Raw genomic sequence first — 144,179 nt, 5'->3', positions numbered from 1 at the left:
TGTGATGTGGAAAGGATTGGATCTTTTCTGAGATCCAGGGTCTTTTCTGAGACTGACACTCAACCAAGGACCATCTATGGATATAACCTAGAACCTCTGCTCAGATGTAGCCTGTGGTAGCTCAGTGACCAATTCGTTTCCCATAGTGAGGGGAACAAGGACTATTTCTAACAGGAACTCAATGGCTGGCTCTTTGACCTCCCCATCCCTCAAGGGAGGAGCAGTCCTGTTAGGCCACAGAGGAGGACTTTGCAGCCAGTCCTGAAGATACCTAATAAAACAGGGTCAGATGAATGGGGAGGAGGTCCCCCCCCCCATCAGTGGACTTGGAAAGGGGCAGGATGGGGATGAGGGAGGGAGGGTGGGATTGGGAGGGAATGAGGGAGTGGGATACAGCTGGGATACAGAGTTAATAAAATGTAACTAAGAAGAAAAAAATAAAATTGTAATAGCCAGAAGCTGGAAACAACCCAGATGCCCCTCAACTGAAGAATGGATGCAGAAATTCTGGTACATCTATACAATGGAGTATTACTCAGCAATGAAAAATAAGGAAATCATGAAATTTGCAGGTATAGGTGGGATCTGGAAAGGATCATCCTGAGTGAGTTGTTCCAGAAGCAAAAAGACACACACACACGGTATATACTCACTCATATAGACATACAACATAGGACAAACCCACTAAAATCTGTGTATCTAAAGAAACTAAGCAAGTGAGAGGACCCTAACTAACACGCTCAGTCCCCATCCTGAAAGGCAAAGAGGATGGACATCAGAAGAAGAAGAAAACCGGAAACAACCTAGGAATCTGCTACAGAGGGCCACTGAAAGCCAGAAGAAGAAAACAGGAAACAAACTAGGAACCTGCCAGAGAGGGCCTCTGAAAGCCTCTGCCCTGCAGACTATCAAAAGCAGATGCTGAGTCTGATGGCCAACTGTTGGGCAGAGTGAATGGAATTTTATGTAAGAAATGGGAAATAGCAAGAGCTGGAGAGGACAGGAACTCCACAAGGAGAGCAACAGAACAAGAAAATTTGAACACAGGGAACTTCCCAGAGACCCATACTCCAACCAAGGACTATTCATGGAGATAACCCAAAACCCCTGCACAGATGTAGCCCATGGCAGTTCAGTGTCCAAGTGGGTTACCTAGTAATGGGAAGAGGGACTGCCTCTGACATAATCTGATTGGCCCGCTCTTTGATCATCTCCCCCTGAGGGGGGAGCAGCCTTACCAGGCCACAGAAGAGGACAATGCAGCCACTTTTGATGAGAACTGATAGACTAAGATCAGAATGAAGGAGAGGAGAACCTGTCCTATCAGTGGGCTTGGGGAGTGGCATGCATGCAGAAAGGGGAGGGAGGGTGGGATCGGAAGGGGAGGAGGGAGGGGCTTATGGGGGGATACAAAATGAATAAAGTGTATTTAATTAAAAAAAGAAATTTAAGAAGAATAGGAATAGATGAAAAAGAAGATTCCTGGCTCCAAGGTCCAGAAAATATTTCAAGAAAGTCATAGAAGAAATTTTTTCTAACTTAAAGAAAGAGATGTCCATAAACATTAAAGAGGCCTGCAAAACACCAAATAGACTAGACCAGAAAAGAAACTCTTCATGTCACATCATAGTCAAAACACTAAATCTACAGAACAAAGAAAAATATTAAAAGCAACAAGGGGAAAAGGCCAAGTAAAACATAAAGGCAGACCTATCAGAATCACAGCAGACTTCTCAACAGAGACTATGAAAGCCAGAAGGGCCTGGACAGATATCATGCAGAAGCTTAGAGATTACAGATGCCAAGCCAGACTACTATATCCAGCAAAATTTTCAGTGAACATAGATGGAGAAAACAAAATATTCCATGACAAAAGTAAAGTTTAACAATATCCACACAGCAACACAGCCCTATAGAAGATACTAGAAGAAAACTCCAATCTAACGAAATCAACTACAGCCAAGAAAACACAGGACATAGATAACCTCACAACAAAAATTCAAAATAAAATAAGCACACAAAGACACTATCACCACCAACTCCACAATAAAAGAAACTAACATTCATTGGTCACTATTACCTATCAACATCAATGAACTCAACTATCCAAAAAAAAAAAAAAAAACACAGACTAACAGAATTGTGTTGGAAACAAGATCCAACATTCTGGTGCATCCAAGAAACACCTCTGCAACAAAGACAGACACTACATCAAGGTAAAGGGCTGGAAAAAGTTTTTTCAAGCAAACGGCACAGAAAACAAGCTGAAGTAGCTATCTTAATATCTGACAAAATGGACTCTCAACCAAAATTAATCAAAAAAGATGAGGAGGGACACTTCATTCTCATCAAAAGAAAAACCCATCAGTAGGACATCACAAGCCTGCACATGTATGCTCCAAATACAAGAGTACCTGCATTCATAATGGAAACATTATTACAGCTCAAATCACACATCCATTCCAACACCTCAATAATGGGAGACTTCAACACTGCACTTTCACCAAGGGACAGATCATCAAGACAGAATCTAAATATGGAAATAATGACACTTACAGAGGTCCTAAATTAAGTGGACCTAAGAAATGTCTTCAGAACCTTTCACCCAAACTCAAATGAGTATAACTTTTTCTCAGCACCCCATGGATGCTTCTCCAAAATTGACCGTATAGTTGATCACAAAGCAAGCATCAACAGATACAAGAAGATTGAAATAATTGCAAATCAAAACAACCCTGATATTTCACCTTACACTCATCAGAATGGCTAAGATCAAAAACTCAATAACAACACATGCTGGAGAGGATGTAGAGATAGGAGAGCCTTCCTCCATTGCTGGTGGGGATGTAAACTTGTACAACCACTTTGGAAATCAATCTGGTGCTTTCTCAGACAATTACAAATAGTGCTACCTCAGTATCCAGGTATACCACTCCTAGGAATATAACCAAAATATGCTCAAATATACTGCAAAGACAATATCTCGAACATTTTCATAGCAGTTCTATTTCTAATAGGCAGAAGCTAGAAACAACCTAGTTGTCCCTCAGTGGAGGAATGAATATAGAAACTGTAGCACATTTACACAATGGAATACTGTTCAGCTATTAAAAAACAAAGAAATCATGCAATTTGCAGGCAAATGGTGGGAACCAGAAAAGATCATCTTAAGTGAGGTAACCCAGAAGCAGAAAGACACACATGGTATATATTCACTCATAAGTGGATATTAGCCATATAATATAGGATAAACATACTAAAATCTATACTCCTAAAGAACCAAAGCAACAAGGAATACCATAGGGAAGTTGCAAAATCCTCATTCAGAAGGACAAATGCGATAGACACTGGAAGCAGTAGAAGAAAGGGGACAGTACAGGACCCTACCACAGAATGCCTCTGAAAGACTCTACTGATCGAGGTACCGAAGCAGAGGCTGAGACTCATAGCCAAACTTTGGGGAGAATGCAGGGAATATTATGAAAGAAGGGGGAGATAGAAAGACCTGGCAGGACAGGAGCTCCAAAAGGAGACTAACAGAGCCGAAAAACAAACAAACAAAACAGAACAAAAACCTGAGCCCTTGTGTCCTGCAGAGACTGATACCCTGACCAAGGACAACGGATTGAGAGGATGTAAAATCGCAGCTCAGAAGAAGCCCATAGACTCAGTCTCCAAATGGGTTGCCTAATAAGGGGGACAGGGGCTTTCTCTGTCATGAACTTAGTGACAGGCTCTCTGATCACCTCTCCCTGGTGGGTGCAGGCTTGCCAGGCCATAGTGGAAGACAATGCAACCAGTCTTGATGAGACCTGATAGGCTAGGGTCAAATAGAAGGGGAGGAGGAACCCCCCTATCAATGCACTAGGGGAGGGGTACAGGTGGAGAAAAGGGAGTGAGGGTGGGATTGGGAAGAGAAGAGAGAGGGGACCACAACCAGGATACAAATTGAATAAATTGTAATAAACGATAATAATTTTAAAAAGGAAAATGTCTTCAACTTTTTTTACTTTTTCATTTTCTCCTGTCTTCTTTATACCTGCATGAGGCTTCATTTTCTTCCTGGGACAAGAAGAAAACCCTTGCAAATATCCATCTCTCCTTAGTGTACACACAACCTAGCACCACTGTGCAATGTTTCTAAACACAAAATATATGTTGGAGCTTTTCAAGAACCTTTAACTATCTCCTTCTCTGGATCATCTTTTTAGATTTCTAGGTATTCTTTTAGTCTGTTGCTTGCCTTCCCAAAATCTAGGGCATGGGCTTCTGTGAGTTCTTCTCCAAGTCAAGTTAGTCCACTTTAACAGTATAGCTGCTGGTGTTTTTGGTTTGTCTACACTTATAGAAATACTGATAATAGAGCTAGAGTAGGAATAAGGAGTGTCTAAAACAGACCACGTGTTCCTACTTTTATTACTTAAAGTTCAGTATTTTTCTTTAATAAATGTTTCTTTTTAAAATATTTTTGTATATATTTAATGTATGTAATGTAATATTATGAGATGCATGTAGACAATAAAATGTTTGTTAAGAAAATTAACATTTCTCAAACAGTTCTTCCTGTTGTGTTCAAGCACAGCTATAATAATCTCATATTGAAAAAATCCAACTACAGTACACTATTATTAACTATACCCCTCATATTGTACAATAGATTTATAGTCTTGATCATCCTACTACTCTGCTGCTTTGTATCTTATGATCTATATTTTATACTTCCTCTCAGTTGTCTTTTTTCCCAGTAACTACTGCTTTATCCTCTATCTCTATAGTTGAATTTTTTAAAAAAAAATTTCCACATATATGTGAAATCATACCATATTTTTTGTTTTGTATTTGACTTACTTCATTAAGCATGATGTCCTGAAGAGACATCTATCTTGTGGCAAATGTCAGGGACTTGTGGTAAAACCAAACACTACTGTTCTACTGAAAGAATGTAGCAATAAAATGACTCCTAATGACATTCTGCTACACTTGTAGATCAGTGCCTTGTTCAGCCATCATCAGAAAAGCTTAGTCTTTCAGCAAATGAGAACAAATACAGAGACCCCCTGTCAGACATTATGCAGAGTGAGAAATCTTGGAATACTCAGCTTAAAATGAGATCTCTCCATCAAATGTCATGGTTCAAGGAGCCCTGTTGAAGAGAAAGCAGAAAGAATTTAAGAGCCAGAGGGGATGGAGGAAACCAAAAAGAAATAAGTTCCTCTAAATCAACATGATCAAAACACATATGAACTCAAAGAGACTGAAACAGCACAGATTGTGCATGGGTCTGCACCATGGCTTCCTTGTAGAAGAGGAGACAGAAATAGTGTAACATCCAGAGGAGATGAAGGACACCAAGGCAATAACACCTTCTAAATCAACAACACTGACACACAAATGAAGTCACAGGCTGCATGTATCTGCACTGGAAGAGGTCCAATGGCTGAAAGGAGAAGTGGACACATGTCCCCCATTCCCAACCTCAAAGCAGTTTCCAACTGATAACCACTTGCAACATTTTCTCCAAGGGAGTCTCACTGGGAAAACAAACTACGCAAGCATAGGCTACATGCCCAGCATTAGATGGCCAATAGAAAATGAGCTCAAAATCATGTCAAGGCATTTCCTTTTTTTTAAAAAAAAATCTTTTATTTGTATTTAATAAATATATATATTTTTTTCTTCTCTCTTTTTACCCTAAAGATCCTTTGAGTCTATATTATGGATTCCATTTTAGTGTTTTTATAGGATTTCTGAGTGTATAAACAAATGGGTCTCTTTGTCTATATCCATTTCTTGTGACTTTTCTTGGGCTCTTTTACTTGTTTGTTTTGTCTTACTCTGATGTGTTAGTCTTTGATTTATCATTTTATTTATTTTTATTATCCCTTAGAAGCTTGTCTTTTTATTAATGAGAGAAAGGGAAGGTAGATCTGGATGGGAGGGGTGGTGTGGAGAAACTGGGAGGTGTAGTTGGAAAGGTAATCATAATCAGGATAAATTATGTTTAAAAATATTTTTTGGGACTTTAGCTGTAGCTGGCGGGCACCTGTACGTGTACCAGAGTCTTCAGTGTCTGCTGCGGCCCTTGACTTCACATGGGTTCCCCTAAGCTCTTCTGAGCTGCTTGCTCTCCACACAAGCCACTGTTGTAACCGCCATCGTGGTGAAACTCGCAAAGGCTGGCAAATCCCATGGTGAGTCCAAGAAAATGGCTCCTCCCCCAAAGGAGGTAGAAGAAAATAGTGAAGATGAAGAAATGTGAGAAGATGAAGAAGATGACAGCAGTGAAGAAGAGATTGTCATCCCTCAGGAAAGAAAAAAGCAAGAAGGCCTCTGGAACTCCAGCAAAGAAGGTGGTCATTTCACAAACAAAAAATGTTGCAGTTCCAACACCAGTTAAGAAAGCAAATGTTACCCCAGGCAAAAAGGCAACAGGCACACCAGCTAAGAAGGCAGTTACATCAGCCAAAGTAGTTGCAACATTTGGTAAGAAGAGAGCCACACAAACAAAAGCATCAGTAGCAAAATCTGGTGAAAAGGGCTGTCACAGCAGCCAAGGGGGCTAAAAAATGGTAAGAATGCCAAAAAAAAAAAAAAATCCAGTGATGAGGATGAAGATGATTAGAAAGAGGATGAAGATGATGAGAAGGAGGAGGATGAATTTTGAGTCACCAGTCATAAAAGATGCAAAAACACCGAAAGCAGCAGCAGCTGCTGCCCCTGCATCAGAAGATGAAGACGAGGAAGATGATGATGCCGAAGAGGAGATGACTCAGAAGACGTTATGGAGATCACAACAGCCAACGGAAAGAAAGCTGCCAAAAAAAAAAAAGTTCCTGTGAAAGCCAAGAGTATGGCTGAGGAGGAGGAGGATGACAAAGAAGAGGATGAAGATGAGGATGATGATGAGGAGGAAGTAGAGGAGGAGGAGGAAGAAGAGAAAGAGGAAGAAAAAGAAGAATCTGTTAAAACAGCACCAGGAAACCGGAAGAAGCAATGACCAAATAGAAAAAAGCTTCTGAAGCCAGGACACAGAAAGTAGAAGGCTCAGAATCAACTACAATTTTCAATGTGTTCATTGGAAACCTTAATCCAAGCAAGTCTATTGCAGAATTAAAAATTTCAATCAGTGAACTTTTTGCTAAAAATGATCTTGCTGTTGTGGATGTCAGAACTGGTACAAATAGGAAATTTGGTTATGTGGACTTTGAGTCTGCTGAAGACCTATGAAAAGTCTTAGAGCGCACTGGTTTAAAAGTGTTCAGCAATTAAATTAAATTAGAAAAAACAAAAGGAAAAGATAGTAAGAAAGTTCGAGCTACAAGAATACTTTTAGCCAAAACACTCTCTTTCAACATTACTGAGGATGAATTAAAAGAAGTTTAATTTGAAGATGCCACAGAGATCAGATTGGTCAGCCAGGATGGGAAGAGTAAAGGGATTGCTTATATTGCATTTAAGTCTGAAGCTGATGCAGAGAAAATCCTTGAAGAAAAGCAGGGGGCAGAAATTGATGAGCGATCTGTTTCACTCTACTACACTGGAGAGAAAGGACAAAGACAAGAGAGAAGTGGAAAGAAAAAAGCACTTGGGGTGTTGCTGGTGAATCAAAAACTTTGGTTTTAAGTAATATTTCCTATAGTGCAACAGAAGAAACTCTTCAGGAAGTATTTGAGAAAGCAACTTTTATCAAAGTGCCTCAGAACTCAAATGACAAATGTAAAGGATATGCATATGTAGAATTTGCTTCATTTAAAGATGCTAAAGAAGTTTTAGATTCCTGTAATAAAATGGAAATTGAGGGCAGAACAATCGGGCTGGAGTCACAAGAACAGAGGGAATCACCTAATGCAAGTTAGCCATCCAAGTCTGTGTTAGTCAGAGGTCTGTCAGAGGATGCCACTGAAGAGACCTTGAAAGAATCATTTGAGGGCTGTCTTCATGCAAGAATAGTCATTGATAAGGAAACTGGTCCTTCTAAAGGGTTTGGTTTTGTAGACTTTAATAGTGAGGAAGATGCCAAAGCTGCCAAGGAGGCCATGGAAGATGGAGAAACTGATGAAAAAAGGTTACCTTCCACTGGGCTAAACCTAAGGATGAAGGTGGCTGCCATGGCCAAGGTGAAGACAGAAGAGGTTTCCAAGGAAAAGGTGGTGGGATAGATGGAATAGGCAGATTTGGCAGCAGAGGCCAATGAGGTTTTGAAGGCTGAAGAGGCTTCCAGGGGGCAGAGCAGGAGGAAGGAGAGACTTCAAGCCACAAGGAAAGAAAATGAATTTTTTTAAGATTTTAAAAATTCTTTATTAATTATACTTTATTCACTTTGCATCCCCCCCTGTAGTTCCCTCCCTCCTCCCATCCCAATCCTTTCCTTCCTCCACCCTCTGCATGCATGCCCCTCCCCAAGTCCACTGATAAGGAAGGTCTTCTTTTCCTTCTGATCTTCATCAATTAGGTCTCAACAGGAGTGGCTGCATTGTCTTCTTCTGTGGCCTGGTAATGCTGCTTCCCCCTCAAGGGAAGGTAATTAAAAAGCAGGCCAATCAGTTCATGTCAGAAACAGTCCCTGTTCCTATTACAATGGAACCCACTTGGATACTGAACTGCTATGGGCTACATCTGTTCAGGGGTCTTAGGTTATCTCCATGCATAGTCCTTGTTTGGAGTATCAGTGTCAGGAAAGACCCCTGTGCTCAGATTTTTTTGTTCTGTTGCTCTCCTTGTGGAGTTCCTGTCCTCTCCAGATCTTACTGTTTCTTACTTCTTTCCTAAGATTCCCTGCACTCTGCCCAAAGGTGCCCATAAGTCTCAGCATCTGCATTGATAGTCTGCAGGGCAGAATCTTTCAGAGGTCCTCTGTGTCAGGCTCCTGACTTGTTCCCTCTTTTCTTCTTCTGATGTCTATCCTCTTTGCTGTTCTAGATAGGAATTGAGCATTTTAGCAAGAGTCCTCCCTCTTGATTAGTAAGGAGACGAAATTTTAACAGTTCCCTCCATTCCATTCTTTCCCTCTTCATTTTAAAGAAAGGACTGTGGGGTTTTTACTCTGTTGCTGTTCATTGGCAGAGCCTCCTAAGGACATTACAGGATAGATTAAAGGCTTTTTGGTCTGCTTGGAATCTGGATAAAGATAATACTTCAAGTGGTGTGCTATTGAGTTATATGAACCCAATCAAAACAAATAGGTTATCTCTCTCTTGGGATATTGTTTTTGTATGGATTCTAAGTAGACCACCTTGGCTGTGTACTGTTCTGGGATGTGCTTGGGTGGCTCTGTCATTGAATAGGTAACTTTTTCAAGATGGGTAATAGAGCTAAACCCATCTGTATGATTGAATTTATATTGTTTTACCCTATGTACAAATTTTTTTTTCCTACAAAAATATATTTTCAATAAATTGGGGGGAGGGAGAAGGCTAGAAAACAGAAAGAATATTAAAAAGACATGACTCCTTCATGAAGCAGAGGCCCAGAGGAAGAGTCAGAAAGAAAACACGGAAGTATGCCATGCTCAGAGCCCAGCAGCTTTCCCCTACACTACTAGGAAAGATTGAGTTTTTGTGCTCTCGATCTCTCTTTTTACTTAGTTCTTATAACTTCAAGCTAATTGGAGTGGGCTTTTGTACTTCTTAACAAAAAGATTTATTGTTTTTCAAAGCTTTTTATAATTTACTTTTAATACAGTTTAATTAAAAGAGATTGAATCATTTTCCCACTCCTCTTTCCTCCCTCCAGGCACTCCAAGGTGTCCTTCCTCCAACTCCTGTCTTCTCTTCCATTCTCAAATTGATTGATTCTTCATTGATTATTACTATTGCATATATATCTGTTTGTGTATGTGTATGAATACATATATGAATATAACCCTGAAAAAAATTTCTCTGTTTAGATCAATGGCTCATTTTTTTTAATTTTATTTTTCTTTTTAGTTACATTTTGTTAACGCTGTGTCCCAGCTGTATCCTGCTCCCTCATTCCCTCCCCAGCCCCACACTCACTCACTCCCTGGTCTCTTCCCTGCCCCTTTCCACGTCCACTGATAGGGGAGGACCTCCTCCCCTTTCATTTGACCCTGTTTTATCAGGTATCTTCAGGGCTGGCTGCAAAGTCCTCCTCTGTGGCCTAACTGGACTGCTCCTCCCCTGGGGGGGGGTCAAAGAGCCTGCCCTTGAGATCCTGTTAGAAATACTTCTTGTTCCCCTTACTTTGGAAAACTACTTGGTTACTGAGTTACCACGGGCCACATCCGAGCAGAAGTTCTAGGTTATATCCATAGATGGTCCTTGGTTGAGTGTCAGTTTCAGAAAAGACCTTGTGCCCGGATATATTTGGTTTTTATAGAGCTCCTATCCTTTCCATATCATACTGACTCCCCTTCTTTCATATGATTCCGTGCACTCTGCCGAGGGTTTGAATATGAGTCTTAGTGTCTGCTTTGAAACACTGGTAGTTAGAGTCTTTCAGATGCCTTTTGCGGTAGACTCCTGTCATACGTTCAATATACATCCCATTTGTCTTTCTAAATGAGGATTGATCATCTTTGCCCTTGTCCACTTTCTTGATTAGCTTCTTTAGGTGTGTAGATTTCATTGTGATTATCATATCTTGTAGGTCTATATAAGCAAGTATATACCATGTTTGTCTTTCTCCTTCTGGGATACTTCACTCAGAATGATCTTTTCTAGATCCTACCATTTGCCTGCAAATTTCATGATTTCCTCCTTTTTGATTGCTGAGTAGTATTCCACTGTGTAAAAATACCACAATTTCTGTATCCATTCCTCCGTTGATGGACATCTGGGTTGCTTCCAAGTTCTGGCTATTACAAATAAAGCTGCTACAAACATCGTTGAACAAATGTCCTTGTTGTGTACTTGAGCAAATTTTGGGTATATACCTAGGGGTGGAATAGCTGGATCTTGAAGTAGCACTACTCCTAATTGTCTGAGAAAGCGCCAGATTGACTTCCAAAGTGGTTGTACCAGTTTACATTCCCACCAGCAGTGGAGGAGGGTTCCCCTTTCACCACAACCTCTCCAGCATGTGTTGTCACTTGAGTTTTTCATCTTGGCCATTCTGATGGGTGTAAGGTGAAATCTCAGGGTCGTTTTGACTTGCATTTCCCTAATGGCTAATGAGGTTGAGCATTTCTTTAAGTGCTTCTCTGCCATTCGATGTTCCTCTTTCGAGAATTCTCTGTTTAGCTCTGATCCCCATTTTTTAATTGGATTACTTGGTTTGTTGCTTTTCAGCTTCTTTAGTACTTTATATATACCGGATATTAGCCCTCTGTCAGATAAAGGGTTAGTGAAGATTCTTTCCCAATCTGTAGGCAGTCATTTTGTTTTGATGATGGTGTCTTTTGCTTTACAGAAGCTTTTCAGTTTCATGAGGTCCCATTTATTCATTGTTGCTCATAGAGCCTATGATGTTGGTGTTCTGTTCAGGAAGTTGTCTCCTGTGCCAATGAGTTCTAGGCTGTTCCCCACTTTCTTTTCCAACTGATTTAGAGTATCTGGTTTTATGTTGAGGTCCTTGATCCACTTCGACTTTAGTTTTGTGCAGGGTGATAAATATGGATCTATTTTCATTGTTCTGCATGTAGACATCCAGTTGGTCCAGCACCATTTGTTGAAGATGCTGTCTTTTTTCCATTGAATGGATTTGGCTTCTTTGTCAAATATCGAGTATTCATAGGTGTGAGGGTTTATTTCTGGGTCTTCTATGTGGTTCCATTGATCCTCCTTTCTGTTTCTATGCCAATACAATGCAGTTTTTATTACTGTTGCCCTGTAGTACAGCTTGAGACCGGGGATGGAGATACCTCCAGGTGATCTGTTGTTGTACAGGATCGTTTTGGAGATTCTGGGTTTTTTGTTTCTCCATATGAAGCTGGGAATCTTTTTTTCAAGGTCTGTAAAGAATTGAGTTGGTATTTTGATGGGAATTTCATTGAATCTGTAGTTTGCTTTTGGCAGGATGGATATTTTCACAATGTTAATCCTATCAATCCATGAGCACAGGAGATCTTTCCATCTTCTGAGATCTTCTTCAATTTCTTTCTTCAGAGACTTGAAGTTTTTCTCAAACAGGTCTTTCACTTGCTTGGTTACAGTCACACCAAGGTTCTTTATGTGATTAGTGGCTATTGTGAAGGGTGTTGTTTCCCTAATTTCTTTCTCAGCCTTTTTGTCTTTGGTATACAGGAGGGCTTCTGATTTTTATGAGTTGATTTTGTATCCTGCCACTTTGCTGAAGGTGTTTATCACCTGGAGGAGTTCTCTGGTTGAATTTTTGGGGTCGTTCATGTATACTATCATATCATCTGCAAATAGTGACACTTTGACCTCTTCCTTTCCGATTTGTATCCCCTTGATCTCCTTTAGTTGTCTTATTGCTCTGGCTAGGACTTCAAGTACTATTTTGAAGAGGTATGGAGAGAATGGGCAGCCTTGTCTTGTCCCTGATTTCAGTGGGATTGCTTTAAGTTTCTCTCCATTGAGTTTGATGTTGGCTATAGGCTTGCTGTATATTGCCTTTACTATGTTTAGGTATGTGACTTGTATCCCTGATCTCTCCAAGACTTTAAACATGAATGGGTGTTGGACTTTGTCAAATGCTTTTTCAGCATCTAAGCAGATGACCATGTGGTTTTTCTCCTTCAGTTTGTTTATGTGGTAGATTACATTGATGGATTTCCGTTTGTTGAACCACCCTTGCATGCCTAGGATGAATCCTACTTGGTCTTGGTGGATGATATCTTTGATGTGTTCTTGGATTCGGTTTGCAAGTATTTTATTGAGTATTTTTGTGTTAATGTTCATAAGAGAGATAGGTTTGAAGTTCACTTTTTTTTGTTGGATCTTTCTGTGGTTTAGGTATCAACGTGACTGTGGCTCCATAGAATGAGTTTGGTAGTGTTCCTTCTGTTTCTATTTTGTGGAATAGTTTGAGGAGAAATGGTGTTAACACTTCTTCGTAGGTCTTGTAGAATTCTGCGCTGAAGCCATCTGGCCCAGGGCTTTTTTTCGAGGGGAGACTGTTAGTGACTGCTTCAATTTCCTTGGGAGATATAGGGCTATTCAGTCTTTCTACCTGATCTTGACTTAATTTTGGTAGATGGAATCTTTCAAGAAAATAATCCATTTCATTTAGATTTTCAAATTTTGTGGCATATAGGCTTTTGTAGTATGACCTAATAATTGGTTGGATTTCCTCAGTGTCTGTAGTTATGTCCCCATTTTCATTTCTGATTTTTCTGATTTGGATAGTTTCTCTCTGCCTTTTAGTTAGTTTGGCTAAGGGTTTGTCTATCTTGTTGATTTTCTCAAAGAACCAGCTTTTTGTTTCATTGATTTTTTTTTGAATAGTTTTATTTGTTTCTAATTGATTGATTTCAGCCCTGAGTTTGATTATTTCCAGCTGTCTGCTCCTCTTGGGTGTATCTGCTCCTTTTTTTTTCTAGGTTTTTCAGTTAGGCCAGACAGTTGTTTGTATGTGATGTTACGAATTTCTTCTTGTAGGCACTTAGTGCTATAAATTTTCCTCTGAGCACTGCTTTCAATGTGTCTCATAAATTGGGGTATATTTTGCCTTCTTCATTTTCATTGAATTCTAGGAAGTCTGCAATTTCTTTCTTTCTTTCTTCCTTAACCCAGCTGTCATTGAGTAGTAAGTTGTTCAGTTTCCATGTGCGTGTCGGCTTTTTGTTGTTTCTGTTGTTGTTGATATCCAGCTTTAGTCCATGGTGGTCAGATCTGTAGATGTCTATTAGGCCCATTTGATTTAGGGATTCTATTTCCTAAATCAAGTGAGTGCTTTTATATCCCTATTTGGTGTCTGTCTAGTTGATCTGTCCCTTGATGAGAGTGGGGTGTTGAAGTATCCCACTATTAAGGGATTAGGATAAATGCATGTTTTAAGCTTTAATAATGTTTCATTTATGAATGTAGGTGCTCTTGTATTTGGGGCATAGATATTCAAGATTGTGATGTCCTCTTGGTGGATTTTTTTCTTTGATAAGAAAATAGTGGCCCTCCTTATCTTTTTTTATTAACTTTGTATGAAAGTCTATTTTATTAGATATTAGGATGGTTACTCCAGCTAGTTTTCTGGAAACATTTGCTTGAAAAACATTTTTCCAGCCTTTTACTCTGAGGTAGTGTTTATCTTTGTTGCATAGGTGTGTTTCTTCAATGCAACAGAATGTTGGATCTCATTTTCGCAACCATTCTGTTAGCTTGTGTCTTTTTATTGGTGAGTTGAGTCCATTGATATTGATAGATAATAGTGACTAATGCATATTAGTTCCTTTTGTAATGGAGTCGGTGATCTTACCCTGTTTCATTGCTTGTTTTCATTTAATTTTTGTTGGGATATTATCTGTATGCCCTGTTTTCTTGGGTGAAGTTGTTTTCGTTGGATTAGAGTTTTCCTTTTAGAATCTTCCTTAGGGTTGGTTTGCTGTGTAGATATTGCGTAAATTTAGTTTTCTCATGGAATATTTTGTTTTCTCCATATATGTTGATCAAAAGCTTTGCAGGGTGTAGAAGTCTGGGTTGACATTTGTGATCTCTTAGAGTCTCCATGATACTTGCCCAGTCCCTTCTGGCTTTCATAGTTTCTGATGAGAAGTCTGGTGTGATTCTGATAGGTCTACCTTCATATGTTACTTGGCCTTTTTTCCTTGCTGCTTTTAATATTTTTTCTTTGTTCTGTAGATTTAGTGTTTTGACTATGATGTGGCGTGATGTGTTTCTTTTCTGGTCTAGTCTTTTTGGTGTTTGTAGGCCTCTTGTATATTTATGGACATCTCTTTCTTTAAGTTGGGAAAATTTTCTTCTATGATTTTCTTGAAAATATTTTCTGGACTTTGGAGCCTGGAGTCTTCTTTTTCATCAATTCCTATTATTCTTAGATTTTGTCTTTTCATAGCATCCTTGATTTCTTGGATATTTTGTGATTAGAACTTTTCTGATTTTACTTTTTCTTTGAGAGAATTATCAATTTCTGCAAGTGTGTCTTCAGCTCCAGAGATTCTCTCTTCCATCTCTTGTATTCTGTTGGTGATGCTTACTTTTGTGGTTCCTTATCTTTTCTGCAAGTTCTCCAGCTCAAGGGTTTTCTCAGTTTGTGTTTTCTTTATTGATTCTAATTCTGTTTTCATGTCTTGTACCATTTCTTTCATGTGTTTGAGTTTGGATTCCTGTCTCTCTACGATGGTCTCTATTTCTTTGTTCATTTCCTTTTTATATGCCACTAATTTTATCTCTACTTGTGCCTCTATTTGTTTGGCTATGTTTGCCTGTGTTTCTTTAAGGATTTTTTGTCTATTTCTTCTTTCTTTACTGGCCAACTCTTTGAAAGATTTGTTCATTTCCTCCTTATGAGCCTGAAATAATTGGTTAAGCATGGCTTTAAAGTCATTTTCCTATGCTTCTGATGAATTGGAGTATCCATCAATTTTGGGGTTTGCTGGTGAAGTCATGATGTCCTGATTTATATTGGAAATGTTCTTTCGGTTACCCCTGGCCATTGGCTTATCTGAAGCCTTCCCTGTTTGTTTTTGGATTCTGCAGATCAGACTGTTACTGTCTCTCTCTGGCATCTGGAGAGTTCTTCAGGAAGCTGAGAGAGGTCCCTGTACCTGTGGGAGAAAAGTACGTAGGCGCGCATGCGTGTGTGTGTGTGTGTGTGTGTGTGTGTGTGTGTGTAAGTGTGCGTGGATGTGTGTCTTGAGGGACAGAGTGATGGCTAATATTGAACCCTGGAGTGTGTGGGAGGGGCTCTGCACTGTATATGTTGCAGGCGCTTGTGATGATCGCAGCACAATTTCTGGCATTAACTGCCTTAACTCCTCAATTAGACCCAAAGAGCAGGAACTTCAATGTCCCAAGTGCCCCTCTGTTTCCCAAAGTGGGTATATGGGTGGGAGGGGGTTAGATGCCTGGCTTCTGTTTTAGAAGGACCCAGGATCTGGGGATCTCCAGATTCTCAAGGGTGTACTCACTTACAGGTAGGTCACTTGACAGAGATTGGGGTATCCGTGTTCTCTGCTCTCTGGTTTGGTCCTGCTTCTTTGATATGCTCTGCCAGCCCCGTGCTGCTGTCACTGCCAGGTTATGAGGTCTTGTTGCAGCTGGAGATTTCAAGGTGGTCATGTCAGTAGGGATCGGGGTAAGCCGGCTCTCTGTTCTCTGGTTTGGCCCTGGTTAGTCTTAAACTGGAGGGCTGATGTGCCCCGCCAGCTCAGTGATACTCTGTTGCCAGGTTAGAAAGTCCCACTGAACCGGAGACTGGGTTGCTAGTCCAGATGCTTTCTGGGGAAGTCCTGGGGTCTCTTCACTGTGCTCTCCAAGCTTGGGAGGCCCAGCACCTGGTGTGCCTAGCTTGTATGGCGTTTCTGCCTAGTTTTGGTGAGTATATAGTGTATTCTCTGTCACTGTGGGATTGGGCGGGCCGTACAGTCAGTGATGGCAATCCTGCGGAGCTAGTACGGTGTCTAGCAGACTCGGGCCCTAGGAGGATGGTGCAGCCGCCATGCAAATCTAGGACTCCGAGACAGGTACTGCTGCAAGTAGCCGCTAAAAGGCTTGGAGCTCTGCCTCAGCGGCTACAGACCCCAGGCAATTAGGTCTGCGCTGAGAAAGATGAGTCCACTGTGCTGAGGTGGAGGGAGGTCTGGGGGAAGGAAGTGCTGGGAGATCAAAGGATCATTTCTCACCCTCCCCACACAAGTCCCCGGGTGACCCGAGACCAAAGTTTCACCTCCTGCAATGTTCCCTGTTGTTTAGAAAGCCTCACCGTTGTTTTCCTGGGTTAGAGGTCCTTCCACTCACCAACTCAGAAGTTTAGCTCTTCCGCAGCTCAGAAACTGTGTGTGCTAGTCGCCATCTTGGCTCTGCCCCCAAATCCCATTTTTTTTACTTGGGTTCTTTGTATTCTTGACTTATTCAGTTCTTTCCATATTCTGGATATTAATCCTCTGTCAGATGTATAGCTGGTAAAAATTCTCCCTCATTCTGTGGGATTCCCCTGTATTTGATTAATTATTTCCTTAGTTGTTCAGAATATTTTTAGTTTTATGAGGTACCACTTGTCAATTGTTGAGCAAACGGAGTCCTATCTAAAAATTCCTTTCCTACATTTTGTAGGGTACTATTTATGTTTTCTTCTAGCAGTTTCAGAGTTTCAGGTTTCATATTGAGGTCTTTGATCCACTTGGAGTTGGACTATGTGCAGAGTGATAGATATGTGTCTAATGTCATTATTCAACAATGGAAATCTAGTTTTCCCAGCACCATTTTGTTGAAGATGCTGTCTTTTCTGAAGAGTGTGATATTTGCCTTTTTGTCAAATATCAGATGGCTGTAGTTACATGGACTCATGTTGGAGTCTTCTTTTTTGTTTCATTGATCTATATGACTTGTGTGTGTGTTTGTGTGTGTGTGTGTGTGTGTATTATGTGTGGTGTGTGTGACAGAGAATGAGACAGAGAGAGATGAAAGAGAAAGAGAGAAAGAGAGATGTGGAATGGTAATCCCTCCAGTATTGTTCTTTTTGCTCAGGATTGTTTTGGTTATCTGGAATCTTTTATGATTCCATATTAATTTTAGGATTTTTTCCTGTTTACATAAAGAATGCTGTGGGATTCTGATTGGAATTTTATTGAATCTATAAATTGGTTTTGTTACAGTGGTCATTTTCAAACAATATTTAGTTAACCAATCTATGAACATGGCAGGGGGGGAATCCTTCCATTTTTTATGGTATCTTTTGCAATTTCTTTTTTCAGATATTTTAGTTTTCTTTGTATATGTTTTAGCCTATCAGAAATTGACTGCTTAAATAATATTAAGAATTTTCTGATATTTCTCAAGAGAGAAACATCAAATGGCAGAGAAACACTTGAAGAAATGTTCAACGTCCTTAGTCATCAGGGAACTGCAAATCAAAACCACCCTGAGATTTCACTTTACACCCATCAGAATGGCAAAAATCAAAAACTCAAGTGACAGAACATCCTGGAGAGGATGTGGAGAAAGGGGAACCCTACTCTATTGCTGATCGGAATGTAAACTTTTACAACCACTTTGGAGATCAAGCTGACACTTTCTCAGAAAATTAGGAATAGTGCTTAATCAAGATCCAGCTATACCATTCATATATATATATATATATATATATATGTCCAAATGATATATATATATATATACAAAAGATGCTCAAGTATACAACAAGGACATTTGCTCAACCATATTTGTAGCAGCTTTATTTATAATAGCCAGAACCTGGAAACAATCCAGATGCTCCTCAACTAAGGAATGGATACAGAAATTGTGGTACATTTACACAATGCGATACTACTCAGCAATTAAAAACAAGGAAATCATGAAATTTGAGGGCAAATGGTGAGATCTAGAAAAGATCATCCGAGTGAGGTATCCCAAAAGCAGAAAGACACACATGGTATATACTCACTTATAAGTGGATATTAGACATATAACATAGGATAAACATACTGAAATCTATACACTTAAAGAAGCTAAGCAAGAAGGAGGACCTTGAGTAAGATGATCAATCCTAACTCAGATAGGCAAATGGCATGGACACCGGAAGAGGGAGAAAACAGGGAACAGGACAAGTGCCTACCACAGAGGATCTCTTAAAGACTCTACCCCATAGGATATCAAAGCAGATACTGAGCCTCATAGCCAAACTTTGGGAAGAGTACAGGGAATCTTATGAAGGAAGGGGAAGACAGAAAGACCTGGAGGGAACAGGAGCTCCATAAGGAGAACAACAGGACCAAAAAACCTGGGCACAGGATTCTTTTGTGAGACTGATACTCCAAACAAGGACTAATCATGGAGATGACCTAGGACTCCTGCATGGAAGGAGAGGAGGACCTCCCCTAAAATTGGACTTGGGGAGGGGTATAAGAGAAGAAGAGGGAGTGAGGTTGGGATTGGGATGGGATGCGTGAGGGGGCTACTGCTAGGATACAAAGTGAATAAACTGTAATTAATAATAAAAAAATAGTTGCATGGCAATAGTGAGACAGCTCAGCAGGCACAGGTGCTTGCCAGCAAGCCCAATGGTTTAGGCTGGATTCCCATCCACCCTGACCCCACACTGTGGATAGAGACAAGTAACCTCTGTGAGTTGTCCTTTGACCCTCACATGTATATGCACATACACACACAAAAAAAAAGAAAAAAAATAAAAAGAACTTTTTGTTTCCACAAAGTTTTTCCAATGTCATTTATAGAGAAGTCAGTCTTTCTTGTGCTATTATATAATGACACCTTTTTCATGTACCGTATTTCCATGTATTTATGGGTCTTGTTGGGAATGTCAGTTTTTTCGTGATCTATTCTATAGTAATATATTTAAAACTAAATTTTTATAACGTACTTTCATAGCCGGTATTTCATACCATCTTTTTCAAAATTGTTACTTTATCATTTTTCAATATGAGTTTTAGAATTATCTTTTCTAATGTGTAAAAATATCTAAGGTATAGATTAGCATTACATGAAATTTTACATTAATTTCTAGAGGAATTTATGTCTTTCCGGTTTTGAGATTCTTTATCTGTTAACATGGTATTTCTACAGGTTGGTTATCTTTAGGTCTTCTAGAATAGTCTTACAAATTTCTTCATATAGCGTCTCTACATTTTATTTCTGGACATATTATAGTTTTGTTGCTTATGTAAATTTTACTTCATTTTTACTTTGTCTAAATAAGTAAAGTGTTGTGTAGGAAAGTCACCTCTGTTGATTCCAATTTTTATAACTTCAACATAACAAAAGGATTGCTAGAAGAGTTCAAAAACAGCTTATTTGCACCCTTTCCTACTTAGATATATAGCTGAACTTTTCATGTGTTCTATATGCAAAAAGCATATCATTTCTATCATAGAAATTATATATTATTTTAAACAATTGACAAGGGGCTGTCCTTTGTTACTCTTACTTGTTTGTCAATAAAAGTCTTTAGAAATAACATGTTTTTTACTTTTGTTGTTTAGTTTTCCTAAAAAAGTATTTGTTAAATCTGATCTCTTCTCTATAACTACAATATGCTAGCACTATAATGCTCCTTGATTATGTTTGGCTTCAAGACCACTGCCACTCAGCATCAAGCTATAAATCTAAGACTCACCAATGGAGCCTGCACACTGCCAATGCGGATTTATGTATCAAGCCACAGACCATTCGTCTGGATGAAACCACACTCTCTTTCACTTGTAAGTGTACAGGGGAGTTGGATATCCTTTTAAACAATAATACTTTTATTAAAAAATTAGTTTGGGCATTTTTTTCTGTTAGTTTCCCCCTTTCCTTTGGGAGCAGTTTCAATACTCTTTTAATTTTATTACAGTTAGCACCATACTTAATTTTGAGACAGGATAATCTCTAACCTAAAAACATTGCAAGAATGTCTGTTTTCACCACTCTTTGTTTTATGTTTTCTTTTTGAGACAAGGTCTTGTAACATATAAATATCTGTCCGTAAATTCACTATGTAGATCAGACTGGCCTCAAACTAGTGATTCTCCTGCCTCAGCCTGCTGAGTGCTTTGGTTTCAGGTATAAGAATTAACATTCTCAGCAGAAAGTAGGAGACCTTACTTCCCTTTCTTGGACCTAACCATACCTCCTTGGGAAGCCCCCATACCAGTAGACCAACCTGAATGGCTTCCTGAATACCACTACACCAGTTGAAGTCCTTCTATGCTTCCTGAGACTCATGTTATAGGTATCAGTCACTGCCTCCTGCACCAAAATTAGCTGTAGCTCTCAGGATTTTTGCTTCAAGATCCCAGGCTACATATCTCCTGTAGCAAGAAGGGTACCAGGCTTTCCCTGCTTAGGCTCACCCACATTGTCCAGGTATCTCTTACTCTAGGGAAGAAACCAAAGCCTTCCCTGCTTAGGTCTACCTAGACATCCAGGATCAACACTTCAGGCAAGGATCATGGGCTTCTGCACCAAGCCCGCCTACAGCTCCTAGGAATTTTGTTCCAGAACTATAACCAATGCAAGCCTCCTTCAGAAAGAAGAGGATCTAACTTAGCCTACTTGGACCTACCACTCCAAAACTTCTTTTGCAGGCCCCAGAGAGGAAAATTAGCATCTCCATCCTTCTTCTGAACATTATACATTTCCAAACTAAAGGAGAAAGAGAAGTTTAAAAAGAAAGGCATAAAGGAAGAAAAAAAAAACTCAAGAAATATTCAAGATATGCAAGTCTCAGAACAAGGGAAAAATAAACACACACGAAAAGACAAGACAGCATGTCTCCTCCACAAAATGACAATTACATAATAACAACACCTAAATGTAAGTGACCTGGAAAAACTTCCAGGCAGAGAACATAAAAGAATAGTTACAATTATGTTCAAACAACTCAAAGACGTGAATGAAATGTCTTTTTTAAAGGTCAACCCAATATCCAAAAACATAATTTAACAAAAAGAATTGTTGAACAAAAGCCATGTTAAAAATATGCTGGAAATAAAATATCAAAATGTCAAAAATCGCAGTGAAAATCCTCACCAACAGAATGGGTCGTGTAGAAAATAAAAGAATTAGGGATGGAAAAAAAAAGCAGAGAAATTAGATTACTCAGTAAAAGTCAATGAGAAGTTTTTAAAAGTGTATATTAACAGGTAAGAGCTTGAAGGACAGGGAGTTTTCCTGTAAGATTCTGTCTCCCAGTAATGTCAAAAACTACATCCCTAATGTCTCATCAACATGTTTGCCTAAACATGAGCTGAACAAGAACAGCAATAGACATGCTAATATGGATGAGGAAAAATCCCAGGAGGACTTAACCTGACACAAAGAATTACAGGTAACTAAGGAGTGGTGAAAGTGGGAGAAGTAGTCCTCACCACAGCGTACACCAACTGTTTATCCAATACCAAATGCTCAGCCCTGAAAACATACATGCAAGTAACATTATACAGACTAAATAAGCTATATTTAAGTATTTAAAGAAATATAGATATAAACAATTAATGAAAAAGAGATCTTAAATGTCTCTTTGTGTGTTTGTGAGTGGGGGGGTGTCATGTGTTGAAAGGTTTAGGTGAAGGAAAGGATGTAATTATATTATAATGAAAAATAAAATAAAATTTAAATATATATATGTATATATATATATATATATATGAATGTGGTCTGGAGATAGATCAGTATTAAGAGCGGTTGCTGATTTTGCAGAGGATGTATTTGGTTCTGAGCACCATATGCCAGCTTCCAACCATCTGTAACTCCAGTTCTGGAGTGTCCAGAGCCCTATTTTAGCCTCTGTGGGCACCAAGCACACACACACACACACAGAGAGAGAGAGAGAGAGAGAGAGAGAGAGAGAGAGAGAGAGAGAGAGAGAGAGAGAACACTTGCATTCATGTAGACAAAACACTTATACACATAATATATATATATATATATATATATATATATATATATATATATATATCAGAAACTGGGAAGGTTCTAGAATACCATTAGAAAACCCCTAAATTTTTAATTATGGGCACTGAAAAATACATAGTCAAAGCATAGAAAACAAAAGAAATAAAAGGCAGAAGTAAGAATATACAAATGCAACAGTGGGGACTTGACATCTTTGTACACAGTTATATTTGCTGGAGTGTCTTGGTGTCTTCACGAGTCTTGAAGTTATTGCTGACTATTGCTTTGATCCACCCTTATAGGCAACTTGCACATTTCTTCTGAGCAATTCCATTGCCTTGTATGTGATCAGTGTTATGTATATATATTAAATGCTTACACTTAATGCTAACCCATACTTATGAGTCCTTCTATAGAGAGACCACAGCCACCTCTACTCCATTCTCCACCTTAAAAAGTACTATTGGATTATTCTTTTGTTTTGTTTGTTTTATGATTGTTAAACTTTTTTAAAAATTTTTAATTAAATTTTTATTTTTATATATTAATTTCAGTTTATTCATTTTGTATCCCAGCTGTAGCTCCTTCCCTCATTCCCTCCCCATTCTACCCTCCCTTGTTCATCTCCTCCCATGCTCCTCTCCAGTCCACTGATAGAGGAGGTCCTCCTCCCCTTCCAACTGACCCTAGCTTAACAGGTCTCATCAGGACTGGCTGCATTGTCTTCCTCTGTAGCCTGGCAAGTTTGCTCCCCCATCAGGGGGAGGTGATTAAAGAGCCAGCCACTTATTTGATATCAGACACAACCAAGAAATCAAGGAAGCCATGAAAAGAAACAATCTGAAAATAATAGGAATAGATGAAAAAGAAGATTCTAGGCTCCAAGGTCCAGAAAATATTTTCAAGAAAATCATAGACAAAAATTTTTCCAACTTAAAGAAAGAGATGTCCATAAACATTCAAGAGGCCTACAGTCCACCAAATAGACTGACCAGGAAAGGAACTCCTCACGTCACATCATAGTCAAAACACTAAATCTACAGAACAAAGAAAAAATATTAAAATCAGCAAGGGAAAAAGGCTAATTAACATATAAATGTAGACCTATCAGAATCACACAGGACTTCTTGACTGAAACTATGAATACCAGAAGAGCCTGGAGAACCACAGATGCCAACCCAGACTGCTATACCTAGCAACGCGTTCAATCAATATAGATGGAGAAAACAAAATATTACATGACAAAACGAAACTTAAACAATTTCTACACAGCAACTCAGCCCAACAGAAGATTCTAGAAGGAAAACTCCTACACAACAACAACAAAAAAAAAACTATAACCAAGAAAACATAGGATATAGGTTATTAAACAACAAAAAAAAATTAAAAGAAAACAAGCAATGAAATACAATAACACCATCAACTCCACAATAAAATAAACTAACATTCATTGGTCACTATTATCTATCAACATCAATGGAATCAACTCTCCAGTAAAAAGACACAGACTAACAGAATGGTTGCAAAAACAGGATCCAACATTCTGCTGCATTCAAGAAACATACTTCTGCAACAAAGATAAACACTATCTCAGGAAGGTATAAGGCCTGGAAAAATGTTTTTCAAGCAAATGGACCCAGAAAACAAGCTGGAGTAGCTATCCTATTATCTAATAAAATAGGCTTTCAACCAGAATTAATCAAAAAAGATGAGGAGGGGCACATTATTCTCATCAAAGGAAAAATCCAACAGAAGGACATCACAATTCTGAATATCTATGCCCCAAATACAAGAGCACCTACACTTGTAAATGAAACATTATTAAAGCTGAAATCACACATCGATCCCAATACCTTAATAGTGGGAGAATTCTCCACTCTCACCAAGAAATCTAATAAGCAGAAGCTAAATAGGGAAATAATGGTACTTACAGTGGTCGTAAAACATATGGACCTGATAGATGTCTACAGAAATTTTCAGAAAAATGAAAAGGAGTGTATCTTCTTTTCAGCACCTCATGGAACCTTCTGCAAAATAGACCATATAGTTGGTCACAAAGCAAGCCTCAATATATATCCAGAATATATAAAGAACTTAATAAATTTAATAACAACAAATCAAGTAACCCAATTAAATAATGGGGTACAGACCTAAACAAAGAACTCACATTTGAGGAATAATGAGTTGCAGAAAAACACTTAAAGAAATTCTCAACATCATTAGTCATCAGGGAAATGCATATCAAAAGCACCCTGAGATTTCACTTTATACCTATCAGAATGGCCAAGATCCAAAACTCAAGTGACAATACATGCTAGAGGGGATGGGGAGAAAGGGGAACCTTACTCCATTGCTGATGGCAATGTAAACTTGTACAACCACTTTGAAAATCAATCTGACACTTTCTTAGAAAATTAGGAATAGTGCTTCCTCAAGTTCCAGCTATACCTCTCCTAGGCATATATCCAAAACATGTTTAAGTATACAACGACGACATTTACTCAACCATGTTTGTAGTGGCTTTATTCATAATAGAAACTGGAAACTAGAAACTGGAAGCTAGAAACTGGAAACAACCCAGATGCTCCTCATCTGAGAAATGGATACAGAAATTGTGGTACATTTACACAATGGAGTACTGCTCAGCAATTAAAAACAAGGAAGTCATGATATTTGCGGGCAAATGGTGGGATCTAGAAAAGATCATCCTGATTGAGGTATCCCAGAAGCAGAAAGACACACATGGTATACTCACTTATAAGTGGATATTAGACATAAAATATTGGATAAACTTACTAAAATCTGTACACCTAAAGAAGCTAAGCAAGAAGGAGGACCTGGGTGAGATGATCAAACCTCACCCAGAAAGACAAATGAGATGGACATTGGAAGAAGGAGAAAACAGATAACAGGACAGAAGCCTACAACAGAGAGCTTTTGAAAGACTCTACCTAGTGGTGTATTAAAGCAGATACTGAGACTTATAACCAAAGTTTGGGCAGAGTGCTGGGAATCTTATGAAAGAAGGGGAAAATTGTAACACCTGGAGGGGACAGGAGCTCAACAAGGAGAACAACAGAACCAAGAAATATGGGCACATGTGTCTTTTCTGAGACTGATACTCTAACCAAGGACCATTCATTGATATAACGTAGAACCCCTGCTCAGATGTAGCCCGTAGCAGTTCAGTATCCTCGTGGGTTCCCTTTGGGGAACAGGAACTGTCTCTGACATGAACTCAGTGGCTGACTCTTTGATCACCTCCCTCTGAGGGGGGAACAGCCTTACCAGGTCACAGAGAAACACAATTCAGCCAGTCCTGATGAGACCTGATAGGCTAGCGTCAGATGGAAATGCAGGAGGACCTCCTCTATCAGTGGACTTGGAGAGGGGCATGGGAGAAGATGAAGGAGTGCAGGTGGGATTGGGAAGGAATAAGGGAGGGAGTTACAGCTGGTATACAAAGTGAATGAACTGTAATCAATATAAAAGTAAAAATTTTAAACAAATAGAAAAAATCATGGATGAAATAGAAGCAGAAAAAATAGAATCAATGAAACAAAGAATTGTTTCTTTGAAAATATTAACATTTAACAAAGATTTAACTAATTTAAGTAAAAAAGAGAGGAAGCATAAAGTAATAGGAATAGGGATAATTAAAAAGGAGAGAATTCTTCAAAGAGTAGGAAAATTCAGAGATCTGTAGGATACATTTTAAAAACTTATATTCAGCTAGCTGCAGTGGTGCACACCTGTAATCCCAGCACCTGGGAAAGGAAAATCTCTGAGTTCAAGTTCAGCCTGGTCTACAAATGAAGTCCAGGTAAAGCCAAGGCTACACAGAATTTCTGTCTCAAAAACAAACAAGCAAACAAAAACTCCTTTATACCCCAGAAATGTAGAAAACCTAAGAGAAATTATGAATTTTTAAATGCATATAACTTCCAAACTTAAATTTACATATAGTAAATAATTAAAGAGATCTATAATAAGGAATTAAGTTGAGACAGTCATTAAAAATCCCCCAACTGTTAAAAAAAATATAATCCAGGAGCAGATGGACTCAGGACATAACTCTACCAGACCTTCAAAGAACACCAAAGAACACTTTAAAATAATCTCAGAAAATAGAATTGGAAGGAACTTTTCCAAATTGTTTATGAAACTACTAATAACTGAATACCAAAGCCAGATAAAGATCCAAAAATTATAGGCCAATCTCTGTGATGAACACAGACACAAATATTCTCAATAAAATACTTGTGAAATGAATTTAAAAGCATAAAAAAACATACCTCATGATCAAGTGAGGTTCATCTCAGAGATGCAGATATGATTCAACATATGTAGGTTAGTAAATGTAATCTGTCATAGGAATAGACTCAAGGACAGAAACCACATGATCATCTTATTAGATGCAGAAAAGGATTTTGATAAAAATACAGTATCTGTTCATGATAACGACCTACCCTATCATTGGACTGGGGGGGGCATAGAAAAAGAAGAGGGAGGAAGGGTGGGATTGGGAGGGGGTGGGGGAGGGGGCTACAGCTGGGATACAAAGTGAATAATCTGTAATTAATAAAAATAAAAAAGTCCTAGTGAGTGTCAGAATGCAAGAGATGTATCTCAAATTAATAAAGGCAATAAACAGGTAAAAGCCAACATTATACTGACCAGAAACTGAATAAATAAATAAATAAATAAATAAATACATAAGTAAATAAGCCTCCAAGTTTCTCCACTAATATCCTAAACAAGAAAAGGATGCTCACTCTTGACTCCTGTTCAATATAGAACTTGAAGTCTTTGCTAGAACAACAGAACAAGAAGAGATAAAATAGATATAAATAGAAAAAGAATTCAAACATTCTTAATTGCAGATCATATGATTCTATGCATAAAAGATCTTAAAGGCTCCAAAAGAAAACTCATACAGCTAATAAACACATTCAGCTAAGTTGCATAGTACAAAATTAACATAAAAATAGCCATCCTCTATAGCAACGGCAAAAACTGAGAAAGAAAATAGGGAAACAAACCTGTTCATAATAGCCTCAAAAATGAATTATCTTGAACTACATCTAACCAAGGAAGTGAAAGACTTGTATAATAAAAACATTAAGACACTTAAAAAAGGTAAAGAAACAGATGCTAGAAGATGGAAAGCTGTCTTGTGCTTATGGATTAATATTGTGAAATGGCCATCCTATCAAAAGCAATCTACATATTCCATACAACCCCATCAAAATTCCAATGAAAATTTTCACAGAACTTGAATGAAAAATGTTCACTATTCATATGGAAGCCCTAAGATAGCCAACATAATCCTGAAAAATGAAAACACTGCTAGATTTATCACTATCCCTGATTATCAAGTTATACTATAGAGGCACAGTATTAAAAACATATAATTAATGCATAAACAGACACATTGGCGCTAGAAGTGTACCCCAGACGTTAAGATCACATACTGCTCTTGCATAGGATGGAAGTTTGATTCCTAGCATTCATTTTAAGTTTTTTTTAAGTTTACAAGTAAATTTAGTTTAGGTAAATTTAAGTTTACAACAGCCTATAACTCAAGCTCTAAAAGATCCAATGCGTCTGGCTTCCAAGAGCAGCTGCACTCAACATGCACATACCCAGGATGTCAATATATCTAGGAGATGAAAAGAGCCTAGGTATCTATCAACTAATGTATTATAATAAAAATGTGGTACAAATATACAAAAGAATATTAAGTTGTAAAGAAAAGTAAAACATACAGGTAAATGGATGCATCTAGAAGTTTTCATTCTGAGTCAGGTAACTGAGACTCAGAAAGACAAACACTGCATTTTCTCATTTGTGTGGATGCTAGTTGTCTTTGAATGATTAGACAAGTGTTTAAATTGGAGTACCGCAGAAGTCCAAAAACTAGTAAAGGGACATGAGAGTGGAAAATTTCAAGGGGATGGTAATAAATGTAAGGTGGTATGAAGGGAGAAAGGCAAATAGAATAGGAAGGCTTAACTGGAATGGCGAATAGGAGAGCAGGGTAGAAGAAGAAATAATGACAGAGATAACTGACATTTGACAAAAGTCATATGGAAATTTCTTATTGTGGAAGCTTTCTAAACTATGTAGTAAGCAAACAAACAAACAACAACAACAAAAAAAGAGTTTAAATAGTGTTACTTTATAGCAGAGAGAACAATGTCTATCTCACCCAGTATCGGCTATCAAGTAAAAACTACATTGCCTACTGGTTAAACTATTTTATAGTGATTGTTTAATGGAAGAGAAGCAGTGGGCTAAAATATTGGCTCTTTTGATCAATCCTTTAATTATGTCAGCACATTAAAGGGCTTAGCTGAAACCCTACAGCTTTGTCTTGTAATCTTCTATGAAGAAAATTTGCAGTCTCCCATAGGACATCTCTGTCTTTCACTGTCTCTCTCTGTCTCTCTGTTACACACACAAACACACACACAACTGTGAATCCAAATGTATACTGGGTTTGACTATTCAGGGAACTCATTATGATAGGTGTGTGCTTCCAGAGTACTTGATATTACTAGGTAAACTTGTATTTTAGCATTTGGTAAGTGTTTATAAATATAAACTCTCTTCCTCCGTTTTTCAAATGTTATACCCATTAATTGTAAAAATTTGACAAACACAATTTAGTGCTTTGATTCTTTTATGCCTTCAGTATTGGGGGCATCGGCATATGATGATTGTTTAAAAATATTTTTTCTTTGATCATTTCATAATTGTATATAATGTATTTTGATTGTATTTACCTCCCACCCATTATCCTTGATTATCTCCCTCCCACTTCAGCCAAACACCTTGCCAACAAGTCCTTCTCCTACTCTCTTGTCTTCACTGTGACCAGCAGGTTAGAAGAGGGTGTATTAGTCAGAAAAAATAACACTAAAGACCATTGGAAAAGCTATGTGGAAACTTCCTACTGTAGAAGCTTCCTAAAACAAGTCGAACCCAGTAACCCTTTGGACTCTCACTGTGTGTGTGTGTGTGTGTGTGTGTGTGTGTGTGTGTGTGTGTGTTTAAACCTATAATAAGGGGGATAGCACCTCTACCAGGTCCCAGAGGCCATAAAAAGAAAATCTCAGTGTCAGGTATGGGTTAACACTTTTAAAATTGTTGGTCAGTGGATTCCCTTAGACACCCCTCCCAAACATCATATACTATTGCCAGTGCTTATGGTTACCCTCCAGGACTAGATTATAAGATCCTGTTGATGAAGATACCACATAGTCAAGTCATAGAACATAGAAAAACTAAGCTTTGTACTGACTGGGAAGCTTCAACCCTGCTCGCTAGCTTTCATACAGCTGGATGGCACTTTACAAACCACGAGGTGCAGGGGGAATTAATAAATAGTCTTACCCATCTGTTATCTCTACAAGCTACAACAGTGACTAATTGGGCAAGATGATCCCACTATTGTAATTGGTGTCAATGTTGTGGAAGTAACCAAACACTTTCTTCTTGGATTTAATGCCCACTCTACAAGATGGAGCTCATGCCTGGTATCATTAACTGGTCAAAAAACCTGTGGCTTGCTAGATAATTGTCCCTAGGTGAGAACCTAATACCATTATTCTACTAAATAGATATAGCGATAAACTGCCCCATAAGTTTTTGTCTTTATACCCATAGATTGGAGTAACTTTCAAGACTGCCCCATAAGTTTTTGTCCATATACCCATGGATCAACCCTCATCAGAGAAATTTCTTTTTGCAGTATATGGTAATTAATACACAGAGACCCACAAAGCAAAACTGAGTAGAATTCTTAGCTCCAAACAGGACATCTATAACACACACACACACACACACACACACCAAGGCTCAGGAACCATTTATGAAGGTGGGCAGAAAGATGGTAAGAGCCAGAGATAATAGATTGCAGCAAAACAGTAGTTGCTGGACACAACAAGGACATTGCACACAGAATTTACACTGGTTGTGACTGTTTGCACATGATTAAGACATCCAAAAGTCCTAGAATGAATGATGGAGGAACTCATGAAGTCCCATTCATACCTGAGAAACTATTAACAATTTTTAGCTGCTGGGGGGGGGAGAGACAGTTTTCTTCAGGAATAAGGTCCTTGAGAGGCTACCCATGCCCCAGTCGATGGTCCTATGCCCATACATGTACAGGTAATACTAAGTAGACTCAGGGGAAAGTGTGGAGCAAGAGGAAGTGGAAAAGAGGGAATGGGAGGTGGATTTGATAAAAATATATGCATCTATGAAAGTATCAAATAATTAAAATGTAAAACTAATGTTAAAAAAAGAATGAACATTTTTAAATAGTAAATAATTGGAAATATTTCTAAAGTTTATTTTACTGCCATTTTTTTCTCCTTAAAAGGGCCAGATGGTCATATGACTAAATATGATCTGGGTTGACTGGTAAAAAATAGCTGTGAAGGGCTATTTGGCTATTAGGTTGGAAACAAAATGTTATCCAACCTAGAATATTATGGAATGCTAAACTCTACCTGAAAGTCCAAGTTCCATCTGTTGATTTCCAGAGTTTCTTAGAAACGAATGAGGGACTGAAGAAGTGTCTGCAGAACTTTCTGCTGTATGGAATTGCATTTGTAGAAAATGTATCTCCCACTCAAGAGAATACAGAAAAGATGCCAGAAAGGATCAGCTTAATCGGGTAATTTACTAATTTTCTGAAATTCACAGTAACTAATTTCTAGAACATGAGCACCAATTAAAAGATGTAAAAAGAGCTAGCTTATGGAGCATTTGCCTCAAATGCATGAGGCCCAAGTTCAGTCTCCAGTACTGCCATGCCCCCAAAAATATTTTTTCTGTACCTCACTCACAATTTCCTCACCTAACTCTCCTCCTCTCCCTCTCCTCTCTGTCATTACTTCCTCCCTGTAGTGTGTTATGTTCAAATGGGGCCTTGATTTGTTTTCTGTATTTTTAAAAACTAGGTTGATGTCACTGGGAGGCCTGCTCTTTTCTGAGGGGAAGGATGTAGGGGGATGGATCTGGGGAAGTAGGGCAGTGTAGGGGCAGGAGGAGAGACTGGGGGAGGGGAGGTGTAGTGTCCCTCTAGTTGATGATCTTGAATAGTTTCTTAATAATTTTCTATTATATTTCAATGAAGGTTATACCTACTTACTGTGGACTTATATGCGTAAGTCTGTTTTTTTCCCCTGGAAACATAGTCATTTTGAAATATATTCTAGTTCAACCTTCATTAAACTTTTAGGAATAAAACTTGTGTTTAAAATATAACACTTGGCGGGGGGGGGGGGGGGGGAGCCAAGATGGCGGCGCCGGGTGAGCACCGCGACTGAGAAGCAGGGCAGCACTCTCCGTGCAGCTACCAGGAGACTGAACTCTGGGCCCTGAAACCACAGCGGTCATGTTTCCCAGGTGAGGGGAGGCTCCCACGGCGTGGGAATCGGTCGGGTCCACTCTCGGTTGCCCAGCCAGAACCGGGAAGAGATCCCGGGTGGCACGGGCTTTGGGTCTCCGGGCTGGTGCCTTAAGCCTGCGTGTCCCCATCACTTTCCCAGGCTGATCCGTGGGCACAAGGGTGCCTGAGACTGGGAGTCCCAGTCGCGGGGGTACCCCACGGGGAAGCAAGGTTGTGGGTCTGATCACGGTTCATCCAGTCTTTCCCCAGAAGGTCTCCGGGACGGCGGTTGCCTGCCGCCATTACAGCTGAGCTCCTGCCGTGCGTGGAGAGTTGCGCGCCCAGCTAAGCGGTACAAACAAGCTGCCTGCCCCAGTACAACAGGGACTGGGAACCCCTGTCCAGAGAGGACACCACAGGGAAGGAAGAAACCGTGCTGCTGGGGTCACCTAGGGAAAGTCTAGCAGCCTGCATATCGCAAAAAGGTGAGTACACCCAGCCATCACAGATCTGAGCCCAAACAGGAGCACAGAGTGATTGGAAACTCAGCTCCCGCAGACTAGCAGGTGGGCGCACTCTCCACCAGCCCAGAGGCCTGCTTGGAACCAACTACACCTTACAGGCAGAACTGTGTGCCCCAAGACACCAGAGCAGTAATCACCCGCCACAGATTACCTATTGGGTTCTGGAGCACAGAGCTCAAACCTCATACCTACAAAAGACAGGGAACCCTGAGATCAACCCCCAGATACTGCTCCAAGGGGCAACCAGTTATCCCTAACAAAACCTAACAAACCACGGGACACACAGGTTATAGCAGCTGATCACTAAATTTATAGCAAGAAACCCAAAAGGAGGGCAGCTGTCTCCAGGACTTCTCCCAGTGAGAGGAGAGCCCTCTTGACTAATCAGGACCACAGTTACTACCCAGGTCTGTATGCCTGAGGTGAACTGTAGCAACTCCTGAAAAATACCGGACATCCAGTGACTATACCCAAAAAGCTGGGAAGGCTTCCTTCAGGAAAAACCATCTTCCTGCCAAAGGGATTCTCTCTACTACAAGAGTCCAGGAACAACCAGAAACTAAATTCAAACGACTAAGATAGCCCAATGGGTAGAAGACAGCGTAAAAGTTCAACCAACAAAAGCCAGAGCAATATGGCATCTCCAGAACCCAGTTATCCATGGGCAAATAGCCCTAGACACCCCAGCATAAATGAAATTCAAGGAGATGACCTAACATCTATGCTCATGAAGAAGATAACAGAGGAAACAAATAAAAAAATACGAAAAGAATTAGGGGGATATAAAAACAAACAGATCATGGCTATCTGTAAAGAAATGGAGGAAATTAAAGACAAGGAGATTATGGCCATCCATGAAGAAATACGGGAAACTGCAGCCAAACAGTCTGTGGCCCTTAGAGAGGAAATGCTTAAATCACTGAATGAAATAAAAGAAACAGTGGATTGTTCAAACAAACAGCTGAAGGAATTGACAGAAAAACATGAAAATACAGTCAGACAGGGGAAGGAAACCAACAAAATAGCTAAAGACCTGAAGATAGAATTGAAAAAATTAAAAAAAAAAACATAAATGGAAGAAATTGTGGAGAGAAAGAACTTAGGGAAGAAAGCAGGAACTACAGAGGTTAGCACAACCAATAGGCTCCAAGAAATGGAAGAAAGAATCTCAGGGGTGGAAGATACAATGGAAGAAATAGATGTATCTGTCAAAGAAAATGTTAAATCTAAAAAATTCCTGACACAGACCGTCCAAGAAATTCAAGACAACATAAAAAGACAAAACCTAAGAATAATAGGAATAGAGGAAAACGAAGATTCCCTGCACCAAGGCCCAGAAAATATTTTCAACAAAATCATTGAAGAAAATTTCCCCAACTTAAAGGAGAGGCCAATAAGAATACAAGAGGCCTATAGAACACCCAATAAATTAGACCAGAAAAGAAAATCCTCCCGCCACATAATAATCAAAACCGTAAGTATGCAGAACAAAGAAAAAATACTAAAAGCTGCAAGAGAAAAAGGCCAAGTAACATATAATGGCAAACCCATTAGAATTACACTTGACTTTTCAACAGAGACTATGAAAGCCAGAAGGGCCTGGACGGATATCATGCAGACCCTAAGAGAACACAGATGTCAGCACAGGCTACTATACCCTGCAAAACTCTCAGTCCTCATAGACGGAGAAAACAAGATATTCAATGACAAAAACAAATTTCAACAATACCTACATACAAATCCAGCATTACAGAAGACACTGGAAGGGAAAATACAACCCAAGAAAACTAACTACATTCAAGAAAACACAGGAAATAAATAACCCCACTACAGTAAAACAAAAAGCAACCAAGCACACAACCATATGACCACAGCCAACATCAAATTCAAAGGATCTAACAGCCACTGGTCATTAATCTCTCTCAATATCAATGGACTTAACTCTCCAATAAAAAGAAACGGACTAACAGAATGGATGCGTAAACAAAACCCAGCAATCTGTTGTATACAAGAAACACACCTAAGTCACAAAGATAGACATTACCTGAGGGTAAAGGGATGGAAGACGGCTTTTCAAGCAAATGGACGCAAGAAGCAAGCAGGAGTAGCCATTCTAATATCTGATAAAATAAAATTTCAACCAAAATTAATCAAAAGAGATGGGGAAGGACACTTCATACTCATCAAGGGAAAATTCCACCAAGAAGACATCACAATCCTGAACATCTATGCCCCAAATACAAGGGCACCCACATTTGTGAAAGAAACATTGATAAAACTTAAACAACACATAGATCCCCACACACTAATAGTGGGAGACTTCAACACCCCACTCTCAACAAAGGACAGATCAACAAAACAGAAATTAAACAAAGAAACAATATCTCTAACAGAGGTCATGAATCAAATGGACCTAACAGACATTTACAGAACCTTACACCCAAACACAAAAGAATTTACCTTCTTCTCAGCACCTCATGGAACCTTCTCCAAAATAGACCACATAGTTGGTCACAAAGCAAACCTCAACAGATACAAGAAGATTGAAATAATCCCTTGTATCCTGTCTGATCACCATGGAATAAAGCTGGACCTCAGTAACAACAGAAATAGCAAAAAGCCTACACGCACATGGAAACTGAACAACTTGCTACTAAATGACAGCTGGGTCAGGGAAGAAATAAAGAAAGAAATTAAAATCTTCCTAGAACTCAATGAAAATGAAGACACAACATACCCAACCTTGTGGGACACAATGAAGGCAGTGCTAAGAGGAAAGTTCATAGCACTACGTGCCTTCAAGAAGAAATCTGAGACAGCACATTCAAGCAACTTAATGGCTCACTTAAAAACCCTAGAAAAAGAAGCAGACACACCAAGGAGGAGCAGACGGTTGGAAATAATCAAATTCAGGGCTGAAATCAATCAATTAGAAACAAATAAAACAATTCAAAGAATCAATGAAACCAAGAGCTGGTTCTTTGAGAAAATCAACAAGATAGACAAACCCTTAGCCAAGCTAACTAAAAGGCAGCGAGACACCATCCAAATCAACAAAATCAGAAAGGAAAAGGGGGACATAACTACAGACACTGAGGACATCTAAGCAATCATTAGGAATTACTTCAAAAGTCTATACGAAACAAAATTTGAAAATTTAAATGAAATGGACAATTTTCTTGATCGATTCCACTTACCAAAGCTAAATCAGGACCAGGTAAATCAATTAAATAGTCCTATATCCCTCAAGGAAATAGAAGCATTCATCGAAAGTCTCCCATCCAAAACTCCTCCCCTATCAGTGGACTTGGAAAGGGCAGGGAGGAGACCAGGGAGGGAGTGTGGGGTTGGGGAGGAAATGAGGGAGTGGGATACAGCTGGAACATAGAGGTAACAAAATGTAACTAATAAGAAAAATAAAATTAAAAAAATAAGAATAAATATCCTTTTGTAAAAAGAAAAAAAAGAAAAAAGAAAAAGAAAAAAAGAAAGTCTCCCATCCCAAAAAAGCCCAGGACCTGATGGTTTCAGCACAGAATTCTACCAGACATTCAAAGAAGAGCTAACACCAATTCTCTTCAAACTATTCCACAAAATAGAAACAGAAGGAACATTACCAAACTCATTCTATGAAGCCACAGTCACCTTGGTACCTAAACCTCACAAAGACCCAACAAAAAAAGAGAACTTCAGGCCAATCTCCCTTATGAACATTGATGCAAAAATACTCAACAAAATACTCGCAAACCGAATACAAGAACACATCAAAGATATCATCAGAACAGGCTGGGTAGCAGCAGCCCTTGTACAAGTACAACACCCCCCACCAACACTTGGTGCAAAAGTTGTGGCTGAAGCAGGTCTCACAGTGCTCCATCTTGCCTTTGATGCATTTGTTCATGTTGGGGTTTTGGGCATCAAAATATCCAGTAGGGCAGGATGTCAGGCAAACGACCATCTGGGGGATGTCATTCCTCTCCAGCAGAATGAACCACTTGGGCAAGCACTGAGGCAACCGTTGACTTCCCAACAGAGCTCACAGCCCTTGGCACAAGCTTGGCTCCCCTCAGCACTTATCTGCCCTTACCTCTTGCCATTGATCCCCTGGCTGACCATAGTGAGGTGTGTCTAGCTCAGAACTAGGGCCACCACACACACCCCACGCCACATAGTTACTGGCCAGCCCTGGGCACCTGGCAGGAGGGGTGGTCTCTTTCTAAGGAATCTGAGGCTGAGTCAGTGGCAGGAAGCCAGGCCTGGCTGCAGCCCAAATCCACCATAACCTCAGCTGGGATCTGAGGGGATATGAAGCTGGGTTCTTTATCTGCCCAGTTTATACACTACTCATTATACTTAAAAGGAGGAGCACCTTGCTATCTGTTGAATCCAATTTTTATGCCCACAGAGGCTTTGTAGCAGAATTAACCATTAGTTTTCTTACTGGAGAAACTGAGAACATGCTGGTACTCCTTTAAAAGCAGCCTGTGGAGGCAGCCTTGGGCAGGCAGCCAACTCAACCAAGGCAGGAGACTCCCTGCTCCAGGTGCAAGGCTTCAAGGACAGAGCCAGCTTATCTGTTTTGAGTTGTTTTTCTTTTGAAATAAGCTAAACCAAATTAAGGGGTAAGCAGACAACCAGCAGATGAAGTTTAGCCCAGGATTACTAACAATTAATCCAGAAAAATCCACAATAAGACAATGACAAGCATAACACAATTGGCAGACACAAGAAGACATTTAGACAGATAGACTCAAGAGACAAACAAAACATCAAACCTCCATCTCCTGACTTTGCTCTCAGTACAGGACAGACAAAGAGACCCAATGCCAGTTCAAAAACCAGAAGAGAGTCTTCCGACTCTCTGGGAATCTGGAGCATTATACACTTCCAGAACCTGCTGAGAGTCTAAGGACTCTCTCCACGAGAATGTCCCTTTGTTCAATAACAGGAAAAGCCTGAAATCCTAGAATATCCTCTCCCCTGGGCTGTTTCCTTAATTATTGATTATAATGGCAAGGTGGATGCTTTTATGGTAGACAAATGGTAAAATTTTCCTTGAGGTTTTTGCACCACTGAAGTTACTGGAAGTTTCTGTACTTTTGGAGGGGGGTAGCCACGCTATAATAGTGGGTACTGGACTGTTAGCCCTCAGGGTTTCCTCATCAGACAGCCTAAACTGTAACTTCTGCAACTGTGCAGAAAGAAAATCTACCGCACTAGTCAACTTTCCCATTTATTTCTCTCTCTCTCTCTCTCTCTCTCTCTCTCTCTCTCTCTTTTTTTTTTTTTTTTTTTTTTGTATTTATCTTTTTTGCCACACTGTGCCACACTTGGGGAGGAAAGGATTTGTTTGACTTATGTTTCATCATCACTATTTGTCATTGAAGGAAGTCAATATAGGAACTGAAATAGGGTAGGAATCTGGAGGGAGGAGCTGATGCAGAGGATACAGAGAGTGTTGCTTATTGGCTTTCTTCACTTAGCTTGCTCAGTCTGCTTTCTTATAGAACCAAGGACCAGCAGCCCAGAGGTGGACCCACCCACAATGAGCTGGGTTTCTCATGAATATTTAATTAAGAAAATGCATTACAGATTACATACAGCCTGATTTTATGGAGGCATTTTTCTCAATTGAGGCACACTGCTCTCTAATGTGTCTATCTAGGTTGTGTCAAGTTGACATAAAACTAGCCAGAACATTCTTCCAGAACAATAATATAAAAAACTTTGTTTTAAATTAATTTTTTTTCACTCTGACCTCAGTTTCCCCTCTGTCCCTCCACCTCCTGCCTCTTCCATCTCCCCACCACATCCATTCCTCAGTTTCCCTTCAGAAAAGGCAGTCCCCTCTGGAATATCAACCAAACATGGCATATCAAGTTGTAATAAGAGGCCATCCCTCATGTTGAGGCTGGATGAGGCAAAACCTAGTGGAAGGAAAGAGCACCCAAAACAAAAGCATCAGTAAAATCCCCCACATTGGCCTCAATTGCATCTTGGCCATAGCTAACCAATAGGCCAGAATGTAACTTCTCAGACATCTTGAACTGGGATCATGCTAATTTGTTTATATTGGAGCTGTACATAAACAGGCAAGTAGTACACTAATGAACTGGGAGTGGATACCATAGTGTCTGACACTAGATTAAGGTTTAACCACTGATAGCATGACAGAAATCTTTAGCTACAATTTCCACGCACACACACACACACACACAGACAGGCACCCTCGACCCCAGATATTTATTAAGGATTTATGGATATGGAATTTTATATTAAAGCCATTGCTTTTCATTTTTTTCTTTCCCTATTCTTCTCCCCAACCTCCAGTTGATACAGTTTATGAAAATGAAAAGAGATAAGTTAAAGGAAAGCTAGTCTCAGACTGATTTCTAGCTCTTTAAGCTATGTGCTTTTCTTTTAAGACACTTTGGATTTTTTTCATAGGAAATCATTTAATGATTTAAGAATATCAGCAGAGGGTCAGTGAGATGGCTCAGTATATAAAAGTGCTTGCCATAAAGGTGAATTCCTTTAATCCCAGTACTGGGGAGGCAGAGGCAGGCAGGTTCAAGGACAGCCTGGTCTACAAAGTGAGTCCAGTACAGCCAAGCCTAAACAGAGAAACATTGTCTTGAAAAAAGAAAGAAAGAAAGAAAGAAAGAAAGAAAGAAAGAAAGAAAGAAAGAAAGAGAAAACAAAAGAAAAATTACATTTTTAGTTGGAATCATTGCTTTATCAAACTCATCTTGGATTCTTGGATATCAGGCTTAAGCATGACCCTAAAATTTTCATCACTCTGTTCTCTAGACAGCAAACACATCAAAGTGTGTAGAATACAACTTAGTGTGTTAGTGGAAATTTCCTCAATACTCAAGCACCTTTCAGCTTCTGGGGGCCATTAGCATCTCTTGATTGCCCCTCCCCTTATCTTGTACTTCACCAGTGTCTTCATATATTCTCTTCCTCTCCATCATCTGCCCTTACTTTTTGTTTTGTTGTTATTGTTTTGAGAAATGCCTCACTACGCAGCCCTGGTTGGCCTGAAACTAGCTTTGTAGGCTAGTCTGGTCATTGTCTGGGCTTACTTTTGTTTTGAGACAGGCTCTTGAAAAGAAAATTTATAATTTGGGGGGCCTTTTCTAATCACCCGCTCTAGCTCACAAATAATGAGACAGAGACTTGTTCAATTTATTAAACAAGATTTAAGCCCTAGAACTGGACAGCTATTGATCTAGTCTAATCTTCCATGCTAGTCTCGTTATTTTCCAGCCACATATCCTTAATTACTTGCCACATTGGTCCTGCCTGGGCTGCTTCTGCATTATCAGGTCAGTCCTCATGGCCACATCCTTTGTCTACCTCCACTTCTTTCTTTTTTCTCCCTCGTGGTTCCTGCTTGAGACCACTTGACTGGAGACAGTAGTCTGGTCTGTTCTCTCTCACCCACGGATAGGTTTTCCAGTTTCTTTATCAACCAATTAGAGATAATTTGGGAACAATATTTACACAACATTGATCAATGATCATGACAATGCCCACTTCTGGACTGCAACCAGATTTGGGGGAACAAAAATAATCATCTGAAACTATAGTGCACAAAACCAACCCCCAACAGGTTTTTCTATGTAGCCCTGGCTGTCCTGAACTCTCTCTGTAGATCAGGCTAGCCTCGAACTCATAGATCCACCTACCTCTCCCTCCAGAGTGCTGGGATTAAAGTCATGTGCCACCATTGCCTGGGGCCTGGCCTTACTTTCTATTTATTTATTTTCTTGGGGTGGGGGATTGTTTTGTGTTTTTGAGACAGGGTTTCCCTATATTGCCTTGGCTGTCATGAACTTTCTTTGTAGTGCAGGCTGTCCTCAAACTCACAGAAATCTGCCTGCCTGCCTCTGCCTAACAGAGTGCTGAGATTACAGGTGTGTGTTACCTCTCCAGGCCTGGCCTTACTTTTAATGAATAAAATTGAATTATTGTATGTTGGTATGACACAAGATGAACAACTGTTTTTCAGAACTGGATGTTAACTATTTGTAAAAATTTAATTTGACTTGATTTTTATTGTATGTGTATAAATAATGCTCATTTAATAAAAATTATTTCATACCAATATGAAGACTATAGAAAAAAAAATTATTACTCAGACCAAATGCTAGAATCTTCAAGTAAGTTACTGGTCTTCTAGGTCAGAACATAACCAGTTTTTCCAGTAGTCTTTGTGTGTGTTTGTTTGTTTGTTTGTTTGTTTGTTTGTTTGAGACAAAGTTTCTCTATGTACCCCTGGCTGTCCTGGAAGTGAGCTATGTAGACCAGGCTGACATCAAACTCACAGAGATCTGCCTCCTGCGTTTCCAAGTAGTTTAAGAAACAGTATGTTTCTTGATATTTGGCCCATCATTTTTTAGGCAACTGTTGAAAATATTAATGAAATAAATGATACAAATAAGTAGAAATTTAGGTTAATCTTCAAATGTAACCTGTTAGATTGGCCTGTATTCAGGTTACTAGGATCTAAAATTAGACAAATTCTTATTCCTACAGGAATGCTTTCATTCGTCACTTTTATATTTTTGACTAATCTGCTTCATTTTAACGTAATTGTTGCATTTATGTTTTGTTTTTTAAATCTTTAAAAATCCATAATTTTAAGAAGTTTTTCAGAAGACCAATGAAAAACAAAACCACAAAGAGTCTGTGCAAGTCAAGTCAAGACAGCTTTATAAAATGTTAAGCAAAATCTTTGAAATTTGGGACTAGGGAGTTGCTCCATCATTATGGTGCACAAGTATGAGAACTTGAGTTCAGATACGCTTTTCTCACTTAAAAGTTGGGTAGTGTTGCACCTATAACCTCAGTGTGTGTGGTGGCAGTCATATTCTTGGAGCTCACTGGCCAGCTGCCCTAAACAATGAGTGAGTTCCAGGTTCAATGAGATACCCTGTCTCAAAAAAAAAAAAAAATTTGTGCACCCTCATTAGTCTCTGGTCTCCATATGCACAGCTACACATTCCTACACCTACAACCTACACATACACACACAAACACACAGAAATATAACAAGCATTCTTTAAGTACTCATTTCCTCTTACTTATGGTTCCAAGAAAAGTTATAGTTCATTTTTGTTTTAGGACAAAACTTTTTTATATCTTGGATGCTTGGGCAGTGAGATTGCTCATTGGATAAAAGCTCTTGTTCCCAAACAGGTCTACCTGAGTTTGATCTCTGTATCCCACATAGCGGGAGGAGAGAACGTACTCCTAATCCCTACCCCTTGCCAATAGATAGATAAATGTAATAAAATTGTACATGCAAATATTTTTAAAAGATGTATTTAATTATGTATACGAGTTTGCCTGCATGCCAGGAAAGGGTATCAGAGTTCATTATAGACGGTTGTGAGTCACTAAATGGTTGCTGGAAATTGAAAACTGGACCTCTGAAGGAAGCAGCTAGTTCTCTTATTGCTGAGATATCCCTCCAACCCATAAAAAATGTAAATATTGAATGCTCCTTGGACCCTGTTTTCAATTTCTTGAGTAGACTTGAACAAGATGATAGATTTGTGGTGGTTGGGGATGGGGGGAGTTCTGAGAATTGAATCCAGAGCTTTGGGAACTTAAATTTTATGAAAAGTTCTCATTCTGGCTAAGGGTCATGGGGAGGTAAGCTAACTGCAGATTTCCACCTCTCCCTCTACTCTTTCAAGTTCAACCCAGTCTTATCAATAGCTCTTTAGCAGAACATTTCATCAAGACTTCCCCAACCCCCATATCAGAAGATACTAAGCTGGCCATGCTCATAGATCAATAGGATTAATATAGTAAAAAATGGCTATCTTACCAAAGCAATCTAAAATTTTATACAATCTCCATCAAAATTGAAACACAATTCTTTAAAGATCTTGAAAGGACAACTTTCAGGTTTGTATGGAAACACAGAAAGCCCAGACAAGCTTGAATAATCCTGAATAATAAAATTGCTGGGGATATCACCACCACTTGTTTCAAGTCATACTACAAAACTATAGTAATGAAAACAAATTGTATTGGCACAAAACAGACATATTTATCAATGAAATTGAATTGAAAAAAAACCCAGCAATTAATCCATAACAGCTGTGGATACTTTCTGATATATATATATATATATATATATATATATATATATATATATATATGTAAAGAAACCAGAAATACACTGTTGGCACTGATTTTCTTTGTGTATATGTGTGTGTGTGTGTGTGTGTGTACATTTGTATTCTTTTTTTATTGTTTATTATTATTAGTTACATTTTATTAACTCCCTATCCCAGGTATATCCTGCTCCCTTATTCCCTCCCAATCCCACCCTCCCTCCCTCAGCTTCTCCCTGCCCCTTTCCAAGTCCACGGATTAGGGAGGACCTCCTCCCCTTTCCTCTGGCCCTGTTTTATCAGGTATCTTCAGAACTGGCTGCAAAGTCCTCCTCTGTGGCCTAGCAGGACTGCTTCTCCCTTGGGGGGTGGGGAGGTCAAAGAGCCTGCCATTGAGTTCCTGTCTGATGGGTGTAAGGTGAAATCTCAGGGTCGTTTTGATTTGCATTTCCCTAATGGCTAATGAGTTTGAGCATTTCTTTAAGTGTTTCTCTGCCAATCGATATTCCTCTATTGAGGATTCTCTGTTTAGCTCTGTTCCCCATTTTTTAATTGGATTACTTGGTTTGTTGCTTTTCAGCTTCTTTAGTTCTTTATATATACTGGATATTAGCCCTCTGTCAGATAAAGGATTGGTGAAGATTCTTTCCCAATCTGTGGGCATTCGTTTTGTTTTGATGACGGTGTCATTTGCTTTACAGAATATTTTCAGCTTCATGAGGTCCCATTTATTGATTGTTGCTCTTAGAGCCTATGATGTTGGTGTTTTGTTCAGGAAGTTGTCTCCTGTGCCAATGAATTCTAGGCTGTTCCCCACTTTTTTTTCTAACCGATTTAGAGTATCTGGTTTTATGTTGAAGTCTTTGATCCACTTGGACTTTAGATTTGTGCAGGGTGATAAATATGGATCTATTTGAAGTTTTCTGCATGTAGACATCCAGTTGGACCAGCACCATTTGTTGAAGATGCTGTCTTTTTTCCATTGAATGGTTTTGGCTGCTTTGTCAAAAATCAAGTATTCATAGGTGTGTGGGTTTATTTCTGGGTCTTGTAGTCGGTTCCATTGATCCTCCTTTCTGTTTCTGTGCCAATACCATGCAGTTTTGGTTTTTTTTTTTTTTTTTTTTTTTTGTTTTTGTTTTTTTGTTTTTTTGTGGTTTTTTTTGTTTTTTTGTTTTTTTACTATTGCTCTGAAGTACAGCTTGAGATCAGGGATGGAGATACCTCCAGATGATCAGTTGTTGTACAGGATCGTTTTGGAGATTCTAGGTTTTTTGTTTCTCCTTATGAAGCTGAGAATCATTTTTCAAGGTCTGTAAAGAATTGAGTTGGTATTTTGATGGGAATTGCATTGAATCTGTAGATTGCTTTTGGCAGGATGGATATTTTCACAATGTTATTCCTAACAATCCATGAGCATGGGAGATCTTTCCATCTTCTGAGATCTTCTTCAATTTCTTTCTTCAGAGACTTGAAGATTTTCTCAAACAGGTCTTTCACTTACTTGGTTCGTGTCACCCCAAGGTACTTTATGTTATTAGTGGCTATTGTGAAGAGTGTTGTTTCATTTATTTCATTCTCGGCCTTTTTGTCTTTGGTATACAGGAGGGCTTCTGATTTTTTTGAGTTGATTTTGTATCCTGCCTCTTTGCTGAAGGTGTTTATCACCTGGAGGAGTTCTGTGGTTGAATTTTTGGGGTCGTTCATGTATACTATCATATCATCTGCAAATAGTGACACTTTGATCTCTTCCTTCCTGATTTGTATCCCCTTGATCTCCTTTAGTTGTCTTATTGCTCTGGCTAGGACTTCAAGTACTATTTTGAAAAGGTATGGAGAGAGTGGGCAGCCTTGTTTTCTCCCTGATTTCAGTGGGATTGATTTACGTTTCTCTCCATTGAGTTTGATGTTGGCTATAGACTTGCTGTATATTGCCTTTACTATGTTTAGGTATGTGACTTGTATCCCTGATCTCTCCAATACTTTAAACATGAATGGATGTTGGACTTTGTCAAATGCTTTTTCAGCATCTATGGAGATGATCATGTGGTTTCTCTCCTTCAGTTTGTTTATGTGGTGGATTACATTAATGGATTTCCGTATTTTGAGCCACCCTTGTATGCCTGGGATGAAGCCTATTTGGTCATGGTGGGTGATATCTTTGATGTGTTCTTGGATTCGGTTTGCAAGTATTTTATTGAGTATTTTTGCATCAATGTTCATAAGAGAGATAGGTCTGAAGTTGTCTTTTTTTGTTGGATCTTTGTGTGGTTTAGGTATCAAGGTGACTGTGGCTTCATAGAATGAGTTTGGTAATGTTCCTTCTGTTTCTATTTTGTGGAATAGTTTGAAGAGAATTGGAGTTAGCACTTCTTTGAAAGTCTGGTAGAATTCTGCACTGAATCCATCTGGCTCAGGACTTTTTTTGGAAGGGAGACTGTTGATGACTGCTTCTATTCCCTTGGAGGAAATAGGACTATTCAATCTTTCTATCTGATGTTGACTTAATTTTGGTAAATCGAATCTATCAAGAAAATTGTACATTTCTTTTAGATTTTTCAAATTTTGTGGCATATAGGCTTTTGTAGTACGACCTAATGATTGTTTGGATTTCCTCAGTGTCTGTAATTATGTCCCCCTTTTCATTTCTGATTTTGCTGATTTGGTTAGTTTCCCTCTGCCTTTCAGTTAGTATGGCTAAAGGTTTGTCTATCTTGTTGGTTTTTTCAAAGAACCACATCTTGGTTTCGTTGATTCTTTGAATAGTTTTATTTGTTTCTAGTTGATTGATTTTTGCCCTGAGTTTGATTATTTCCAGCCATCTGCTTCTTTTGGGTGCATTTGCTTCTTTTTTCTCTAGGGCTTTCAGTTGGGCCATTAAGTTGCTTTTAGGAGATGTTGCAAATTTCTTCTTGAAGGCACTTTTAGTGCTATGAATTTTCCTCTGAGCACTGCTTTCATTGTGTTCCATAAATTAGGGTATGTTGTACCTTCATTTTCGTTGAATTCTAGGAAGTTTTTAATTTCTTTCTTTATTTCTTCCTTAACCCAGCTATCATTGAGCAGCAAGTTGTTCAGTTTCCATTTTTTGTAGGCTTTTTTCTAATTCCATTGTTGTTTATGTCCAGCTTTATTCCATGGTGGTCAGATAGAATACAGGGGATTATTTCCATCTTCTTGTAACTGTTGAGGCTTGCTTTGTGACCAACTATATGGTCTATTTTGGAGAAGGTTCCATGGGGTGATGAAAAGAAGGTATACTCTTTTGCGTTTGGGTGGAAAGTTTTGTAGAAATCTATTAGGTCCATTTGATTTAGGACCTTTGTAAGTGCTTTTATTTCCTTATTAGGTTTCTGTCTAGATGATCTGTCCCTTGGTGAAAGTGGGGTGTTGAAGTCTCCCACTATCAAGTTGTTTGGATAGATGTGTGATTTAAGTTTTAGTAATGTTTCATTTATGAATGTAGGTGCTCTTGTATTTGGGACATAGATGTTCAGAATTTTGATGTCCTCTTGGTGGATTTTTCCTTTGATGAGAATGTAGTGTCCCTCCTCATATTTTTTGATTAATTTTGGTTGGAAGTCTATTTTATTAGGTATTAGGATACCTACCCCAGCTTGTTTTCTGGGTACATTTGCTTGAAAGACATTTTTCTAGCCCTTTACTCTGAGGTAATGTTTATCTTTGTTGCAGAGGTGCGTTTCTTGGATGCAGCAGAATGTTGGATCATGTTTCCGCACTCATTCTGTTAATCCATGTGTTTTTATTGGCGAGTTGAGTCCATTGATATTGATAGATAATAGTGAGCAATAAATGTTAATTTCTTTTGTATTGGAGTCGGTGGAATTACTGTGTTTCATTGCTTGTTTTCATTTTTTTGGGATATTATCTGTATGCCATGTTTTCTTGGGTGAAATTGTTTTCATTGGATTGGAGTTTTCCTTCTAGTATCTTCTGTAGGGCTGGTTTGCTGTGTAGATATTGCATAAATTTAGTTTTTTCATGGATTATTTTGTTTTCTCCATCTATGTTGACTGAAATCTTTGCAGGGTGTAGAAGTCTGGGTTGACATTTGTGATCTCTTAGAGTCTCCATGATACTTGCCCAGGCCCTTCTGGCTTTCATAGTTTCTGATGAGAAGTCCGGTGTTATTCTGATAGGTCTACCTTCATATATTACTTGGCCTTTTTCCCTTGCTGCTTTTAATATCTTTTCTTTGTTCTGTAGATTTAGTGTTTTGACCAGGATGTAATGTGATGTGTGTCTTTTATGGTCTAGTCTATGAGGTGTTCTGTAGGCCTCTTGTACATTTATGGACATCTTTTTTTTTTTAAGTTCGGGAAAATTTTCTTCTATGATTTTCTTGAAAATATTTTCTGGACCTTGGAGCCTGGAGGCTTCTTTTTCATCAATCCCTATTATTCTTTGATTTCGTCTTTTCATGGCTTCCTTGATTTCTCAGATATTTTGTGTTTGGGACTTTTCTGATTTTACTTTTTCTTTGAGAGAAGTAGCAATTTCTGCAAGTGTATCTTCAGCGCCAGTGATTCTCTCTTCCATCTCTTGTATTCTGCTGGTGATGCTTACCTTTGTGGTTCCTGATCTTTTTTCCAAGTTCTCTAGCTCCATGGTTTTCTCAGTTTGTGTTTTCTTTATTGAATCTAATTCTGTTTTCATGCCTCGCACCATTTCCTTCATGTGTTTGAATGTGGATTCCTGTCTATGACGTTCTCTATTTCTTTGTTCATTTCCTTTTTATATGCCACTAATTTTATCTCTACTTGTGCCTCTATTTGTTTAGCTATTTTTGCCTGTGTTTCTTTAAGAATTTTGTCTATTTCTTCTTTCTTTACCTCCAGTTGACTGGCCACCTCTTTGAAAGGTTTGTTCATTTCCTCTTTAACACTGAATTTGCATGGTTATTGTTCTGAGAGAGTTGTTTGTTTTCTCTTTATGAGCCTCAACTAGTTGGGTAAGCATAGCTTTAAAGTCATTTTCCTGTGCTTCTGATGAATTGGAGTATCCATCAATTTGGGGGATTGTTGGTGAAGACATGATGTCCTAATTCATGTTGGAAGTGTTCTTTTGCCTACCTTTGGCCATTGGCTTATCTGAAACCTTCCCTGTTTGTTTCTGGGTTCTGCAGTTCAGACTGGTACTGTCTCTTTCTGGCTTCTGGAGAGTTTTTCAGAAAGCTGAAAGAGGTCCTGTGTCCTCAGCGTGTGCTTAGGACTAGTTTTACCTGTGGGAGAAATGTACGAAGGGCAAATGGGGCAAATGCAGGCATGTCTGTGTGTGTGTGTGTTTGTTTGTGTGTGTTTGTGTATGTTTGTGTGTATGTGTGGAATTGTGCGTGGAAATGTGTCTTGGGGGACAGAGTGATAGATAATGTTAAACCCTTGAGTGTGTGGGAGGGGCTCTGCACTGTATATGTAGCAGGTGCTAGTGGTGGTTGAGGCACAATTTCTGGCATTAACTGCCTTAACTCCTCAATTGGACCCACAGAGCATGGGCTTCAATGTCCCAAGTGACCCTCTGTTTCCCAAAGTGGGTATGTGGGTGGGAGGGGTTCGATGCCTGGCTTCTGTTTTAGAAGGACCCTGGATCTGGGTCTCTGCAGATTTTCAAGTGTGCACTCACTCTCAGGCATGTCACTTGGCAGGGATAGGGATATCCGGGTTCTCTGCTCTCAGGTTTGGCCCTGCTTGTTTGATGTGCTCCACCAGCTCAGTGCTGCTGCCACTGCCAAGTTAGGAGTCCCCGTTGCAGCTGGAGCATGGGATGCCAGTCGGGATGTTTTCTGGTAAGACCTACATTTGTATTCTTATCTACCACCCTTCTTTATCCCAATTTCTTTCAACACCCCAATAGCAAGTAGGAGAGACAGAAGGTTAGAGGAGAAAGGGGGCTGTAGGTCTCTTTAAGCTACTTCCTGCTGTTTAGGATCATTGGGTTCCTGGGGCAAGTCCAACATACATCGTCAGGATATCTCCAACTTCTCTTCAAACTACAGCAATAGCTACTAGGAGCAGCAGGAGGAATCAGCAGCTGCCTTTTTCTTCTTTGGAGCCCCCCAACCCTATCCCTCTCTGGGCTCTGGCAATTATGCCCTCTCAAGTTTTCCCAGAATTAAACTATCTGCAGCTGGCAAAAATCACATCCCTGCTAGTGCATGAGACAATCATAGTTAACAGCTGTGGACAAACTGAAGTAGTCCCTTATTCCACACCTGCGATTAAAACAAAAACATATTCACATAATATAACTGGGTTTTTAAAGAATCCAAAATTCTCACTGTAATACACACTGAAAAAAGGACAGCATCTTCAACAAATGGTTGTTGGTCAACTGGATGCCTGAATGTAGAAGAATCCAAATAGATCCATGCTTATCACTCTGCACAAAAGTCAAATCCAATTGGATCAAATACCTCAACATAAAACCAGACACACTGAACCTGATAGAAGAAAAAAATGGGGAATGTTCATGAACTCATTGTTCTCAAAGTCACTGGCACAAGAGACGACATTCTGAAGAGAACACCAATAGCACAGTTGCTAAGATAAAAAATTAATAAATGAGACCTCATGAAACTGAAAAGCTTCTGTAAGAAAAGGACACTCATTTAGAAAAAGTGGCAACCTACAGAATAGGAAAAGATTCTTACCAACTGCATACCTGATGGAGGGCTAACATCCAAATTACATAAAGATCTTAGAAATGTAGATATTAGAAAAACAAATAACCCAATTAAAAATGGGGGACAGTTTTAAAAAGAGGATTCTCAATAAAGGTAACTCAAAATGGCTGAGAAACGATTAAGGAAATGTTCAACATCTTTAGCCATCAAGGGAATGCAAGTCAAAACTATAGATTTCATCTCACATTTGTCCGAATGACTAAGAGCAATAAAACAAGTGACAGCTCATTCTAGCGAGGATGTGGAGTAAGTAATCCATTGTTGGAGGGCATAAAGATTTTATACAGCTACTATAGAAACCAATGTGGCAGTTCCTTAGGAAGATGGGAACTGATCCAGCTATGCCACTCTTAGGCATATAACCAAAGGATGCTTCATTCTACCTTAGAGACAGTTGCTTAAATATGTTCATTTAATTCATAATAGCCAGAAATTGTAAACAACCTGGATGCTCCTTAAAAGAAGAAAGGATATAGAAAAGGTGGTACATTTACATAATGGAATATTAGCATGCCATTAAAAAACTAAAATCATGAGAATCTCGGGTAAATGGATCAACTAGAAAAATAATTATTCTGGGTAATGTATTAAGGCTCAGAAAGATAAATATGGTATGTATTCACTTATGTAAAGATATAAGCTGTTAAGTTAATGATTAACCAAGCTATGGTCTGTAGAATCACAGAGATTAGTTATAGATTTAGATTAAGGAACTACAGGAAATGGAGAAATCTTCCTAGGCAAGGGAATAAAACTAATAGTCATGGAGGATGAATGGAGGGTTTGGAACAGGAGGATCAAGTTTTGAGAGGGGGAAATGAGAAAGAGATGAGGGAAGGAACATTGGAAGAGAGAGCTAAAATTAAAGGTCAATTGAGGGATAGTGTAGAAACCTAATGCAATAGAAACTCACTAAAATATATACATATATAAAGGCAATCTAAATGAAATTGCTAAATAATAGATGAGATGGGGACCCAACTAGACATCTATTGTCACCAAATGAAGCTTCAATTACCAGGATTGGGTTATATCTAATTGAGTTGTTGGCCAATCAGGTCTATGGGAATTCCCGAACAACCCAGGTTGTTGCCAAGACTACATGTTGTTCTCCAAAAACTGATTGCAATTCTCCATTGCTGTAAACAAAACTTACACACAGCTTACATAGAACCTTCACCTCTATGTGCACTTAGTGTTTTTGTTACAGGAAGGTATTCCACAAGCTCTTAAAAGAGAAACAAGAGTTGATCCAGCCACTAACCATTTATATACAGTGCTGTCCTGCTTCCAAGACATGTTAGGGCAATGGTGGCACAAACCTTGTGGGAGAAATATCTGATTTGACTTAAGGTCCATTCCATGAGATGGAACCCATACCTGCCACTGCTTGAAGCAAAGGTGAACAAATACAGACACTCACAGTCAGACATTATGTAGAGAGTAAGAGAGAACTTGGAACACTCAACACTAAATGAGATGTCTCCATCAAAACCCTCCCCTCAGGGCTCAGGAAACCCTATGGAAGAGGAGGCAGAAAGACTATAAGTGTTAGAGGAGATTGAGGACACCAAAAAAATCAAAGTCCTCTAAATCAATTGAGCAAAGCTCATATGAACTCACAGAGACTGAAGCTTCATGCACAGGGTCTGCACGGATATGCACCAGGTCCTCTGTTACATGTTATAGATTCCAGTTCACTTTTTAAATGGATTTCTGACTGTGCTAAAGCCTTGGCTAAAGCCTGAATATCAGAATTTATTATAATCTCCAAGTAATCCTGACAATGTCAGCTGGTTTCACATAAGTAGTAAAGAGTTAGATGCTTTTTGGGGGGCTTTTAGGAGAAGATATGCAATAATGCATCAAATGGAATAAGGAGTCAGATCTCTGTTGCCTTGCACAGTGGCCACCTACCTCATGTGATTAATGGGCACTTGACATTTGCCTAGCCTGAATCTGAAGTGTAATGCCGTATAAACTACACAGGGAGTTACCACAAAATAGACTAAATTGTCTCATTAAGCATATCTATTGACTGCAAGGTGAAATGAAAATGTTTTGAATATATTAGGTTTTGGTTGAGTAACTTGCATGCGTGAGGTCCTGGGTTTGATCCTCTAAGCATAGGAAACACTAAAAAAGATTGATTTAGGGGGCTGGAGAGATGGCTCAGTGGTTAAGAGCACTGTCTGCGGAGCTCCACAAGGAGAGCAACAGAACCAAAAAATATGGGCCCAGGGGTCTTTTCTGAGACTGATACTCCAACCAAGGACCATTCATTCAGATAACCTTGAACCCCTGCTCAGATGTACCCCATGGCATCTCAGTGTCCAAGTGGGTTCGCTAGTAATGGGAACAAGGACTGTCTCTGACATGAACTCAGTGGCCTGCTCTTTGATCACCTCCCCATGAGGGGGGAGCAGCCTTACCAGGTCACAGAAGATGACAATGCAGCCACTCCTGATGAGATCTGATAGGCTAGGGTCAGATGGAAGTAGAGGAGGACCTCCCCTATCAGTGTACTTGGAGAGGGGCATGGGAGGAGATTTGGGAGGGAGGGTGGGAATGGGAGGAAATGAAGGAGGGGTCTACAGCTGGAATTAAAATTGAATAAACTGTAATTAATATAAAATAAAATAAAATAAAATAAAAGAGGGAGAGAAAAAAAGAGCACTCTCTGCTCTTCCAGAGGTCCTAAGTTCAATTCCCAGCAGTCACATGGTGGCTCTCAAACATCTACAGTGGGATCTGATGTCCTCTTCTGGTGTGCTGGTGTACATGCAGATATAGCACTCATACATAAACTAAATTAATAAATCTTTAAAAAAAAGAAAAAGAAAACTGAACAGCTTATGGACTTTATCTGAGCAGGGTCTCAGGGTCTTCTCCATGCATGGTTCTTCTTTGGAGTATTGGTCTCTGCAGGGACCCCTGGACCCAGGGTTTTTGGCTCTGTTGGTCTCCTTGTGGAGCTCCTGTCTTTCTATCTCCCCCTTATTCCATAAGGTTCCATGCACTCTCTCCAAAGTTTGGCTATGAGTCTCAGCATCTGTTTCAATACACTGATCAGTAAAGTCTGTCAGAGGCCCTTTGTGGTAGGCACTTGTCCTGTTCCCTATCTTCTCCTGCTTTCAATGTCTACCACGTGTATACTTCTGAATGAGGACTGAACATCTTCCCTAGAGTCATCACTGTTGTTTAGCTTTTAGGACTATAGATTTTTGTATGTTTATCCTATGTTATGTGGCTAATATCCACTTATAAGTGAGTATATACCAAATATCTTTCTGCTTCTGGGTTACCTCCCTCAGGATGATCTTTTCTAGCTCCATCCATTTGCTTGCAAATTTCATAATTTCCTTGTTTTTAATTGCTGAATAGTATTCTATTGTGTAAATGTACCACAATTTCTGTAGTCATTCCTCCATTGGGGGACATCTAGGTTATTTCCAGATTCTGGCTGTTACGAATAAAGCTGCTTTGAACATGGCTGAGTAAATGTCCTTGTTGTATGGTTGAACATCTTTCCGATATATACCCATGAGTGGTGTAGCTGCACCTGGAGGTAAATGAAGCCCATAGGCTCCTCAGTTTCCAGGTGGGTATCCTAGTAAGGGGATCACAGGCTGTCTCTGACATGAACTCAGTGGCCGGTTATTTGATCACCTCTCCCTTGGGGGTGCAGCCTTGCCAAGCCAGATGATGCAGCCAGCCCTGATGAGTCCTGATAGGCTAGGGTCAGATAGCCTATCAGGAAGAGGTCAGACCTCTTCCTTCCCTATCAGTAGACTAGAGGACGGACATAGGGGGAGAAGAGGGAGGATGGGTGGGACTGGGAGGAGGGTAGGTGGGGGCTATAGCCAGATTACAAAATTAATAAAGTACAATAAATAATATTAATTAATTAATTAAAAGAAAAATATTTAGAAATACCCATGAATCTAAGGAGATTGGTCACAATTTTGAAGGTGACACAATCTTAAATAATTTCTTTTTTCCTTTGTGCTAGTTTGGAAAGAACTCAAAGCTGAAAGGAAGGATAAATAGATAGGGGAGAGACTGACTCTTAGAAGCAGCAAGAGATGTTTTGGCAGGGTCTAAACAAATGTCTACAAAGAATTTCCAATTTGTGTTAGGATTATATCCCATGATTATTTCCTCTTGAAAAGCTTATATTTTAAGTAGATAATAACTTAAAAAATAACTCAAAACAATGTGTATAGTCAAAAACTTGTCTTTATGGGAGAGACTAGATAATAGAAGGCAATTTATAAGGAAAACGCCCAACTTTGTTAAGGATTAGATTTTTGTGTATTGTAGCATTAAAGAATGCTAAAACTGAAAGTCTGCAACCAAAGTTCAAATATGTTAGTGTACTGTATGTTTCTAATGTTTCAACAATTGCTAGTTTTTACTCACATGTAGAATTTTTAAAATGAGTCATTTGCAAATAAAGGGCCGTTATTTTTTTTTTCCTAGTTGATAATTAGATTAAGCATTGGTAGTAATGGCTGAGTAGGAAAATACAGTCTTGTAGAAAAGCTAAGATAGGGATTTGTTCCAGGGACAGACCATAATTCTACAAGTTTTAGTGATTTGGATGTGAAACACAAAACCAGGCCACAGCTTCACATATTCATGTCACTAAAGAGAGTCCAAACCTTCCAAGTTATAAGGGCTCTCCACTATACTCTTCCAGCCCTCATTTGTCTAAAAGGGGATTGCTCTGTTGATGTCTAAGATGAAAGAGAATTAATATTTTTAAAATTAAACAAATATTTTACGAGTATGAGTGTTTTGTCTACATATATTTCTGTACACTATATCAGTGCCTGGTGTCAGTGGAGGTCATTGGCTCTTTTGAGACTGGATTTACAGATGTTTATTAAATCTTGGGGACTGAGGTTTTTTTGGAATTGAATCCCTATTATCTAGAAGAGCAGCTAGTGCTCTTAACTGCTGAGACATCTCTCCAGCCTTATAGAATTGACATTTTGGAATGAATGCAGGGGGGTTCTTATCTATGAAGTAATGAAGTTTCTGACATTAACAGACAGCTTGGACTCTCAAGTCAGTCTTGACTTGAAAGCTGAATTCTGCCAGTTATGACAGAACTCTGCATAACTTTTATGACCACACTTTTATTAGTTATTAGGAAGGGAAAATAAGTGATTCAAGCAGTTCCAACCAAAAAGCTCTTGGCATCACAGTTGGTAAATGGTTAAGTACTCCATAATGTCCTCTATTATTATCATGTGTGCTACCTGAAGAAAATTTTAAGTGGAAAAAAAAATAACCCCACAGATGTGAATGAGATGAGGAAGATTCTTTTGAAATAGATGAATTTAAAACATTCATTCATTCAATAGTCTCTTAGGACCATGTGCCTTGAAGTCACTGACTTAAACTTATGTAAACAATAAACTCTATGATTGTGGAAACCGTGATGCGTTAAAAAAAAAAAATAGGGGTAGCTCTTAATTTAGCTAATGGATTCACTGAGAAGTTTATGGCTTTCTTGTCCAGTGGCCCTGGGGACTGAGGTTCGAAGCTGGTGTTTAAGCTTTTCTGGATGATTGTGAGGTACAGATTAACTGGTATACTCTTCCATTATTTTCAGATTCCTTCGCTTTAACTTTTTATGGTTCCCTTTATGTTTCCAACTTGTTCCTAAATTTCTGTCTTTGGGCTTCAAATACAGGGCATGTGCATAATTTTCCACCAACTCCTGTCTGACAGTCAGCAGTTGAGGCTTATTTTCTTCCTTGTTTTCCTTTTGAGCCTATGTTCAGTCTCTAAATTCAACTCACCTCCTAGTCCTTATTTTTATCGTATATTTATTTCTTAAATTCTCCCACTTAAAAAAAAAAAAGATTATTCTTCTCTTATATATTAACATCCCAGGGCAGTTTTCCTCGCTCCTCTCCATTTAGCTCCTCTCCTTCCGCCGTCCCGTCCCCCCCCCCCCCCCCGCCATTCTCCCACAGATTCAACCAAACATGGAATACCAAGTTACAGTAAGACAAGACACAAACCCTCATATCAAGGCTGAACCAAGCAACGATGATAGGTGAAAAAGGACCCCAGAAGCAGTTAAAAGAAATCCTTCCAAGCCAGGCAAGGTAGTTCACGCCAGCAATCCCAGGACACAGGGAGGCAAAAGCAGGCAGATTCTGTGAGTTCGAGGACAGCATGGTCTACAAAGTGAGTCCAGGAGAGCTAAGGATACACAGAGAAACCCTCTCTCTTAAAAAAAAAAAAAAAAAAGGCAAAGCAAAACAAAAACAAAAACACCAAAAGAATCCTAATCACTTTTATCTTAAATCCTTTGCCCCACCTCCACCACGTCCACGTGGACGCTCCTCCCACCATCTCGCATTTTTAAGGCTAAAGGAAGCTTCTGCTGTCTCTGATAAGCTCCAGGTGGGTGGATGACAAGGCACCTCCTCTGCCGTTTCTGGTGAGGACATTAGCTGCAGAAATTTCCACCTTCTCACGTCTTAGCCCCCTCTCCCGAAGGCTCCAGAAAGGCAGGTGGCTGCCTCCCAACTTTTTGTACTGCCTTCTGGATGCCGGCATTTTGAACCTAATTGTTTCTTTCCATTCGCGCCTTCCTTTTCAGGTTAGAAGGGGGCGGAGTTAGGATGGCTACACCACTGTTGCCTAGGCAACACCTTGATTACTTCCGTTGGTCTCAATGCTTCCGGGGCGAGCCTCCGCTTCCAGGGCGTCTGATGCGCTTAAGCTGGTGAGGGAATCCTGGACTTCCATGTTGGGGAGAGGGGTTGCGCCTCCTCAGGCCGCACGGGGCCAGGCTGGCTTGGTTCCTGGCCTTGGAGATGCTTAACGGTTCTTGGTCTCTGAGTCCTTTTTTCCTGTCTTTCATTCTTCCTGCTTCAGCGGCTTTACTTTTTTGATTGAGCCCTGCTTCCTCCGTGCGCCTTAGAGGGCGCCGCACTTCTATGAACTCGCTCTGACAGCCAAGGAACTGCCAAGATCCTGCTATCCAGAGGGTGAATGGGTATCTTTCCCGGAATAATCCTAATCTTTCTAAAAGTGAAGTTTGCAACGGCGGCAGTCATTGTAAGTGGAGTAAGCAAATGCCTCCATTGCATCAGTGTGAGGGATGCTGTTGAAAGACTCCCCCCATCACTTTCTATCGCCCTGTAACTCTTGAAGTTAATCACTGAATGCATCTATTAAAATGCAGTTCAGTTACTTGATTGAGATCATAGCTATTATCAAACTGGATTTTGTTTCTCAGACATTTAGTTTCCTAGCAGTGTTTCCTTGCCCAAACCCTAGAGATGCTTAGACTAGACTTCAACTCTTTTCTGTTCTTCATTTATATCACGAAGCCTCTTTTGTCTCCATTTCAACAGTTTAACCTCATTTCCAAAGAGTGTCCTTTTTTGCCTACCTCACACCCTCCTAAGCTATTTCCCTACCTCTTCTGTTTGCAATCCATGGTGCTTGTAGTCCCTAGTAGCTAATTAAAATAAGCTATTACCTTAATTCACTTGTCTATTAATAGAACTAGTCTTCCTCTAACACCTTGTTTCAAGCCTTTCAGTATAACCTTCTCCTTTCCCTTGTTTCAGCCAACAAGTGTATTGCGTATTCCGTTTGTGTCCTTCGTTTCTCAGTACAAACCATACTGACAAACCGTTTGGAAACACGATTGTGCTTGCACCTTTGTCTTTATGAATCCTGTTCACTACTCCCAGATGTCTTCCTTCTCTGCTCCTAAGTCTGCTCTGTCAAAATAAGTTAGCTCACTTCCAATAGCTTTTACAAATTATTCACACACATGCTGGTTGTTTTCTTTTCCATGCTCCTCTTACTCTTAAAGATTGCTATACAGTTTAACAGTTAATTTTTCTCTAACAAAATATTTAATTTCATCTACCAGATGATTGTCGAGGAAAGATAGGTGGAATGGTGAATACTGTCTATGCTAGAATAAATTTCTGTGAAATTTTTTGCTTGTTTTTTTTTTGAGACAGAGTTTCACTATATAGATCAGCTGGCCTCAGACTCAGAGATGCACCCACTTTTGCCTCTCAGGGTGCTAGGTTTAAAGGCATGTGCCACCACACTCAGCTGTGATTTTTAGAAACATGACCGATTATCTTCATAGCATATTGCAGGTTTGAGTATTTAGTGTAAAAGGAACTTTTATTCTCCTGAGGTAATTGTTGGCTGTGAGGCTTACTGCCTCCATCTGCTAACGTAGGCCTAGTCCTTGAAGCTTCTAGCCTCCGTATAATTTAACCTAGGTCTAGAATGTTTTCAGCCTCTGAGATCCCCTACTTAACAAACTCACCCTTTCTTGTTCTTACTGAGCTCTCGGCTCACTGGTTTAACTTAGCTGTTCTGGCTCAGACTCCTCTCCCAGCTGACTTATTCAATCTGGCTTCTCTCTCGGCCCCAGAATTGCTCTGCTTGGCTTCAAACTATCTCCAGCGTTTTGGTCTAATCTTCAATCGTCTTCTCATTCTCTGGCTTGTTCCATCTTCAACCTCTGTCTGTAAAACTCTCCTGGTAAAACTGCGTCCGAATTCCACAAGCTGAACTGCCACGAACTCAACTGCAATGCACTGCCTCTCAACTCAGTGACTCAACCAAAGCTACCAGGTGAAGACAGAACAAGCCATAGAATGAGAAGGAGCCAGGAGATTAGAAAAGTTGCTTGAGTTAGTTTAAGGTCAAAAAAAGCAATTCAGAGGCTGAGAGAAAAGCCAGATTGAATAAGTCAGCTGGCAAATGGGTTTAAGCCAGAAAAGCTGAGTTGAACCAGCCAGTCAAGAGTTCAGAAAGAACGAGAAAGGGTGAGCTTATTAAGCAGTAAGTCTCAGAGGTGGAAAACATTCTGTACATTAGATTGCATGGAGGCTAGAAGCTACTCCTAACCTAGAGGCTTAGGTTAGAAGATGGAGGCAGTAAGCCTTCTAGACAACAACTAAAACAGGGGAATAAAAGTTCCTTTTACAATTTAATATGTCTTTAACACATAATTTTAGGTTCCCTATTGCTATCCTCTGAACATGAGAATCTCTAATACCTAGTCTTTCTTAGAAGAGAAACCAAGAAGGTCGGCCAGAATTTCCTGATCAGATTTTGAAGTAAGTGTGGGGGCTATTAGGATATTGTTATGCTATCAAGATTTCCATGATCAGAATCCATCTTATGAATAAAGGTGCAAATAATGAAGGCAGATTTCACTTGCTTCCTTATATAATAAAAACATTTAGAGTACTGTATTTATATTGCTAATTAGATATGACTTCTGTTCTTTCATCCAAAACTGAGGTTAGCCTCCACAAGTCAAAACAACTTTATGAGAAGTTTGTATGCTTTACAAAGCAATTCTCTGCAACAAAAACAAGAGGCGAGAGTTTATATGTAAAGAGTCTGGACATCGGGAGAGTATTGTATAAGGTACATAGTATTATCCAAGTTCAGCAAATGGCTTTTTTGGCTTCTTTTGTAATTACAGGTAATATACAGGTTGCATACATAAGGCAGCTATTTGATATGTTTGTAATTATTCTATACTAGCTGCTATGAGGTTATGAAAAGTCTTGTGGCTGGGTGTCATGACACATGCCTTTAATCCCAGCATTCAGGAAGGCAGACTCAGGCAGATCACTGTGAGTTGGAGGCCAGCCTGGTCCACAAAGTGAATCCAAGACTGCCAAGGCTACACAGAGAAAATCTGTCTCGAAGAAAAAGAAAGAAAAAAAAAAAAAAGGTTTGTGAAGTATGGTATTTTTTTTGGGGGGGGAATTTTAGCTATTTAAGAGGTGAAGAGGCAGGACAAGGACAACAAGAAAATAAACTCACCCTAGTCATTATTTTATGCCTGATTTTAAGATGTTGAAAAGTGATTTCTCAAAAAAAAAAAATGCAGGGGGTTATAACTTGGATACATAGATACAGCCTTATGTAAAAGCTGGTATTTGCTGGAATTTTAATGTTTCAGTTGGGTGATATGCCTCTCAAAAGAAACAGCAGTTTTCAGCTACAGTAACTGAATTAAAACATAGAATGAAGAAAATTATTGAGACTATTTAGCATGAGAAAGAGAAAATGTAGAGACATGAAAACTGACTAAACAGTTGAAGGGCTTCTTTGGGAGTGGGGGATACATTTGTTCAGTCTGCCTCCAAATTGTTCTAGTGTGAAGAAAGGCAGTATAAATTCTAATCAAAGGTGAAATACAGAATTTCTTTTATGACTTTCATTTCTAACATTGGAGTGAAAGATTTGACCATCTGATGTGACCAGGGAGGGTCATATAAGAGACAGTGTGGTCTTGGTCAGTCATCTTATAGGCTTGTACAATTTTATGGGTTAGTGAAATTTAAATGAAAGTATAGTGGAAAAATTAGAGATAAAGATCATCATGCTTATTTTACCAAATAAAGACACTAAATATTATCAAATAGCAACTACAGTTAATCATTTTATATAAGAAAGGTGATTTGTCAGTGCTCCAGAGATAATGACTTAATGGCTGTTTAAATGACATACTTTTAGCTGAAAAAAAAAAAAATAAAAGGTGGCCCTAGATTTTTTTTTCTATCAACTCTGAATTGTGAACATTTCATGGGGGAACCCCTGGACTACCTGACCTAAGATCCAATGGCTAATATTTCTGCTTCCTAGTGTGACTTTATCTCCAACTTTCAGTAAGTCATTATTGCTTCTGCACTCTAAACACATTTTCCTTATTACAAGATTGAGTAAGGGGCTAGAGAGACGGTCTGCTGTTAAGAGTATTAGCTGCAGCCGGTGAGGTGGAACATGCCTATCATCCCAGCACTCAGGGAGACAGAGGCAGGTGCATTTCTGAGTTTGGGGCTAGCCTGGTGCACAAAGCAAGTCCAGGACAGCGAAGGCTACACAGAGAAAACCCTGTCTTGGAACAAACAAACAAAAAGAGTATTAGCTGCTCTTATCCTGGTTCAAGTCCCAGTACCCACATAGCAGCTCACAATCTTCTGTAACCAGTTCCAGGGGATTAAACACACTCTTCTGGCTTCTGCGGTCACCAGGCATACATGTGGTGCAGAGACATACATGCCGACACTCATACACATGAAATAAAAATAATGACAAAATACTAAATGTTTTTAAAACATTGGGTACCAACTGAAGTTGGTAGAGGTTTGTTTTTGAGTTTTATTTTCTCTTCTGTACTGAGAAAGTATGCATGAAGTTGTAAAGGGAAAGTTTGAAGCAGAAGCACAGCAGACATCTGAAATATCACCTGAATCGTAATTTGACACCAGAGAGTAATTTTTTTTCCATTTTTTTCTTTTTGTGCATTCTTTTGGAGAACAGGATCTTATGTAGACCAGGCTGGTCTCAGATTTCCTATGTAGCAAAGGGTGACTTTGAATTACTGATTCTTGTTTGTTTCCCATGTGCTGTAATTACGGGCATGTGCCTTTATGTCTGGTTTAAAATTTATTTTTCTTATAAACTCGGGAGGTATGTCATAGTCCTATTTGTTCTATCAATTTCTACTTTGCTTTTTAGAGTTTTAATGAACTTACTTTCTATAGGGTTATCTCTCATGTATGCAATATGTACTGTATTTAGAAGGGAGTTTCCACAATTATTTTTGTAGTGTGTAACTAAGACATTTATCTGCATTCTTTCTAGCCTCTCTGGAAAATTGCTCTTTGCTTTGTTTCAGACAATTAGTTTTGTGAAAATAAATCAAAACCCTGTTTAAGAGCAGACTGGCTCCTAGGTACTAACCCAAACTGGCAAGGGGAACATGGACAGCAAATACTATCTACTAAGGTATAAAATCAGCCATGTAGTAATGATAATTAACTAACTTACTGAGCCATGTTTCCCAGATTTTGGTAGGTGTTAAATATGTATGATTTATATATAACACAACAATCCTATGACATGAATTTTTATTTTATCATTTTCAGAAAATGGAGGCAGAAAAGATTGAATAACTTTCCCAGAGCCACAACTAGTAAGTGCGAGTCAAGATCTGAATTGACTTTAGAGGATGTGATTTCAGAGTGTTCCTTTTTGACTCTAAACCCTTTTGAACTCGGGAAGTATACATACTCTGAATCCCTGAAAAAGAAATATTTCAAGAAAATATGAGAGTCTGTTAATAAAAAGTAGTATTTCAAAGTGGAACAGGATTTAGTAGGTGATGCCTGCAATACTAGTTTTTAAGGGGAGAGGCATCGGTATTCTTTGAGAATGTACAGATTCTCAGGTCAATCAGAAACTCTTGGAGAGGATCAGCCATCCATGTTTTTAATATACCATTTAGATGACTCTGGTACAAGTTACAGTTTGACAGATATATGCCTAGATGCTAGAGTTGTGAAAAAACAAATCCAAAAGTAAAGGAGAGGAAAGTAGCAGAAAAAGAATAAAACTGAAGTAACCCCTGGCCCTGAAACAGACATCTATGAACCAGGCTAACCTCAGACTAGGAGATCTGCCTTCTGATTGTTGGGATTAAAGGTATGCACCACCACTGCCCTGCAAAACTGAGGATATTTAAGATAACAGATCTAAGACAGATTTGATGGGGAAGAATTAAAAAGGGGGTAGGAGCAGAAATACATAATTAAAGAATTAGAACATAGAATAATAGTACTTGGCTATGTTTTTAAGGTTGAGGGGTAGGGAAGAAGAGATCACTGGATGGGTGATGTTTAATGTCAGAAGTGTGATATAGCCACATTGCTGTCATTTCTCCAGGAACAGACATAAGGTGAATTGCTGCTTAGCTTGCTCTGGGTCTCAGTGTAGCTGGTTTGGTATAGAGCCAGCTTATTTCCTAGAATTGATATGATAAATTCCAGTGGAGAGCTGAGAAGACTGAGGACATTAGGAGGTAATGTTGGGACCTTGTGCTTCCTGCCTGAATCAAGCTAACTGAATACCATGAACTGCTTCTATAAGATGCCTTGGCCTAGGTAACTTGAGTTACAGTTTCTTTGACACATGATTGTCTAGTTGAATGTCAAAGATGGGTATACTGGATGGGCTGAAGTGTCTTTGGGTGGGAAAGAGTGTAAAATTAGAATGAAGAGCATATGTTGATTTTTGGAGTGATTGTAGACCCACCCTCCAGAATGACATTAAAGAACAAACTCATGATCATCCAGCACATAGGACTGGCCATTTTTTCTCATTCCACTTAGTGGTTTCTATCCTCCCCCCCCCTTTTTTTTATTTACCAGTTTTGTTGATTGAAATCATATACTCAAGTGTTAATAAATGTTCTCTTCGTTCTTGTGACCTGTTCTGATTTGTATTTTTTTTTTTTTTTTAGCATCAGAAAATTTCTACTTAAAGCCGTGAGATGTCTGGAAAACTTTTGTGTATGGCAGCCTTGCCTCTATTGTTGCCAAGTAAGCATCAGAATAAAAAAGGACAAAACAAAGTTTTATGCCGCAAATGGTTATGTATGGTACCAGTTATTTCTGGAGAAAAGCAGAGGAAAAAAGTATTCTATTCTTTGTTTTAAAAATTATTGTTGCATAGATATTTCCTGAGAAGGTACTGGTAATGATATAGAGAGTGAGGCTAAAAAGTCATATTTAAACTTTTTCTCATAGCTTAGTGATTTGTTAATTTTATTCTTTATTAATTACATTTTATTCACTTTGTATCTCCACTGTGGTTCCCTCCCTCCTGTCCCAATCCCTCCCTTCCTCCACCCTCTGCATGAATGCCCCTCCCCAAGTCCACTGATGGGGGGGTCTTCTTTTACTTCCTTCTCATCCTAGTCAATTAGATCTCATCAGGAGTGGCTGCATTGCCTTCTTCTGTGGCCTGGTAATGCTGCTTCCCCCTCAGGGGAAGTAATTAAAGAGCAGGCCAATCAGTTCATGTCAGAGACAGTCCCTGTTCCTATTACAATGGAAACCACTTGGATACTGAACTGCCATGGGCTACATCTGTGCAGGGATCTTAGGTTATCTCCATGCTTATCCTTGGTTGGAGTATCAGTCTCAGGAAAGACCCCTGTGCTCAGTTTCTTTTTGTTTTTTGTTTTTTGTTTTGTTTGTTTGTTTTGTTTTGTTTTGTTTTTTTGTTCTGTTGCTCTCCTTGTGGAGTTCCTGTCCTCTCTAAATCTTACTGTTTCCCACTTCTTTCCTGAGATTCTCTGCACTCTGCCCAAAGGTTGCCCATAAGTCTCAGCATCTGCATTGATAGTCTTCAGGGCAGAAGCTTTCAGAGGTCCTCTGTGTCAGGCTCCTGACTTGTTACCTCTTTTCTCCTTCTTCTGATGTCCATCCTCTTTGCCTTTCTGGATAGGAATTGAGCATTTTAGCAAGAGTCCTCCCTCTTGATTAGTTTCTTTAGGTGTACAGATTTTAGTAGGTTTATCCTATATTATATGTCTATATGAGTGAGTATATACTGTGTGCATCTTTCTGCTTCTTAGATAGCTCACCCAGGATAATCTTTTCCAGATCCCATCATGTACCTGCAAATTTCATGATTTCCTTGTTTTTTATTGCTGAGTAATATTCCATTGTGTAGATATACCACAATTTGTGCGTCCATTCCTCCACTGAGGGGCATCAGGGCTGTTTCTAGCTTCTGGCTATTACAAATAAGACTGTTACAAACATGGTTGAGCAAATGTCCTTATGTGTACTTGAGACTCTTTAAGGTATATGCCTAGGAGTGGTATAGCTGGATCTTGAGGAAGCGCTCTTCCTAGTTGTCTGAGAAAGCACCAGATTGCTTTTCAGAGTGGTTGTACAAGTTTACATTCCCACCAGCAGTGGAGGAGGGTTCCCCTTTCTCCACAACCTTTCCAACATGTGTTGTCTCTTGAGTTTTTGATCTTAGCCATTCGGAAGGGTGTAAGATGAAATCTTAGGGTTGTTTTGATTTGTATTTCCCTGATGGCTAATGAGGTTGAGCAATTCTTTAAGTGTTTCTCTGCCATTCTATATTCCTCTGCAGAGAATTCTCTGTTTAGCTCCGTACCCCATTTTTTAATTGGATTACTTGATTTTTTGCTGTTTAATTCTTTACTTCTTTATATATACTGGATATTAGCCCTCTGTCAAATATAGGGTTGGTGAAGATCCTTTCCCAATCTGTAGGCTGTCTGTTTTGTTCTGAGGAAAGTGTCCTTTCCTTTACAGAAGCTTTTCAGTTTCATGAGGTCCCATTTATTGATTGTTGCTCTTAGAGCCTGTGATGTTGGTGTTCTGTTCAGGAAGTTGTCTCCGGTGCCAATGAGTTCAAGGCTCTTCCTCACTTTTTCTTTTACGTGGTTTAGTATGTCTGGTTTTATGTTGAGATCTTTGAACTACTTGGACTTTAATTTTGTGCAGGGTGGTAAGTATCTATTTGCATTTTTCTACATGTAGACATCCAGTTAGACCAGCACCATTTGTTGAAGATGCTGTCTTTTTTCCATTGAATGGATTTGGCATCTTTGTCAAAAATTTGTAGATTTATGTCAGGGTCTTCTATTCGATTCCATTGATCCACCAGTCTGTTTCTATGCCAGTACCATGTAGTTTTTAATATTGTTACTCTATAGTACAGCTTGAGATCAGGGATGGAGATACCTCCTGAAGATCTTTTACTGTAGAGAATTGTTTTAGCAATTCTGGGTTTCTTGTTGTTCCATATGAAGGTGAGAATTTTTCTTTCAAGGTCTGTAAAGAATTGTGTTGGTAATTTGATGGGAATTGCACTGAATCTGTAGATTGCTTTTGGTAAGATGGCCATTTTCACTATATTAATCCTGCCAAGCCATGAACGTGGGAGATCTTTCCATCTTCTGATATCTTCTTCTAATTCTTCAGAGACTGGAAATTTTTTTCATACAAGTCTTTGACTTGCTTGGTTAGGTTCATACCAAGGTACTTTATGTCCTTTGTGGGTATTATGAAGGGTGATGTTTTCCTAATTTCTTTCTCAGCCCTTTTGTCTTTTGTATACAGGAGGGCTACTGATTTTTTTTAGTTAATTTTGTATCCAGCCACTTTGCTGAAGGTGTTAATCAGCTGTAGAAGTTCCCTGGTAGAATTTTTGGGGTCACTCAAATATACTATCATATCATCTGCAAATAGTGATACTTTGATTTCTTCCTTTCTAATTTGTATCCCCTTGATCTCCTTCAGTTATCTTATTGCTCTAGGAAGGACTTCAAGAACAATGTTGGGACTGATTTAAGTTTCTCTCCATTGAGTTTGATATTGGTTATAGGCTTGCTGTATATTGCCTTTCCTATGTTCAGGTATGTGCCATGCATCCCTGATCTCTCCAAGACTTTAAACATGAATGGATGTTGGATTTTGTTGAATGCCTTTTCAGCATCTAAGGAGATGATTATGTGTTTTTTTCTCCTTTAGTTTGTTTATGTGGTGGATCACATTGATGGATTTCCATATATTGAACCACCCTGTATGCCTGGGATGAAGTCTACTTGGTTGTAGTGAATGATACCTTTGATGTGTTCTTGGATTCGGTTTGCAATTATTTTGTTGAGTATTTTTGCATCAATGATCATGAGGTCGATTGGCCTGAAATTCTCTTTCTTTGTTGGGTCTCTGTGAGGTTTAGGTACCAAGATGCCTGTGGCTTCATAGAATGAGTTTGGTAATGTTCCTTCTGTTTCCATTTTGTGGAATAGTTTGAAGAGTATTGGTGTTTGCTCTTCTTTGAAAGTCTGGTAGAACTCTGTGCTGAAACCATCTGGCCCTGGGCTTTTTTGGCATGGTAGACTTTTGATGACAGCTTCTATTTCCTTAGGGGATATAGGACTATTTAATTGGTTTACCTGCTCTTGATTTATCTTTGGCATGTAGAATCGGTCAAGAAAATTGTCCATTTCATTTAGATTTTCAAATTTTGTGGCATATAGACTTTGGAAGTAAGACCTTACTATTGTTTGGATTTCTTCAGTGTCTGTGGTTATGTCCCCCTTTTCGTTTCTGATTTTGTTGATTTGGATAGTTTCTATCTGCCTTTTAGTTAGTTTGGCTAAGGGTTTGCCTATCTTGTTGATTTTCTCAAAGAACCAGCTTTCTAGTTTCATTGATCCTTTGAATTATTTTATTTCTTTCTAATTTATTGATTTCAGGCCTGAGTTTCATTATTTCCAGCCATCTACTCCTCTTTGGTGTGTTTGCTTTCTTTTCTAGGGCTTTTAAGTGAGCCATTAAGTTGCTTGAATGAGATGTTTTGAATTTTCTTGAAGGTACTTAGTGTTATGAACTTTCCTCTTAGCACTGCTTTCATTGTTTTTTTTTTTCATTTTTTCATTGTTTTTCATTTGTTTTTTCATTGTTTGTTTTCAAGTTTGGGTATGTTGTGCCTTCATTTTCATTGAATTCTAGGAAGTATTTAATTTCTTTCTTTATCTCTCCTCTGACCCAGCTGTCATTTATTAACAAGTTCAGTTTCCATGTGTGTGTAGGCCTTTTGATATTTTTGTCATTGAGGTTCAGCTTTAGTCCATGGTGATCAGATAGGATACAAGGGATTATTTCAGTCTTCTTGTATCTGTTGAGTCTTGGTTTGGGACCAACTATATGGTCTATTTTGCAGAAGGTTCCATGAGGTTCTGAGAAGAAGGTAAATTCTTTTATGTTTGGGTGAAAGGTTCTGCAGATGTCCATTTGATTCATGACCTATATCAGAGTTATTTTTTCTTTGTTTAATTTCTGTGTTGTTGACCAGTCCATTGTTGAGAGTGGGGTGTTGAAGTCTCCCACTATTAATGTGTGGGGGTCTATGTGTGGTTTAAATTTTATTAAAGTTTCTTTTACAAATGTGGGTGCCCTTGCATTTGGGGCATAGATGTTCAGGATTGTGATATCTTCCTGGTGGATTTTTCCCTTGATGAGTATGAAGTGTCCTTCTCTATCTCTTTTGATTAATTTTGGTTGAAAATCTACTTTATTAGCTATTGGAATGGCTACTCCTGCTTGCTTCTTGGGTCCATTTGCTTGGAAAACCGTCTTCCAGCCCTTTACCCTCAGGTAATGTCTATTTTTGTGCCTTAGGTGTGTTTCTTGTATGCAACAGATTGCTGGGTCTTGTTTATGCATCCATTCTGTTAGTCTGTGTCTTTTTATTGGAGAATTGAGTCCATTGATGTTGAGAGAGATTAATGACCAGTGGCTGTTAGATCCTTTGATTTCAATGTTGGCTATGGTAGTGTGTTTGTGTGTTTGGCTACTTTTGGTTTTGCTGTAGTGAGGTTATTTATTTCCTGTGTTTTCTTGAAAGTAGTTAGTTTTCTTGGGTTGTATTTTTCCTTCTAGTATCTTCTGGATTTGTTTGTAGGTATTGTTGAAATTTGTTTTTGTCGTTGAATATCTTGTTTTCTCCGTCTATGAGGACTGAGAGTTTTGCTGTATACAGTAGCCTAGGCTGACATCTGTGTTCTCTTAGGGTCTGCATGATGTCCAGGCTCTTCTGGCTTTCATAGTTTCTGTTGCGAAGTCAGGTGTGATTCTGATGGGTTTGCCATTATATGTTACTTGGCCTTTTTCCCTTGCAGCTTTTAGTACTTTTTTTCTTTGTTCTCTGTACTTACTGTTATGATTATTATGTTACAGGAGGCTTTTCTTTTTCTGGTCTAATTTATTAGGTGTTTATTAGGTGTTCTGTAGGCCTCTTGTATTCTTATAGGCCTCCCCTTTAAGTTGGGGAAATTTTCTTCAATGATTTTGTTGAAAATATTTTCTGGGCCTTGGAGGAGGGAATCTTCTTTTTCCTCTATTCCTATTATTCTTAGGTTTTGTCTTTTTATGTTGTCTTGGATTTCTTGGATGGAATTTTTTAGATTTATTATTTTCTTAGACGGATACATCAATTTCCTCCACTGTATCTTCTACACCTGAGATTCTTTCTTCCATCTCTTGTAATCTGTTGGTTATGCTTACCTCTGTAGTTCCTGTTTTCTTTCCTAGGTTCTCCTTCTCCATGATTTCCTCCATTTGTGTTTTCTTTAATTCTTCCAATTCTATCTTCAGATCTTGAGCTGTTTTGTTGATTTCCTTCACCTGTCTGACTATTTTCCTGTTTTTCTTTCAATTCCTTCAGCTGTTTGAACATTCCTCTGTTTCTTTTATTTCCTTCAGTGATTTAATCATTTCCTCTCTGAACGCCACAAGCTGTTTCGCTGCATCTTCCTGTATTTCTTTATGGATGATCATAATTTGTTTGAGTTTATCTTCCTATAGGTCTTTATGCATTTTATTTGCTTCCTCCATTAACCTCTTCATAAGCATAGATGTAAGGTCATCTTCTTGAATTTCACTTATGTTAGGGTGTCCAGGGCTACTTGTCCCTGGATAGCTGGGTTCTGGGGATGCCATATTGCTTTGCCTTTTGTTGGTTGTGCCTTTTTGCTGGCCTCTACCCATCTCTCTGTCACAGGTGTTGTCTGTTAATTTCTGGTGACTGCTGGGTCCTGGGGTGGGGAAAATCCACTTGGTAGGATTCTGAATTTCTCCTCTGCTTTGTAGGTATGATCAACTGAATGGTGGTGCTTCTCAGGAATTGTCACAGTTCACTTCAGGTGTATGGAAATGTGTGGTAACTGTGGTTTTCAGGAAGGCTCTGCTCTCATCAGGAGAGGTCCTGGTGATGGCTACCCTGCTGCTGGGTTTTTTCTCTGCATTTAGTGAGCAGCAGCTGTTTGCTCTTAAGGTATAATTGTTGGGTGCAGCCCTCTTGAAGAACCAGGGATTCCCACAGTTTTGTCAGTTTAGCTAGGGATAAATGGTTGATCCTTGGAGCATTATCTGAGGGCTGCTGTAATGGCTCTCTGGCTTTTGTAGGTCTGAGGATACAGCTGTGTGCCCCAGTACCCTAGCGGTACTCAATAATGTCGGGTGAGCACAGAGCTCATGCCTGCAGTAAAAGGCTAGAGCCTAGAGTCTGCCTGAATCCAGAAAGTCTTTTGGAGCTGGGTATCCTGAGAGTTGGGCCTGATTAACCCAACACCCCCCACCACCACCCCACCCCCGCTGTATGGTTTCCTCCTGACCCAGTCTTTGCTTTCTGGACAGCCTTTCTGTCTGTGATTGTGAGTAGAACCCACAGGCACAGACTTACATGGCTCTGCCTTTCTGTGTTTCTGGGGATTGGGTGCCTGAGAGTCTGCTGAAACTGAGTAATTTTTTCCAAGACCTTTTCGGGGTGGTGGTATTGGCTGAGTGCTGAGATCAGACCAGCCATTCCCCTCCCTGTGGGTTTGCACCCGACAGAGAAACTCAGTCTCTAGTGCCCTGAGGCCCACAGTTCTATCTGGGGCAGAAAGTCAGGTGTAGGCAGGACTTTCTGCAGGCGCTTGGGTCCCTGGCTCTGGCTCCGGGCTGGCTCCTGGGTACCTGTAGAACCCCAAGTCTTTTCCAGGGGATGTCTGGGTGACCTAAGGTCGGTCCCAATCATTTCTTGCACCGTGGGGTTATCTCTCGACTGGAATTCACAGTCTCTGATGTTGTGGTGCGCACAGTTCAGTCTGGGACAGTGATCAGAGCACCCTGGGGTGTGGCTCTGGGCTAGTGATCAAGCACCTGGTGGAACCGGGATCTCTTCCACAGATTAGCTGGGTGAGTTAAAAGCTGATTGAATCCCCCACAGTGGGTTATCCTCTCACCTGGGAAACACAATCACTTGTGTTTTAACGCTGCAAGTTCTGACTGCTGGTCACTGTGCCAATCCTGCTGTGCTGCCGGTCAGAACTAGAGTGGTCCCTGCACTGCCATCTTGCCGAATCCAATTTGTTAATTTTTATGCATGATCACAAAGGACTTGTATATGATAGTGGTTTCTGTATATTCCTGTATTAATTGTCTTTAATTTATGCTAAGATTATAATTTTATTCATATACAAGCTTGTTTTATTTTTTCTTTTTGGTTTGAAAACCTGTCTTCCAGTTTAGAAGCAAACAAGATCAAACAAGAGTCATCTCTACTTTGATTTTAATTTTGAAATATTTTTAGATTGTGACTTTTCATTTTCCAGATTCTTTTTCTTAAATGATTTCTTGTTTTCTAGAATCCAGCAGTGTTCGGCATTTTTATTATATGCTTTGGTCCTACAATATCCAAGTCACAAAACTATATACGTAAAGAACTTATTAGTTTTAGATCTTTAAATCTTTTTTATAATCCATTCAGTTAATGCAGCAACCACTTTTATGTGCTCACATAGAAAAAGGAGTTTATTTTAGAATCCTCCTAAGGATGACAAGATGGCTGAACAGGTAAAGATGCATGCTGCCATGCTTGATAGATCTGAGTTTGATCCAGGGGACCCATGTGTTTGAAGGACAGAGCTGACTCCTGTAGGTTGTCCTCTGACCTCCACACATGAGCTGTGGCAAATGTGCCTATACACATACATGTACACAAATAAGTAAAGCAGTTTAAAAAAAGAAAGGTCCAAGTACTTTGCTGGTGTTAGTCCTGAACTATTCAAGGCACTGTGGTGACACACACAGACAGGCACACTCACACTCTCATACTGTTATAATGGCATATTAGATCATCTAAAGCAGCAATTCCACGTTTTCCTATGCTTGTGATAATATGGGGAGATTATACGAGAGAGACATAAAGAGACTTGAGGTGGAGAGGATGAGAGGAAAAGAGTAATGAATGCCATTAGCATTGGTATGTTAGAGACCAAGTGAAAGAAACATTTATATTCCTTTGCATTCCTAGCAGATTAGTGACTATCTTCAAGCATTTTCTATGTCACAGTGTCAGATATACTGTGGCAAGTTGTGCTTTTTAGAAAGGCTAGTGCATTTCACTTCACGTATATCCTTTGTCCTCTGGCAGTGATAGTGTAGTAGACATCCATTTGTTATGAAAATGCCTCTGCCTTATATTTCCAGTATTGTCATTGCCTTAAACTTAGCCAAAACATAACTGTGTTCTTTGCTAATACTTAGGAGTGTGTTCCTTCATGAGCACTTTCCCTGTGGCTCTTATGAAAACACAGCTGCAAGTCCAAGGCCAGAGTATGAATGTCCTAAAAATAAAATATAGAGGGATGTTTCATGCTTTGTTCTGAATCTATAAAGACGAAGAGGTCTTGGCTCTGTAGTCAGGATAAGACTGGCTTCTTTCTTTATATCATGAGAAGGATGCTTTTTTAAAGAGAGCACAGATTTCATCTGCAGGACAATTACACCATTCACATTTACCACTTCATCTTGTAATTCTGTATCCACGGGCTTTTGTATATTTCATGTGTTTGTAAACTTTGAGCTTTGGATTTTGTGTTCATCCAGCTGTATATAATAAATGCGAAAATGGAAGCTTTTTTTCCTCCTGCTTCCTGACACTAATTGATGGCTGGTGTAAAAGCAGCACCACCGATTAGCTTTGTACATTCTTGTGAGAATTTTCATTTGGCAAACACTACCTTTCTTTAAGATTTCCTTTGTGAAGGAAACATTATTCTGGCAGCTTAAATAGTAATGAAAAATAAGAGAAAGAGAGAGTCATCTTTTCTCATCACCTTTTGTTACCCATCCGTTCATGATATATTGGCCAGTTTGTAATTCACCTGCTTCTGATTTCATTCCCCATTTTAAGTCTAGGCTCCCAGCATTGCTGAGAGGATTCACATCAATTTTGCTGGTAACTGTTTGGGCTTATTTAAAATATAGTTTTCTTGGAGAAAAAAAAAAAAAAACACCAAAAACAAATCTTCATGCAGAAGTAAGTCATTCATGGACCATCCCTTTTACCTTGCTCTTTCTCTTTTATTAATATCAGATAACCTTAAGATTTGTTTTTCCCAATACCAGTAATAGAGTCAGAAATATGCATATTTAGTCATTTGATTTTTTTTCCTTCTGCAATCCTAACCATTTGAGCTGTTGCTTTATTTCTGTTTCTATCCCATAAAGTATACTTCTGCAATTTGGAGGAATCGCAAAGGAGGCATGAGTGAGAACATCTGCACTTTATGAACAGAATTTAAGTAGGTTGAGATCTTGGCAATATTGCTTCCTTTTTGATTGGGTTAAAGATGTATTTACAATTGTGAGGAAATAAAGGTTGATTTTTAAAAAATCTTATAAGGTGTCTAACTTTTTTATATTGTTACATTCAATTTTTTCACCTTTTCTAATGGATTTTTGCATCTAAATTCATGAGTGATATCGATCTGCATTTTTTTCTTTATTAATTACACTTTATTCACTCTGTATCCCTCCTGTGGTTCTCTCCCTCCTCCCGTCCCAATCCCTCCCTTCCTGCACCCTCTGCATGCATGCCCCTCCCCAAGTCCACTGATAGGGGAGGTCTTCTTTTCCTTCCTTCTGATCCTAGTCAATTAGTTCTCATCAGGAGTGGGTTCCTTGTCCTCTTCTGTGGCTTGGTAATGCTGCTTTCCCCTCAGGGGGAGGTAATTAAAGAGCAGGCCAATCAGTTCATGTCAGAGACAGTCCCTGTTCCTATTACAATGGAACCCACTTGGATACTGAACTGCCATGGGCTACATCTGTGCAGGGGTCTTAGTTTATCTCCATGCATAGTCCTTGGTTGGAGTATCAATCTCAGGAAAGACCATTGTGCTCAGATTTTTTTGTTCTGTTGCTCTCCTTGTAGAGTTCCTGTCCTCTCTAGATCTTACTGTTTCCCACTTCTTTCCTAAGATTCCCTGCACTCTGCCCAAAGGTTTCTCATAAGTTTGCATTTTTAATGTTTCTTTTTTAAAAATTATTTTTGTGTAATTTTTTTTTGAGACACAGGATTTCTCTGGTTAACCTTGGCTGTCCTGGACTCACTTTGTAGACCAGGCTGGCCTCAAACTCACAAAGTTCTGCCTTCTTCTGCCTCCCTGAATGTTGGGATTAAAGGTGTGTGTACTACCATGCCTGGCTTATTAGTGTATTTTTTAATGTATGAGTGGATGCTGAGATACATGCACACATGCATGCCAGAAGAGGGCATCAGATTCCATTATAGATACTTGTGAGCTATCATGTGTGTGCTGGGAATTGAACTCTGGACCTCTGGAAGAGTAGCCAGTTCTCTTAACCTCTGAGCCATCTATCCAGCTCCTGTCTATGATTTTTATTTGTACTGTTTTTGTCTGGGTTTTGCTGTCAAGATAATAACAGCCAAAATGATTTGGGAAACATTCCTTCTATTTTCTGGAGAGACTGTATAAGATTCATGTTAATTTTTCAGTGGTTTGTGGTGCTCTTCAGTAAACTTTTCTGGGCTGGGAATTACATATTTTGAACTTTAATAGAATGATGAATTCCATGAGGCTAGAGAGATGGCTCAGTAGGTAAGAGTTGTGGCTGCTTTTCCAGAGTGCCTGGATTCATTTCCCAGCACTCACATGTAAACTAACAGCTACCTGTAACTCTAGTTCCAGAATATCTTATGTCCTTCTCTAACCTCCACGGGCATTGCATGCCCTTAGTACACAGACATATTTGTAGGAAAAAATACTCATATGCATAAAATAAAAGTAAATAAAATTTGGAAAATTTAAAACCCATGAATTAAATTTTATTTTCTAAAGTTTTAGTACTGTGGTTTGGGTAGCTGTAACAAAGTACTATATTTGGTGGTTGATAAATAGCAAGAATTAAATTTTTACAGTTCAAGAGGTTGGACTTTGGGCAGTTTACTCTTCCGGTGTAAGCATTTTACTATAAATTATTCTCAGCTATGCTTTGGCTGCCTAGTTTTCCCTCTTCCCTCCCTCCCACTTCTGTTGTTTCCTAATATTGGTGATTGGACCCGGGGCCTAACACATGTAAGTAAGCTACCTAGTTTTTGTTTTGTTTTTGTTTTTTTTTTTTGACACAGGGTTTCTTTGTGTAGCCCTGGCTGACCTAGACTTACTTTGTAGACCAGACTGGCCTCAAGCTCACAGAGATCTGCCTGCCTCTGCCTCCCGAGTGCTGGGATTAAAAGTGTACACCACCACCACCTGGCCTATTTTTACCAGCTGCTCAGGCTGGCCTTTTACTCACCGTAATTCAAATAGGCCTGGAACTCTTCATTCTCTTATAGCCTGCAAGTAGAAGCTGAGATGACAGACCTGTACTGCTAAGCCTGGCATGTATTTTTTTTTAATTTTTTATAATATTTTAAAATTATAGCAAAATTACATAATTCCCTCCTTCCTTTTCTCCATCCCATGTATCTGTTTACTTGCACTCATTCATGGCATCTTTTTCTTTAATTTCTATTATCCCATATATTAAAGGATGTATTTGAAATTTTACTCAGGTCTATATGTTTTTTGTTTGTTTGTTTGTTTTTTGTAGTTTTCTCTAACCCATATGTTGTTTAGATGTATATTGTTTGATTTCCAAGAGTTTGAGCATCCTCATCAGTTTCTAGTTTGCTTCCACTGTTGTCAGAGAATATATTCTGCATGATTTCAGTTCTTTCAATTTTGTTGACATTTGTTTTATGATCTGGGATATGAGCTCTCTTTGTTAGTTTTTCATGGATGATTGAAAAAAATAAGCTTGTATTGCTTGGAAAGATATAGATAAAATAATTGTAAACTCTACAAATGTGTGCTAAATAAAATTAACTTTATTTTCTCTCTGGTGCGAGGGGGGGGGGACAGAATTTCCCCTGCTTTACTAAGCTAGGCATCGTGTGGCACCATCAAAACTGGTATTCATCAAACCTTGAAGCAATCATTTGTAGAACGTTTGGAAGATCAGTATGCTCAACTCTCTTTTGAGGCTATCCTCAAAGGGATTGTTGAAATCTTGTTTAATGTGAAATATTTATCTCATGATGCCAGAGAATGAAAGACAGTTTACTGTAGGCAGAAAACTGAGCTTGTATTGTCTTGGGCTAAATCCCTACAGAGGGGATATGTGGGTTAGAGTAACCTGCACTTCAAATGTGTCTCTTGCTATCACCTAAAAAACATGTAGGCTGGCAAGATGGCTCAATGGGTAAATTCCATGCAAGTGTGACTACCTGAATTTGATGCCTAGAACCTATGCAAAGGTGGAGAGAATGAACACATTCCCCAAAGCTGAATTATGACCTCCATTCATGTACAGTGATATGTATCCTTCCCCCCCAAATAATAATTCTTTTTTTTAATGTTTTTCAAGAAGGGTTTCTGTGTAGTCTTGGTTGTCCTGGAACTCTCTCTGTAGATCAGACTGGCCTCAAACTCAGACATCTACCAGCCTCTCCCTTCCAAATGCTGCAATGAAAGGTATGCACCATCACTGTCCGGCTTAAAGTAATTATTTAAAAAAAAAAAAAAAGGTTGTCATTCTTAAGCCTAGAACAGCCATAATCTCTGAACGTGAATGCTCTCTTTATCAATTAGAGGACTTGAAAGCATTTTCTAGACGCCAATTTTGATAAGCTTTCAGTAGGTGGCTGAATTTTTAGTCTGTTGCAGTCTGGATTCTGGTGTACCTATGCATATGTATCCACATGCAGAGTTATTATTTCTCCATTTAAGCCTGATCCTTGCATGATGTCTGTTTCATCATCATTTCAAAGTTGCTGGAGGTTTGAGAAAACTTGAGTGACTTTGTATCAGCGGTGTTTCTTGAAGCATTTTATTACTCTAAATCAGAAATTTCTGGAGCCTCTTCTTTGGGAATCCTGGAGGAGTCACTTTCATCTCCCCTGAAAATATTTTCTTTTCACAGATTATTCATGATGATTTACTAATTTTCTATTTATAGTCTCTTCATGAGGAGAAGGAATGGTGAAGATTAGATTTTTCTCTGTAGAACAATATGTTTTGTTGTTCCACTCTTCTTCTGTCTAGTTGAGGGAATTTAGTTCTAAGTCTGTTTTTGACCTGAGGGTGTAACTCAGTAACAGAGTGCTGGCCTAGCATGTGTAAGTCTCTCTGTTCATAATTTCACACCAGAAATTATGCTACAATTTCATATTTGACTCCAAAAGCTTTCTGTACATAATGGTGGCTAGGAGATTTATAAAGCTATTCAAAGTTATTATTTAGGTACATCAGATTATATTTTTTAACATCTGGTTATTATGTTTTTAAAGGTGATTATCCATAAAAAGACTTAAAAATTGAACAAGGATGTCACCAACTGATATGTCAAACTGGATAGAGAAAAGCCTCAACCCTACACAAAGAACTGTAGGCAACTACAGAAAGCTGGGAGCAGAGGAGGTGATATTCCCCAGGGAAGAACACACCAATTGGTTGTCTAATGCCAAGTGGTTAGCTCTAAAAACCTATATATGACAAACATTATGTGGACCAAAGAGGTTATATTTAGGGATATATGTATATATAAATACATATGTGCATGCAATAACAATTAGTGAAAAAAGAGGCCATGAATTTGAAGGAGAATAGGAAGGGATATTCAGGAGGGCTTAGAGGAAAGAAAGGGAAGGGAGAAATGTTGTAATTGAATTATAATATAAAAATATTAAAAGGCAGAAACAAGATGCATTATATGTTTGAAATTGTTTTAAAGGAAGTACCTCATCCTAATTTATGTCGTGTACTGACAATTATGTAGAAGAATATGATATATTTCACTATCTTCAAAATAATGTTTTTAAAGAAATAGTGGTTCATAGTTTATAATTTGTATGTATTTTGTACTGGTTTGGGATATTCTACAAATATTTGAGAGCCTTTACTTTTATAAACCTTGAAGTTCATTTTTAAGTTAGCTCTCCAGAAATAATTTCCTTCATACAGTATCTCAGTTACACTCAGAAACCAGTACTTAATAAAATGAACCTTCATTTATTTATTTATTTTACAGTTTTACAGATGAAACTCTCCTAATTAATATGATCTCTGGAGTAGTATCAGGAGTTCTTTCATCTTCTGTAGCCAATCCCACCAATGTCCTAAAGGTCAGAGATGTCTGCTATATTAGTTGAAAGACCGCAAGCTCAGATTCCAGTTCAGATTATTCATTATTATTATTATTATTATTATTATTATTATTATTCATTTTTTTGAGACAGGGTTCCTCTGTATAATTTTTGCTGTCCAGGAACTAGCTCTATAGACCTTGAATGCAGAGATCTGTCTCCTTTTGCCACCCAACTGCTGGGATTGAAGGCGTGTCACCACCATCTGGCTGAATTCAGATTCTTAAACTGTCTATTGTTTGTTCTAATTTGGGGAAATTTTTCTTTTTTTAATTAATCAGTTCTATTTACATCTTGGTCATAGGCCCCTCACTCTTCTCCTTCCAATTTTACTCTCTGTTTCGCATCCCTTCTCCCATTTTCTCAGAATAGGGGAGGCCCCTACTCAAGATGCCCAAGCTTATCTATTCACATGAAGACTGAGTTTGTTTTCCTCCCCAGTTAGGAGGAAGTGATCAAAAAGCAGGCAACATAGGCAATGTCAGAGATATTCCCTACTCCCCTAGCCAGTGGGCCAACATGAAGCCTAAGATGCTCATTGGACTTACCTTCTTGGGGTCTGGGCATTGTAGTATGGCTATCCTGTACTATATGACTAAATTCCGCTCATAAGTGAGTACATACCACGTATGTCTTTCTGGGTCTGGGTTACCTCACTGAGGATGATCTTTTCTAATTCCATCCATTTGCCTACAAATTTCATGATTTCCTTGTTTTTAAAAACTGAGTAGTATTCCATTGTGTAATCTACAGTTTCTTTATCCATTCTTTGGTTGAGGGACATCTAGGTTGTTTCTAGATTCTGGCTATTACAACTAAAGCTGCTATGTACATGGTTGAGTAAATGTCCTTGTTATATTGTGGATCAACTTTCAGATGTATTGAAAAAAATCTCCTAATTATGTGATGTCTCATTCATTTCTTTTTTTGAGATGAAGATAATGCAGTGCTTATAGCATCGAGTTGTTGAGAATTAGAGATAATATATGTAAGCTTGTCTAACATCATGCTTCATAGTAGATGTTCAAAAATAGTTTAATGTGATATGCATTAATTTGTTGGTTTTCAAGCTATGATTTGCAGTGTTCTGTGGGTTATTTTCAAGGCTGTCTTACAGTTTCCATTGCTGTGAAGAGACACCATAACCAAGGCAACTCTTATAAAGGAGAAAAAAATGCTTATTTGGGGCTGGCTTACAGTTCAGAAGTTTCATCCATTATCATCATGGCAGGAAGCACTGCAGTGTGCAGGCAGACATGGTGCTAGAGAAGAAGCTGAAAGTTCTACATCTAGATATGCAGTTAGCAGAAGGAGTCTATGTGTCACACTGGGCATAGTTTGAGCATGTATAAGCCCACCCCACAGTGACACACTTCCTCCAACAAGGCTATGCCTACTAATAGTGCTACTCCCTATGGGCCAAGCTTTCAAACATATGAGTCTATGGGGGTTATAGCTATCCTAATTAACTCAGAGCCTGTGCAGTTTTAGGGAATGGATTTCAAGATTTCTTACTCTTTTTATTCTTCCCTTCAAGTGGTGTGAGAATGAATATGTGTTTCTAATAGCCCTTTTCCCATTTTATAAAACGAAGACATATCCCTTATCTAGTCTATATCTTTAGATGGTGTGTTGATGTGTAGCGTAAACTGGGACATCAAATGGATAGATCACTGTAGAGTTTTTAAAGAAGTTTCTTTTCATAACTGCTTTAGCTTAAATTTATAATGTTTTTGTCTTTTCCCTTTTCTTGTCTACATTTCTATTATGGATGAGCTTTGGCTTTCAGTGTAATATATTTTGGTTTTTGCTAAACAAAATAATAGTATGTTGTATTCATTATGAAAGTTTCTAAACACTCCATGGTGTGTCTCATAAGAAGATGGAGAGATGGGTCAGCAGTAAAGAGCACAAACTACTTTTGCAGAGGATCAGGAATTTGGTTTGCACATAATGTAGGTAGCTCACTTATGTGCACATACTCTCTCATAGACATATACATAATTTAAAAAATAAAATTTAGAAAAAGAACAAGATTCTCTGTGATAACAATACTATTGTCAAGTGTAAGAAAGTTAATACCTAAGGGACTGTGCTATGCACACCTTTAATCTCAGCAGTTGGGAGGCAGGTGGATCTCTGTGAGTTTGAGGCCAGCCTCCTCTACACAGTGAGTTCCAGAACAGCAAGGGATACACAGAGAACCCCTGTGCTGAAAAAATAACTGGGGGAACAGTGTTTACACTACACTGAGATAGGAGATTCTCAGAATAAGGATTGCGACTGGATATATGGGGAATCCAGAAATCAGCATTTGAATTACACAATAACCTTGTGCGCACAACTTGCTGCTCTTGTAGAGGACAGAGTTACTAGCGCCCGCATGGTAGCTTAGAACCATCCATAACTCCAGTTCCAGGGGAATCAAGGTCTTCTTTTGACTTTTGCAGGCACCAGGCACACACGAGGTGCAAAGACATACGTGTAGGAAAAACTTGCATATACATAAAATAATTAACTCTGAAAAATGAACTTAATACTTAAAGCCTAGACTGTATTGAAAATTTACCTACTTATGAGATCAGGATAGTTTTCATATAGATCAACAATCAATAAATTGGACCTCATGAAACTGAAAAGTTTCTGTAAAGCAAAGGACACTGTTGTCAGAACAAAATGACTGCCTACAGATTGGGAAAGGATCTTCACCAACCCTATATCTGAGAGAGGCCTAATATCAGAATATAATAAGTTAAAGACTGGAAACCATGTAATCTAATTTAAAAAATGGGGTACAGAACTAAACAGAATTTTCAATAGAGTAATATCCAATGGTAGAGTAACACTTAAATGCTCAATGTCTTTAGTCATTAGGGAGATGCAAATCAAAACAACCCTGAGATTTCACCTTACACACATCAGAATGACTAAAATCAAATCCTCAAGTGACAGCACATGCTGGAGAGGATGTGGAGAAAGGGGAACCCTCCTCTGCTGCTGGTGGGAATGTAAACTTGTACAATCACTTTGGAAATCAATCTGGCGCTTTTTCAGAAAATTAGGAATAGTGCTACCTTAAAATCAATGTATGCCACTTCTAGGCATATATCCAAAATATGTTCAACTATACAACAAGGACATTTGCTCAGTCATGATCAAAGCAGCTCTATTCATAATAGACAGAATCTGTAAACAACTTAGATGTCCCTCAGTGGAGGAAAGGGTACACAAATTGAGTTATATTTCCAAAATGGAATACTATTCAGTTATTGAAAACAAGGAAATCATGGCATTTGCAGGCAAACGGTGGAAATTAGAAAAGATCATCTTGGGTGGGGTAACCCAGAAGCAGAAAGAGACACATATGGTATATACTCACTCATAAGTGGTTATTAGACATATAGTATAAACATAGAAAGATCTGTACTCCTAGAGAAGCTAAACAACAAGGAAGACCCTAAGGAATATGCTCAGTCATCATTCAGAAGGACAAATGCAGTAGACATTGGAAGCAGGAGAAGAGAAGGAACAGGACAGGAGCCTACCACAGAGGGCCTCTGAAAGACTACTGATTAAGGTATCATAGCAGAGGTTGAGACTCATAGCCAAACTTAGGGCAGAGTGCAGGGAATCTTTTGGAAGAAGGGGCAGATAGAAAGCCTTGGAGGGGACAGGAACTCCACAAGGAGATCAACAGAGCCAAAAACTGGGCCCTGAGGCCCCTGCAGAGACTGATACATCAATGAAGGAACATGCATGGAGAGGACCAAAAATCCCTGCTCAGATAGACTCAGTCTCCCAGTGGGTTCTCTAGTAAGGGGAGCAGGCTCTGTCTCTGGCCTGAACTCAATGGCAGGCTCTCTGATCACCTTCCCCCTGCTGAGTGCAGTCTTGCCAGGCCACAGAGGAAGACAGTGCAACCTATCCTCATGAGACCTGATAGGCTAGGGTGACATAGAAGTGGAGGAGAACCTTCTCTATCAATGGACAAGGAGAGGGTCATAGGAGGAGAAGATAGAGAAAGGGACAGATTTGGAGGAGATGAGGGACAGGGCCACAGCCAGGATAAAAAGTGAATTGTAATAAATTAATAAAAATTAAGGAAAATAATTCCATACCGTGCATTTTCTAAGCAATGCATCAGAATGATTTTTTTTTGTATATTCTTCAAGGATTCTTTCTCTGTCTCTGTTTCTATGTGTTTGTGTGTGTGTCTCCATTTGTATCTGACCACATGTGATCAGCTACACTTGTATGCAGATGTATGTGGAGGCCAGAGATAACTTCAAGTATCATCTACCTTCTTCAAGTATCATCTGCCTTTTTTTGTGTGACAGGATTTCTCATTGGCCTCAAACTCCCTAAGTATGCTAGAGTGGATATTCAGAAAGCACTGGTGATCTGTGTGTCTTTGCTCCCATCACTGGGATAACAAGTAAACTTTGACTTGTCACATTCTGCCAACTCTCTGTTCTGTAAGTTGTGATGGGAATGTTATGTCAGTTCACTGCTGTCTCACCTCAGGAGGGCCTAGAAGTACTGTTTTCTTTTTGCCCTTTTCCTAGTTTTTTATACCTCTTTTTTCACCTACTACTTTCACCTGTCATCCGTGCTTCTCACCCTTAAATTCTGGGAATCAAAGGAATATTTCCCTCTCCTCACTGACATTTTTGTCTTTTTTTTCTTCCTATTTTGGAGATAAAATCTTGTCATCTGGGTTGCCTGGAACTTTCTTTTCTTTTTCTTTCTTTCTTTCTTCCTTTCTTCCTTCCTTTCTTTCTTCTTTCTTTCTTTCTTTCTTTCTTTCTTTCTTTCTTTCTTTTTTCTTTCTTTTCTTTTCTTTCTTTTCTTTTCTTTTCTTTTTTTCTGAGATAGAGTCTCTGTAGTTCTGGCTGTCCTGAAACTAGCTCCATTGAGCCATTTCTTCAGCCCCTTAAGGCTTTTCAAAAATAGATTTTTTTCTTTGTTCAAGAATTTCTTCTTCCCTCTCCTCCTATTCTTTATTTTTTTAAGACAGGGTTTCTTAGTGTAGCCCTGGTTGTTCTGAACCATCTTTGTAGACCAGGCTGGCCTCAAACTCTGAGAACTACCTGCCTTTGCCTCCTGAATCCTGGGATTAAAGGCATGTGCCACCATAGCCTATCTATTCTTATTATTTTTAATTATGTTTATCTGCATGTGTTTTCCAGGAGCTCTTGGATCCAATGGTATTGGATGACCTGGAGCTAGTGTTATAGGCAGTTGTGACCTTCCTGACATGAATCTTGGAAATCAAGCTCAAGTCCTCTGCAAGAGCAGTACATGCTCTTAGCCACTGAGCTATTTCTCTAACCACCCCCCCCTATTTTTTTTTTAAATATTCTATATGTATGGATGTTTTGCCTGCATATATGACTATGTACCAGATGAATGCCTGGTACCTGCAGAGGCCAGACAAGATCATTGGATCCCTTAGGACTGGAGCTACAGATACTTATGAGTTGCCATGTAGGTGATGGGAACTGAACCTGGGTGAAAGTCAGTTCTTTATTTTTTTTTAAAGAAACCTGACAGGCTAGGGTCAGATGGAAAGGGAGGAGGACCTCCCCTGTCAGTGGACTTGGGGAGGGGCATGGGAGGAGATGAGAGAGGGAGGGTAGGATTGGGAGGGAATGAGGGAGAGGGCTACAGCTGGGATACAAAGTGGATAAACTGTAATTAATATAAAAAATAAAATTAAAAATTAAAAAAGATCTATCTATCTATCTATCATCTATATCTATCTGTCTAGCTATATATTATTTATTATATTGTGTTCTGCCTGCAGGCCAGAAGAGGGCACCAGATCACATTATAGACGGTCATGAGCTACCATATGGTTGCTGGGAACTGAATTCAGGACATCTGGAGGAGTAATCTGCACTCTTAACCATAGAGCTGTCTCTCCAGCCCACCAGAACTCTTTAACTGCTGAGCCTTTTCTTCAGCCCCATACGATTTTTTAAAAATTTAGATAGGGTTTAACTACATAGCCCTGGCTGGTGTGTAACTTGCCATGTAGAACAGATTGATCTCGAACTTAGAGCTCTGCCTGCCTCTGCTTTCCAAGTTCTATGATTTAAAGATGGTTTCACTATGCCTGGCCCCCTTAAAACTTTTTATATGGCATAAAATATGAGCTATTTTGTAGAAAGTTCCATGGGTTCCTGAGAAGAATTTGTATTAAACAGCTGTTGGGTAGCATCTTCTGTAGATTCTATTTTGTCATATTATCTGTATTGTGGTTTAACTGACTTTTTACTGTTTTTGCCTAGATGAGATTTGATGGTGGCAATGGGTTACTGATGTCTGTCACTGTGGTTGCATCTGTTCCTACTTGTCGCTATATGTTGGTTGTGTTTATTTTATGAAATTGTATGGACCAATATTTTGTGCATGTCTATCTACAGTTGTTATATTTTTGGTTGATTATTCTATTTATTAATGTGTGGTAACTATATTTTCTTTGCTGTGCTAGAGATTGAACTCTGGGCCTTGTGTATGCCAGAGAAGTAGTGTACTACTGAGCCATAACCTTGTCTAGGGACCTTCTTTAGCTTTTCTTTTTTAAAATTTAATTATTTTTATTTTTATTAATTACATTTTATTCACTTTGTATCCCTCCTGTACCTCCCTTCCTCCTCCCTTCCGAATCCCACCTTCCCTATTCCCCACCCGTGTCCCGTTCCCAGTCCACTGATAGAGGAGGTCCTCCTCCCCTTCCCTCTGACCCTAGTCTATCAGGTCTCATCAGGAGTGGCTGCATTGTCTTCTTCTGTAGCCTGGTAAGGCTGCTCCCCCCTCAGGGGGAGGTGATCAGAGAGCAGGCCAATCAGTGCCTGTTAGAGACAGTCCCTGTCCCCATTACTACGGAGGCCACGTGGATACTGAACTGCCATAAGCTACCTCTGTGCAGGGGTTCCAAGCCATCTCTATAGTGGCCTTTGGCTGGAGTATCAGTTTCAGAAAAGACCCCTGTGCCCAGACTTTTAAGATCTGCCGCTGTCCTTGTGGAGCTCCTGTCCTCTCAAGGTCTTACTCTCTCCCACTTCTTTAAGATTCCCTGTACTCTGCCCAAAGTTTGGCTATGAGTCTCAACATCTGCCTCAATACCCTTCAGGGTAGAGTCTTTCAGAGGCCCTCTGTGGTAGCATCCTGTCCAATTTCCTGTTTACTCCATCCTTTTATGTCCATCCTCTTTGCCTTTCTGAATAGGGATTGAGCATCTTAGCCAGAGTCCTCCTTCCTGATTAGCTTCCTTAGGTGTACAGATTTTAGTATGTTTATCCTATATTATATGTCAATATCCAGTTATGAGTGAGTATATACCCTGTATGTCTTTCTGTTTCTGGGATACCTCGCTCAGGATGATCTTTTCCAGTTTCCACCATTTACCTGCAAATTTTATGATTCCCTTGTTTTTTTTTTTTTTTTGTTTGTTTGTTTTGTTTTAATCACTGAGTACTATTCCATTGTATAGATGTACCTGTATCCATTCCTCAAATGAGGGGCATCTGGTGTGTTTTCAGCTCCTGGCTATTACAAATAAAGCTCCTACAAACATGGTTGAGAAGATGACCTTGTTGTATACTTGAGCGTCTTTTGGATATATGTCTAGCAGTTGTATAGCTGGATCTTGAGGAAGCACTATTCCTAATTGTCTGAGAAAGCTCCAGATTGTTTTCCAAAGTGGTTGCACAAGTTTACATTCCCACCAGCAGTGGAGGAGGGTTCCCCTTTTTCCACAACCTCTCCAACATGTGTTGTCATTTGAATTACTCATCTTAGCCATTCTGATGGGGGTAAGGTTAAATCTCAGGATCCTTTTGATTTACATTTCCCTGATGACTAAGGATGTTGAACATAACTAATAGAGTATATGAGATGGAAGAAAGAATCTCAGGTATCGAAGAAACAATGGAAGAGATTGATGTATCCATAAAAAAAAAAAATGTTAAATCTAAAAAATTCCTGAAACAGACCGTCCAAGAAATCCAAGACAACGTGAAACGATGAAACCTAAGAATAATAGGAATAGAGGGAAAAGGCCCAGAAAACATTTTCAACAAAATCATTGAAGAAAATTTCCCCAACTTAAAGGAGAGGCCTATAAGAATACAAGAGGCCTACAGAACACCCAACAAATTAGACCAGAAAAGAAAAGCCTTCTGCCACACAATAATCAAAACAGTAAGTATATAGAACAAAGAAAAATTCTTTAGCTTTTCTTAATAATTTTGTTTTGATGTCAGCATTGTTACCTATGGATGTAACTAATTTAGTTTGCTTTCAGATTCTCTTTGCTTTGAATATAATCTTTTGTTAACTATTCATTTTGTCTCAGTATGTCTTTGCTTGTGAGGGAAGTCATTAATAGATAACAAACACTTAGATATTGAGGGTTGTTCTTTTAATTCTATTTAGTCATTTTGTACAGTTTGTAGCTTTTTATTAGCAATGTAATACCATTTATGTTTAAGATTATGATTGAAAAAGTATATACTCTTCTGTTCCTTCCTTATTTCAGTAATTGACTCATTTAAAGACTGAATAATGGGGGCTGGGGAGATGGCTCAATGGTCAAGAACACTGGCTGCTATTACAGAGGACCGAGGTACAATTCCCAGCAACCACATGTTGGCTCATCACTTCCTATAACTCCAGATCCAGGAAATCTGACACCTTCACAAAGGCATACATACAAGCAAACTACCAATGCATATAAAATGCAAATAAATCATTAAAAAACGAATTCCTCCAAAAAAGAGTTAATACTTGATTCTTCCCTCCTAATTTTTTTGTTTGCTTTTTTGAGACAGAGTTATTCTGAGTAGCCTTGGCTTTTGGAACTCGCTCTGTAGACTAGGCTGGCCTCAGACTCACAAGAGATCTGCCTGCCTCTGCCTCCCAAGTGCTGGGTTTAAAGGCATGCACTACCACCACCTGACTCCCTCCTAATTCTTATATACCTGCTCTATCAAGATTTATTTGTTCCTGAGGTGTTGTGATTATGTATTTAAAAACATTTTTAATTCTACATACTTGTCTATGTTTATGTATGGGTATGTGTACGTGAGTGTAGATGCCTTTGGAACTTAAAGTAGAGAGGCAAAGGATCCCTCTTGAGTTGGAGTTACAGGAAGTTGTAATATACCCAATATGGGTGCTGGGACCTGAGCTCAGGTCCTATGCAAGAGCTTAGAGTTCTCAGCTTCCAATGTAATCCACAGGTGTCAGGACTTACTGCTCACTATGGATGATGTGAGCACTTTCTACCTAATCTTCTCTGTATGCCTCAAACTTCCTTCCATTTAAAATTCAGTAGGTTACTGTCTAACTTGCGTTCGCTATGTGACTTTTTCTGATGGCCATCTCCCTGTATCTTAGGTATATACCTGTCCCTAACTTTGTGGTTTCTTTTCTTATTTTCAGTTCTGTAGATTAGCTCAGTCAAGCAGTGACTCCCCTCTCAAGATAGTACCTGATTATTACACTCCGGCATGTGGGGATTGCTTCTCCAAAGTTAACCTTCCATGCAGGAACACTCAGTGTGACATCAAATCTCCATATTTGATTTAAGGCTTGCAGGAGTGCCACTTAGTTGCCACTCAGACTTCCTAGAATCTCCCACTTATGGGTGGTTGCTGGTAAGGGTTCCAATTCCCCACATCTTTAATAGCACTTTTTTATTTTAACAAAATGACTACAGTCCTAGTAGGTGTAAAATGGTATGTCATTGTGGTTTGTTTTTGTTGTTGTTGTTTGTTTGTTGTTTGTTTGTTTTGTAGCTTTGACTATCCTGGAACTTACAAGGCTGGCCTTGGACTCAGATCTGCCTGCCTCTGCTTCCTGAGTGCTGGGATAAAGGTGCTTGCCACCAAGTCTTGCTATAATTTAAATTTTTTAAGGTTTCCAAGTATTTATCCATTGTGTGGGTTATCTTCTCATTAATCTTATGCTATCTTTTAAATCACAAGTTTTTAATTATGGTCAAGTCCAATTTACATATTTTATCTAATTTTTGTGTCTTGTGCTTTAGGTATCATGAATGATTTTATTTGTAGTACAGCATTTGTGGATTGGGAATTATCAGCCTCCCAAGTGTTAGTCATTGATTTGAAAGAATGAACTATACATTTCAGAGTTTATCTTTCTGTTATTTTCCACCATTGACCAATTTTTGTTTACTTTAAGACATATGTCACTTGGTATTTCTAAGGTGTCTGATATCACTTTGGTTTTGTAGGGTGTGGTCCCAACTGCTCCACAAGTTGCTGTGGTTGTGGGAGTAGTGTTGCCCGTTTATGATATTACCAAGAAGTTCCTGACAGTCTCAGGAATGTTGGAAGACACAATTTTAACATACTTTGTGTAAATGAGCTATGTTTGATTCATTCTGTTTACCAGTTTGAACAAAAAAAGTTCTCTTTTATTGATATTATCAGATTTATAACTAATACACATGGCCTTAATACTTGTTTCCTGTGGCCAATACTTCAAGCCTTCTGAATATCTTATACTTTTTAACTTATTGCTATAAATTCGTTACATAAAATTTATTATGGCATGTCCTATTACCTTTCTCATTATTAGTTCATTTTTCATTATAGAAGATGTTGTTTCAGTATTACATTTTCTTCATTTGTATCATATATTATGCTCATATCCATAACATGCATATAAAGCACTCTGATTATATTTATTCCTGTCCATTACTTACACTTACCCTCAGATGCTGCGGACACCTGGCCATGTTTTTGGATATGCTTACGCAGCTTATGCTTTATTTACTTACTGACTTGAGAGGAAAAGTCCCATAGATCTCAGACTGGCCTCAGATTCACTGTGTAGTCACAGAGGACTTTGGATTTCTGGGCATCCTGTCTTTACTTCTAGATTCTGGGATTCTAGCTGTGCAGTGTGCACCACTGCAACATGTATTGTGGTGCTGGGGATAGAAGCCAGGGCTTCATGCTTAGTAGTCAAACACTGTGAACTGACCTATAATCTCAGCCCCGGCAACCTGTAATTTTTTTCTTTATCAGAAGGCAAATTTCCTTTTAGAGGGACCAAGAAAAAAAAAAAGGTAAAATGTTGTTGAATTTCTGAAGCTCAACAGTTTTGGGCTGAAGACTATTTCTGTTCTCATCTTGCATTTTCTTTGTCACGTAACTTCTGACATTTTGCTACTTAAATCAATTTGACATATGATGCTGTGATCTAAAAATTTTATGTAACTAATATGGTGTAGGGCACATCCTGGTATTTAGGTCTATGGACTATCTCCTTTAAAAAAGGGGGCCAGAGTTCCATAATGAAAATGAAAAGGACAAACTTTGAATGATGTTTCATTATAAAAGATTTTCTCCCTCTTGAGATTATAATGAAGGAATGTCAGATTTTGTCTGATGGATCTGAGTTATTATACCTTTTATGTTTGGTCTAAATTATTTTTAAGTGGAAAATGGTGGAAGTGAGGTAACTTATCTTCTTAAATTCGTTTTCACCTTTAGTTCCAGCTTTACCTGTGGTTTGGCTGGGGCTCTGGCATCTAACCCAATTCATATGGTGAGAACTCAAATAATGAATCAGAGGTCAATAGTGAGGGATGTGGACCACTACAAGGGTACTTTGGATAGTATTTTGAAGCGTGTACACTGAAGATTTGGGTTATAGTTTCTGTTTTCTTTGATGTTGAGATCCTTTTCAGTCCTTATTCTTCTTGCTACATATTCTGAACATCAAAAAACCATTATGTATATTTTTAGTAGCCTATGCGAATCATTCCAATGCAAATAACCTATCTTCTAGGAAATTTGCTAATTCATAGTGTTTCTTAATATTATCGCAATTTGAGTGCTTAAAATACAGGGTACATATATTAATAGAACTATTAGAATTAAAGATAATCAAGATTTAATGTATCCAAGGACATGGATGGAGAAGATGGAATGGGAGCAGGAAGGGTGGAAATGATGTGAGTACTTATGTACGAAATGCTAATTTTTAAAAAATAAGAGGCTGGAGAGCTAGCTCAGCAGTTAAGTTGTATAGGCCTTGTGTTCAATTCCCAGAACTCACATGGTAGTTATAACTCCAGGGGATCCAAGGCCCTCTTTTGGCCTTCATAGACACTGCATGTACATGATATGTGCTACACATGCAGGCAAAACACCTATACAGGAAATAAAAATATTTTAATAAGATTTATTATTGCCACTGTTTACCAACCTTAAGTAAGAGACTCTATAGCCTGGTGCTTAAGAAATTTTAATACACAGTGCTTGATTTAAGTTCCAAGTTGGTCACCTTTTTGCTTAGAATATTTCCATTTGGGTTGAATGTCAGAAAATGTGTATAGAGTATTGGTTATATTACTGCAATAAAAACAAATTTAAGAATAAAAGGTAAGGGGCTCAAAAGATGGCTCAGAGGTTAAGAACACTGGCTGCTCTTCCAAATAAAGGTCGTGAGTCAATTCCCAACAATCACATGGTGGTTCACAACCATATATAATGAGAATTGGTGCCCCCTTCTGATGTGCAGGCATACATGCAGACAGAACACTGTGTACATAAATAAATAAAAATCTTGTTTTAAAGGAAGGAATAAGTCCTCTCCATGCATTGTCCTTGCAGGACTCACAGGGCTATTTTGTTATTGTTGTTGTTGTTTGTTTCTTTGCTTTGTTTTATTTGTTATTGTTTTTTTTTTTTGACTCTGTTGGTCTCTTTTAGAGTTCCTGTCCTCTCCAGGTCTTTCTATCTCCTCTTTCTTTCATAAGATTCCCTGCACTCTGCCCAAACTTTGGCTATGAGTCTCAACCTCTGCTCCAATACCTTAATCAGTTGAGTCTTTCAGAGGCCCTCTGCGGTAAGCTCCCATCCTGCTCCCTGTCTTCTCCTGCTTGCAATGTCTTTTGCATTTGTCCTTCTGAATGAGGATTGAGCATCTTCCCTAGGGTCTTTCCTTGTTGTTGAGCTTCTCCAGCTCAGATGGAACCCATAGACTTAGCATCCAAATGTGGTCCCTAGTAAGGGGAGCATGGACTTTCTGTGGCATGAACTCAGTGACATGCTCTCTGCTCACCCCCCCACCCGCCCCTGAGAGGGGTGAAGCTTTGCCAGACCACAGAGGAAGACAATGCAACCAGTTCTGCTGAAACCTGATAGGATAGGGTCAAACAGAAGGAGAGGAGGACCTCTCCTATCAGTGGACTAGGGGAAAGGCATGGGGGAGAAGAGGGAGGGAGGGTGGAATTAAGAGGAGAGAAGAGAGGGGGCACAGTCAGGATACAAATTGAATAAACTGTAATAAATGATAATAAAAATTGACTAAAAGGAATAAAATGTGAAGGGGCCATATAATTTTTCTGCTGTTATCAGTTTCATTGAACAGCTATTTAAGGTGCACTATTTTAATAGCTACAGGGAAATTATCACTATTACTGAATTACTGGCAGTTACAGATAATCAATACAGCCTAATAAGTGATAAACTCAGAAATCTATAATAGGAAATTATATCCCCCTCTTAAAGTTTGAAATAAGCTCTCTGGAGATGTTAGTATATTGAATAGTAATAACTCATCTCTGTTGAATGCTTTATTGTATGACAAGAGCTGTTTTAATGAGATTTACATATATTCAGTCATTTAATTCTCCCCATTATCTCATGAGATAGATATTGAAGCAGTGAAGGATTACCTTCCCGAGAGTTTCACAGTTAGCAAGTAGAAGTGCTGCAATAAACAGACATTTTGGCTTAACGAAAGTTGTGTCATTCGTTCATTCATTTATTTTAGTTTTCCAGACAGTCATTTTTTTTTCTTTTTTCTTCTTTATTAATTACACTTTATTCACTTTGTATCCCCCCTGTGGTTCCCTCCCTCCTCCCATCCCAATCCCTCCCTTCCTCCACCCTCTGCATGCATGCCCCTCCCCAAGTCCACTGATAGGGGAGGACTTCTTTTCCTTCCTTCTGATCCTAGTCAATTAGGTCTCATCAGGAGTGGCTGCATTGTCTTCTTCTGTGGACTGGTAATACTGCTTCCCCCTCAAGGGGAGGTAATTAAAGAGCAGGCCAATCAGTTCATGTCAGAGACAGTCCCTGTTCTTATTACAGTGGAAACCACTTTGATACTGAACTGCCATGGGCTACATCTGTGCAGGGGTCTTAGGTTATTTTCATGCATAGTCCTTGGTTGGAATATCAGTCTCAGGAAAGACCACTGTGCTCAGATTTTTTGGTTCTGTTGCTCTCCTTGTGGAGTTCCTGTCCTCTCCAGATCTTACTGTTTCCCACTTCTTTCCTAAGATTCCCTGCACTCTGCCCAAAGCTTGCCCATAAGTCTCAGCATCTACATTGATAGTCTTCAGGGCAGAGCCTTTCAGAGGTCCTCTGAGTCAGGCTCCTGACATGTTCCCTCTTTAATCCTTCTTCTGATGTCCATCCTCTTTGCCTTTCTGGATAAGAATTGAGCATTTTAGTAAGAGTCCTCCCTCTTGATTAGTTTCTTTAGGTGTACAGATTTTAGTAGGTTTATCCTATATTATATGTCTATATGAGTGAGTATATAGCATGTGCATCTTTCTGCTCCTGGGATAGCTCACTCAGGATGATATTTTCCAGATCTCACCAAGTACCTGCAAATTTTATGATTTCCTTGTTTTTTATTGCTGAGTAATATTCCATTGTGTAGATATACCACAATTTGTCCATCCATTCCTCCACTGAGGGGCATCAGGGCTGTTTCCAGCTTCTGGCTATTACAAATAAGGCTGCTACAAACATGGTTGAGCAAATGTCCTTATTGTGTACTTGAGACTCTTTTGGGTATATACCTAGGAGTGGTATAACTGGATTTTGAGGAAGTGCTATTCCTAATTGTCTGAGAAAGCGCCAGATTGCTTTCCAGAGTGGTTGTACAAGTTTATATTCCCACCAGCAATGGAGGAGGGTTCCCCTTTCTCCACAACCTCTCCAGCATGTGTTGTCTCTTGAGTTTTTGATCTTAGCCATTTGGATGGGTGTAAGGTGAAATCTTAGGGTCGTTTTGATTTGCATTTCCCTGATGGCTAATGAGGTTGAGCATTTCTTTAAGTGTTTCTCTGCCATTCAATATTCCTCTGCGGAGAATTCTCTGTTTAGGTCTGTACCCCATTTTTTAATTGGATTACTTGATTTTTTGCTGTTTAACTTTTTTAGTTCTTTATATATACTGGAACTCATTCTTTAGATGAGGCTGGCCTTGGAATCACAGAGATCACCTACCTCTGCCTCACATCACAGGTATGTACTACCAAGCCCAGCTAAGGAAACATTATTAACTAATACATTTGATGTTTTCTTCATATTAGTTTTTGTAGGTTCTTTGGGGTTATGAATGGTATTGAATGCTATGCTGAGATACTTGGAGATATTTATAGCTTTAATCGGGTCCTGTTTGTACTTCAAGTAGTTCATTCTGTCTTTGTGGAAATAGGATTGAAGATGGTGGTCTTCCATCTTTGGTATACATTGGAATCATTAACTAATTTTATAGCTCCCGTGGTTGCTGTAGATCAGGCAACTCAGAACCTGGGTTATCAACATTTGTAGAATTTCACAAGTGGTAGTATGTTCATCTGAGGTTGAAGACCTTGAAACTAAAGGGATAAGGGTGGAACAGTAGATGAGTCTTCTAAGTTTAACTTGTATTAGTTACTGAATTAACTTTGCATGTCAGAAGTAGGACCTGAGAATTTGTATTTCCATCAAGTTCCCAGGAAGTACTGACTTAAAGAGCCATTGACCTGGAGATAAGGATGTTGATTAAAAGTCTTGTATAGTGAACTAAATGATGATGATGAAGGCCTTAGCCTCGATATGACTGGGAGTATAGAAAGATGTGACAGATTGAGAATAACTTAGTTAATAAAGTCAGTACAGCTTTGTTGAGATGATATAGATAAGTGAGGAGAAAGAAGTGTCAAAGATGACTTTCTGGATTTAGATTTGGTGGCCAGATGGTTGCATTTGATGATGGAGACATCATAAGAAGAACAGGGCTCAGCAGTTAAGAGCACTTGCAAAGGACCTGGGTTCACTTTCCAGCACCTACATACCAATTTATGAGTCTCTGTAACTGTAGTCCCAGGGGATCTAACACCATCTTCTGGCCTCTGTAAGTACCAGGAATGCATGTGGTACACAGACAAACATGCAGACAGAATACCCACACATATTAAAAGAACAGATTTTATAGGAGACATGGTTTTTGATGTTTAGTTTGATGTGTATGAAGAGCAACAGCCAGTGGTATTTGGAGATTTTAGGCCTAAGTTGGAGGAAGTTGGTGGTTATAGGTAAGCATCTATGGGCTCATTAACATATAAACAGGTATATAACCAAACAGAGAAGGTAGAGTAGTTCACAACCTTTTTATTTTGTGAGGATGCTACTGCACTATACAATTTTTTTTGCAGGAGAGACTTGTTCCAAACTGTGTCCTCTAGAGAATCACTGCCAGTCACTACTTCTGTAAATAAATGTGTAGTTCTTCTGTATTCTTTTCACTCTTATACTTATTATACTTATTATTATTTCTCCCTTTTGTTAACATTCCAAATGAACTGAAAATTGTCCAGACCTACATTTTTTATTCAAAGTATTCATCTGCAATACCTTAAATGTACCATTTGCTTTCTCCACTCCTTTTCACTGTCCAGATCTCATATCTTTTTTTTTTTCCACAAAGGAAAAAGATCACCGGACTGAGTTATAGATGAAGAGTTTCTTTTGGCTTCCTCCCTTACTTTCTTTTTATCTTTTAAAAAATTAAAAAATTAATTAATTAGTTAATTAATTGAAAAAGTTGCTTAGACTGGTCTGAAACTCACTGTTTGGCCCAGACTGGTGCCAAATATATGATGCTGCAGCCTCTTCTGAGTGTGCAAGAAGGGTTTTCTTATAGTTCCTGACATAACATTAAATCTCCTCCCACAAAAATACTCTCCCAAGATATATTTAAATCTTCTTTGAAGACAAATTCACATACTATTAAAATAATTAATTCAAAATGGTGTATAGTAGACAGTATTGTAGTATATAGCAATGAGATATGTATAACAATTACTTGGTCAATTTTAAAACATTTTCATGACCTAAAAATGACCACTATACCCTTTATATCACCTGCTTCTCACGTCCTTTCAGTCCTAAGTAAACACAAGCTTACTCCTGTTTCTATAAATATGTCTGTTCTAGATATTTCATAGAGATGGAATCATATTCTATGGCCTTTTTAATTGGTTTCTTTCAAGTAGAATGCTTTTGAGGTTCATCCATAGTAGCATGTATTAATGCTTTTTTGAATTTTATTTTTTATTATCATTTATTATAATTTATTAAATTTGTGTCCCGGCTATGCCCCATCCCTCATCTTCTCTCAGTCCTACCCTCCCTCCCTCTTCTCCCACTAAGCCTCTCCCCTAGTCCACTGATAAGGGAGGTCCTCCTTCACTTCTATTTGACGCTAGCTTATCATGTCTAATCAGGACTGGCTGCATCATCTTACTCTGTGGCCTGGTAAGGCTACACCCCCCTGGGGAAGGTGATCAGAGAGGCTGCCACTGAGTTCATGCCAGAGAAAGTCCCTGCCGCCCTTACTAAGGACCCTACTTGGAAACTGAGTGTATGTGCTACATCTGAGCTGAGATTATAGGTCCTCTCCATACATTTTCTTTGGTTGGGGTATTATTCTCTTCTGGACCCCCAGGGCTCAGTTTTTATAGCTTTGTTGGTCTCCTTTTGTAGCTCCTGTCCTTTCCAGGTATTTCTATCTCTCCCTTCTTTCATAAGATTCCCTGCACTCTGCCCAAACTTTGGCTATGAGTTTCTCAGCCTCTCCTTTCATACCTCAATCAGTACAGTCTTTCAGAGGCCCTCTGTGGTAGGCTCCTGTCCTGTTCCCTGTCTTCTCCTGCTTCTGATGTCTATTGTGTTTTTCCTTCTGAATGAGGATTGAGCATCTTCCGTAGGGTCTTCCTTGTTGTTTTGCTTCTTTGGGAGTATAGATTTTAGTATGTTTATCCTATATTATGTGACTAATATCCATTTATGGGTGAGTATATACCATGTGTGTCTTTTTGCTTCTGGGTTACCTCACTCAAGATAATCTTTTCTAGTTCCCACCATTTGCCTGCAAATTTCATGATTTCCTTGTTTTTGATACCTGAGTAGTATTCCATTGTGTAAATGTATCATAATTTCTGTATTCATTTCTTTGTTGAGGGGCATCTAGGTTGTTTCCAGCTTCTGGCTATTACGAATAGAGCTGCTACAAACATGGCTGAGCGAATGTCCTTGTTGTATAGTTGAGTATATTTTAGATATATGCCTAGGAAAGATCTCCCATGCCCATGGGTCGGTAGGATTAACATAGTGAAAATGGCAACCCTACCAAAAGCAATCTACAGAGTCCATGCAATTCCCATCAAAATTCCAATACAATTCTTTACAGAACTTGGAAGAACAATTCTCAATTTCATATGGAAAAAAAAAATCCAGAATTGCTAAAATAGTCCTGTCCAACAACAGATCTTGTGGAGGTATCTCCATCCCTAATCTCCAGCTGTACTATAGAGCAACAGTAATAAAAAGTGCCTGTTGCAGGCATAGAAACAGAATGGTGGATCAATGGAATCAAATAGAAGACCCGTCAATAAACCCACACACCTATGGATACTTGAATTATTGACAAAGAAGCCCAAATCATACAATGGAAAAAAGATAGCATCTTCAACAGGTGGCGCTGGTCCAACTGGATGTCTACATGTAGAAAACTGCAAATAGATCCATATTTATCACCCTGCACAAAACTAAAGTCAAGTGGATCAAAGACCTCAATATAAAACCAGACACACTAAGCCTGTTGGAAGAAAAAGTGGGGAAGAGCCTTGACCTCTCAGGAGACAACTTTCTTTGCTTCTTTTTTTTGCTGAATAAAATACTACATTGCTTGGCTGTATCATATTTTATTCATACTTAGTATTTTTTCTTAAACTTGCTTTTACTGTTTGTCTCACTAAAGCACATGAAAATAGAGATGCATACATTTTTGTTTATCACTTTTGCTGGGCAGGTTATATATTAAATCAATTTATTTATTACCCAGCAATAGATAACTTATATAGTCCATGACCCTAAAGAATGTATGTGCTAGTGAGGTTGACAAGCAAATACGCAAATTGTTATAGACAGTCATATTCATATATTGGTAGATATTAATATATTGATATGCATATTTTGAAATATTTAAATGCAGAGCTCTGTTGTCTGTGCTTACCTGCAGAAGTTCTTATGTGTTTACACACAATCTGCTTCTTCAAATGTCCTGGAGATTTATGTAATTTCATATAAGTCTTGGAAATGTTAGAGCATCATACTATTTTTTTGTGTGTGCACTTATATTCAACAAAACTTTAATGTTCCAAGAGCTATGACGTGATGGGTTATAAAAGTGAAATAAGCAAACATTATTCATTCCCTATTGGAAGTTCTATTGTAGTTGAGACAGACAAATAATTTTAGATAGAATTATAAATACTGTGAAGAAAATAACAGCATATTGAAATAGCAACTTAGTGGTCTGAATTCCTATAGTCAGGATGCTTAAGAAAAGCTTATGGATATTTTGGACGATGGGAAGGTGGTGGCCGTGTGAAAACTTTGAGAAAATAATTTCATGATGCAGATTATAAAGGGCCTGAGTTGAAATGAGTTTGACATACTCATATTTTATGGTTTAGTGTGGTAAATGAATGAGAAAGTAATAGGAAGTGAATCTGCAGAGAGGAACAGGGTTTAAGTGATGTAGGATTCTGTAGGTCATTGCAGAGAATTTACAATTAAAGTAAAAGCCACAGGAGAGCTTTGTTTTTTAAACTGAATAACTTTTAAGTAGAAATGTAACATGATGTAATTTGGTCTAATTTATTCTTTTTTGTTGTTGTTTGGTTGTTTGAGATAAGGTTTCTCTCTCTGACCTGGAACTAAATCTGTAGACCAGGCTGACTTTGAACTCATAGAGATCTTCCTGCCTCTGCCTCCCAAGTTCTGGGATTAAAGGTGTGTGCCCCTACCATCCAGCATGATTTATAATTCTTAAAGATTGATTTTAGTTTGTAGGTGAAGATTTTAGGCCAATTGGGAATTTATTGTGGTAATTAAGATAACGATAAGATTGGATTATCTCCAAGGCCTTTTGTGATTTAATTCTGTACTTTTAGGTTATCTGCGTCTCAGCTTTATTTTTGAGCAATTTTCAAAATTGAAACATGAATTTTGGCCTAAGTCCTTCAAAATTTCCTGGAGGTCCATTGGTAGAATCATATTATCAAAGGCTATCTATCACTAGTGGCATTGCTATGATATTATCTGTCCTACCCCCAACCAAGTAGTTAATAGTGACACTTATGTCTAAGATCTTAAATTGCAGGATGAGAAAAGAAGTATTTGTAAATCTGACATATCATATAATTATCATATTAAAATGTATTAAACAGTAGTAAAATTCATTTCACCAATGAAAAGGCAGAACAACATTTTTCAGTATCTGACAAAACACCCAACATATTGCCATTATGTAATTGTCTATTATATAAACACATATATATGTGTAGAACTTAGCATATGACATCAGCTTTTGTCCTTTGCTATATCATCGTCTAGTTCTTGAAACCATTTGGTGCATATAGAGAACCCTACTCTATAAATCAGGACACCAGAACACAAAGTAGTTCATGTTGTTCTTCACACGTAGTCCTCAAAGAATTCAATGAAATCTACCAAGTCTCTACCTAGCAGTGTATCAAAGCAGATACTGAGACTCATAACCAAACCTTCGTCAGAATACAAGGAATCATATGAACGAAGGGGGATTTAGGAAGACTTGCAGAGGACAGGAGCTCCACAAGGACCAAATATATCTGGGCATAAGGGTCTTTTCTGAGACTGTATCTCCAACCAAGGACCGTGTATGGATATAACCTAGAACCCCTGCTCTGAAGTAGGCCATGTTAGCTCAGTATCCAAGTGGGTACCCCAGTAAGAGGAACAGGGACTATTTCTGACATGAACTCAGTGGTTGGCTCTTTAAACCCCCCCTCAACCCGAGGGAGGAACAGCCCTGCTAAGCCACAGAGGAGGACTTTGCAACCAGACCTGAAGATACCTGATAAGCTGGGGTCATATGAAAGGGGAGGAGGTCCTCCCCTGTCAGTGGACTTGAAAAAGGGTAAGAAGAAGATGAGGGAGGGAGGGTGGGAATGAGAGAGTAGGATACAGCTGGGATACAAATTAATAAACTGTAACTAATATTAAAAAAATTAATTAAAAAAAAAGAAAAGAACTATACCATGGAGTCGCACTGATTTTAAAAGTCCCAATTTATTTCTAATATCAGAGATCAGACCTCTACTCTTGCCTGATGTGTCTAAAACAAAAAGGGGGAACTGTAGAGAGCTGCGTAATGCCGCGCCTTAAAGATGGAGCTGGTTTTCTCCTTCCACCTTCCCGATGGTGAGTGCTCTCTGTCACGAACAACTCCACATTTGGCTAAGGCCAAGGATCTGGCTTGCTTCCATGTATGTGGACCTATCTGCATTGCCCACATGGCACACTGGGGTTGGCTACCCAGAGGCTATTTAAGCTGTGGGCTGGCTTTCCCCAGGGTCAGATGATTGTTCAAGGTTCCTGAATAAACTGCATTGAAAAATTACTGTAAATTGAAAAAAATACTGTAAACCAAAAAAAAAAAAAAAAAGTAGAAAATGAGTGAGAGAAGGAAAGCAAGTTTTTCAAGTCCTTATTCACTTCCTTGGTTTTCTTCATTTCTTTTAAAATTTCTAGATATTGTGCATATTAATATATTAGTATCTACCAATATTTGTCTCTCTATAACAATGTGTATATTTGCTTGTCAACCACAGTAGAATATACATTCCATAGGGGCACAGACTGTATAAGCTATGTCTTACTGTGAAACAAATTTCCCTAAAATTCAGGGTCATAAAAGAACAGTTACTCTTTTCCAGATTTTGTGGATCAGGAATTGAGAAGCAGCTTCACTGAGTGACTCTAGATTAAGACCTACTAAGAGGTCTTATGTCAGCTTATCCACATGTCAACTTGGGCTTTAGTCATCATCAAGGCTTGACTGGAGCTAGCATATCTGCTTCATAGATGACTCAGATGGGTGTTAGTTAATTGTCTCAGCTCCCTATGACATAGCCCTCTTGTCAAGATATGACAGCTGATTTCCTTCAGAGTGAATAATTCAGTAAAGAAGGAGATAGGCACCTTATTGTATATCAAGTACTTTTTATAACCTATAGTGTTGATTTCCACTATGCAATGTTAGTGACACACAACAGTCCTGATATGCTATGGCTTGAAGACTACACAGGGTATGGATAACTGGGGATAGGGTACCTTAGATATGCCATCACTTTATGTAGCTTTCTCTATTACTGCAGGCATTCTTCCTTTGAATTATGATTATTATTTGCAATTCAGATATTCACAATTTCATTACACATATGTACATAATACACTTGGATCAAGTATCTTACATTATCTTCTCTTATTCCTGTTCACCCTCAAAACTTACATCCACTACCCAACACCTCCTATTTCTTGTCCTTTTTTTTTTTGTTAGTTTCTGACACAGAACATTTAACTAGGATTTTTTTTTTGAGACATGATATCATGTAGCCTAGGCTGTTCTTAAATTCATTGTATATCTAAGGATAGCCTTGAACTCCTGGTTTTACTTCCTATGCTTCCAGACTGTTAAGATTATAGGCATGCGCTGCCATGACCAGCCCTTATTTATATTAATTATAAATTATATCTCAGTTATATTTCCAGCATTAAAAAGTATGTGTTGTATATGGTGGGAGTACTTAGTAAATAATTGTTGAGTAATGGTTTGATGGATTTAGACTAAAAATTATTTAGACTACAAAGTATATCTTCAGAAAAGAGACCATTCATAATAGCTTTAGTTTCTGGGGTGGGCATGGAAAATGGTTGTCAAGTGTAAAAAAGAAAGGAAAATTCACGATTTTTGGTTATGTCTTTACTTCAAATGTCAAAACATGAGGGCTTTTTTGCACCCTATAAAGGATTTTAGCCAAACTGACTTCAACTTGGACCCTGGAATATCATCGTATCCTTTGCGAAATTGAGAATGAAAGCCAGTGTTTCAAACTCCCAGGTAATTCTAGGTCATAGGAAGATAAATCTGATTATCACATCCTTTATAGGCAAGTAAGAAACTCAAGCATCCCATTGGAGACCAAATAGAGAAACAACTTTCCCTTGGAGGCAAATACACATTTCTATCCCTTTAGGGATAGAAAACGTGTGCCAAATATTCCTATTTAGATTGGAATGTCTGATGAGATCCCCAGTGGGTAAGTGTCCTTGCCTCTGTACCTGAATACCTGAGTTTAATCTCTGGGACTAGTGGTAGGAGATAATTGACTTCTGTAAATTTTCCTCTGAACTCCACACACATGCTGAGCCAGGAGCATGCCCTTCCAGGCAAACCAACCAACCAATGAACAAACAAACAAATAAGTAAGCAAACAAATGTGATAAAACAAATCATGAAGTCTAAAAAGGGCTGTGACATTTTTAGCAGTAGCAGTGGGAGATGTTCACAGTGAAGTCCATGCTATTGTGGTCTAGATTTCTTATCCTATAACTAGGAGACCCAAATAGCTGTAAAAGACTAAGAGGATACAACACAGTCATAGAGTGACAGGACCCACAGCCAAGTAGGAATCTTTTGTCACGGGTGCATCACTCCATCAACTGCGCTTGAGCGTCTCCTATTAACAGCCATATACTCAATCCTATATGTGGTTGTGGTGCTATGTAGATAGTTGTGAACTTTGCAGGGCTGAAAAATAAGTCCCTTCTGGAATTTGTAGGCTGAACAGAGAGAATATCTCTTTCTTTCTTTGGACTTTCTCTAGCACTGTGTTTGTGTGTGTGTGTGTGTTGTCCTGTTTGTTTTTGAAACTGACTATATTATAATGTTTCCATTGCAAAGCACCATTGATCATAATGGGTACATAGTAGGCACTCAACACATTTTATCTCAAGAAGACTATTTTAAGCCAATTTCCTTTAGACTAAGTAAATTCATTTAAGAGAATGAAATGCACAATTTTCAAAATGGATTTAGCTTTCAGTATCAACCCAGAGATCTTCCATGACTCATTCTTTAGTTTTTTTTATTACATATGAGCAGCTTAAGAGGCTTCAAATCTGAGAACTGAAAATCTATCTGCATTGCCCTGCCACACTTTCTACTGTTTTTGTTTGTGATCCTAATGTATTTTGACAAAGATGTATATGTTTACAGAACCAGTCATCTCCCCAGAGTGCCCTGATTGAAGATTATAGGATGACTTAAGGTTGTTTATGCATTTGTGTTACCTCTTCCCTCAGAGGATGTGTCAACATTGAGAGTGTGACCTCGGATTGGTGTCTTCTGTGAAGATGGATACTGATGGGTGACATTCAAAAGGGCCTGCTTTCCAAATGTGGGTTAAATGTAGTTGGTCCAGACAGGCCATAGCAGAAGGTTACAAACATAGTTAATGCTATGTATGTTATGGACCTTGGTTCTCATTAAAGTATATTGGCTGAATCATTTTGATTTTGTCTTCATTTACTCTCTCCTTCCCTAAGTAAGTTGCATTCTCCAGAAAGTGATAAAGGGAAAGTAACTATGAAATGGAGACTTGACTCCTAAAGCACATTTATGAGAGTAGAATACATGCATTGTGTTTTTGAAAGGCTGTTTGTCAGCATAATGCCATTCACTTCTAAACCTAAGGCCAATGGTTCTTTCTAGAGTATGAAACAAACAAGTGGATCATTTGGAAGGTTCTACAGAAACAATGTGAACCAAGGTTTACAATTGGAGCACTGTGCTCAGAGTTAAGGTCTTCATAATTATCCGCTCATGTGTTTGTTCAGATGTTTATTGTGTGCCTATAATTTCCTGGATGCTGGGGATATGAAGAATGAGTCTGTCTCTATTTCTTAAGCTCATGTGATAGTAGAAACTGGTTTGAAAGTAAGTCATAATAGTAGCTTCTAAGTACTACAGGAGGTATGATCAAAATACTCAGGGTGATGGAGGAGAAAGAGCTTTATATAGAGGATTTGCCAAAGCTTCCTAGTGGAGTTGACATTTAAGCTGAGTGAAAGGAAGAGTCGGTGTTACCCTGTGAATAAAGCTGTGTACAGTTTGACAAGTGATTAACAACACATGTCTGCCGTTAGAGAATCATAAAGAACGGCTTTATTGCCCTAAAATTCCTCCTAGCTCTTGGCAACCATTTCCTTTCTGCATGTTAATGCTTTTTCCAGAATATATAATTGGAATCATACAGTAGTCTTTTCCCATGGGCTTCTTTCATTTAGTGATGTTCATTTAAGTGTCCTCTGTCTTTTAAAGATTTCTTTCTCTTTTATTTTGTGTGCATGGATGTTTTGCCTGCATTGAATGAGTATGTGCCACCTGTGTGCCTGGTGCTTCTGGAAGCCAAGACAGGGTGTTAGATCCTCTGAAACTGGAGTTACAGAAGATTGTGAACTGTCATGTGGGTGCTAGGAACTGACCATTCTCTGCAAGAGTAACAAATGCACTGGGCGGTGGTGGTGCACACCTTTATTCTCAGCACCCAGGAGGCAGAGGCAGGTGATCTCAGAGTTCAAGGCCAGCCTGATCTACAGAATGAGTTCCAGGACAGCCAAAGAAACCCTGTCTGGGGTTTCCAGAGAAACTGTGTCCTGAAAAACCGAAAAGAAAAAAAAAAGAGAGAGAGTAATAGATACTCTTAACCACCGAGCTATCTCTTTGTTCCTGTTCTGTGTCTTAATGGTTGTATATTTCATTTTGGTTTATTGCTATAATAGACAAGATTTTGCCAGTGTGACAGAATACCAGAGAAACTTAAAGGAGGAGATGTTTACTTTGGCTTATAGTTTGAAAAGTTTCAGTTCAATTAGGTGAAATGACCATTCTTTGGGAGCCTTGATGAGGCCTGTTGTGGCAGGAAACCATGGAAGAAGAAAGCTATATTACTTTGTAGCAGGCAGGAAACAAGGAGAAAAAGATGAAGGGAACTGTGTATCAATATAGCCTTCAAGGATGTACATTCAATGACCTATTTCCAGCCAGTAGACCCTACCTCATCATTTTCCACTATATCCTAGTAGTACTATCAGCCAAGAACCATTTCCTCAACACAGGAATCTTAAGAGGGCAACCCACAATCCAGTCCTTAATGGTGTAGAGTAATATTCCCATTTACCTACTAAAGGACATTTGCTTGCTTTCAAGTTTGGGCAATAATAAAGGAATGCTAAACATTTGTGTGTAGGATTTTGTATAGGTGTATTTTTTTTATTTGCTTCTGTAAATATCAAGGAGCAGAATTGCAAATGGTATTATAAGGATGTTTAATTGTGCAAAAAGTTGCCAGGTTGTCTTCTATGGTGGTGTACAGTTTTGTATTCCTGGTAGCAAAGAACAGTAAAAAACAGGACACTGTTGCTCTGTGCCCTTCCTGGACTTGTGGTTGTCATTTTTTGACACCTTCTGATAGGTGTGTAATAGTTTTTCCTTGTATGTGTTTATATTGTTTTAATAATTTGCGTTTATTTTTTGTTTTGTTTTGTTTTTTCAAGACAAGGTTACACTGTGTAGTCTTGGCTGTCCTGGGCTCACTTTGTAGATCAGGCTCGCCTCAAACTCACAGCCTCCTTCTTTGGCCTCTGCCTTCCTGAATGCTGGAATTAAAGGTATGTACGGCAGTGTCTGGTGTATTTGGTATTTTTTTAAGCTTGATTTTTGAGAACTTGGTACATGAGCACTGTCTATCACTCATACTTCCTTTCCCCTCCACTACGGCTCCTCCTGTGTCCCCCTTTGTAGTCTCTTTAATTATTACGTATATTCCTTAATTAAAATCTTTACATGAATTCCTACCTCCTAATAATGCCATTAGCATTCCTTGTTATAATTTCTTACACTGTATCACAGTTTATAACTCTGTATTTGTGTGACTATTCAACTAATATCCACATTTCTGTTCAGGCTGTAATCTCTGAAAAAAAATGAATTATATTGACTTTGTTCACTACTGGATTCTTAATGCCTAGCAAAGTTACACATGGTAAATATTCATTAAACGATGAAGTGAATTAATCTGTAGCCAAAAGATTAGGCAAAATACGTAAAAATATAGTGAAGGTTCAGAAGATACTATAGTATGTTAATTTAAAAATTGAATTACCAGATAGATGATTTATTGTAAGATTTACTTCATATTTAAGCCAATATTAGGAGCAGTACCGTCATGATTTTTAGTACTGTCTGTATACTGATGACTTCCAAATATATATCTCCAGCAGGTGGCTTTCCCCCAACTTGAGTCTTTTGTATGTGTGTGCCATTGCCTACTCCACATCTCTGATCAATTCTAATAGGCACTTCAGATTAGAGAGAGAACTGATATTTTAATGATTTATTATGTGCCAGATACTGTTGTAAGTATACTTTATTTATAAAACTAAATCCTTAAAACCACCCTGCAATGCACCTACTAGTCTCATTTTTCAGATTAGAAATTGATACATAGGAAAGTGAAGTACTTTGCCCATCTGAAGTAGCAGTGCCGGAATGTTAAGCAATATCCGGCTTGTGAGCCCATACTTAGTATCACTATGTGTGTGGTATCCTCACTTACCTTGTTAGGAGTCACTTAAAGTGTATAACAGACGAACACTAAAAATATTGATTCCATTAATTCCCTATCTTTGCAGCACCATGAGAATAGTGAGGTCAGTAATAGTTTTGTGGTTAATTACTCCTTGGCACTTAAATGTATACTAGATTTTGATTGATTTCTTGGAGACCTTAGAGACACATTATTTTCCTCTTTCTTCTACTTCCCTTTATTGGGCTCTCTTTTCCCTTAACCTTCCATACTCTCATTTCCATTACTCTGTCTCTTCTTCCTCTAGTCTAAGCCAGTAGAGTTCACAGCAGATAACACTACAGGGTTCAGAAAGATGTTTGGAATATAGAGTTGTTAGTAAAGATGAAAGTTTGAATATTTTAATTTGGACATGGGGGCTAGACTTCTAGCCCTCTCTTTCAATGTGTAGTTATGTTTTGTCATAAATAACTTTATAGGTCAAATGGTTAAGCTATTAAGTACCTGATTATCAATAATTCTCTGTTCACTCAGATTTGAATAACTTCAGTCTTCTCTAGTAGTGTATTACATATAAACTAGTGATAGACTAAGATCAGAAGGAAGGAGAGGAGGACCTCCCTTATCAGTGGACTTGGGAAGGGGCATGCATGAAGAAGAGGGAGGAGGGTGGGGCTGGGAGGGGAGGAGGGAGGGGCTTATGGGGGGATACAAAGTGAATAAAGTGTAATTAATAAAATAAAATAAAAATAAAAAAAAAGGTACATTCCTGCTGAGCATAGTGGCACATGCTTGTAATCCCAGCAATCTGGGAAGTAGAGGCAGGCAGTTTTCTCTGAGTTCGAGGCCAGCCTGGTCTACAAAGTGAGTTCCATGACAGCCAAGGCTACACAGAAAAACCCTGTCTTGAAAAGCCAAAAACCAAACCAAAAACAAAAAATGAGTTGCCTTCCTGGGGCTCAGAATTTAAGAGCATTTGCTACTGTTGGAGAGTATCCAGACTCAGATTTTAGTATGTACATGATAGCTCACAATTGTGTAACCCCAGCTCTGAAAGATTCAGCCCCCTCTTTTGGCTATTGCAGGTACCAGGCAAGCATGCAATGTATATATACATATATGCAAGCAAAATAGTCAAACACATGTAATTAAAATGAATCTTTTAAAAGGTTAACTTTCCCTTTAAAAAAAATGATGTATCTTTCATGTCTTTCCCATTAAAATTGGCTTTGATTATGCAATAATCATAATTTCTAAAGTTTTAGTCTACAGGATGCTTCTCTCTCTTTACTGTCTCAGCATCAGACTCCAGTTGTTTGAGCTGTGCCTTACTCATTCTAAACACTTTTGAATACATCTATGTCCCTATTATTTATTTAGTAAATAAGAAAAAGCCAGTTTACTGTCACCATGTCTAAGATTATGAGAGGATGTGGTGCTTGAAACTTTAAGATGTTAACAGTCTAAGAACCACTTATTCTGAATCAGTTTTTCATACTTGAAATCACCTCATAGACATCCAGCTGTAATTTATTGGTTTTTGCATCTCACCCTGTTCCAAACTAGTCCTGAGCTGATAAGACAGTCAATTGCTTTTCTGTGTTTTTTCACATCTGTTGACTGTTATCAATGAACAAATTTGTAAAAATGCACTTAACAGTTTTGTAAAGCAACACAGCCTTTTACAAGAGCTGAGATAGCACTGTCTCAGTGTATTTATCAGCTGTTGAGTGCCTTAATGTTAACAAAATTGAGACAGAACTGAGACTGATACACATTTATTATGGTGAGTGGGAAATGGGATTGAATGATGGGATCACCAGGCAGTATATATCAAAAAAGAATAAACATGCGGAGCTTTCCTCAGGTTTTCTTCCCTGTGTGATCTTACTTCCTCAGGCTCTCAGGAACAAATGAATTCTGCCTTCCCCACTGTAAAGGAGTGGAGTTTAAAGAAATGGGAATGCTTTGTGAAAACAGACCCTTGGACCCTTAGCAGCTGCATTGGTTGTTTCTATGCTTCCTCGGGAGAAGGCTGCTTGGGCCCAGTGACTGACTGTGATCCTATCAGCTTGTAAATCTAGGGAACATATGGCTGGGGAGCATGTTAAACTCCCGTTCACTTTACCCAGCTATTTCTGGCCCACCAGTCAGAGTACATCTTTCCCTTTCAGTAAGTCTTTCAGAGGACTACACTTTCTCATCTTCAACCGCAATCAAGAATTACCTTCTAGCCCTGTGTTTGGCTCTCATGCTTGCTTAGCAGTTTATGATACTATACAAAGATTACCTCAGAAAAATTTGAATGACAACACTGAAATTGATATCTGGATATCACACTGTGCTGTATTGATGGGGTTACACAGTGAAGGGCTTTCTTCACTTAAACTGCTGTGTTTTGTAGTCCAGCCTTCTGAGTTTCAGGAGGATTAACCATCTTGATAAGCAGGACATTCCCAAACATTTCCTTTTATTAAACCAAACCAGACCTAACATAAACCAGTTTTTCTTGGAATGTCTAATGCTTTCAGCAATGTGCGTGCTTTTATTTCTTTGAAATGGTCATATCAATGCTGTGTGTTCATTTGTGGTTCATTTATGACTTCCCTTAGGAGCTATCCCAGGGAAACTTAACATGCCAACGAATGCCAGCAAAACCTAAATAATCATTGTTGTTTTTGAGACAGGGTCACTTTTTACACTCCTAGTTGTCCTGGAAATCACAGAGATCTGTCTGACTCTGCCTCCCTAGTGCTGGGATTAAATTTTTGTGGCACCACATATGGCCTAAATAAATACTCTTATCAAGACTTAATACTTCTTGATTTAATAATGCTGCTCTGAAGACTGAAGTCTTAAGTAATTGAACAGAGGCACATCAGATTCATATATAGGTTATTTATACTGATATGGCAATAAGTACTAAATTTTAACAACAATTATAGGAAGTGACTAAAAATACTACAAATTCATTTGTTGAAAACACACAGTCATTATATTACGCTTTTGAAAAAGAACAGTGATATATGGGAATACACACAATATAATATAAAGTTGAAAACAAGTTGGAGAATAAAAGTGGTCATTTCTGAAGGGTGTAATTATAAGCACTTGAATCATTTTCTAAAATTTCTAAAACTAGTAAAATAATTTTAATATGAAGAAAGGGTTAAATATCTTTCATACATCAGTGCACACCAAAAAAGAAATCCCAGCAAAGATGCAGTTTTGTAGCACCTCACTCTTAAATGTTTGTGGGATAGACAAGTGGACAGATATACAATTAATGAATGACAGTTAACATTTATAGGTACCACCTCTGAGTTGGTAAGATTAAAGAAATAACAAATGAGAAATCATAGAAAAGGTGATTCCAGACTGCTCAGTAGTCTTTGAAGGATGGCAAGGAAGATACTGAAGTTATCACTCAATTTTGCATGACAGATGATAATCGAGGAGTTGTGGTCTGGCCTGGAGTACATTGCTGTTCTTATTGCACAGTTGGTGATATCCTATTTCCTCTTATTCTTTGCATGTCCTCGGAGGATCTCTCATGCTTCATTTCAGTAGTCACTGTTCAGTTTGGTCTCAGTTTGCTGAGAATTAAATCAAGCTCATGACTTCAATTCTCCTTTGAGTCAGTTAACACTTCATCTAGGGAGAAGGGCTATTCTGGTTGGTTGACTGCTAGAGATGGACTGAATGGTCATGCAAGAGTGTTGGCAGGTTGAGGCAACCTACCTTTACCAATTGTAAAACACTCAAAACATTATGCAGAAGGGTATGTGATTTCATGTTCTTGAGGGGAGTCCTGAAACTGAAACAGAAATGTGATATGTATAAGTTTAGTTTCCCAAAGATTTAATATGAAATTTGATTATGATAAAATTTTTATAACAAACCTACAATAAGCTGCTCTTGGAAACTATGAATTTAACTGATAGCTCTACATTGATTGTGTCACTGTCTTAATATTTTTTGTATGTTTTGATCAATTGCTGAATAGAATCTGGCTTCTTTGTAAGACTGTGGGATAACACTGGATGTGTAAATAAAGTCTAGCTGTTTCCTCTTATCTGTGAAAGGGGTTTTGTCAAGAAAGCTATTAATTTTGTATAGCTTTCTGTATCTCTGCTTGTGGAAGCTTTTTTAAGACAGTGTTCTTAATTGTAGTTACTCTTAAACCCAAGTGTGTAATACTTGTTTGTGTTTTGCTATCTTGATGCTGTTAAAGTATTACATTTACCACTTGTTTGTTTTATTTTACCTTGAATTCTTTTTTTGAGGTTTTATATATTTTTATTTCAATTAATTTCTATGTTTGCTAGAATGTATGCCTGTGCACCACATGTATGCAATATCTGCCAAGGCCAGAAGAGTATGTCAGATTCCCTGGAACTGGAGTTATACTCGTGAGTCACCATATGGGTGCTGGGTCCTATGGAAGAACAGGCATTCTTTTAACCACTGAGCCACCTCTCCAGCTCTTCTTCCTCAATCTTTTTTTTTTTATTTTTCTTTTTTGTTGTTTTGAGAAAGAGTCTCTCTACAATAGCCCTGGTTATCCTGAAATTCACTATGTAGACAAGGCTGGCTTTAACCTCTTGCATATATTTCAAAAACATTATTTTATATGTATGTGTGCAAGTCTGCATACATGCTTGTGAACCATGAACATGTGTTCATAGAGGCCAGAAAAGGGTGTCAGATCACTGAGAGCTAGAGTTACAGGCCATTGTTAGCTACCATGTGGGTGCTAGGAAACAAAACCAGGTCCTCTGTAGGAACAGCAAGGGATCTTAACCATTAAGCCATCTCTCTAGGTCCTGCATCTTTAATATTATCCCTATTTTTAAAAAAGATTATTCATCAAGTCAAGGTTTCTTATGGATTATAATAGCTGAGAGTGATAGACTCCCTTAAACATTTCACTTACATGTTTTATTATTTAGGATTTTCTGTAATAAAGAAGAAATCTAGTGACATCTTGTAGTTTATTAGGCATTTTCACATACAACATCTGAGCTCATCCTACCCCAGTTTAAGAGGAGTTTTCTTTTAAAATTGCAACAAGTGGAAATGGAGAGTTGGCTCAGTGGTTAAAAAGCATTTTTTCTTGCTAAAGGACCCAGGTTTGTTTCCTAGCACCCACATGCAGGCTCACCACTCCCTTGAGCACCAGACACACATGTGGTACACAGACAATACAAAGAGGCAAAACACGCATACACACAAAATAATAAAAATAAATGAAAAACTTGATTTTAAAATATGAATACTTTTAAAAACAAACTGTAGCAAGTGAGCCAAATTTTGAACACTTGTCTGTTGGATTCCAGAACCTGTAGTTTCTCAGCTGCACATACTGACTACAGAGAAAGCAGGGTTTTGTACAGTGAAGCTAATAACTCACCTATCACCTAGCTTCCCCTTAGAGCTTGCTCTTCTCTAACAACTTTAAAACTCCTTTATATTTTCCTTATTGTTGCTGGTTGAGAAATAATTAGTGTGTTTATTTGTGGAGTACAATGTAATGCTTTGATATGTCTATGATTTGCAATGATTAAATCAGGCTAACTAATTCTGCTCCCTTTAACTTATATTAGCAAGATCTTTCCTTTGCTGTCAGGCCAGAAATAATTCTGTGAACACAACAGGGAAGCAATTGCTTTTAGCCTGTTTTTAAGTTTATCTGAAATCCACTTTTTATTTGTAATTTAAATAGTTCATAGTTACTAAGACCAACCATTACTTGATGGTTGCTCTGTACTTTGAAACTTACTGGGTTCTGTCATGGACTCAAGAAGCAAAAACTTCCTCAGGTGCAGAAAGATAAAATTTGCTGTGAGGAAAGCAAGTGTGTTCCTTCTCTTGAGGCTGTGCAGCCAAAGAGCAGCTTACAAAAGCAGGGTTGATATGGGGTAGTACAGATCAGCAGGAACCAGGCCCTTAGATGGAACATGAAGATAGAAGGGAATATTTAGAGGATGTGGAATCTCAAGGGAGTGATAATCATCCTCTGAGTGGCTGAAGCAAGAAAGCTCAGGGTTAACTAGACTACAGGAGAATTAAGAAAACCCAACTGAAAACATGCTGTGGTGACATCCTATGGAAAGCAGGATGACCTCTGAATGGTATTTCAGAATTCCAATAGCGTTGGGGAATGAATCTTTACATATTGGACAGATATATCAAGCCATTATTTTAAAGATAGTGAAGGAATAACATTTCAGGGTGTTTAAAGTCCAAATTGAAGAAAAATTAATCCACACTGTTTTTACTTTTGTTTGGCTACTTTCTGTTATCAAATAATGATCTTTCTGGGAGGTTATTAAGCTCAGCATTCTGAGAGTCATACTCTAATAATCCATGGTGGAAACTAGGAAGATGAGGAAAGTATAGGAAGACAAAGCATGCTTGCTGAATTCCTGGAAACCGGCCCCTTCGAATTCTGCCTTGAATTTTGTTGCTGGGGCTGCCCTGAGGAAGCTCTAGATCATTCTCAACTGGAAACATAGGCATTTGCTGGAAGAAGCAGACAATGAGGATAGAACCCAGGCCCTGGTACGTGCTAGGCAAGTGTTCTATCATACAGCTATATCATCAGCCTTCAACACTGTCATTTTTCTATATTATCCAGAGAAAAAGGGATGATCTGGTTACCTGTGCAGTTTTGGTGGCATCTTGTATGACTGAGTTTCTTAGGAAAATGCACACATCAGAATGAGTTCAAGCAAGACCATGTAGCTCTGAGGAGCAAGGTGGGTTCACTCTTGAAGAGCTTTGCAGTACCTACCTGTATCATTCCCTCTTTCTTCCCTTATAGTGTCTCAACTTGGGGTTCTGCACTGTGTCATCAGCAAGTAGCTATAAATGACACAAGAGGCAACAGAGTGGAAAGAGTACAAGAGAGTTTAAAAGGTGGTGGACTGGGAGTGTTAATAACAAAAATAATCACCGGACGGGAAATTTACTAAAGAAATACTGTTTTGAGCCCCATGAGAAAACAGACATTGAATTCTATAATGTGGGTTCCTATGTTCAATGTAAGCTTGCCAAGTATAATCTATGGCATACATTAGGGAAGGAAGGGACTCTGTTTGATTAGAATGATTGATGAAGTAAATCAACGAGTTAAAAGAAAGACCCACCCTATCAGAGAGTTCCAATCTCTGACAACATGAATGATACTCTGCTAAACTTGCAGACAGGAGCCTGTCACAGTTGTCCTTTGAGAGGCTCTTCCCAACAGCACTTCAAACAGATGCGGAGACTCAGCCAAACATTAGGAATTGCATAGGGAATCTTGTGGAAAAGTGGGGGGAAAGAGAAAAAGACTAGGAAGTGACAGGAGCACCACAAGAAAAATAACAGAGCCAACTGACTAGGGCCCAGAGGGACTTGCTGAGACTGAAGCATTAATCAAGACAATGCATGAACTGGACCTAAGCCCCCTACAAAAATGTAGCAGATGGGCAGCTTAGTATTCAAGTGGGTCCTCTAGTAAGGGAAATATAGACTGCATGGAACATGGACTCACTTGTTAGTTTTTAAATCACCTTCCTCTGGCGGGACTGCCTTGACAGGCCTTGACAGGGCAAGAGGACATGTTTAGTTCTGATGCAACTTGATGAGCTGGGGTGGATGGGAAAGGGGGCTACCCTTTTCTGAGGAATAGGCAAGGGGAGGAGAGTGTGGGACTGAGAGGGGAGGATGGAAAGGGCTACAAGGATGTAAAGTAAATAAAATAAATAAATGAGAAAATATAAAGAAAAAAAAAGAGTTAAAAAAACCTGAGCCTTCTAGTGCTGTGCTGTCTTTATGGGGTCACTAACTACTTATGGTACCTGAGCATTTAAGGTATGGTTAGTTTGAACTGAGATGTTCTATAAGAATAAAATACTCACCTGATTTCAAATATTTGGCATGAAAAAGTATAGAAATTTTCATATTGATTAAATGTTGAATCAATATTTTGAACATGCCGGGTTAAATAAAGTATCAATATCAATGTTTAAGGTGATGGAAATGTTACTCTGATTTGATCAAAATATAGTATACACTTGAAGTATTATACCCCCAAAATATGTATAATTAAAATAATAATTTAAAAATTGAAGCTTGAAACTTAAAAAAAAACATGTTTGTGCCTCTTAAAATGAGTGCTAGAACATTAAAAATTGTGTATACTCTTTGCATTATATTTCTATTGGACAGCATTGCTCTGGTATAACCAAAAATAGGAACTGATGTGCAAGCACCCTTTCATTAGTACAACCCTGAAGCAGTACAACCCTGAAGCAAGTATACCTGTGTAGGAAACAGCCTATTTCCAAAGGACAGGAAAAACCGGAGATTTGCAGGTGCAGAAATCGTTTATAGATCAAAGTCAGGATCCAGCCTCATTTTCCTCATTCTGAGGGTATAAGATGTGGTAGATTGGGTAGTCAATTTGCTGAGGCAAGTTCTCTCATGGGGGGGGGGGAGGCTGTCATATATTATATCCTAGTTGAGATCAAGAGTGGGAATTGGAAAGGCACTTTGAAACTTTCCTTACCGTCTCAGCCATCAAGCTCCAGGTGGCTGATTGTGACAATGTGATAGGAGCTTTCTCCAGGTGTCTCCTGACCACCATTCCTGGCTAAGAGAAGGAGGATTGAAGTGAAGATCTTCTTTACTTCCAGGGCCATGTGGTAAAGCTGCTGCCGAACCTCCCTCTGCCAATAGGCATAGACGAGTGGGTTGAGCAGGGAGTTGCTAACTCCAAGGAGCCACAGGTACTTTTCGAGCACATGGTAAAGACAACACTTGTGGCAGGCCACCTGCACAATGCTAGTGATGAGAAAAGGGGACCAGGACAGAGTGAAGCTCCCAATGAGAATAGACACTGTACGGAAAGCTTTGAAGTCATTGACAGGCCGTTGGGGGCGGTAAGCTCCTGCCACGGATCCTGCATGTTCCATCTTTCGGATCTGCTGGCTGTGCACAGAGGCAATCTTGAGCATGTCACAGTAGAAGAAAACAAAGAGGAGTACAGCTGGGAAGAAACCAGCACAGGAGAGGGTCAGTACAAACCTTGGGTGAAACACGGCAAAGAAGCTACAGGGCCCATGGTAGGTGGTCTGCTGGAATATGGAGACTCCGAGTGGGAGGAAGCCAATAAGGTAAGATACCAACCATAGTCCTGCAATGCATGCCCCAGCCACAAGCCCATTCATGGTCTGGAAGTAACGGAGGGGCTGCTTAATGGCAAGGTATCTGTCAAAGGCAATCAGCATGACCGTGAGGACAGAGGCAGCTGCAGAAGAAGTGACAAATGCCATCCGAAGGCTACACAAGGTCTTCTGTGTGTGCTGAGTAGAGCTTGAGAGCTGGTCTGTAACTAGACCAGAGATAGCCACACCAATCAAGGTATCAGCCACAGCCAGATTCAAGGTGAAGCAAAGACCAACACCATCGTTCTTGTAGATTGATAGCAGCATAGCCACTACCACCAGTGCATTAACAGCAATGATGAGGATGGTTAGGACAGCAAGGATCACTCCAAATGAGAAAGATGACTCCATGGCTTCAGGTACCAGGACTTCCACTTACAAGGGCATGCTGGATCGTGAACTCAGATTCTCATGGGACAGGATTATATGTACTGTAGGTTCAGAGCCACAGCACAGTTCTGGCTATTACTGGAGGACAAGCCTGGCAGCTTGCCATCTATGAGTTCCTGGTGTCATTAAGGATTACTCATGCTCTCCTTTTCAGTCCTCAGCTTCCTGCTTTTCGAGCTTTCTGAAGGCAGCAATCTCAAAGCAAATTTGTCCCCGGGTCCTGAGCTAGTCCCTCCCCTCTGACATCCAAGTTACTAGACAACTCCCAAGTACCTGGAATACACAGTCCATTGGAGTCCCCTCCCTTCACTGATGCTTCATGGGCTCTGAAGAGGTAGGGACCTTTGTCAGGCTTCCTGTCTAACAGAAGATCTAATTGACTCTAATTATACTTTTCTCCATCAATAACCTCATATTAAAACTCCATTTCTTCCTAAGCTTCAAGTGCTAAATTAGTAACTAATCTCAGCTTAATTAAACATTTGCTTAATGAATAATTCTCAGTTACTATTATGCTTGCTTTTAATCAAGAAAAATGATCACAATCAATTGAAGTGAAAAGTGAGGCAGATAAGCTATTTGAGGGACTCATCATCCTTTCAGGTGTGTTATCAGACATTTAAGCTTTTTTTTAAATTCAGAGTACTTTAAAGGCCAGTTCTCTCATATGAGATGCACATATTTGCTGTTTCTTCTCTTTTGATGTCAATTATTTTGATTCAGAAGGACAGACAGTAAAGATGAGGCAATGAATTCCTAATAGCTACCAGTTGGTTTAGAAATTTCCTATCTCTTAACTGTTGTTTAATGGATACAATTGTTAGTAACTGTTTTCAGTGGGCTAGCTCGCTGGTCAGTAAGCAATGACTGGCAGGCTTGTTACTTTCATCCTGTAGACCCAAGAATTGTCTCTGAGGAGAATAGGAGAGCTCAGCATTTGGCAGTGGAATTTTCCAGGGATAGAGCTCATAGGAGTTAGGTCAAAGGGTGAGAGATTTGCCAAAGCAGATGAGATGAGTACAGGGAGGCCAGCTGTGGAAGTCACTCCACTTTAGCTTGTATATCCATTTACTTAGGTACATTATAACTAACCATTTGCCTTCCTGCTGTTCTCATCTTGGATACCAAGAAGAGAGGGGTGGGAAGAAGAGTGGTTAGAAGCTATTTACTCAATCCAGGTGAAAGCACAAATGGGAATGGTTAGCATTCTAAGTGACAGAGTGCAGAGCAAGGTGCAGAGTGGGAGCAAATAGCAGGATGTTTTGACAGTGGAAAGGGCTTTGGGCAGATGTCTCTCCTACCGAGGGTCAGAAAATCCTGTGTCATGGGGGCTTGATATTTTAATCTTTGTTACCTTCATACAGGAGGCTAATTTGAATCTGGCCTTATCCTATGCCTGGACCTAATTTGTGGTTTTGCTTCCACAGATTTTGACCTCATATGTAAAGTTAACTTGGATCTTTGTAAGCTCATGCTCAGACATGTAAGGTCATTTTTTTAAATGACCTAGAAGGCTGGTGACAACTCAGATTCTTGATTAAGTAGTTCTGGATGGGTCTTCAAATTTATACATTTTTGAGACAGGTTTTCATTTTTTTCCCCAGGTTGGTCCTCAAACTCAGTAGGTAGCTGTGGATAACCTTGAACTTTTAATCCTCCTGCCTTCACCTCTAGATTGCTGGGGTTATAGTTATGTGCCACCAAATTCCAATTCATGTGATGCTGAGAACCAAACATAGGCATCATATATACATTCCAAGCAAGCTGTCTACCAACAGGTACACACCTAGCCCCTGAATATACATCTCTAAGTTTACACTCACTACTATTGCTGCCTAAAGGGCTACTATTAGAATAATATTTTTCCTGACACAGGGTCCAGATCTAGCTGGCCTGGAACTTGGGGCAATCCTCCTGTCTCAGTCTTTTGCATGCCAGGACTACAGTCATGGGCCACAGTTGATATAATGTTCTTGTGGAATGTATACAATTTACCCTATTCATTCACATGCTGATTTCTCTACCTCACTATGTTTTCAATCTGACATTGCATTGTAATGCTTATTCTAAGCATCACTTGTCTCAAGTTTGTGTAAACATGCCACCATTTGTTCTCTTTGTTGCCAGTAAAAACAACCAGCCATTGCTGAGCAATGGAGAGAATAGGGTGGGGCATCCTGGTCTGGAGGGGAGGAGAGAGAATCAAGTGGGAGGAGGGCTGAGAAGAGAGATCTGAGAGGAGAGGACCTGGAAACACCATGAGAAATGAACCAGACCTAAGATATGACTAAAAAGCAAGTATAATGTAGAAAATCTGAGTGAGAGGAAGCTATGCAGGCGTGGAGGTTTTGGATAGAGAAATTATTGCCCAGCATTGTGCTCCAGGTTAATTAAATAAATCCTAGTCTAGGTGTGGTGATTCGGGTATACAACTGGTTTAGGAATAACTGCTGTTTAACTAAAAGATAAATTAATATTAAATATTAATAATCTACAACAGTCCAAAATACCTGGCATTAGAGTAGTGATTCTTTTTTTGCTTTTAGGAAGGGTCTCACTATGTAGTCCTGGATGACCTTAACTCATTATATAGACAATGCTAGCTTTCCACTCATAGAGATCCATTTGACTCTGCCTCCCAGGAGCTGGCAATAAAGGCAAGTACTATCATACCCAGCAGAATAAGGATTTTTAATCTTAGCTGTGCTTTGGAAGTAGGGGTAGATTCCAAAAACATACTATTGTTTAAGCAATACACAAAAGGTAGTCTGGGACATGATTCTGGAGTCTTAAAAGGCAGTCCAGGTACTTGGGATTGAGAACCACTGTTTAACCGCAAAAACACAGGCTCAAGAGTCCATTTTCTTGATTTTGGTTGGAGAGATAGCTTCATCTTTTTTATTTAGTTTTGGTTATTTTTTTTTTTACCCTGCTTATTATTCCAAGGAAGATAATCTCTATATCACAGGGTTGTGAAAATGGTGAAATGAAGGCCACATAAATTGTAAAAAGTTGTATGGGTGTTACTGTCCTTTGGTGTCTGTTAGTCATAGTAACACAATATTTAAAAAATGTATATCTGAGTAACCAAAATGTTAGCAATTAGAGCAAAAAGACAGCTATCATGTTTTCTTTTATGTAGAATTTGTCTTTAGAGTGTGTGTGTGTGTGTGTATGTGTGTGTGTGTGTGTGTGTGTGTGTGTGTGTGTGTGTCTGTAACATGAAAGCTTGTAATCAGAAGGCAGACTATTTGAGAGAAAGAAGGTGACCAGGTGAGAGAGGGTGGGTAACAGAGGGGCACTGATAGGGGAGATCATGCTCCTATTCTGTCTGACCTTGGTCTATCAGGTCTCATCAAGACTGGCTGAATTGTCTTCCTCTGTTGCCTCATAAGGCTGCTCCCCACTAAGGGAGAGGTGGTCAAAGAGCCGGCCACTGAGTTCATGTCACAGACAGTCCCTGTTCTACTTACTAGGGAACCCACTTGGAGAATGAGCTCCCATGGGCTACATCTGTGCAGGGGTTCTAGGTTATCTCCATGCATGGTCCTTGGTTGGAGTATCAGTCTCAGAAAAGACCCCTGGACCCAGACTTCTTGATTCTGTTGGACTCCTTGTGGAGCTCCTATCCCCTCCAGGACTTTCTGTCTCCCCCTTCTTTCGTAAGATTCCCTGCACTCTACCCAAAGTTTAACTATGAGCCTCAGCATTCTGCTTTGATACCCTACTTGGTAGAGACTTTCAGAGCCACTCTGTGGTAGGCTCCTGTCCTGTTCCAGCAACATTTGTTAAAGATGCTGTCTTTTTTTCTGTTGTATGGTTTTGGCTTCTTTGCCAAAAATCAATTATTCATAGGTGTGTGGGGTTATTTCTGGGTCTCCAATTTGATTCCATTGATCCACCATTCTATTTCTATGCAAGTACCATGCGATTTTTGTTACTATTGCTCTGAAGTACAGCTTGAAATTAGGGATGGAGATACCTCCAGACGATCGGTTGTTGTACAGGACCGGTTTGGCAATTCTGGTTTTGTTGTTGTTGTTGTTTTTCCATATGAAGTTAAAAATTGACTTTTCAAAGTCAGTAAAGAATTGTGTTGATATTTTAATGGGAATAGCATTGAATCTGTAGATTGCTGTTACCAGGATGGCCATTTTCACTATGTTAATCGTACTGATCCATGAGCATGGGAGATCTTTCCATCTTCTGATATCTTCTTCAATTTCTTTCTCCAGAGATTTGAAGTTTTTTTTCTAACAGGTCTTTCACTTGCTTGGTAAGAGTTACACCAACGTACTTTATGTTATTTGTGGCTATTGTAAAGGGTGTAGTTTCCCTCATTTCTTTCTCAGCCCTTTGTCTTTCATATACAAGAGGACTGTTGATTTTATTTTCAGATAATTTTGTATCCAGCCACTTTGCTGAAGGTGTTTATCAACTGAAGTAGTTCTCTAGTTGAATTATTGGGGTGACTCATGTATAGTATCATATCATCTGCAATAGTGACACTCTGACTTCTTTTCTGATTTGTATTTCCTTGATCTCCTTTTAGTTGTCTTATTGCTCTAGCTAGGACTTGAAGTACTGTGTTGAAGAGATACAGAGAGAGTGGGCAGCCTTGCCTTGTCGCTGATTTCAGTGGGATTGATTTAAGATTCTCTCAGTTTAGTTTGATATTGGCTATAGGCTTGCTGTATATTGTCTTTACTATGTTTAGGCAAGTGCCTTGTATCCCTGGTCTCTCCAAGAGTTTAAACATGAATGGGTGGTGGATTTTGTGAAATCCTTTTTTAGCATCTAAGGAGATGATCATGTGTTTTATTTTGTTTTTACCCTACTGTTTATGTGGTGGATAAAACTGATGGGTTTATGTATATTCAACCAACCCTGCATGCCTGGGATGAAGACTGCTTGGTCATGGTGGATGATATCTTTTATGTGTTCTTGGATTCAGTTTGCAAGTATTTTACTGAGTATTTTTATATCAATGTTCATAAGAGAGATAGGTCCGAAGTTCTCTTTACTTTTGGGTCTTTGTGAGATTTAGGTATCAAGGTAACTGTGGCTTCATAGAATGAGTTTGGCAACGTTCCTTCTTTTTCTATTTTCTGGAAGAGTTTGAAGATTATTGGAGTTAGCTCTTCTAGAAGGTTCTGGTAGAATTCTGTGATGAAACCATCTGGCCCTTGGCTTTTTTAGGAAGGGAGACTTTTGATGAATGCTTCTATTTTGTTAGGGGATATAGGAATATTCAGTCTATTTACTTGATCTTGATTTAATTTTGATAAATGGAATCGATCAAGAAAATTGTCCATTTCATTTAAATTTTCAAATTTTGTGACACATACAGTTTTGTAGTAAGACCTAATGATTGTTTGGATTTCCTCAGTATCTGTTGTTATGTCCCCCTTTCTGCTTCTGATTTTGCTGATTTGAATATTCTCTCTCTGCCTTTTAATTAGTTTGGCTAAGGGTATGTATGTCTGTCTTGTTGATTTTCTCAAAGAACCAGCTTTTGGTCTCATTGATTCTTTGAATTGTTTTCTTTGTTTGTAATTCATTGATTTCAGCTCTGAGTTTGATTATTTGGAATCATCTACTCCTCTTGGGTGTTTCTGCTCCTTTTTTTCCCCCTAGAGCTTTTAGGTGTGCAGAGGTGAGGTGTATTTCTTGGATGCAGCAGAATATTGGATGCTGTTTCTGCCACAATTCTGTTAGTCTGTGTCTTTTTATTGGACAGTTGAGTCCATTGATGTTGATAGATAATAGTGACCAATGAGTGTTAGTTTCTTTTATTGTGGAGTTGTGTTTCAATGCTTGTATTCTTTTAATTTTTTTGTTGTGAAGTTATCTATATCCTGTGTTTTCTTGGATGTGGTTGTTTTCATTGGATTGGATTTTTCCTTCTAGTATTTCTGTAGGGCTGAGTTGCTGTGTAGATATTGTTTAAATTTAGATTTTGTCATAGAATATTTTGTTTTGTCCATCTATGTTGATTAAAAACTTTGCTGGGTATGTAGTCTGTGTTGTCACATGTGGTCCCTTAGAGTCTACATGACATCTGCCCAGGCGCTTCTGACTTTCATAGTTTTCTGTTGAGAAGTCTGCTGTGATTCTGCTTGGTTTACCTTTATATGTTATTTGGCCGTTTGCCCTTGCTGCTTTTAATATTTTTTTTTCTTTGTTCTGTAGATTTAGTGTTTTAAGTATTATGTGTCATATAGAGTTTCTTTTCTGGTCTAATCTATTTGGTGTTCTGTAGGCCTATTGTATGTTTATAGACATCTCTTTAAGTTGATAAATTTTTCTTTTAAGATTTTCTAGAAATATTTTCTGGACCTTGGAGCCTGGAATCTTCTTTTTCTTCTATTCCTATTACTTTTAAAGTTCATCTTTTCATGGCATCCTTGATTTCTTGGATGTTTTTTGTTTGGATTTTACTTTTGCTTTGAGAGAGGTATCATTTCCTGCAAGTGTATTTTCAGCACCTGAGATTCCCTCTTCCATCTCTTTTATTCTATTGGTAGTACTTTCCTTTGCATTTCCTCATCTTTTCTGTAAGTTCTCCAGCTCAATAGTTTTCTCTGTTTGTGTTTTCTTTATTGATTCTAATTATGTTTTCATGTTTTGCACCATTTCCTTCTTTTGTTTGAATGTAGATTCCCATCTTTCCATGATGGTCTCTGTTTTTTTTTTTTTTTTTTTTGCTTTGTTTTGTTTTGGTTTTTTTTGTTTTTTGTTTTTGTCTGTTTCCTCACTATTTGCCACTAATTGTGCATCTACTTGTTACTGTATTAGTTTGGCTGTAGTTGCCAGTATTTTTTTGAGAGCTTTGTTCTTTTCCTCTCTATGTGCCTCTAATTGTGCCTCTATCCATGCCTCTGTTTGGCTGTATTTGCCTGTATTTCCTTGAGAGTTTTGTTTGTTTCCTCTTTATGTACCTCTAATAACTGGGTAAGCCCAGAATTGAGAAAATTTTTCCTGTGTGTCCAATGAATTAGTTGTCTGTTGATATTTGGGGTTAACAGTGAAGCTATGATGTCCTGATTTTTGTTGGATGTGTTCTTAAGCTGACCTCTAGCTGTCTCTTATTAGTAACATTTGCTGTTTGTTCCTGGAGTCTGTACTTCAGACTGGGTCTGTCTTTCTCTGGTGTCTGGAGTATTATTCAGGAAGATGAGAGAGATCCACTGTTTTGAGAATGTATGCTGGTGTTTCAGCTGTAGCTAAGGGAGGAAGGTTGCAGATGCACAAGTGTGGGAGTTGGTGTTGGAATGTGCCTTGAAGGACAGTGCACTAGAATATGTAGAGTCCTGGAATGTGGGACTTAAGCACAGGAAGGGGTGCTGGTGCAGTTCGAGGGTGCAATGTGCATGCGTGGTTGCCCTGAATACCTCAGTGGATTCCAGGCCTGTCTTTCTGTCCTCCTGGTATTCAGATCTGTCTGGACTCCAGCAATTGTTTGTCTGAAATTCACTGTTAGACCAACAGAACAGGGGCTTCAATGTTGAGAATGCTGTTCCAAGGATCCCAATGTTGCCCACAGTGGGGGTGTGGTTGGGCAGAATCTGATGTCTGGCTGCTAATGTAGAGGGACCCTGGATCTGGGGTTCTGCATGCGCTCATTTGAAAGCACACTCACCTGCTAACAGGCCTTATCAGAAAGCACAGCGGTTCCCCCTGTTCTCTACTCTTAGATTTGGACCTGCAGAGGCAAATGAGAGTGTAGGAGATCTGTCAGTTCAGTTGTGTCCACTCTTTGTCCCCTAGGCAGTGAGGCCCTTACTTGGGGTAGCCACTTCTGTTTTCTCAGTCACAGAGCATAGAAGCCCCAGTTCAGGCCAGCTGCTACCCTACTCCCTCCCTTGCAGACCTGGGAGACTGGTACAGCCGCCTGCTAGGAGGCCCTGGAAGGCCCATATAACTGCCTGCAGCTCCTGCAGACCTTGGAGGCAGGTACAGTTGCCTGCAGACCTGGGAGGCCTGTACAACCACTCACCACAGCTGTGTAACTGGGAGGCCCACTTCTGCTGTCTCAGTTACAGAGCAGGGAGGCCCATGCTTGGAACAGTGGGTAATGTGGGCTGCCTCTACAGAAAAGGGAGGCCTGAGCTTAGGTCAAGGGGAAGTGCAGGGGAATTGAATATTTGCCACTCTCAGTCCCCAGAGATGTCTCTGCGGGTGACCTGGATCCAAGTGGTCTCAGCTCATAGGTTGTCTCCTCTTGCCCAGGAAGCCTCCATGTCAATGTTCTGCCTTCAGCTGCCCTTCCACTCACAGTTTCAGAGTTTCAGATCCTGTGCCACTGAGATACAATGCGCTCTGGCTCTGGTCGCTGCCATCTTGGATCTCTTAACAGGATCTTTAGGTGACCTATATGCATATTAAACCATTGTTTTCCTTTAGTCTCAGGTGAATGGTTATATGGGTTTATTTTTCCTACTGTAACACATCACCACATCCTTAATGACTTCTTATAAACAAAACTGGGGTAGGAGAGAGATAACTACATTTTATGAGACATTGTTACTTTTTTTAGAGGACTGAAAATTAGGTTCCTAGCACCAATGTTGGGAAATTCAGTCACCTGTAACTCCAGCTCCAAAAGATCCAACACTATCTTTTGCCCATCTTAGACACCAATACCTACACACATGTTCATATACATTAATGAAAATAATATTAATATTTAATAAAATATCCAATTTATTATCTTTTCATGTGCTGGAAATGTTGGCACGTAGGTAGAGTGCTAGCCTAGTATGTGTTACATCCTGGGTTAGGGCCCCAGTATTCCATAAAAGTGAGTGTGGTGGTACTTGCCTCCAAGCCTAGCACTTGAGAGGTGGAGACAGGAGGATCAGAAGTTCAAGGTCATCCTGGGCTACTTGAGATCCTGTATCCAAAATAATAGCAGCAAAATAACTCATACATTTATTATTTTCTCAAGGCCAGAAGTCTGGTTTGGTTCTTACAGACCTGAAATCAAGGTGTTAGTATGTTCCTTCAGTAGACATTTACTGCTCTAGTTGGCTCTTTGAACCTGGAAGAGTGGGGCCTAAAAATGAACTTGACTAAAGTCTCATGCAATAGCCAACTTTATTCAGAGCATGAGACAGTTTAAACTCTGATGGTTATGAATAATCACATGAGTAAAGTGTTCATTCACAAGGACAAGCCACATGTGCAGAGGCATATTTTTTAATAGAGACATATGAAAAACAACAGCTGATATAAAATCACTACTATCTGATATACCTAAAAGAAGCATGAAAACACATTCCAAGAACAATTCTTTGTTTTGAAGAAACTGAGATAACAAGTTTTTTTGTTGTTTTTTTTTTTTTGTTTGTTTGTTTGTTTGTTTGTTTGATGTTTTCTTACAAGTACCCAGAATTCTCACATGATGACATTCTTGGATTTGTGTTCTGACAAGTAGGGTCTAGGGAGAATCTGTTTCCTTGCCTGTTTAGCTTCTAGAAACTCCCCTTTTTCCTTTGCTGTAGGACACATCACTCAGTCTTCTGTTTCCGTAGCCATATCTTCTCTGACTTTGACCTTCTATATCTTTCTTAGAAGGATCATTTCTATATTGTGTGATTCTCAACATGTGGGTCATGACCACTTATGGTTCAAATGACCCTTTCACAGTGGCCACATGCCAGATATCCTGAATATCAGATATTTACATTAAAATTCATAGCAGTAGCAAAATTGCAGTTATGAAGTAGCAACAAAAATTATTTTATGGTTGGGGTTACCCCAACATGAGAGACTGTATTAAATGGTTGAAGCATTAGGTAGGTTGAGAACCACTTCTCTAGACAAACCAAGGTAATCTCCCATGTCAAGATATTCAATTTGGCATGCACGAGACATTTTGTGAGGAAGCAGCTGTAGCTAGACTTCGAGCTAGGCCATCCCCATTCATCCGTGCTGTGAAGGCACCTCATTCTTGAGCAGGCAGAGGCTAGTCCTTACAATTTAGTTGGAGTAGACTCAGGGTTCTTGGGGGTTGCTGGAGCATCTATGAAGCAAAATATTATGCTTGAGAAAGAGAGATTATTCCTTGGTTAAACTATCTCACAAACAGGATATCAAACACTGGTGACTGTGGGCTGTCATCAAGGTTATGATACAGCAGTTCATCCAGTCTGAGGGCATAGTATCCAAAAGTACAGATTTTTTTTAATTGTTGTGGATATTTTAAACAGGAATGGTAGTGGAGGAGGGGGCAAGTTTCAATCAAGCCTGCTGTCATATTCAGGTCACTAAAAGAAGAGTTCTAGGGTAGTAGCCAGAATGAGCTACATCTAGCTTCATAAGATGCCTCAGTTGGCCTTCTGCTTTCCATGATTTATCTTGTTCAAGTACAAAGGTAACAGTGACATTTAGTATCTCTCTTGGAATGACTACACTGGTGTATATATTAGTGTGAAACATTATTCAGTAATACAAAAAGAACTGGATGGACTTACATAGATATCCAAGACATATTATTGGTTGACAAATTAGGTCACATCAATATGTAAAGCCTGGATCCAATTATGGGAAAAAACCTCCAAAATAACAAATAAAAATGCACATAAATGCACAAAATATATAGAAAGGAGATTCAACAAATGGTGAATAACTTTGAGGAGGAGGCAAGTGGGATTGGGAGGAAATTAAAAATTATGATTTAAAAATCCTTCTTCCATTTATTTTGTATTTGGGATGAAATATGAGGTCAACAGACAACTTGTGGGAGTCAGCTTTTATTCCACTGTGTGTGTTTTGGGGATTGAACTCAAATTATCAGGCTTGGTGACAATTCCCTTTATCTGCTGAGCCATCTTGCCAGTGAACCCCCCCCCAGGACGCTTTACAATTATGATTATTATTTGCTTATATGTGAATGCATGCACAGGCATGCACAGGCATGCACATGTACACATGTATATGGAGGTCAGAGGACAACTGTGAGGGAGTCCCTTCTCTGATTCAACCAGGTTGGCTCTGGGAATTGAACTTAGGTCATCAGGCTTGGCAGCAAGCTCCTTTACCCACTGAACCATCATGATTTACTTTGACTTGATTCTCATCTTATATACTTATAGATATAGAGATAGATAGATAGATAGATAGATAGATAGATAGATAGGTAGGTAGATAGATAGATAGATAGATAGATAGATAGATAGATAGATAGATCTACCTTCAAACTTGTATCAAGGTCAATTTGCATACCATATATGGTACAGAGACATACATAGCCATTACTTGTTTCTGCTGTTTTTAATCTGTGCTGTAGTTGTAGAGAGAAATATTTGTGGATTGAGAGTAATGGTATGGCAAGACAGTGTTGAGAGAATCAATGTTTCAGGCTTTAGTCCTTTCTTGGAGTAGGAGGCATTTTGAAGAAATATCTCTAGACTCCTGGAGTATTTAAAATGGCTTATAGCAATGATATACCTGTTAACATTTATGGACTCTTTATTGCCAAATACCATGCAAAATACAGAACAAGAAGTTTCATTTTATCCTTAAAATGTATGTTTAAGGTAGGTAACAATCAGTGACTCATACATGAGGAAATTATAGCACACAGAGAGGATAACTTGTTTACCCAAGGCTATAATTAAGTTTGTAATCAGAAGGTATTACATAAGCACAGACCAGCCAGATGCTTGCACTGGACCTATGGACAGCTATCTAATATCTCCTTTCTCACATCAACCACAGAGTTTGGGTATTGTCCTCTCTTCTTGGAAGTGTATACCTCTCTACTTGCATATTCTGCTGCATTTGACCTTCAAGCTAAGGAATCATTTTTATGCCTTTGAATTTTTCAAAGGTGGCTTGGCTGAGAACAAATGGAAGCCATTCTTTGTTTATGAAGTCCAGTGATCATGGAAAAATGAAGATCATTTTTTTTTCTGAGCCCACATATACACCATTTAACTTCCTATTTCTGGTTAACATTCTTGTTTATTTCCTCCATTATTCAGCACTGTGTTAGCTACTTTTCTCATCACTGTGAACAAATACCTGACAAGAAGAAAACTAAAGGAAGAGGGATTTACTCTGGCTCACAATTTGACAGGATATAGCCCACAATGTTGTCTAGCATCCCTATTGTGGCAGGAGCAAGAAGTGGTTTGCTCTTATTTTAATGAGCCAAAAATTGGCAGGCTGGGGCTAGAAATGAGACTGAGCTATAACACAAGGTCTGTTCTCTAGTGACCCACTTCCTCTACCAAGCACTACTTCCTAAAGATATCACAATTTCCCAAAGTATCACCATAAGCTGAGGCCCAAGTTTTCAAACATAAAGCTTGTGTGAAACCTTTTCTGTCCAAGCTGCAACAAACATTGGTATTACCTTTCCTCTCTATTGTAGCTTTCTCATCTTGTTTTCACATGCTAACACCCACCATGCCTGCTAATTTAATGAATGTATCCTCTGCACTACTTTGATATTTAAGAACTTTTCATGCATTCAGTTAGAACATGTGAATGAGGGACTATTAGCATCTCTGCTTATGTGTGGAGGAGGTGATGCTTGAAAGTGAAGAATCCTGGCTAAGGTTACTCAGCTAGGAAGGAATGTAGATTTAGAACTAGAATGAAGTCTTCTTTGTTACTCATTAAATGATCCTGTTGCTTCATTTTTATTTTTATGAATTTTTAAAATTTTATGTGTGTGAGTATTTTGCCTGTATGTTTGTCTGTGCACTACTTGTGTGCCTGGTGCTCATGGAGGCCAGAAGATGGCTTATTCCCCAGAACTGGAGTTACATATGGCTGTGAGCTGTCATGTGAATGGTAGGGATCTACCTGTGACCTGTGGAATAGCAGGCAGTGCTCTTAACTGCTGAGCCTTCTTTCCTGCCCTTCTTCTTACTACTTCTTGTTGCTGAACCCTCCACATGGTAGTCTGGAATAAAGCTTCAACACACTGATTCCTACCGTCTTTTTATTATATGTGTAGTGCTGGGGATTGAATCCAGTACCTAGGATAAGCTAGGCAAATGGATGACTGTGAGAGCATATTACCAGCCATTGTTTGTTTCTTTTTGTTTGTTTGTTTGAGACAAACCCAGGCTGGCCTCAAACTCATGATCTTCTGAGTGCTGAGATTAGAGGTTCATGTTATCATGTCTGGCTGATGTCCATGTTGTAATCCCTGGAATCTATATACATGCTTATTTACATGGAAACAGCTACTTTGTAGATATGAATAAGCTAAGGATCTTGAGATTTAGCTATCTTTGTAGATTTTCCAGGTATACCCAAATATATTATTGCAAGTGTGCTTATAAGAGGGAGTCAGGTGATCAGAGTGAACAGTATTGGCAGTGACAAGAATCAGAAGTTGGAGTGATGCAAGGAAAAGATCATCAAATAAGAATTGCAGACAAGTAATGCTAGAGATATTCAATATCAATGTCTGGTCTCCACACAAAGTGTGTGTGGGTACACACTGACACATGCACATGTATATGAACATGTTTACATCAATAGCATGACACATCTACAAAATAAGTAGACACTGATTGGGATACCAAGACCTAAAAACAAAACAAAACAAAAAAAGTAAATGAGTCTGTCATTTTAAGCCACTAAGTTTACAGTAAGTTGTAGTAATAATAGAAAACCAAGGCATGAGATTAAAGGATTAACATAAAGAAAAATGTTTAAAAAAAGAGAGAGGGCGGGGCAAGATGGCGGCACTGGAAGGACTCTCATTCTGAACAGCAGCACAGCAGGATCAGCACAGTGACCAGCAAGCAGAACTCGTGGCCATAAAACACAAGTGATTGTGTTTCTCAGGTGAGAGGATACCCCATGGTGGGGGATTCAATCAGCTTTAACTCACCCGGCGAAACCGCGGAAGAGACCCTGGTTCCACCAGGCGCTTGGTCGCCAGCCCAGAGCTACATGCCAGAGTGATCTGGTCACTGTCCCAAACTGAACTGTGGGCCCACAACATCACAGACTGGATTTTCCAGTTGAGAGATAACCCCACGGAGCAGGAAACGTTTGGGACCGACCCTAGGTCACCCAGACATCCCCTGGAAAAGACTCGAGTTCCAAGGGTGCCCTAGGAGCCAGCCCGGAGCCAGAGCCGGGGACCCAGGCTCTGGCACAGAGCCCTGCCTGCATGCCTGATTCACCACCTGAGATAGAACTGTGGGCTCCAGAGCACCAATGAATGAGTTTCCCTGTTGGGAGAAAACCCCACAGCTAGGGAATCAGCAGGTTCTTCAAGAGGACTGGACCTGGAAAACTGTAACAACAGCAGCAGCTCACTAAATTTATAACGAGAAACCCAGCAGTGGGGCAGCTGTCTTGAAAACTTCTATGGGTAAGAGGAGAGCCCCCCCTACAAAACAAAGACCACAGCTACTACTCAGGGCTATACACCTGAGGTGAGCAGTGGAAATTCCTGAGAAACACTGGCCATACATAACCATAACCAAAAAGCAGAGGAGGACTTCTTCAGGAAAAATCATATTCCAGCCAAGGGGATTCTTTCTACCTCAGGACTCCAAGAAGCACAGAAACTAACAGCCAACACCTAAAACAGCCCAATGGGTAGAATTCAGCGTAAAAGCTCAACCAACAAAAGACAGAGCAATATGGCATCTCCAGAACCCAGCCATCCAGGGGCAAACAGCCCTGGACAACGCAGCATAATAGAAAATCAAGAAGATGACCTTACATCTATGCTGATGAAGAGGATAATAGAGGAAACAAATAAAATACATAAAGAATTAGAGGAAGATAAAACCAAACAGATCATGGCTATCGGTAAAGAAATGGAAGAAGTTAAAGACAAGCAGATTATGGCCGGCCATCTTTGAAGAAATACGGGAAGATGCAGCCAAACAGTTTTCGGCCTTCAGAGAAGAAATAATTAAATCACTGAAAGAAGTAAAAGAAACAGAGTTGAAGGAACTAAAAGAAAAAGAGGAAAATACAATCAGACAGGTGAAGGAAGTAAACAAAACAAATCAAGACCTGAAGATAGAACTGGAAAAATTAAAGAAAACACAAATGGAGGAAATAATGGAGAGGAAGAATTTAGGGAAGAAAACAGGAACTACAGAGGTAAGCATAACCAACAGACTACAAGAGATGGAAGAAAGAATCTCAGGTGTAGAAGATACAATGGAAGAAATCGATGTATCTGTCAAAGAAAATGTTAAATCCAAAAAATTCCTGACACAGACCGTCCAAGAAATGCAAGACAATATGAAAAGACAAAACCTAAGAATAATAGGTATAGAGGAAAAAGAAGACTCCCTTCTCCAAGGCCCAGAAAATATTTTCAACAAAATCATTGAAGAAAATTTCCCCAAGTTAAAGGAGAGACCATTTAGAATACATGAGGCCTACAGAACACCCAACAAATTAGACCAGAAAAGAAAATCCTCCCGCCACATAATAATCAAAACAGTAAGTATACAGAACAAAGAAAAAATACTAAAAGCTGCAAGGGAAAAAGGCCAAGTAACATATAATGGCAAACCCATCAGAATCACACCTGACTTTTCAACAGAGACTATGAAAGCCAGAAGGGTCTGGACGGATATCATGCAGACCTTAAGAGAACACAGATGTCAGCCCAGGCTACTATACCCCGCAAAACTCTCAGTCCTCATAGACGAGGAAAACAAAATATTCAATGACAAAAACAAATTTCAACAATACCTACATACAAATCCAGCATTACAGAAGACACTGGAAGGGAAAATACAACCGAAGAAAATTAGCTTCTGTCAAGAAAACACAGGAAATAATTAACCTTACTATAGTAAAACAAAAAGCAACCAAGCACACAACCTTATGACCACAGCCAACATAAAAATCAAAGGATCTAACAGCCACTGGTCATTAATCTCGCTCAACATCAATGGACTCAACTCTCCAGTAAAAAGACACAGATTAACAGAATGGATACGTAAACAAAACCCAGCAATCTGTTGCATGCAAGAAACACACCTAAAGCACATTACCTGAGGGTAAAAGATTGGAAGACGACTTTCTAAGCAAATGGACCCAAGAAACAAGCAGGAGTAGCCATTCTAATATCTGATAAAATAGACTTTCAACCAAAATTAACAAAAAGAGATGGGGAAAGACACTTCATACTCATCACGGGAAAATTCCACCAGGAAGACATCACAATCCTGAACATCTATGCCCTAAATACAAGAGCACCCACATTTGTAAAAGAAACATTGATAAAATTTAAACCACATATAGATCCCCACACATTAATAGTGGGAGACTTCAACACCCCACTCTCAACAAAGTACAGGTCAACAAAACAGAAATTAAATAAAGAAACAATATCTCTGACAAAGGTCATGAATCAAATGGACCTCACAGACATTTACAGAACCTTACACCCAAACACAAAAGAATTTACCTTCTTTTTCAGCACCTCATGGAACCTTCTCCAAAATAGACCATATAGGTGGTCACAAAGCAAGCCTCAACAGATACAAAAAGATTGAAATAATCTCCTGTATCCTGTCTGATCACCATGGAAAAAAGTTGGACTTCAACAACAACAGAAATAGCAAAAAGCCTACACGCACATGGAAACTGAACAACTTGTTACTAAATGACAGCTGGGTCAGGGAAGAAATAAAGAAAGAAATTAAAGTCTTCCTAGAACTCAATGAAAATGAAGACACAACATACCCAAACTTGTACGACACAATGAAAGCAGTGCTAAGAGGAAAGTTCATAGCACTAAGTGCCTTCAAGAAGAAATTCGAGACAGCTCATTCAAGTACCCTAATGGTCCACTTACAAACCCTAGAAAAAGAAGAAGCAGACACACCAAAAAGGAGCAGATGGCTGGAAATAATCAAACTCAGGGCTGAAATCAATCAATTAGAAACAAATAAAACAATTCAAAGAATCAATGAAACCAAGAGCTGGTTCTTTGAGAAAATCAACAAGATCGACAAACCCTTAGCCAAGCTAACTAAAAGGCAGAGAGACACCACCCAAATCAACAAAATCAGAAATGAAAAGGGGGACATAACTACAGACACTGCGGAAATCCAAGCAATCATTAGGACTTACTTCAAAAGTCTATATGCCACAAAATTTGAAAATCTAAATGAAATGGACAATTTTCTTGATCGATTTGACTTACCAAAGCTAAATCAGGACCAGGTAAATCAACTAAATAGTCCTATATCCCCCAAAGAAATAGAAGCGGTCATCAAAAGTCTCCCATCCAAAAAAAGCCCAGGACCAGATGGCTTCAGCGCAGAATTCTACCAGACCTTCAAAAAGAGCTAACTCCAATTCTTTTCAAACTATTCCACAAAATAGAAACAGAAGGATCATTACCAAACTCATTCTATGAAGCCACAGTCACCTTGGTACCTAAACCTCACAAAGACTCGACAAAGAAAGAGAATTTCAGGCCAATCTCCCTCATGAACATTGATGCAAAAATACTTAACAAAATACTTGCAAACAAAATCCAAGAACACATCAAAGATATTATCCACTATGACCAAGTAGGCTTCATCCCATGTATGCAAGGGTGGTTCAATATACGGAAATCCATCAAGGTGATCCACCATATTAACAAACTGAAAGAAAAAAACCACATGATAATCTCCCTAGATGCTGAAAAAGCATTTGACAAAATCCAACATCCATTCATGTTTAAAGTATTGGAGAGATCAGGGATACAAGGCACATATCTAAATATAGTAAAGGTGATATACAGCAAGCCGATAGCCAACATCAAACTGAACGGAGAGAAACTTAAATCAATCCCACTGAAATCAGGGACAAGACAAGGCTGCCCACTCTCCCCATATCTCTTCAACATAGTGATGGAAGTCCTTGCTAGAGCAATAAGACAGTTGAAGGAGATCAAGGGGATACAGATGGGAGAGGAAGAAGTCAAATTATCACTATTTCCAGATGATATGATAGTATACATGAGTGACCCCAAAAACTCTACCAGGGAACTCCTACAGCTGATAAACACCTTCAGCAAAGTGGCCGGATACAAAATTAACTCAAAAAAATCAGTAGCACTCCTGTATACAAAAGACAAAAGGGCTGAGAAAGAAATTAGGGAAACAACACCCTTCATAATACCCACAAATGACATAAAGTACCTTGGTGTAACCCTAACCAAGCAAGTCAAAGACTTGTATGAAAAAAATTTCAAGTCTCTGAAGAAAGAATTAGAAGAAGATATGAGAAGATGGAAAGATCTCCCATGCTCATGGCTTGGCAGGATTAACATAGTAAAAATGGCCATCTTACCATAAGCAATTTACAGATTTAATGCAATTCCCATCAAATTGCCAGCACAATTCTTTACAGACCTGGAAAGAAAAATTCTCAACTTCATATGGAATAACAAGAAACCAAGAATTGCTAAAACAATCCTCTACAATAAAAGATCTTCTGGAGTTATCTCCATCCCTGATCTCAAGCTGCACTATAGAGCAACAGTTATAAAAACTGCATGGTACTGGCATAGAAACAGAATGGTGGATCAGTGGAACCGAACAGAAGACCCAGAAATAAACCCACACACTCATGGACACCTGATTTTTGACAAAGATGCCAAAACCATACAATGGAAAAAAGATAGCATCTTCAACAAATGGTGCTGGTCCAATTGGATGTTTATATGTAGAAAAATGAAAATAGATCCATACTTATCACCCTGCACAAAATTGAAGTCCAAGTGGATCAAAGACCTCAACATAAAAACCAGACACATTAAATCGGCTAGAAAAAAAAGTGGGAAATACCCTAGAACTCATTGGTACAAGAGAAAACTTCCTGAACAGAACACCAAAAGCACAGGCTCTAAGAGAAACAATCAATAAATGGGACCTCAGTAAATTGAAAAGTTTCTGTAAAGCAAAGGACCCATCATCAAAACAAAGCGACTGCCTATAGATTGGGAAAAAAATCATCGCCAACCCTTTATCTGACAGAGGACTCATATCCAGTATATATAAAGAACTAAAGAAGCTGAAAAGCAGTAAACCAAGTAATCCACTTAAAAAATGGGGAACAGAGCTAAACAGAGAATTCTCTGTAGAGGAATATCGAATGGCAGAGAAGCACTTAAAGAAATGCTCAACCTCATTAGCCATTAGGGAAATGCAAATCAAAACAACCCTGAGATTTCACCTTACACCCATGAGAATGGCCAAGATCAAAAACTCAAGTGACAACACATGCTGGAGAGGTTGTGGAGAAAGGGGAACCCTTCTCCACTGCTGGTAGGAATGTAAACTTGTACAACCACTCTGGAAATCAATCTGGTGCTTTCTCAGACAACTAGGAATAGTGCTTCCTCAAGATCCAGCCATACCACTCCTAGGCATATACCCAAATGAGGCTCAAGTACACAAAAAGGACATTTGCTCAACCATGTTTGTAGCAGCTTTATTTGTAATAGCCAGAAGCTGGAAACAGCCCAGATGCCCCTCAACTGAAGAATGGATGCAGAAACTATGGTATATCTATACAATGGAGTATTATTCAGCAATGAAAAATAAGGAAATCATGAAATTTGCAGGTAAATTGTGGCATCTGGAAAGGATCATCCTGAGTGAGTTGTCCCAGAAGCAAAAAGATACACATGGTATATACTCACTCATATATACATACAACATAGTATAAACCCACTAAAATCTGTATATCTAAACATACTAAGCAAAAGAGAGGACCCTAACTAAAATGTTCAATCCCCATCCTGAAAGGCAAAGAGGATGGACATCAGAAGAAAAAGAAAACAGGAAACAACCTCGGAACCTGCCAGAGAGGGCCTCTGAAAGCCTCTGCCATGTAGACTGTGAAAGCAGATCCTGAGCCTGATGGCCAAGTGACGGGCAGAGTGAATGGAATTTTATGTAAGAAGTGCGAAATAGTAAGAGCTGGAGAGGACAGGAACTCCACAAGGACAGCAACAGAACAAGAAAATTTGAACACAGGAAACTTCCCAGAGACTCATACTCCAACCAAGGACTATTCATGGAGATTACCTAGAACCCTGACAATGCAGCCACTTCTGATGAGAACTGATAGACTAAAATCAGAAAGAAGGAGAGGAGGACCTCCCCTATCAGTGGACTTGGGGAGGGCCATGCATGCAGAAAGGGGGGGAGGGTGGGACTGGGAGGGGAGGAGGGCGGGGCTTATGGGGGGATACAAAATGAATAAAGTGTAATTAGTAAAAGTTAAATAAAAAATTAAAAAAGAGAGAGAGAGAAAGAAAGAAAGAAAGAAAGAAAGAAAGAAAGAAAGAAAGAAAGAAAGAAAGAAAGAAAGAAAGAAAGAAAGAAAGAAAGAGAGAGAGAAAGAAAGAACTGGGCCTTGTTTATATTGCTTCTTGGTAGTGGCAACTGCCTGTGAAGCATTTGGCTGTCAAAGTCCAAAGAGGTCCTCAGAAGCACTGCTGTCAGGAGGCATCAAGGTGCCAGTGAACAGAATGTCCAGCAGAGGGCACTAAACGTGGATAAATCAATATAGGAAAGGTGTCTAAAGGAAAATGATGCAGTTCAGCAATTCTGAGCTGCTGCAGCTGTGTTGCATCTTAGCTGTTGATTTCACACAGGTTAGAAGTGCTCTAGTCTGGGGAGTATACACAATTTTTGACTTGGTCCTTAAAACTTAGTGCCTCTGTTTTGTGTGCTTTCACATCTCTCTCTGTCCCTCTCTGTCTCTCTCTGTGTGAATATATGTATGTATGTATGTATACATGCCAGAAGACAACATTGGTGTCATTCTTATGAGCATCCTCTAACCTCTTTTAAGACAAAATTTCTCATTAGCTTGAAATAGATCACCAATTTTGTCAGACTGGCTAGGCAGTGAGCCCCAGAGACCAAGAGCCATCTTCTAGCTTCCATGGACATTAGGAACATACATGGTACACATCCATTCATTTTTAGTTAATGACTTTGGAATGAGAATTAGTAAGGGGAGAAATTATATTTTTTTTCCAGCTGAAGGAGTGTCTTTATGAAAGACTTTACTAAAGAGGGCATTCTAGCCTGATGTCTATATAGCAGCTCCCTAACTCCAATATGTATAGTCAACTTTTTCAGTTCAGTTATGGGAAGCCCACATTCGCTCTTTTAGATTTACCTTTTACTTCATTAACCAGCATCATACCTAAAGTCCCCAGTGTAAAAGCAGGTAAAATATAGGATGGCAAGATGGTAAAACTGGAGTGAGCTTTGAGTCAAATTTTCTGATAGTAACTTTGGTTTTGGGTCAATTAAAGTAAGTAGGTGAAAACAAGTACCCACAAAAAGTGACTGACTGACTGACTAACTGACTGACTGGCTGACTGACTGATAGTCTTAGTGCTGTGGTAAACAGCATGAGCCAAAGCTACTGGGGATAGAAAAAAGTTTACTTGGCTTTCACCTCTGGTCACAGCCTCAGGGCAGGAACTCAAACAAGAGCAGAGGCAGAAACTTTGGATGCTGCTTACTGGCTTGATTCCTACAGCTTGCTCAGTTTGCTCTTGTCTTTAAAATTATAATTCTAGTTATAAACAAATACAGCATTTACCCCTTCTCTTTTGTCCTTTCAGTGTCTCCTATTTCCTCCCTGTCCAGCCCCTACTATAATCCTTCTCCTATTTTTGTTCTCTTTTTTCTATGGTCTACTGAGTCCATTTAGTGTTCCTTGCATGTACAGGATTTCAGGGCTGACTGCTTGCCATTGTATAACTAACTGGGAGGGGGAGGGGGCTCATTCTTGAGGAAGACTAGTTCTCTTTCTCTCAGCAGTCATTAGTTGCTTATAGTTCTTAGTCTAGGTGTGTGTCCCTGTGATATATTAACCTTTTTGCATTAGCATGTATCTTGGTATTGTCTTTGTTTGGGTCTTGATTAGGCAATCATTCTGTTGTGGTATCATGAATATAGCTTAACTATCATTACTCAGACACAATCTCATAGCAGACTTCCCCTGGCTTTTACAATCTTTGTGTCCCCTGTACAGATGTTGTGTTGTAGATGTATCAATTGGGGTTGAGCACCCTATCAGTTGTTCTCTGTTTTTTGATGACTTGTGGTTCTCTCTGATGGTCTCCATCACAGCTACACTTACTAGGCAAAGATGGCTTTTGAATAAATCTGGCTCATTGGTCTGTAGCTCTGGGGCTGATCCTGTAGTGTGGAGATGGCAGCAGGAGCAGATGAGAAAGCTCGGTTTGCTTTATGATCCAACCCAGGACCAAGGATGCACTACCCATAGGGGACCATCACTATTTAAGAAAATACCCCATAGTCATGTCCACAAGATAATCTGATGGAGTCAATTCTTCAGTTGATTTTCCCTCTTCTCAGGTGAGTCTAGATTTGTGTCAAGTTGATAAAAAATTTTAGAGAACATCTCAGAAAAGGGGATGGAAAGATTACAAGGGCCTGAGGACCAGCAAGATTGCTACAAAATAGTGTTGTCTGGACTTGAGAGTGGTGAGATGTTCCCTAAGCCTCGGGTATAGGGGCTGTGTTTGGGGATGGGTATTTGACAGTCTCTTATTCCCTGCACTTTGACCACTTATGGATCTCCGCAATAACCTTTATTCCTTGAAAAAAAAGAAGCTTCTTTGATGAGAAGTGAGAGCATAAATATTTGGGTGTGAAGATAAATATTTAGAAGGAAATTATTAATTTAGCAAAATGGTAGTAGTAGGTTCTCCTCTAGAATCTATGACCCCCAGCCATGGGTTCTTGGCTAGGTTTTCCATGCCAAGCATAAGTTCCCTCCTATTGAGCAGGCCTTAAGTCCAATCTGACAGTTGTCTGTTTCACCCATGATATTAGTGCCATTATTGCACCATTGGGCATATCTTGCTGAGACAAACATTGCAGCATACAGAATTTATAGCTGGGTAGGATTATTGACAACACTTCTGCCATGGCAGCTTGCACAGCACGTTCCAACATTATGAGAACTAACCACCAGGAAGAGTCTTCCATATAAGCACCAGTTTTGATTTCTCTGTCCTATGACCAGAAAAGTATCTTTATTATTTAAAACAGTTATAGGGTGAATAACATAATACAAAGTGTTTAATAGCATAAGGAAGGTGTGAGTGACTGGCATCAAGGTCACTTAAGGATAAAATAATTCTGATTACTATAAGACCTGGGGGCAGAAAAGAGATTGTCAGAGAAAGTACATACAGATAAGTGGCTGACAATTGAAAAAGGCCTTAAAGACAGTCACTACAAGTCACTACAGCAGATGGGTGCTATGCAGAGAGCATTTCCAGCAGATGCACAACCAGAGGCAAAAGTATGTATGTGTTATAAGTGTGTAATAGAGGACAGATGTTTGAGGGGAGAAGGGAGAAGTAAATATGATCAAAATGTCATTTTACCTGTGTGTGAAATTCTCAAAATGCTTTAAAAAGTAAAACAGAGAGAGAGAGAGAGTGACTGCAAGAAAATGAAGACCAAACCATACTTCCATGGCTCTGGGATTGGGATCAGAGCATTCCAGGAATTGAGAATGTTAAGTACAAATGTCCTGAGCCAGGTTGCTGTTCAAGAAAAAGTGAGGAGTGGCTGGGAAGATGGCTCAGTGGGTAAAGCATTTGCCATGCAAGTTTGATGGCCTAAGTTTGTATCCCCAGAATCCACATAAATACCAGCCTGGCTGTAATGTCAATCTTCAGGAGGCAGAGAAAGGGAATCCCAAGGGCAAGATGGCTAGCTAGATTAGCTGAATCTGTGAGCTCTGGGTTTGAGCAAAAAACCCTACTTTAATATACAAGATCCAGTATGATCAAGGAAGATGCCTGCTATCAAACTCTGATTTCCACACACAAGGATACCACACACATATGTGACTGAGCATAGGCAGGCGTGTGCACTACACACACGTTCAAGCACATGTGTTCATGCTCTTAGTTGCCTGGCAGAATTTGAGGGTGAAAGACTGAGGAATGGATAAAGAAACTGTGGTACAATTATGCAGTGGAAACAAGGAAATCGTGAAATTTGCAAGCAAAGGGATGGAACTAGAAAAGATCTTTCTGAGTGAGGTAACCCAGACCCAGAAAGACACGCATGGTATATACTCAGTTACAAGTAGATTTTAGTCATATCCTACAGGAAAGACATACTACAATGCACAGACCCAAAGAAGATATATTCAATGGGCATCTTGGGCTTCATGTAGGCCCACTAGTTAGGGGAGTGGGGAATATCTCTGACATGGACTATGTTGCCTGCTTTTTGATAACTTCCCCCTGATGGGACTTCTGTACAATGAAGATGAACTCAGTCTTCATGTCAATAAATGAGCTGGGGTATCTGGGTAGGGGGGCTTCCCTAGTATGAGAAATAGGGGAGAAAGGATGTGGGAGGGAAGGTGTAACTGGGAGGAGAAGAAGGAGGGGCCTATGACTGAGATGAGAATTGAATTAATTAGTAAAAAAAAAAAAAAAAAAGACTTGCTGAAGACAGCATGGTTTTTCAGTTTAATCAACAACCTTCCCTTTATACAATAGCAAACCTACATCACACTTTGTCCCCTTAGCCAGCTTCTGTTAAAGCATTTATCAACACTCAATGTATATTTACACATTAGTTTTCCATTTTCTCCAGTAAGAATACAAGCTCCACAGAGACAGGAACTTTGCTTGATTTGTTCATTGTTATATCTCCAGCATCTAGGATAGTATTTGACATTTAATAGCTACTTGTTAAATATTTGCTGAGTGAATGAACAAAGCAGATGGAGATTTCTACGAAGAGATAAAAACCCATATGCAATCTGTCACTGCTTAGTTTTCACTGGCAAGATTATTTGATGAAGTTAATGAATAGCTGGTTTGGAGGAGAAGAGAGGGTGCAACTGCTTTGGAGCAATGAAGTCCAAGCAGTCCCCAGTTCACAGACAGAATCCATGAGGAGAAAATGTCCTTGGTAAGCAGTTTTTGCTTCTTGCAGGAAACTGGTTGTAGGTTGAGCCACTTGATAGTAACACTTATCTTTACCAAAATGCTATTATGAATGGCCTAATAGCTGGTCCTCTGAATAAGACTCCCTCAGACTATTAACTACCAATCTCTAGATATAGACATATGCAGGATGGATTAAATCTTCTATATGAGTTATATCACACATTATGTGTTATCATTTCTTCTATTTGTTAGGTAGCTAAACCAACATTAGTAAGCTTGGAGACCATTGAATATGGGTCCCTCCAATAAAATCAGCTTTGCCTTTCTTTTATGTTTAAAATAGTGTATGTAAAGGTGGATGTATGAAAGCTTTGTTAAGGGCCACTACGAGAAAGTTACTTCCTCTTGTTAAAAGAGTGGATTCTGAGTTCTATCTCTGTCCTTAAATACAGCCATGATATTCTGATCTGCCTCAAATGAGAATATTACATATTCTTCCTTAAGAATTCCATGCTGCCTTTAAACACAGCACTCAGGAGGCAGAAGCAGGTGAATGTCTGTGAACTTTAGTACAGCCTGATCTAAAAGTGCATTCTAGGAGAGCCAGAACTATATAGTGAGTCCTTGTCTCAGACAAAAAGAGAGTTCTATGCTTCTGAATTGGAAGAAAAAATATTACAAAAATCGCTGTACTACCAAAAATTAACATGCAGGTTTAATTCAGTGCCTTTTAGAATTCTGATGTATTTCACAGGTTTAGAAAAAAACAATAGAAGAATTGATATGGAACCAAAAAAAAAAAAAAACCATAGATAGCCAATGAACTCCCAAGGAGTAAGAAAAATGCTGGACGTATTACAATATCTGACCTCACATTTTCCTGTAGAGCTATAGTCATAAATACAGCCTGGCACTGGCATAAAAATTGACATTAGCACCAATTAAATAGAATAAGAGAACCCAGAAAAAAATGACAAAGCTATGCCCACTTAATTTTGACAAAGGAAACAAAAACATACATTGGGAAAAAGATAGCCTATTTAAAAATATGCTGGCAAAATTGGATTTCTGACTGAAGAAGACAGAACTTAGATTCTTATATTTTACCTTTTACAAAATAATCAATAAAAACGAATCAAGAACTTTAATTTAAAACTGGAAATGCTGACACTGCCAGAAGAAAACATAGGAGTACTCTTCACATTATTGAGATAGCCAAGAACTTTTGAATAAGACACCAATAGCAGAGGAACTAACCATAAGTTTCAACATATGGGACTACATGAACATAAAAGGTTTCTGTATGGCAAGGAGACAGTCAGCAGAGTTAATAGACAGCCCACAGAATGGGGAAAAAAATCTTTTCCAGCTACACTTCAAAGGGCTAATATTCAGAAATCACAAAAATTAAAATTAAACACCAAGAAAATAAATTTGTCAGTCAACAAATGAGTTCATTATCCATAGTCATCAGGAAAATTAAAAATCACAACTGCTTTGAGATACCATGGTGAGATACCACAGTGGCTATGATAATGAATCTGACAACAAATATTGGAGAGGGTGTGGAGAGAAAGAACTTTCATACATTGTTGGTGGGGGGTGCAAATTAATACAGCCATTGTGAAAATAACTTTGGAGATTTCTCAAAAAATTAAAACTAAGTCTACCATATGACCCTGATATTTCACTCTTTGGGTACATATCCATAAAACTTCATTACCGATCATAGAAATAGTTGCATTTCTATGTTTTGCACTGCTTTATTCATTGTGGTAATGAATTGTAATCGATATAGATGCCCATCAACAGAGGAATAGATAATGAAAATTTAACATATTAAAAATTGGAATACTAGTAAGCTATAAAAAATGAAATAATTTGTAATAAAATGGTGTTGTTAGAAACAATAATGAAAAATTCCAACCATTCTGTTTTACCAATAAGGACTCAGCCAGATGCAGGGATGAAAAACCTGCTAGCTTAGAGCGGAAGAGAAAGCACAAAGCTGACATATGTTCTCAGTTTAGGTCAGGATGGGAAAAACCCAAAAGGCTCACCAGTACAACCGACAGCCTAGGAGGAAAAGGCCAAAAATCTCAAAGCTGAAGGCTTGCTAGTTCAAAGCCCCCAATAGCCAGGTATCTGAGGAGCTGAAGCCTAAGCTAAAGCCAGAGCTAAGCTAAAAGCCATTTCTTCTTCTCCATGCTGTCTTAAATACCCCTTTAACTTAAAGTCCCTCCTGTTCTTTAATCCCTGTCAGCTGGTTTCTTTTTCTGCCTCTTGACCTAGAGTTAACTTTATTAGATCCTGTAAACAGAGATCTCTTGGATTAAAGGTGTGTGCTAGGGCTGTGTTGACCAAATCATAATCACCTGTTTACAATAAACAGAAAGTTCTTGGATTAAAGACGTGTGTTAAGGGTCAACCAAGCCAAACAATAAACAGGGTTTTACAGTTAACATTGGGATCAAATATCCTGCAACAAAATGGATGAAATTATGATGTATAATATTAAGTGAGGTCACAAAATCTCACTCTTTGAGTGTTTTTCCCCAGATGTGTAATCTAGCTAAAAATGTATGTATATATGTTGTCTTAATTAGGGTTTCTATGCTGAGATGAAACACCATAACCGAAATGCAAGCTACAAAGAAAAGGGTTTGTTTGGCTTACACTTCCACAACACTGTTTATTAATGAAGAAAGTCAGGAAAGGAACTCAAGCAGGGCTGAAGCAGAGGCATTGGAGAGGTTCTGCTTACTGGCTTGCTTCCCATGGCTTGCTCAGCCTGCTTTCTTGTGGAACCCAGGACCACCATTCTAGGAATGGCCCCACCCACGAGGGGCTGTGCCCTACCCATCAATTGTTGAGAAAATTCCTTATAGCTTGATCACATAGAGGCAGTTCCTCAAATGTGGCTCCTTCTCTCTAGAGGCTTGAGTGTGTGTCAAGTTGACACAAAACTGGCCAATACATATGTGAACAAATGCACACATGAGTACAATACAACATGTAGAAAAGAGAACAAGAAAGGCTAAATGTTAGGTGATGAGGATGGACTGAATCCAAGTAGTGGGCATGAGTGAAAGACATATAAATCTAATACTTCTAGTTCTAATCATATATGGATTTTTGTTTTGATGGTGGATAAGTAAATGAAAATATATTTGATAGTGAAAGTATGAAATCCAATATGAAGTTCCATAGCTTCTGTTCTGAATGCTACTCTAGCTATAGAGACATTCAATTAGTTGTGTAGTTTTTTGGTCTGGTTATTTTCATTGTATAATTTGTAACATTATTATTATTATTATTATCATTTATTACAATGTATTCAATTTGTTTTCCTGATGCGGCCCCCTCCCTCCTCTGCTCCCAATCCTACTGTCCTCCATCTATGCCCCTCCCCTAGTATACTGATAGAGGAGGAACTTCTCCCCTTCTATTTGACCCTAGCCTATCAGGTCTCATCAGGAGAGGTTGCCTTGTCTTTCTCTGTGGCCTGACAAGGCTGTTCCTCTATTAGGGGGAGGTGATCAGAAAGCCTGCCACCGAGTTCATGCCAGAGAAAGTCCTGCTCCACTTACTAGGAATTCTACTTGGAAACTGAGCCTAATCGTGGTTTAGGTCCTCTCCATGCATTGTTCTTGGTTGAGAGTATCAGTCTCATCAGGGCCCCCAGGGCTCAGGGTTTGGGGCTCTGTTAGTCTTCTTTTGGAGCTCCTGTCCCCTCCAGGAGCTCCCCTTCTTTCATAAAATTACATGCCTTCGGACCAAAGTTTGGCTATAAGTCTCAGCCTCTGCTTTGATACCTTGATCAGCTTTTAGAGACCATCTGTGGTAGGTTCCTGTCCAGTTCCCTGTCTTCTCCTGCTTCCAATGTCTATCGAGCTTGTCCTTTTGAATGAGAATTGAGCATCTGTCCCTAGGGTCTTCTTTGTTGTCTAACTTCTTTAGGAGTATAGATTTTCCTATGTTTATCCTATATTATATGCCTAATAACCACTTATGAGTAAGTCTATACCATATGAGTCTTTCTGTTTGTGGGTTACCTCACTCAAGATGATCTTTTCTAGTTCCCACCATCTGCCTACAAATTTTGTGATTTCCTTGTTAGTACTTGAATAGTATTCCATTGTGTAAATATACCACACTTTCTGTAGCCATTCCTTCTTTGAGGGACATCTAGGTTGTTTTCAGAATTTGGCTATTACGAATAAAGCTGCTATGAACATGGTTGAGCAAATATCCTTGTTGTATACTTGAGCATATTTTGGATATATGCCTAGGAGTGCTTTGGTGGATCATAAGGAAGCACTATTCCAAATTTTCTGAGAAAGAGTCGTATTGATTTCTTGTTTACATTCCCATCAGAAACGGAGGAAGGTTCCACCTTCTCCACATCCTCTCCAGCATGTGTTGTCACTTGAGTTTTTGTTCTTAGCCATTCTGATGGGTGTAAAGTGAAATCTCAGGCTTGTTTTGATTTGCCTCTCCCTGATGACTAAGGACGATGAACATTTCAAGTGCTTCTCTGCCATTCGATTTTCCTCTATTGAGAATTTGCTATTTAGCTCTGTACCCCATTTTTAACTAGATTACTGGATTTGTTGCTTTTTAACTTCTTGAATTCTTTATATATTCTTGATAATAGCCCTCTGTCAGATATAGGGTTGGTAAAGATTCTTTCCCAATCTGTAGGCAGTCATTTTTTTCTGATGACAGTGTCCTTTGCTTTACAGAAG

General features: G+C 39.0%; 1 protein-coding gene and 3 pseudogenes across 1 annotated transcript; 3 read left to right on the top strand and 1 right to left on the bottom strand.

Annotated features, from left to right (window-relative positions):
* Positions 1–31,449, top strand: part of LOC110543599 (trimethyllysine dioxygenase, mitochondrial-like) — a 36,958-nt pseudogene extending 5,509 nt beyond the window's left edge.
* Positions 4,262–8,262, top strand: LOC110544295 (nucleolin-like; annotated as a pseudogene).
* A 24,503-nt stretch (positions 31,450–55,952) lies between the features above and the next one.
* Positions 55,953–87,483, top strand: LOC110542078 (brain mitochondrial carrier protein 1-like; annotated as a pseudogene).
* Positions 87,484–107,687: 20,204 nt separating this feature from the next.
* Positions 107,688–114,683, bottom strand: LOC110542724 (glucose-dependent insulinotropic receptor). The gene is made up of 2 exons (XM_021629251.1): positions 113,453–114,683; positions 107,688–108,712 (listed from the first exon to the last, which is right to left on the bottom strand). Exon 1 carries the CDS (start codon positions 114,459–114,461, stop codon positions 113,457–113,459), a length of 1,005 nt encoding a protein of 334 aa, XP_021484926.1. The 5' UTR covers positions 114,462–114,683; the 3' UTR covers positions 107,688–108,712; positions 113,453–113,456.
* Between the last annotated feature and the right edge of the window lie 29,496 nt (positions 114,684–144,179).

Source organism: Meriones unguiculatus, chromosome X (assembly GCF_030254825.1).
Source record: "Meriones unguiculatus strain TT.TT164.6M chromosome X, Bangor_MerUng_6.1, whole genome shotgun sequence".
NCBI classification, from domain to species: Eukaryota; Metazoa; Chordata; class Mammalia; order Rodentia; family Muridae; genus Meriones; species Meriones unguiculatus.
The sequence above is the reverse complement of the archived record's forward strand: the minus strand, read 5'-3'. Positions and strand labels throughout refer to the sequence as shown.

Excerpts from the sequence above, each read along its gene's own strand:
- LOC110542724 (XM_021629251.1), bottom strand. The coding sequence starts at position 114,461 with ATGGAGTCATCTTTCTCATTTGGAGTGATCCTTGCTGTCCTAACCATC.